At 29.7% G+C, this 131,715-nt stretch overlaps 5 protein-coding genes and 1 non-coding gene across 7 annotated transcripts in view; 3 read left to right on the top strand and 3 right to left on the bottom strand.

Moving 5' to 3' along the window:
• The first annotated feature begins 7,407 nt into the window (after positions 1 to 7,407).
• LOC123262628 lies at positions 7,408 to 12,160 on the top strand. Of its 2 annotated transcripts, XM_044724907.1 has the most exons (5): positions 7,408 to 7,644; positions 10,317 to 10,641; positions 11,558 to 11,711; positions 11,837 to 11,949; positions 11,986 to 12,160. In XM_044724907.1, the coding sequence occupies exons 1-5, from the start codon at positions 7,495 to 7,497 to the stop codon at positions 12,123 to 12,125; spliced, it is 882 nt and encodes a 293-aa protein (XP_044580842.1). In that variant the 5' UTR covers positions 7,408 to 7,494; the 3' UTR covers positions 12,126 to 12,160. The 2 variants fall into 2 exon arrangements, with proteins under 2 accessions (XP_044580842.1, XP_044580840.1); XM_044724905.1 differs by having other exon boundaries at positions 11,837 to 12,160.
• A 3,935-nt stretch (positions 12,161 to 16,095) lies between these two features.
• Positions 16,096 to 24,506, top strand: LOC123262629 (mitogen-activated protein kinase kinase kinase 4). The gene is made up of 6 exons (XM_044724908.1): positions 16,096 to 16,318; positions 17,145 to 17,295; positions 17,864 to 18,248; positions 18,327 to 18,524; positions 21,296 to 21,492; positions 21,556 to 24,506. Exons 2-6 carry the CDS (start codon positions 17,147 to 17,149, stop codon positions 24,503 to 24,505), a joined length of 3,879 nt encoding a protein of 1,292 aa, XP_044580843.1. The 5' UTR covers positions 16,096 to 16,318; positions 17,145 to 17,146; the 3' UTR covers position 24,506.
• Positions 24,507 to 30,908: 6,402 nt separating this feature from the next.
• On the bottom strand, positions 30,909 to 89,842 carry LOC123264461 (choline O-acetyltransferase). The gene is made up of 10 exons (XM_044727772.1): positions 89,757 to 89,842; positions 78,621 to 78,812; positions 41,788 to 41,960; positions 38,980 to 39,160; positions 38,107 to 38,281; positions 35,225 to 35,663; positions 34,817 to 34,939; positions 34,565 to 34,739; positions 33,376 to 33,576; positions 30,909 to 31,647 (listed from the first exon to the last, which is right to left on the bottom strand). Exons 2-10 carry the CDS (start codon positions 78,762 to 78,764, stop codon positions 31,438 to 31,440), a joined length of 1,821 nt encoding a protein of 606 aa, XP_044583707.1. The 5' UTR covers positions 78,765 to 78,812; positions 89,757 to 89,842; the 3' UTR covers positions 30,909 to 31,437.
• Trnat-ugu lies at positions 59,445 to 59,516 on the top strand. The gene has a single exon. It is a non-coding gene; the product is annotated as a tRNA-Thr (tRNA).
• A 23,850-nt stretch (positions 89,843 to 113,692) lies between the features above and the next one.
• The window catches only part of LOC123264463, a 20,531-nt gene continuing 2,508 nt past the window's right edge, over positions 113,693 to 131,715 (bottom strand). Inside the window, exon 2 of the mRNA XM_044727774.1 lies at positions 113,693 to 114,133. Coding sequence (XP_044583709.1) covers positions 114,114 to 114,133 — 20 coding nt within the window. The 3' untranslated portion in view covers positions 113,693 to 114,113. The remainder of the gene's footprint in view (positions 114,134 to 131,715) is intronic.
• LOC123264462 (vesicular acetylcholine transporter) lies at positions 115,373 to 118,687 on the bottom strand. The gene is made up of 2 exons (XM_044727773.1): positions 118,490 to 118,687; positions 115,373 to 118,203 (listed from the first exon to the last, which is right to left on the bottom strand). Exon 2 carries the CDS (start codon positions 118,049 to 118,051, stop codon positions 116,306 to 116,308), a length of 1,746 nt encoding a protein of 581 aa, XP_044583708.1. The 5' UTR covers positions 118,052 to 118,203; positions 118,490 to 118,687; the 3' UTR covers positions 115,373 to 116,305.

A 131,715-nucleotide genomic window follows, 5' to 3' on the forward strand; every position in this document is an offset into this window, starting at 1 on the left:
ATTCGGGACTAACTCTGGCAGTCATGTCAGTGACTCCGACGTCACTGATAGAGAAACTCGCAAGGATACAGTCGATGCTCAGGATCCGAACAAACACACTCGCAAATGGTCCACCAAGGCCTGTGAACTCGTAGTCAAGGTTGCCAGTCAACTGACCCGGTTGAAATCAATTTTGGACATTGAAGCCGTCGCATCAACTCTCACCGCTGCTGAAGGTGTAGCATCACTCAAGGCTCAAATGGAGAATCTTACCCAGGAGTGGCATCAATTCTCGATTGTCCACGACTACCTGGCGACCAACGCCACTGAAGAATTTCTCCAACACCCGTACATCAAAGATGGAGCCTTTGATGTAGCACACAAGTCGTACCTGGGAGCTCGCACTCGCTTGTCCACGCTCATCCACTCACTTTACACTCCAGCTCAGAAGTCGGCTCAACGACTCCCCAGTAGTTTAACTTTGGCTCCTCTGAACATGACCCCTTTTTCTGGTGACTACGCCAAGTGGCCAGAATTTAGGGATACGTTCACAAAAATAGTGATCAACCGCGTTGGCTTGGAGGACGATGAACGTCTTTATTATCTGAAGAAATACCTCACAGGCAAAGCTGCTCAAGTGATCGCCAAGACGACCATGAGCAACGAGAGCTTCTCACTTGCCTGGGGTGCTATTTGCAAACGCTATGAAGTTCCTCGCCTACTCATCGACGCTCAGCTGGACAAGTTGCTCAACCTTCCAACACTCACTACTCGCTCAGCAAAGCAACTCTACTCGCTCATTGATCAAACTCACGAAGCGATCGATGCACTTGCTGCCCAAAAGGTGGATCTAACCAACGGGGATTGCTGTCTTCTAACTCGTCTTATAATTTCCAAGCTTGATCGCTCAACCCGAGAGGCTTGGGTATCATCACTGGGAGCTTCGTCGGAGTTTCCAAAGCTTAGACAATTGCGTCAATTCCTAAAGGATCGTGCTCGTGCTGAGGAAAGGTACGAGGCTAGAGATCATCAGAAATCCAGTCGCTCAAGCTCGAGATCAAGCTGCAAGGCCAACAAGGACACATCTGATGCCCAAAAGGCTACTTCAAGAAATCAGCAATCATCAGTGGCTCCAACACCGCCACGAGAGCAACCGAAGATGCCCAACGTTCAGTACCCATGCGATCTGTGCAATAGTGACCACTACGTGGTCAGATGTGATCAATTCGGTAAGATGACGCCACGGCAACGAGCTCAAGTGGTAATACAACACAGATTATGTTTAAACTGTCTTGGGCACCATCGAGTTGATACCTGTAAGTCCAAGCAACGCTGCAAGGTCTGCCAAGGTGATCATCACTCTATGATTCACCCAGGAATCAGCAACACTCTAAGCCGGAAGAGATCACGTTCACTTATTTACGATGATTATCACCCAACGAAGAAGCCTGTGAGGTATACTTCCAGGATACGCACACTCGAGACGGCTCCGGCAGGTATATAGTCAGATTACCGCTCGTATCAACTCCAGAATAACTGGAAGACTCGGACACAGCAGCATGTTGCTGCTTACATTACCTCATGCGTCATCTTGACCATGATACTCGGCTCAAAACACTCTACATGAACTTCATGACTGGGTATCTCGATCTCAAGGACATGGTGCCATGTTAATAACTCAAGCTCTGCTCTCTAATAATTTTTAAACTTAATTATAACATAAATTTTACTCAATGTACCTCCCTGGCGGTTTCGGCGACACGGTGAAAGCACGGTCGTTTCACCATATAGAGTTCGTTTTTACCGAGCGATTTGTCAGTGAGCATCGGATACCGTTGTAAACGATGTTTACTATGAATTTATTGAATATATACGGTGCATACGCAAGTGAATATACGACGTTATGACGGACACTGTACGCTCAATATACTGTCGAAATACGGTAATTTTACGCTACTGTCGCGGACAATAAAATAAAAAAAAAATATTTCGGTCAGTCTAGACCGGGACTCGATCCCGGCCCATCTAGTTGCGCGCCCGAGACTTTACCAGATCGGCTACCTGAGACATTGTTCGAAATAACTAATTCAGTCACCTCATAAAGTGTCAAAACCAAGTCATTTTTTTTCATTGTACAGATGAAAATATCTTGAATAAATTTATATTTTTTCCATAACTTCAAAATAATAATCGTAATAAATGATTCAAATTTGTTATGATTACGAAAATCTTGATTTCGAAATTACGGTGAAATTATTAACTGTATAAAAAAAATCTGGAAAAGAAATTGCTAAAAATTTAACTGTTAAAAAAATATCTCATAATAATTTTTCTTGATAACAAACAATTTGTCCGTAATTTTGAAATTAAAGTTTTCGTCTCTAAAAAAAAAACTCAATTCTTTAATAATGGATTCGAATTTTGAAATTACGGTGAAAATATTTGACGTGCATTAAAATATGTTTATAGTTAAGTTGAAAATAAATTATAATTTATTAATTAATTGTTGAATAAAATATCTGCTGATAAAAAAAAAAAAAAAAAAAAAAAACAAAAAAACAATATTGATTATTATATTTTTCATAAACAAAAAGTATTATGGTTTTTCATCAGGGGTGTGCGAATAGTGTTCGAATCGAATCGAATCGAATAGTTCAAATAATTCGAATAGTTCGCATATTTTAAATAATTCAAACAGTCGTTTTCTGTCGATAAACTAACTAATTTTTGTGTAAAAATTAATTCATGTTATTTCATTTGACTAAATGAAATCTTCATAATTATTTGATAGTAAAGTCAGCTTATTATTTGTAATAAATATTTCTTGGTGTATTTATACCCCCCGCCTCGGGGCACCTCACCATTTTGACATTTCTTCAGGAAAATTCGATTTTTTTAAAAATGAGATCTACGACACGATGGATCAGACATTGAAAGAGTGTAAATGTAGCAATGAAAAGCGACAACGATGAAAACGTCGCATAAGCTTTTTAATAAAAGATTTTATACATATGATATTTCTTATATTTGTGAAATATGAGCTTACATAATTGAAAATATCATCAGTGGACAAAATACAACGTTATTTCTTACTTATTGACATTTTTTTAAGTGTAAGCTCATCCTAAAGTTAAGCAAATCGAGACCTTTCATTAGACTACGCACACGAATTTTTTCAAATATTTTATATATTTCTCAAATATGAAGATGACATATGTATATAAAATATGTGAAAAAATTCGTGTCGGTATTCAAATGCAAGGTCTCGATAAGTGTAACTTCAGAATGAGCTTATATCGTTAAAAATATCATCAGTAGACAAAGTACAAAGTCATTCATCAATTATTGACATTTTTAAAAACATAAGCTCATCCTGATATTATGCTCATCGAGACCTTTTATTTGAGTACGCACACAAATTTTTCATATATTATATATATTTTACAAATATAAGATGTATCATACGAATAAAATATATCGAAAAATTCGTGTGGGTATTCAAATGAAAGGTCTTGATAAGTGTAACTCCAGCATGAGCTTAGATCGTTAAGAATATCATTAGTAGACAAAATTAAACGTCATTTCTTAGTTATTGACATTTTTCAAGATATGAGCTCATCCTAATATTACGCTCGTCGAGACCTTTCATTTAAGTATGCACACGATTTTTTTCATATATTTTATATACCTATGGGATATTTCTCATATTTGTGGAATATATAAAATATATAAAAAATTCGTGTAAGCTATATTAATATTGCTATAATATAATATAGTTATATAGACTTAATTTATTTAAGTTTAGAGAAAAATAAATTAATTAAAATAATTCTAGCTAGAGATAAAGCTATAGAATTTCCAAATGTAGTCTATATTTACACTCCTTCAATGTCTGATCCATCGTGTCTGTAGATCTTATTTTTGAAAAAATCGAATTTTCCCGGAGATTTAGTCAAATAAAATAAAATGAATTAATTTTTACACAAAAATAAGTTAGTTTATCGACAGAAGACGACTGTTTGAATTATTTGAAATATTCGAATTATTCGAACTATTCGTATCATTCGAATATTCGATTCGGAATTCGAATCGAATAATTCGATTCAAATTCGAGGCGAATAATTCGTAAACTCGAATATTCGCACACCCCTATTTTTCATTCAAGACTATGAAAAAAATACAAGACTTTTTGTAAGCCATAAACTCTTCTTAAAGGATTGAAATGATGAATCTCTGTTGATTGCATGGAGTCTGATTAATTTTTTATGATTTTACTTTGAAATAAACAAAATTACAATAATTTAATATTTTTTTCAAATTTTTCATCCCGATTATTTACTGAAAATTTCTCATTTACCTATATTTTTATAAACTTTGAGTATTTTTAGTGAAATAAAAAAAATAAAATATAGTCAACACTTTTTCATCGTTGCCCTGATAGCCAGCGCTTTCTCAGTAAGTGTTGACTTCCAGCCGTTACGGTTAATTTATACATCAAGTGGGCGGTAATTCTTCACTCAACAACAGTTGTAAGCAAATTGACGGAAATCTACGGCCGCAACTTGAATACAACTTAACAATCAAACTTGTAGTTAAATTTCCTTTCAACTTTACTACAATTTGACGGAAATACTTGTACAGTAAGTTTTGACGTCTATTTGCAGAGTAAGTTATAGGTAACTAATAGGTAATCGCTCGCTTTGCCAACTCTTTCCGTCAAGTTTGCTTCAAATTGCGGACGTAGATTGACAGTAAGTTATAGGTAAGGTGGCTATCAGGGTGACTAGTAAAAAATTCTTGACTTACCGACATTATACGCTCATTTCACAGTCGTTTCACTATCGTTTCACTATCGTTTCACTGTCGTTTCACTGTCGTTTCACTGTCGTTTTCTGTCGTTTCACTGTCGTTTCACTGTTGTTTCACTGTCGTTTCACTTACAGTCTACGGTGCATCTACCACCGAGTTACGGTTTTTTTGACAATTTATATGCTTTTGAATGACTGTCAAATGACGGACGATCGATCGATGATCTACGATTTTTACTCAGGTAAAAAATCGGAGAAGTAAAGTAAATATTTGGTTTTTCGAAGAGTGAAGTATGATAAGTATACAGAATAAAAATCATAAAGTAACAGTGAAAAACTTTCACAATGATACTCGTCGTTCACTGTCAAATGACGGCCGTTCGATATCCCAGATAGCCAGAGTTACTCCACAAAAATTTACCAATTAGCCGTTGCAGTCAATTTAACGTTAAGTTAATGGCAAGTTTTTGCTAAGTGACATTTACATACAATTTGACGGAAATCTACTGCCGCCATTGGTAGTTAATTTGACAGCAAAACTTGTAGGTAATGTAGAAGTTAACTTACGTACAACTTAACGGCAATAAAGGCCAGGTAAATTTTTGTATTCAAGTTGTACTCAAGTTCCCTGGAAATTTACTGCCAATTTACCCACACTTTGTACTCTACAACGTTTGCCGTCAATTTAACTACCAAATCCGGCAGTAGATTTCTGGCAAGTTACTATCACGATGGCTATCTGGGTAGTCAAATGACGGTCATTCGACGATCAGTTGTCGACACTGTGAATTCACGGTACACTTACCGTCGTTTCACGATCATTTTATCGTGACTAGAATTCAAATTTGCGCGCGCAAGCGCGCGCCTTGACTATAGAGTTTGCATATATTTTCATGCATATGATATATTCGACCAATCACATCACGAATAGCTTGGTTTCACATATATTTCATCTCAATTTTATTATGGGACCACGAATCCGCCAGGGCTGTTAGATTATTACTCGTGCTCAACTATTGTGTTTTGCATTATATTTGTGATACAATTTATTAATAAATGGAAAAAACTCGAAATAAGTGAATAAAAATTTCTTTCAATATCATGGTCCAGCAAAATAAATATTTAATGTAGTTGGTTAACGTAGTTCCAGCGTGGTATAGTATAGTCAGAGCATTTACTATGGACAAAAATTTAGAAGTCTCGGCTCACAGACGTTCACACATACAATTACATATTGTTAGTTTTAGTGATCTGGCAACGTTGCTCTTGAAAGCCGTGAAAGATTTGAATTTCCCGCTTTTTATGCTACAGTATTTCAGGGAGCGTTGCGCACGACGTTGCCGAATCACTATAAACTGTTCAATGAGCAGGTTAGAAATGGATTGAAAATTATTTTTTTTAATTATTATATCTCGATAATAAAACGGTGAGATGATACTTTTATTTTTTTAACTTATTCTAAAAACATTTTTCAACACTCTCCTAATTTTTTTTCCAATTCTGTCGAGAGAATTTTTTAGTATAATAAAAAATAGTTGGAGAGACCGGACATTTTACATATTTTGAATATGGAACATGACCCTCAAAATCGCCAACTTTGACTTTAAATATTTCGCGATCTAAACGGTCAAAAATTATGAAATTTTAGGAATTTACAAATAAAGCTATTCTGAACCCGTAAACAAAATTTCAGCCGAATCTGTTGAAAAGTGGTTTCATGCTGGAACTACCTTGAGTCAATTATTTTAAATACAATATGAAAAAATAGATTGAAAATTGAAAGTAGTTTATTTAGTTCGAAATTGTCATTTTAAGGAGGTTTAATGGCAAGAAAAAGACACCAATAGATTATGGGTAGTGCTGCCTCTCTTTACAGACTATCGCACACTTACTTCCACTCACGTACGTCGCTAACTTCAAAAATTTTTTATAAAAAAATGAATAGCGCTCGTTTATGTTATTTTTGATAAAAAATACTTGTTATAACTTCAATTTAATATTCTCAGTTTTTCAAAAAAATCCTAAGAATAGTATGGTTGTTATTCAATAAAATGTTCACTCTAACTACAGCAATCAGGATAGGGAATACATGTTAGATGTATGATTTTTAATTGCTAATATTTCGAAAATTAGCACCGCAAAGACTATTAAAAAAAATTTATTCGTATAGAGGACACTTAAAAGTACGCGAATTCAAAAATTGAAGAATATTATATGAAAAGTGATTTTTCACGGAACCTCCTTGAAGATATTTTTAGTGTTTTAAAATTTTTTCTATGAAAAAAATTTTTTTTGCTAAAATCATTGATGCAATCTCAAAGACGGCATTTCAATGAACAGAATTATTCATAACAAAAATTATTATAATAAAAAAATAGCATGAAAAAAGAAGATTAAAAATTAAAAGTCGTCTAATTATCTCTAAATTGTCTCTTTCGACGTTTTCATTACTTTTTCGGGATTTTTTCTATGAAAAAAAATTTCAACAAAAAAATGACATAAAGAATTTATTTTCATCGAAAAACAGTAAAATACGCGTGATTGAAGATTCATTTTTCAATGTTCAAAAAATTCAAATTTTCCCGCGTGATCTAGATGTCGCTCGTCACTCTTTTGCAAATGGCGGAAATGTAAACATTACTACACGCACTTTGCACGTTTTTAAATCATAATTATAATTTTTTGTTATATTTATTTATTGATTATCATGGATTCATGGAAAGAAATAGCGATTGATAATAAAAAATATTTAATTTCTACTTTCAATAATAAAAATCAATGGAAAATAATGTTGACTGATTTTCGAGAGTTATTTACTGAGTTGTTGTCGATGGAAAAAATAACAAACCAATGCCAAGTAAGTTTAATTAAAAAAAAAAAATACTTTATTAAAATTTTAAAATAAAAATTAAATAATTTTTTTTATTAATTAAATTAGAACTAAAAAAATATTTCTTAAAAATGGCGCTCCTAGTTTTTTAAATTTTCGACATGTGAAATTTTTATTATACAAAATTTAAGAGACATAAGTTAAAAGCCCCAATTATTGATGGGGGTCTAAATATTGACACCCTAAATTATTTTTAAATATATTAAATTATCTGTAATAAGAATAACGATCAAATAAATTTTTATTAAATTCTAATTAATTAAAAAATTGAAAAAAATCACATTCAGTTCAAAATATTAAATATTAATTATTAAAAAAAAATAAAGTTATCAGTTCATCAAATCAGCTTACGAGCGTCTATTTTCTTAACAACTTTGGTTAGAAAAGCATTTTTTTTAACTGCCGAGTTTAAATTAATTTTTTCATGTAATTATATGATCTATTTTTTTTTTTAATTAACAATATATGAAATATTTATAAAATTAAATAATCGAAATTAATTGTATGCTTTATGATATTTAAATAATGGGAGTCAATAACTAGTTCATAATTTTTATAGTGAATCCCATATTGACAGCCAGTCGACAGCGCTATGACCCCTTTTTTTTTTAAGTATAAAATACGTTATAAGGTAAAAGTCCCTATTATGAGACCCTTTTCAAGGTAGGTTGAACATTTTTGCGAATAATAAATCCATTTAAGGTAGTACCCTCGCCAAAGTCGTATAACGAAAATTAAATAAATAACGAAAATTATTGAATTAAATCTATTTTTCTTTCTTGATTTTTTTTTTAATTCTTCGACTTGAGCAATTAACTTTTTCTTTTCTTCTTGTAATATTTTTTATTTTTAAGTTTTTCTTCTTTCATGTTTTTTAACTTTTCTTTTTTTAATTGTTTGTACCATTCATCAGAGATCCCCACAGATGGTAACTTTGACTTGCCTGTTTTTTCAATTTTTATTATTTTTTTCTTCAGTAAATAATCCAACGGCAAAGTGAATATTTCTTTCAGAGGTTTTTCGGGAGATTTATCTAAAAATATGAATTTTTCGTAATTCTAATCATAATTTTTAAAACTAGTTCATAACTAATTATTTTACGTTACCATTATCAACAGTTATTGATGGAAACTTATGAATAAAACGATGTTCGTCAATCATTGCAGGCGTAGGATCCAAATTTTCTTTCATAAATTCTAAAAAACAGTCACATCAAATTAAATTTATCGAACATAAATGTGAGGTTGACATTTACATACCTAATTGATAAATTTTGTTGTTTATAGGATTTGTAGGATGAATATTTTTGAGCTCTGTTGTATTATTTTGTATTATTTTATATATGATATTATATGATGTTATTACTTTATATCAAGTTTTTGATAAATAACAATATAACCAAATGATTCGACGCATGTGCAGTAGGGGCGTCTATAATTGGGGTTACGGTACGTCAATAATTAGATCAATCAGTTTTTTAACCCGTCAATAAATGGTGTATCCAGATCATATATTTAATTATTTAAAATTAATTAGTAAATATCACTGATTATCATTTTAAAAAAAGAAATTGATTAGTTAAAACATTACTGAAGACATTACCACAAACAAAATTCATCGATATTTATATTTGACTAGCCGTTACCCGCCCGCTTCGCGTGGCGTACAATATACGTGTATTTGTATATCTATATTCACAAATATAGGTATACAAATACATAGAGTGATCATATAATGGTACATGATCATCTATTAGGGCTTTTACCTTATATAAAAATTTTTAATTTTTTTTATATTTAATGCCTTCTTATTATCCTTTAGGAATTGAATTTTATAATTTTTTAATTAACGCCCACGCAAGGATTTGTGAGGGTGGCATTTCATAAAATTCATTCTTTACAGCTCAAAAACTCCAAAAAAATCAATCTGGCCAAGTTTCAATCCTTTAGCTGCTATAGATTAAAAGGTACAATTTCTTTTAATTTTACGCCCACGCACGGACATGTGGGGGTAGAATTTAATGAAATTTATTCTTAACAGCTCAAAAACGCCAAAAAAGCATTCTGGCCATGTTTCAAAGTATTAATAGCTATAGATTGAAATTTACGAATTTTTTCTTAATTTGACGCCCACGCTCGGGCACGCCAGGGGGGTGGAATGTCACAGAATTCGTTTTTAAAAAATTTCTAAATGTAATTTGAAACATTCTGACCAAGTTTTGAACTATTAAAAGCCATAATTGAAAAATATGAATTTTTTTTCGTGAACACCCCCGCAACCCCCCTTGTGGGTGGAATTTCGTGAAATCCGTTCTTAGCTGACCTCTACTTGGCAAAAGGAATATTCCTGCCAAATTTCAAGTCTCTAGGTCTTATAGTTCCAGAGATATCGTGATGAGTGACTATCTATATCTATAGAAAGTCTCCTATATATATATAGATTGCTTAAAAAAAATGAAATCATAACTTTGTCTCTTATAGCGTCAATAATTGGGGCTTTTACCTTATAAAAATTTTTTATAATAATTAAATTGAATTGGAAAAAAATTAGTAAAAATTTTAAAGCGCCAATTTTTAAAAATATATATATTTTTTTTTATGAGAAATGATTTGGTAACTTTAATTTTATAAAATTAATAGGAATTAAATCCACTATTAAGTATTGAGGACTTTGACATAACATCAATAGTTGAAGACTTACTGACAAATTTACCAGAATTTTTATCTGAAAAATCGTCGACATCAAGGTTGGAACTGACAAAAAAAATCGAAGGGGGTATTTTTAAATTCGTTGTCGATTTGAAGGCATGTAAGGACAGCGATGAGTTTTTTGAAGTAATTACCAGGCCTCTTTGTCTGGGTATCGTTGAGCTCAAACGAGAAAACGATATTATTATTCATGAGATAATTAAAAAAGACGATGAAATCAGGGAAATTGAAAGAACGAATGATATTTATTTTCGACGTAAGTATTTATATTACTTATGTTGCAACTTCTTTTTAAATCTTAAGTTGAAAAAAATTGTGAGCTAGAATTTGTTGAAAATTATAAATTACTTAAAAGCAATATTGTTAAGGACGCTCATGCGTGAGAGTTAATAATAGATGAAAATTTAGATTTTTGAGTTTCGATAAGTTCAATTATGTAGTTATCTTTTCGAAAAAGTTCAAAACCCTTTATAGATTACTTAAAAAAGTTACTAATGATTTAAAATAAAATTTCTAACATACAATTTTATGACAAATCGGTATTGCTTTTAAATTAAAATTATAATATGTACCTTATTAAAGTATATACTATAATGAATAATCTTTCAAAATATTATTTGATTCATGTAGTTAATATAATTCCATTGAAAAATTAGTCTTGACAAACGTTTTAATTAACTATTTATTATTTTATTTGATATAATTAAAACTATTTTGGTTGATTTTTAACCGAATTGAAAGACAGGCTTAGAAGCTTACTACATAAATATACACAAGCACACTGACCGTAAAAACGTTATATAAAATGACTGTTTAATCTGTAAATAAGTGTACGTTGACATCTACCTAATTATCTGGTTAAAAATACCGATATTGCCTAATTTAATTAACAATTAAAATTCACCTCAAATTAACGACTAAGATATATTTACTGATATTTTACAATAAATGCCAAAAAAATATTTAGGATAAATAAAAAATAGTTATAAATCATTGTAAAATTATTGATACATATTTAAAAATTTTTCTCTAGACTCCAACAAATTTCGTAAAAAGTTAGTCTTTATTTGACTCTAGCGTAGCGCATTAACGTCCTTAAGTTAAATGAATAAATAAAAAATAGAAAAATATATTTTTTGTTAATGAAAATTTTATTAATATTAATTTTTTAGTTCATAAGAGAACAAGGGTGTTTTATAGATCGCATTTGCCCCCCGTAAAGTCTAATTACGATCAGGATGAGCTTTATCGAAGTTTTGAAAATTTTTTTCATGAAAACGGAGGATTGTTCAGAAAAGTTTATGTCAAAGATGATGACAGTGTTGGGTAAGAAAAAAATTCCAAATTTACTCCATAATTAAAGTGTTTTAATTGTTTACTCTTAAGTTTTACAGCGTAATTATAATTAATAATTAATTACAGATTTAAATTTATAATTTTATTTTTTTCAGAGAAAATGAAGAACAATTAGAGAATCCTGATGATACAAATCAGCTGGAGGAAAATAATGAAATTGAAAAGAGTGTCAAAATTTCTGATGAGAATAATGAAAATAATTCAACTGATCCAGGAATGGTTGAAATTTCTGTAGATATTGATAATAATCACAAAAATAAAGTTGTCGAAAATCCAGAGGCTGAAAAAGATGTTCAGAAGAATCCGAAGCGTCCAAGTGGATTAAAACCTGATTTGAGGAGCAGTAAGCGTATTAAAAAAAAATTGAGTGATTTTATATCGTAAAATTTTGATTGAAATAAAAATTTATTTTTTATGTACAAGAAGTTGATAATTTCGCACGCCTCATAACGCGAAGCGTTTGAGGTAGTATCTTACTCCCGACTCGTCAAGGTCAAGCAATTTTGTAATCTTTAAATGTCTCTATCACAACCATATTACACTTATACAATAATATGAGTAGACGAGAACATCGAGAAAACACTTTAATTAATCCATTTTATCTATATTATTGAGAGAATAAGAAAAATTTTGTGTCCCAGGATAGTCATATGATAAAATCGATTTTTTAAGTGAAATTTAGTGTCATTACAAAGGTCTTGACTTGAATTTGTGCCTTTTCAAGGTTTCATATCATTTTCACCGATAGTCAATTTATTATGATAAGTATTTAGGCTGCATTCCGAAAATGCTCTATCTCGCTAGATACATAATTAAGAAATGACCTTGTATCTTGTGAACTATTGACATTTTTAAAGATATAAGCTCACCCTGACGTTACACTCATCGAGACCTTTCATTTGAGTACCCACATCAATTTTTCATTTATTTATATATATTATATATATGTATATATGAAAAATATATCAAAAATGCATGTAGGTACTCAAATGAAAGCTCTTGATGTGTGTAACATCGGGATGAGCTTATATCTTTAAAAACGTTAATAGTTAAGAAAGTAATTTAACAAACGTCATTATTTAATAAAGCAAAATTTTATTTATTTATAGTTCACAAGTCACGGCAGTTAAATACTGACTGCAAGGTTGCTAGTAGTTTATAAAAATTATTTTATGTTGCTACTTTGAAAAAAAAAAAAAAAAAAAAACGTTTCGAAAAAAATTTTGCGTGGACGTCAAGATGCCTGTACGCTGATTTTGTATGTAATCACGATAACTCCCGAAAAAATAAATGTATCGAGACGGGGCTTTTTTTATTAGTTCCAGAATTCGATTAACTGCTGCCGTATTTCATATCAGTGCCTAATTTACGTAGCTTTCTAACTTCCCGCTAAGAAAATTGAAAAATTTTTTTTAATGAATTTTTATTCAAATTCATAATGATACACACGCATAAAAACAAAAAAGTTTGGAAAATCCAAAAGTGCACGCCTCATAACACTCATCCATTTTTTAAGAAAAAAAAATTGTGTAATTGATTAAAAAAAAAAAAATTATAATTAAGTTAAGTCTACAGTGATTGATAAGAAACTCTTCTTTATCGACCACTGGAGCATTAAGCCCCTCTCCTAGTGTGCAGAGATCCCTCGCGCTAGCCAACGTTGACTAGAATGGTCACCCATACAAGTTGTTGCTTAAAATGTGTGATCGCCCAAGTCAGACGTGTGCCGCCCGGCTATCTCTGCCACTTCCAGAGGCTGGCAACGTAACGTATAGTAACGCACATATTGCACGCCTCATAGCGCGAAGCGCGTGAGGTTGTGCTTTATACTCGACTCGTCAAGGTCAAGCAATTTTGTGATCTTTAAATGTCTCTATCACAACCATATTACACTTATACAATAATATAAGTAGATGTACACGGAGAAAACACTTAAATTAAACCATCTTTTACTTTCTAAAATCATTTCATGTAGCTATTTTGAAAAAAAAAACGTTTTGAAAAAAATTTTACGTGGACGTCCGGATGTCATCCCATTTTGGATGTACCAATGATTACTCCCGAACAAATTGATATTTCAAGACCGGACCTTTTTTATTAGTTTACGAATGCGATGAACTGGGTCCGTATTTCATATCAGTAGCCTAGTTTACGTATTTTTTTTTTTTAATTGAATTTTTATTAAAATTTATTACGATATAACCGTACAAAGACAAACGAATTTTTCTTATTTGTCACGTGAAAACTATGGCGCCACTTGATAAAGCTAGATTTTTTTAGACTGCGTGCGCATATAACAAGAAAAAAGGGCGCTGATATTTAAAAAAAAAAATACTCTGTAAGAAATTACTTAATTATAATTTTCTTTTTTTTTATCAGTTACACAATTTATTTTTTCTTAAAAAATGAATGAGCGTTATGAGGCGTGCATTTTTGGATTTTCCAAACGTTTTTTAATTATAATCACTGAAAAATATTGGTGCGTGCTGGGATCAAACCCGGGTCCCACTCTTTCGAAAAGCGAGCACCGAGCCGACCAGGCCATTGCCAACCTAAAATTATAATTAAGTAATTTCTTACAGAGTATTTTTTTTTTTTTTTAAATATCAGCGCCCTTTTTTTTTGTCATATGCGCACGCAATCTAAAAAAATCTAGCTTGATCAAGTGGCGCCATAGTTTTCCCGTGACAAATAAGAAAAATTTGTTTGTCGTTGTACGATTGTATCGTAATGAATTTTAATAAAAATTCAATTTAAAAAAAAAATACGTAAACTAGGCTACTGATATGAAATACGGACCCAGTTCATCGCATTCGTAAACTAATAAAAAAGGTCCGGTCTTGAAATATCAATTTGTTCGGAAGTAATCGTTGGTACATCCAAAATGGGGTGACATCCGGACGTCCACGTAAAATTTTTTTCAAAACGTTTTTTTTTTCAAAATAGCTACATGAAATGATTTTAGAAAGTAAAATATGGTTTAATTTAAGTGTTTTCTCCGTGTACATCTACTTATATTATTGTATAAGTGTAATATGGTTGTGATAGAGACATTTAAAGATCACAAAATTGCTTGACCTTGACGAATCGAGTATAAAGCACAACCTCACGCGCTTCGCGCTATGAGGCGTGCAATAACTTTTCTTATTTATCTCTGCGCCACTTAATCAAGTTAAAATGAGATCAAGCAATTATATTACTGAATTTTTTAGACTGCGCGCGCACATGACTATAGAAATAAGCGCCAATAATTCAAAAAAAAATATAAAATACTCTGTAAGAAATTACTTAATTATTTTTTCTTTTAAAAATCAACTACAATTTATTTTTAACTTCCCGCTAAGAAAATCGAGGATTTTCAAAAATCGGGAAGTTATTGTTTTCACCCCGTTTTGCAAAAATCGAGTTTTCATCAGATCTCGACGTTTGAAGGTCACAGCAAGCTTTTCTGACTATCCCCGCGAGGTTGTCACGGTGTCTGTATGTGTGTGTGTGTGTGTGTGAAAGTATGTGAACCGCTTATAACTTTTGAACGGCTTGACCGATTTCATCGCGGTTGGTGCTATTCGAAAGGGCTTGACTAAACTTAGATTTTGAAAACTATTTGGACCGATTCAGATCAATAGATTTTGAGAAATCTTAAAAAAACTGAAAAAAAATTTTTTTTCAAATGTGGTTTTTTTGGAATAACTTTTAAACGGCTTAAAGGTTCAATTCCAAAAACTAATCAGGTCTTAACCTCAAAAAACCACGTCGACCGCCACCAGTCCGGTCAAAATCGGTTGATTCGTTCGAGAGATATCGTGAACGAAAGAAGACCGAAAAAAGTGTTTTTTCGGAATAACTCCAAAATTCCTAGCGCGATCAATTCAAAATTTGAGATTCTTTGTGAGGCTTAAAAAACTGCGTCGTATGCTTCTAACCGCGTAAAAATCGGTTTATTCATTCAAAAGTTATTGCGGTTTAAAAATTCAAAAAATAGTGTCTTATCAAATCTCTATCAGACTTTTGAGCTCGAAGAGCTTTAAAGCATAAGAAAGCAATCTCTTTGAGCTCGGAGAGCTCAAAATAACCCATAAATTGTATTTTTGAGCTCGAAGAGCTCAAAAACGTCATTGGTGCAATTTTAAGCGCCTAAGTATGGAATTAGCGGGAAGTTGCAGGGATGGCCTTCAGGGTCAACCGTTTTCCTAATTTTTTTCTTAAAAAATAAATGAGTATTATAACGCGTGCTATTTTAGATTTTCCAAACTTTTTTAAAATTTTCTTACTAGAATAATAATTAATTTTTCTTCTTATTAAAATAAATTATTTATTAATTTCATTACTTTTTTTACAAACTATTTATTGAAATTGCTGTAAAAAGTTGTTTTATCTAAATAAATATAAAACCGCTTTCGAGTATTATCAATTACCTTCCAGGCTCTGAAGACACTGCGCAAGTCAGCATATTTAATTTTTTGTGACGCGTTAATGTTTGTTATTCTTACCGAACATGAAAAACTCTTGTTAAATATTTGTTTTTAATTATTAATCATTATTAATTATGGTTAATAAAAATTAAAGAAGTTAGAAAGGTAAGTTTTATTTTTAAAACTGTTTATTATCAGTTATTTGTGTATTTTATTTTATTTTTTCTTGTGCATTATTGTTTCAATAACCTTCAAATCAAAGTTATTATTTGTAATAATAATAACAATGATAATTAGTTGAAACTAAACTAATATAAATAGTAAATTTTATCATAAAAATATTTTATTATTTTTTTTTTTTTTTCGATAAGAAAATATGAATGGTTATAATTAGTGTCGAAGAACTGATTATTATTGTGTCATGATAGATAATACATAATATTTTTTTTTGTTTACATAATTTATTAATTGATAATATTTAATAATTGATTAGAAAAAAAAATTTTTTTTTCAATTTTTTTCTTAAATAAAATTTTTTTTTTGAGTTTTAATGATTCTGTATATAATAATAGACAAAAGTACTTGTAGAAATAATTAATTTAATTATTGAATAAAAATGGCGGAATTAAAAAATTTTAGACTTTGAATTTTTTAATTAAAAAATTAATAATAACAATAATAATAATAATAATAAAAATAAACAATTTTTTTTTATCAATGACTCACAATATTAACAGAATTTATCAAAAAATCCTCTTATCTTAATATGTAATTATCTATCGAATTAGATAAAAATTTCATAACTTTATCAATTATCCAATTGTCATTACATTGATAGTTTAGTTTTACTAAAGGTGTTATTTTGAAAAAATAAAAAAAAAAGTGAAGTTTTTAGTACTTAATTTTTTATAAATTGCAATTGAAAAAATTTTTTTAAAAATATAATATTCTAAAAAAAAATTTTTTTTTTTTATTTTTTCAATAATTTTAGAAATGTTTAATTGGAGTACTAGGCAAGATTCATGGGATTATAGCGATCAGGAAGATAAACTTGACGAAATGTCCGATCTTTATGGTCAAACGCCTCCTCGTACGCGTCACAGCCGCCGGCAAAGAGAGAGAAAACAGCGAATATCACTTTCGTAATTATTTTTATAAATAAAATTAATTAATCTTAATTAGAAAAAATAATTAAAAAATTTTAATTCTTTATCAAAGAAAGAATTTAAAAGTACACTGAGAAAAAAAATTTTTTTTGAAAAAAATAAACATTTTTGTGACAATATAAATTAATTTTTTGAAAATTTTAAACAATTTTATTTTTTAGCTGAAGAAATAAAAATTTTTTTTTGTTAAAAAAAATTTCCTAAATTTGGTAAAAAATAATTTTTTATGAGTTATCAAGTTTTCTAAAATTTTTTTTTCAAATTTAAAAAACTTTTTTTCAACAAAAAAGTTACTGTGAGAAAAATTTTAATTTTTTTAGTTAAAAAATAAAATTGTTTAAAATTTCCAACAAATTAATTTTTTCTCACAAAAATGTTCATTTTTTTTATAAAGGAATTTTTTTTCTCAGTGAAACTATTTAAAAGCATTGAAAAGAATTCTTTATTTGATTATTTTCAAAACTTTTTAATTTTTTTTTTTAATCAGAGAATTAACACAATAATTATCATCACTATTAAAATTTACACGATTAAAAATTAACAGTGAAAATAAATCAGCACCAGTAAGAGAAGTCCGTTGTTGTAAGCCGCCTCTCTGTCGTCGCAACACCCTAGACGCAATAATCTTCAACAAAATGTGCGACCAAGCCGACGAGGAGGATTCCGATAATGAAATAAAATTAGACGATGATTCAAACTCCCCTTCCTCGGCCCCGGCGGGAAATTTGGGACCCGCTAACGCCAAAGATAACACTCGCAAGTGCAAGAGAAACTTAAAATTAACTCGGAAAAGCGAACGGGAGATTAAATTAGACATGTCCTCTGATTCCTCAGTCAATCACCAAAACAACGACATTATTCCGTCCACGCCGACCTCCGTTACCAGAGAAGACAATATTATCAGCAACATGACTCTTCTCTGCGGGGTTGTACGTATTTTCCTTATTTTCTTGATTAATAATATAACAAATATTTTTTAAAATTTAATTCATCCAAATTTTTTGCAGATCGAGACGAAAAATCGGTTCCGGTGCCTCAGGTCCAAGCCCGTAGAGGTAGAAGCTCGGAAAGAGGCCGATGAAACCGTTAAATTCTTCCTGGCCAATGATTCTGATGAAGCTACCGATAAAGTCAGTGAAAGCGATGACAAGAAAATCGTCGGCAGAGAAATTTTCCATGAAACTTTTTCACACGCGATTCGCTTGGTAAGTTCCTGATTATGATAAAGAAGTTTTCTTGGGTGGTTTTGGTAAGGTAGAAAAATTGTAGTGTGTCTTTTAACTGCTAGATGACGACACGTGCCTGTTTAAAGGGATTTACCTGGTTAAGTAAAAAATTAAGGGATCTTTTTTGTAATTATAAGTTAGAAGATTAGTTTTGATAATTTTAAAAATTTTTGAGTTTGATATGTAATTTATGATCAAGGACGTTCATGCGTGAGACTCAATAATTAAATAAAAATTTAAAAGGAAAAAAGAAGGGATATTGAGCGAATAAATTATTATTATTTTTGCCGTAGGTATTTATCCGAACAAAAACAGTTTCACTGTAAAAAAGTCGCGCCAAGTCCACGTTCATAAGACTATTAGGAAAAAAAAATTTTTTTTTTTCTTTACAAAAAGATACAAAATAAAAAAATTAAAAAATCTAAGTAACCGATATGATTGTTTATGATTTTCGGAAATTAAAAAAAATTTTATTGTAAATTTAAAAATAAAAAAAAAATTTTAGAACGTATTTAGTGTGCGTGGTTGCAAAATATTTTACTTTTAATGAAATTCGTAAAATCTATTTACTAGGACTTTAAAAAAATTGAAATACACAATGACGCACACCAAGTACGTTCTAAAAATTTTTTTAATTTTAAATTTACAATAAAATTTTTTTAATTTCCGAAAATCATAAACAATCATATCGGTTACTTAGATTTTTAATTTTTTATTTTGTATCTTTTGTAAAGAAAAAAAATTTTTTTTCCTAATAGTCTTATGAACGTGGACTTGGCGCGACTTTTTACAGTGAAACTGTTTTTGTTCGGATTTTAGTATTTTTGTAATTATAATGAAAATTTACAATTGATAACAACTTAAATCTCGTGTTGACTGCATTTTTTACTGCAAACTATCCCCTTGAAGCTACAGTTTATGTAGATGTAATTCCAGTGCACCCTGGCGGCCATAGATGCAAGCTACGAATCACTTTTTTTTACTGTAGTTGCGTGTCTATAGGAAGGATTACTACACATATTCATTTTATCTAGTCTGTGGCGCTGATATTCCCCATCGAAAAAAAGTCAGGATCGAAATTTCTGGGCTTACTATAGTTTGTGCTGATAAAATTTAATAATTTTAAGTGAATTAAGTGTTATAATTGATTATAATTAATAAATATCAGTAAAATAAAGTATAAATTACTTTTATAATATATCATTTTGGAAAAAGGAGAACCATATAATTAAATAAAATTTTGCAACCTCGAAATACCGTTCTGCTTACAGTAAACACAGTCGGTAGTCTGGCGCTCCGTTTACAACGGGATTTTTGAACGGAACTTGGCGCCAGATTCTACCGAATCTGTGGATCCTATATTATAAAATAGATGAAAGTCTTGAAGTTAGTCAAAGGTCGAAACTCGCAAAAAACGGGCCACGATTCATTATTGGTTGAAATTTAGGCGCGCGCGTAGCGCACTATTCAAATTTCTAGTAATACTTATATTGCAACGTAGTTTTAAATCTCAAGTTGAAGAAAAATTTTGAGCTAGAATTTGGTGAAAATCATAAATTACTTAAAAACAATATTATTAAGGACGCTCATGCGTGAGAGTTAATAATAGATGAAAATTTAGATTTTTGAGTTTCGATAAGTTCAATTATGTAGTTATCTTTTCGAAAAAGTTCAAAACCCTTTATAGATTACTTAAAAAAGTTACTAATGATTTAAAATAAAATTTCTAACATACAATTTTATGACAAATCGGTATTGATTTTAAATTAAAATTATAATATGTACCTTATTAAAGTATATACTATAATGAATAATCTTTCAAAATATTATTTGATTCATGTAGTTAATATAATTCCATTGAAAAATTAGTCTTGACAAACGTTTTAATTAACTATTTATTATTTTATTTGATATAATTAAAACTATTTTGGTTGATTTTTAACCGAATTGAAAGACAGGCTTAGAAGCTTACTACATAAATATACACAAGCACACTGACCGTAAAAACGTTATATAAAATGACTGTTTAATCTGTAAATAAGTGTACGTTGACATCTACCTAATTATCTGGTTAAAAATACCGATATTGCCTAATTTAATTAACAATTAAAATTCACCTCAAATTAACGACTAAGATATATTTACTGATATTTTACAATAAATGCCAAAAAAATAGTTAGGATAAATAAAAAATAGTTATAAATCATTGTAAAATTATTGATATATATTTTAAAATTTTTCTCTAGACTTCAACAAATTTCGTAAAAAGTTAGTCTTTATTTGACTCTACCGTAGCGCATTAACGTTCTTAAGTTAATTGAATAAATAAAAAATAGTAAAATATATTTTTTGTTAATGAAAATTTTATTAATATTAATTTTTTAGCTAATAAGAGAACAAGGGTGTTTAGTAGATCGCATTTACCTCCCGTAAATTAGCGCATTAACGTCCTTAATCAGAAACGTTTTATTAGTATGAAATGGAATGAATACGTAAGAAACTTGACTTTAATTTCAAATTCTGCTAAAAAGATTGAATTAAAAAAAAATATACTCAAATTATCTTATCGGAAAAGAATAATAAATAAGTTTTCTTGTTTAACAATTTTGACCTTTACTTATTTACGGTTAAATTATCAAAACTAATCATACATTCTCTAAAAAATTTCTAAAATCACCCCAAATAATTAACACGCACTAAGCAACTAATTAATTCTTACATTTGATGTCTGCAATTATAAAACCTTGCAGTCAGCCAATGACCGTGAGCGAAACTGTTGCCGGCAAATAAGCAGCGAGGAATCTCGTTGGCAAAATGAGCTGAAAGACCTGATCTGGCTGGAGCTTCAGGCATTTCACGCTGACCGTAGCCTGGTAGAACAAGACGAGTTTTTGTGCAGACAACGGGACGCGATCTGCCCATTGCTCACCGAAATCCTAAACTACAAGTACGTAATCACTCCCCAAGCCCTTCAAATCAGAATCTAACCAAAAAACCTCAAAACTTTTAGATACGACCTAGCATCAAGCTTGATAGAGAACGGATCAGCGACATCTAGCGCAGATTCCGGATTCGAAGGTTCCCTTGTTCCCTCTCTCCCTTCTCCATTCTTAGGATCAAATCCCGAGTTCCCCCTGGCATGCTCCGGTTGCCTGTCAATGCACTGCATTACCTGCCGGCACTGCCAGATTACCGCGCTTAGGCAAGTAGAAAGCCTGCTTATCCGACTGCAGACCGCAGAATCATTGTACCCATCTTCTCAAGCGTTTGCTGCGCACTATCCGCAGTACAAAAGTCCAGAATTCACCGGTAGGGTCAAGGCCATGTGTCTTTGGTACAACATGATGCGTCGTCACCGTTTGAAGCTTAGAATCCTCCGTAAGATGCTAATCCCCGGGCCGAAACCTTCTCGAGACTCAGTAGACTCTAGCATGGACCCTAAATTTGAGATCTTCGACTTGGATTCTCCAAATCCTTGCGGGTCACTAAAGTCAACCTTCATCTATTTCGACGAGGGACATCTAGAGCAACTAGACTTCGAGACTACCGAGATAGAACGGATTTCCTACCGCCGGTACATTGAAGATGTCCTTAAAACCCGCGGGCTGAGCAAATCCCTGAACTTCCTGGAGCGTCTGCATATGTCGGTCTTGAGAAAAGCGAACCTAGCTTTATCTAAAGATCAGAATTGCTCCAGTTACGAAGAGTACGAAGACCTGGACCTGAAGCGATACGGCTTCTGGAGCCCAGAATCCCAAGCTCTGAATCTCCCTTCGTATGCCAACGTGTTCCTTTTCCTATCAAGAGTCCCCTTGGATATTGTCCACGAGTTCTTGGAGATGCGTCTCCAGCAGAAGCCAGTGGCTCCAGGAGCGCTCAGCGTTAGGCAGCTGATGAGAGAAATGCGGGAAGGCTTGAAAATAGCTTGCATCTATCGCGACAGGTTTTTGGTTCATTCCCGAACTGTGGCTGAAGCTGGAAAAGTTGATATCGCTGCTTTTGATGATAGTCTTCAGCAGGTGTTCGTGGTTTACTTGGACTATCTGAAACAGTGGGTCGAAATGGTGCCTTGTGGAAACTACCAAAAGGGCCTGATTGATGACGAATGGACTTTTGTTAAGTCGATAGCCAGGAACATCAAGAATGGATTCACGATAGGCGGAGTCAAGTTTTGTGAGATAAACGGAGTGATGATCCATGAAGTGATCGAGTTCTTGGGCACCAGACCCTTGGAAATCGAAGAGTCTATGGCGGAGATTGAAGAGAGTGAAGATCTAAGGTACCAGTTCATGTCTCTGGGTCGAGAATGGCAATCAATGTTCATAGAAGCTCGCGAGAAGCTTACTAAGAGTCTTCTTCTGACCCGGTCGTTGAAGCGCGACTTGGACCAGAGTCCTAACGATGACCTAAAGACTGCTTTGGATACCTTGAAGCACGTGATTCACGATCTCAGGACTAGGATCTGCAGCGTGGTGGCCCAGTTCCAGGTGAGGGTTGATCAGGCTGATGAATCCAAGCTAGAAAATGACTTAGCGTTCAAGACTCGCGTTCGTGAAATCCTTCACCAAGCTTACAGGCTAGGCTTTGACTATCATCGGGAGGTGGTTCGCATTTTCCAGGCGAACGAAGAGTTAGTTAAGGGATTGGTCAGCTTCGCTGAGCTCTGGATTGAGTTTGTGGTAACTAAATGCGAGCGGGGCCGTGGATTGAGACCAAGATGGGCTCACCATGGGTTAGAATTCTTGATCATGACCTGCGAACCAGCAAACACTGAGTTCTTGGATGAACAAGACTTTGCTGAGCTGAGAACCAAGATGGAAGCATGCTGGGCTCACATAATTGGAGAGGCAGAGATTGTTTCTGATGAGCTGAAGCCTCTTCCACTGTCCAGGACAACCTCGCCCAGGATCAGCGTCAAGGATTTGAAGGGTTGCAAGGAGAACGTGAGCTTGGTTATTAGTAGGAAGATTTCTGCTAAGCAGTCGAGAGTTACTGCTGCTTTGCAGCAGCTGGAGGAAGAGATTGACGAGCGGAGGCGGGCTGCTGAGCTGATTGGCCGAGCGGCTTCCAAGAAGACTGCTGACAATGTCAGGATCAAGGTCAGGAGGGTTACCTTCAGTTGGCAGAGAGGCATCAAGATCGGGCAAGGAAGGTTTGGCAAGGTCTATACGGTGGTCAATAACCAGACTGGCGAGCTGCTGGCAATGAAGGAAGTATCGTTGCAGCCAGGAGACCATCGCGCTATCCGTCGGGTAGCGGAGGAACTTCAGATCTTTGAAGGAATCACTCACGATCATCTCGTTCGTTACTACGGAGTTGAAATCCAGCATGAAGAAATGCTGATTTTCATGGAATTCTGCGCGGAGGGAACTCTTGAGAGCCTCATTGCTGCTAGCTCTGGAGGATTACCAGAGATATTCATCAGGAAGTATGTCCATCAGCTTTTATCGGCTATTTCTGTGCTCCATTTTCACGGAATTGTTCACAGAGATATCAAGACTGCCAATATCTTCCTGACTGATCAAGGGAACTGCCTTAAGCTGGGGGACTTTGGGTCTGCTGTTGAGATCAAGGCTCACACTACCATGCCTGGGGAACTTCAGGGATTCGTTGGTACTCAGGCGTACATGGCGCCTGAAGTTTTCATGAAAACTGAACACGGCCATGGACATGGAAGGGCTGCTGATATATGGAGCTTCGGTTGCTGCGTTATCGAAATGGCTAATGGGAAGAGACCTTGGGCGGAATTCGATTCTAACTATCAAATCATGTTCAAAGTTGGAATGGGCGAAGTTCCTGCCATGCCTAAGAATTTATGCAATGAAGGAATTGATTTGATTGAAAAGTGTCTGCAGCATGATGCTAAAAAAAGGCCTCATGCTAATGATCTGCTGGCTCATCCTTTTGCTAGGAATTATGATGATGTTAATGTCGAGCTGCTGAGTCGCATTGTTGCCTAGGGAGGTTGGAATTAAAGTTTGGGTTAGATCCCAGATAACATGTGTTTGAGCAAGATTTAGGTGCCAGTGTCTTTAGCAAAACCCCTAGTTATTAGTGTCTTTTTCTTCATATGGGTCTTGCTCAAATTCATGTAGAAAGAACTGGTTCAAGATTTATATATAACTAGCTCAAGACATCTTGTGCAAGAATATGAGACGAGTCTAATGCAAGGTGCATTGAAAAACTTTCTGACGGATTTTTTGAATCAGAAACTCACAACAGACACTTACTCATGACTTGCTCAACATTTGCTCAAGATCCGTAATTCTCAGTAATTTGTTCATTCCTAAAGCATTTGTCAACCAAAAACTAACAGCAAATGTTGAAGCGTTACTTGCTCAAGATTTGCTCAAGATGCATGATGCATTATATATTTTATAGCACTTTTTCCCCTTCACTACTTGAAGATGTATTGATTCAGTGGTGCTCATTTTAAAATAATTTTGTTTTGATCGATAAAACAGTAGGTCGATACTCTAAAAAGTTAAGCTGAATGAGATCCACTAATCCTATTGTAAATATAGGAGGGGTAGAATGATGCGGACGGTCATTCGAAAACATTTGATCTTGAGCAGATCTTGAGAAAGTCTTGCACAAGTATATTCAGCATGCTTCTGGTGTCAGTCTTTCTCAAGAATTGATATAGTTAATTTATCGATAAGCATCTTCAGATTTTCTCAATTTTCTTACACAGTTCTTGAACTATAATCTGGCCCAAAATTCTTGTACAAGGCTTGTTCAAGACTTGTCAATTGAATTTGCTACAAGTATCTGGAGCAAGGTCCATAGGTAGAAAAAGACACTAACAACTATCGAAATTGAGACCAGACTTGCTCAAGCTTTGAAAAAGATTGCTATATGGGATGGTCAACAAGGTATTTGAGATATGTGGGATAATTTTAATTGGTAGAGCATTGAAAAAAATTTTGTACCTTAATTTGAAATGATGCAAGCAAAATTTGTAAATACTGTGATAAAAAAAAATGTTTTTAATTTTAAAGATTATTTTTTTATTGTTTAAGGTTATGTTATTGTATATGGGTATGTAAATTATAATAATTTTATGTGTAAATATTAAATAAATAATTATTTTAAATTATTTTGATTGCTATTTATTAGAATAAAATGTTAAATTTGTAAAGTTTCTATAATAAACTTGCATATAAATAAAATAGCGGAAGATTGAGGCAAGAGGAATAGGCTAATAGGTTAGTTGGAGAGTTTTAATGAAGACAACCATGATGAATTCTATACATACATACTTTATTACACGTTCTGTATAATGTATAATTATAAATAATTTGTAAATCAATAAAATATATATAAACTTAAATAATGTATAATATAATATAATTTATTACTTATTATAGATTTGATATGCGTGATATTCTTGGCCGCGGTAAAAGCGAAATCACTTTCATTTTTCTTTATTTACTACAATAAATACTATTTTTTGTTTCTTCAACATATATATTATGTATATACATATATATTTTGTTATTAATAGTTCATACTTTCATTTCTAGGTTTTTTGTTACTTTTAGACTTAACGGCTACAGTAGAACACAATTTATGTAATTGAGAACGTGGTGGCTTCATTTGAAATTTCATGGAAAAAATTAATAGTTACAATTTTTATGTTTGAAAAATGTCTAAAACAAGATCTTTTGACAAAACTAACATTGTAATAGACTCGAGATACAAATTAGAATTTAAAAAGTCTTCTAGAAAGATGATTTAGAGGAAAATTTTGACATCAAACGGAAAATTTACGGAAAAAGTGAAAAAAAAGTTTAATTGTAGGTTCAACTATGACTCGTATAACTTTTGAAAGAGTAGATTTATCGAAAAATTGGTGAAGACCTATCTTGTAAAGCGTTCAATTCTCTACAAGAAAAACTCTTGACTTTATCAGTATAATCCTTTGATGAGTTAAGTTTAATCATGCATGCGCATTAGCGGGATCAATACCAGAAAAGTTTTACGTTTTTTAAATTTTATTCTTGTTTAAAAGTTTAATGAAAGTTGTTATAAGAAAATGAAGGAAAAATATTTGAATAATTTATTTATTTAGGTCATTTTTAAAGAAAAAGTTATTTTTTAAATTTGAATTTTGGCGGGGCAGTGACGTAGTACTATATCCGGTGCGCAACGCCATCTTACAGAGAATTTAAAAACTATATCTACATTTATGTTGTAATTTTAACTAAATAAACTGTTTTTTTGTAGTTTAGATTATACTTTGAGTGAAATAAATTAATAAATGTAGAAATTAATTTTTCCGAAGGATAAAAATAAAAATATTCAAGTAATTAAATTTAAAACTTGATTGTAAGTTCAAGTATGACTCGTATAACTTTTGAAAAAGTAAATTTATTGAAAAATTGCTAAAGACTTTTCTTGTAGTGCGTTTAATTCTCTACAAGAAAAGATCTTGGATTTATCACTATGACAATCCTTTGATGAGTTAAATTTAATCACGCATGCGCATTAGCGGGATCAATAACAGAAAAATTTTATATTTTTTTAATTTTATTCTTTAAAAGTTTAATGAAAGTTGTTATAGTAAAATAAAGGAAAAATATTTGAATAATTTATTTATTTAGGTCATTTTTAAGAAAAAAGTTATTTTTTTAATTTAAATTTTGGCGGGGCAGTGACGTAGTACTATATCCGGTGCGCAACGCCATCTTACAGAGAATTTAAGAACTATATCTATGTTTATGTTGTAATTTAAAATAAATAAACGGCTTTTTTGTAGTTTAGGGTATATTTTGAGTGAAATAAGTTAATAAATGTAAAAATAAATTTCTACGAAGAATAAAAATAAATATATTGAAGTGACTAAATTATAAACTTCATTGTAAGTCTTTAAAAAAATAAATAGAAGAAAAACTTTTTTTTCACCTAATTCCACCACGCCTCAGGCAACTCAATAATATCTTTCATATATACTACATATATTCAATATAATATATTATTAATTAACATTAATCGACAATTTTTATTGCACTTTTCGTTTGCTTATCTTCGAATAAACTCATTTATAATAATATCAATAATAATAATCAACACATTTCATTCTCTATTAAACATTTAAATCCTTGAACATCCCTCAAGATTTTCAAAATTCAACATAATTTATATTTCCATGTTATATATATATATTTTTTCAATTTAAATAGAATATCAACATCAACAACGTCAACGCTGTTGATTAAAAATTTATTTTTATCTGAGGCCGATTTGCAGATTTATTGGATCGATATATAAACATTTAGCAAGCGTACAAGCGATAAATAATAAATCCATTAAATTGTATCGAGAAATTTAACATAATAATAATATTGTATAAATACTCTTAAATATTTATCTAAAAATATTGGACAAGAGTGTACTGGAGTGGGCGCCAATTAAAATTGGCAATTGTTTATAAATAGTGATTTCATTTAGTTAGAAAGATACAAAGAATAAGCATATAATTTAAGCTAATTATTCTTTACTCGATATGTATTTTTTTTTTATTTTAACATTAACTATTTTCTTCGAATTCTTCACCGATTAATGATAGAGTCAAGTAGGGTAACCATGCTCAGCGGGTAAGTGGGCGCAATCGCTTTATTTAAAAAATAAAATATTATGAATCTGGTGCCATAAAGGTAATTTACGGCAGTAACACATCTTTACTCCAGATTACTCAACTCTGTGACATACTGTACTAAAAAAAAATAATCAAATAACTTAAAAAAAATAGACTACTTTACTCAATTCTTTCATTACTCGATACTAACTTTATTCAACGCTAAGTTTACTCAGTACTAACTGTATTTTGCACGCCTCATAGCGCGAAGCTCGTAAAGTTGTGCTTTATACTCGACTCGTCAAGGTCAAGCAATTTTGTGATCTTTAAATGCCTCTATCACAACCATATTACACTTATACAATAATATAAGTAGATGTACACCGAAAACACACTTAAATTAAAGCATCTTATACTTTCTAAAATCATTTCATGTTGCTATTTTGAAAAAAAAAACGATTCGAAAAAAATTTTACGTGGACGTCCTGATGTCACCCCATTTTGGATGTACTAACGATTACTCCCGAACAAATTGATATTTCAAGACCGGACCTTTTTTATTAGTTTAAGAATTCGATGAACTGGGTTCGTATTTTATATCAGTGGCCTAGTTTACGTATTTTTTTTTTAATTGAATTTTTATTAAAATTCACTACGATACAACCGTACAACGACAAACAAATTTTTCTTATTTGTCACGTGAAAACTATGGCGCCACTTGATCAAGCTAGATTTTTTTATGCTGCGTCCGCATATGACAAAAAAAAAAGCGCCGATATTTAAAAAAAAAAAAATAAAAAATACTCTCTCTAGCGGTTTTGTAAATGCCGGAAAAATGTCGCAGTTATAAAGTATTAATGCGGTATTTTTTCAGTATTTTTAACTTCCCGCTAGGAAAATCGAAGATTTTCAAAAATCGGGAAGTTAATAATTTCGGCCCGTTTTACGAAAATCGAATTTATGTGTGTGTGTGTGTGTGTGTGTGTGTGTGTGTGTGTGTGTGTGTGTGTGTGTGTGGGTGTGTGTGTGTATGTGTGTTGATGTATGTAAACCTCTTATATCCTTTGAACGGCTTGACCGATTTGATCGCGGTTGGTGCCATTCGAAAGGGTTTGACCAAACTTAGATTTTGTCTATTTTTCGGAACGATTCGGACCGGTAGATTTTGAGAAATCGCGAAAAAACTACAAAAAAAAATTTTTTCAAAACTGGTTTTTTTGGAATAAATTTTAAACGGCTTGACTGATCAATTCCAAAAACTAATCAGCTCTTAACATCAAAAAACCATGTCGATCGCCGTCAGTCCGGTTAAAATCGGTTGATTCGTTCGTGAGTTATCGTTGACGAAAGAAAACCAAAAAAAGGGTTTTTTCGGAATTACTCCGAAGTTTTCCGCTCTATCAATATAAACTTAAAAATTCTTCATGAAGCTTAAAAAACTGCGTCGAATGCCACCAACCACGTGAAAATCGGTCCATTCATTCAAAAGTTATTGCGATTTGAAAATTCAAAAAATAGTGTTTTATCAAACTTCTATCAAACTTTTGAGCTCGAAGAGCTCAAAAGCATACAAAAGTTATTTTTTGAGCTCGGAGAGCTCAAAATAATACACAAATTGTATTTATGAGCTTGAAGAGCTCTAAAACGTCATAAGTGCAATTTCAAGCGTTTAGGTATATAATTGGCGGGAAGTTGCAGGGATGGCCTTCAGGGTCAACCGTTTTCCTAATTTTTTCGGTTGTTTTGGTCAGTTTTTTTATCGAAACATTACGGAACATTTACCGTAAAAATGCGAATAATTTACTTCAAAATGCGAAATATTTACGCTAGAAATGCGGAATAATTACGCTCAAAATGCGGAACATTTACGCTTAAAATTTAGAATATTTACGTTGAAAACGCGGCATTCTTATGGCAATAAGTTGGTAAAATGACTGTATTAAAGCCATATTTAAAAAATGGTGTAAAATTAAATAATGCTCGGACTGGGGTTCGAACCTAGAACCTCCCGAAGACATGTCGGATACTCTACCATTTGAGCTACCCAGTCTATATCAAATTTTCTTTTTGCTTATTCTATATACATTAAGCCACACTGTCAATCTTATGATAAGCATTTTTAAAATTAAATAATATAATTATATATGTGAAACAATATAACTTCGATTTTAGAAAATTTACAATTTTCTAAGTGAGAAATTAAAGATTGAAATTTAAATTAGAATACATTTACTTAACATATGTATTCCTTTATATTTATTACCGCTAAACACCTAATTAAAAAATAATATTCTACATCGTATTTATTCAAAAACAGTATTTATTTTTGCAAAGTAGCGATGGAGAATAAGAAGCAAAATTGAAAACTTTTCATTTTATTCATTTCTAACATAGAAGTAAACTAAAAATAAAACCAAATCTTTAATAATTGTCCATTATATCAGAAAATATTCGGCAAAATTACTGTATTATTACGGTAGTTATTTGGAATTTTTTGGGTAAAATTTGGGCATTAATGCGGTAATTGTATGGCATATTTTCGATAACTGTACAGCATAAGTGCAGTATATATACTGATGGATAATTACAGTATAAAAACTGACCAAAACAACTATAGTTTAACCACATTATTATCGAATTATAACGGTAAATATACGGCATGAGCATCAATGCCAAAAAATTACGGTATTTTTGCAGCATTCTCAAAACTGCGAGGGAGCTGTAACAAATTACTTAATTATAATTTTTTTTTTTTTTAATCAATGACACAATTAATTTTTTTCTTAAAAAATGAATGAGCGCTATGAGGCGTGCACTTTTAAATTTTCCAAACTTTAATGATATTTCGACTCAATAGTATATTAGAAGTGTTGACGCGCTTTTAAAAATCTCCATTAAATTTTTTTTTTGTTTAATATTTGGAACATAGGCGGTTTTTTTTTTGGTCAGTATTTGGAACATAGGCGGTCAATATTTGATGCGTCATGGTAAATATTCGGAGCAATCGGCTCTGACGTTAATTATTACAATTTAATGTTTATTATTATATATTTCATAAACAAAAGTATTATAGTTTGTAAGTTAAAACTATAAAAAAAAAAAAAATACTAGTGCGCCCACTTGTCCCACAAGACTCTAACCTTTTATTCAACATTAACTCTTTTCTCCGATTAATTACTTGTTTAAAATAAATCATCTATTAGTGCGACAACAATCTACTTTCTACTAAACTGTCATCTGTAAACTTTGATATGTCTATATTCATTGTAATAACGACATAAATAATAATTACCGACAGTCGGTAACTAAAATTTATCGGCTCTGTGAACTCTTCAACATATCCGCCATGTCGCGTAAACTTAACTCTAAAGTTTGTGCAAACTTACGTGCGTTTGTTCTTCCGTCGCTGTGAAAAGCGGAGCAGGAAAATATGAAGCCATTTTTCCTGAGATTGTATGCGCATCCGTACCCGTCGGGTACTACTGGTCCATAACCTACAATAGCGTCGTTTTTGGTCGTCACCTGAAACATATTACAGACAAAAGAGGGTAGAGTTGGATCTTTGCTAGTAATAAAGACTATTTTCTATGACAGTCGGATGTTTCGCGGTTAAATTACTCATATCCGGTTGTTAGGCTCTCTGCAAGGAAGCAGCGCTAGGGAGTAGAGAAAATTGTTTCCGGACTTTGCATGACCCTCGCTTAGGGTTCAGCCCTTGCTTTTTTTAATTGACACTTTTAAATATTGATTTTTTTAGTGGCAGTGCAAAAAACATTTTGTTTTCATATAATTTTATATGAGTAATTTTATTTCACAAAATTAGTACGTATAATTTTATATAATTCTTACATAAAAGTTCATATATTTTTTTATTCCTCAAAGTTTTATAATTTTATACAATTATACATTGTTTCATATAATTTTATATATACTTATATTGAGCTTAAGAAAATTGTAAAAAATTTTATTGGTAGTAACTCTATATAATTATACGTAATTTTTGGCGTTAATTTATTTTTTTACTGTTTGTCACAATTTTATATAATTATACATTGTTTCGTATAATTTGATATATTTTCATCTACTACAAGATGATAATAAAATTCTATACAAGTGATTGTCGATAATTATTCATAAGTTTTTGTCTTATATAACATTATATATTCATACCATATTTTATGATTATACATTATTTTGTATAATTATATATCATCTTATTGAGCTTAAGTAATTATACAGAATTGTATATATAGCTCTCTACTAATTGTATGTGAGTTTTAGACTCTTATAGTTTTTTAGAGCTTTGTATAATTTAATATAATTATACATTGTTTCATATAACTTTATATAACTTCATCAATTTCAAGGTAACCATTAAAAATTTTATTCTGAATGCCTAAATATTATTATATGGATATTTTGGCCTTATATAATTCCATAAAGCTCCGTATACTTTTATATAATTATAAATTGTTTCATATAATTTTATATAACTTCATCAAGCCCAAAGTAATCATTAAAAATTTCATATGAGTGCCTGAATATAATTATATGTAAATTTTGGCTGTGTATAAATGTATAAAGCTTCATATACTTTCATATAATTATATACTGTTTATATAATTTTATACACTTTTATTTACTCTAAGACAGTCATATAAAATTTATTTTACGTGACTACATAAAACCATAAGTGAGTTTCGATCATATAAAATTTTATAATGCTTTATATACCTTTATATAATTATACACTGTTTCATATAATTTTCTATATCTAATTTAAGCTCAAGGTAATCTTAAAAATTTTTTAAATAACTATCTGAATATAATTATATGTAGATTTTGGCCTCATATAATTTTTTAAAGCTTCTTATACTTTTATATATTTATACATTGTTTTATATAATTTTATACTTTATATTTTTATACCTAATTATTTAAAAATATGTTTAGTTGCACATAAATTAATTTTGTGCTAAAAAATTAATCACTAATAAATGATTATACAATTTATATAAAATTATATTTCTCTAAATGCCGCTACTTTTCCTAGAAGCCGTGGGTTCGATTCCTGGCCTCGGTAATTTGAACCGATTTTTTTTTTTTTTTTTTTTTTTTTAATAACACAATAAAAACCAGAATTTCTCAGCACCAAATTTACGATCAATAAAATGAGAAAGTTCAATTTAATGACCTATCATAAATAGTCTTAACAGTACAAAATAACTAATTAATTAAGACTAAAATTACCTGCGAAGTCGAGAGAGCGAAGTGATGGATAATATTGAAACTCTCGTCGTTGAATAACTCCGGTATATTCTCTCCCATTTCTTTAGCGACGTACCTCAATCCCATTAGATGATTGTCTAGACCCAGCCCATTAATGTTATCCGCGATTTCTTTGGCTTGCCTCTGCACGGCCAAATCAAACAACTCCTTTATCCGTTGCTTCTGTAAACAAAATACCATCGATAAATTTTTAATAAATTTAATAGTTATTATTTACTCAACTAATTAAAAAATAAACAAATAAGCTGAAAAAGGGCGGGATCGTTCAAACATAATTCTATTTAATTTCCAATTAATTAAAATCTTTTAATGTATCAAAGGGTTGTTTTTTGAGGATTAATCTTTTGAAGACTCTGTTGACATTCCTGCAGTATGGTATTGAAAATATTTGAGGTAAATAAGCCTTTAATAAATATTTGAGATTTTCTCTCATTTAGTTTTTGTTTATTCGCCACTTAAAGTCTCAGGAGCTTCGAGGACGCAAACACTTGATTCGAGAGTACGAGATTAACTGAATGCTATTTTTAGTTTTTTTTTTTATATTAAATAGAGAACTTGTGTTAATTTTTAATTATAGAAAATTTTTTTAATTTTCTTTTTTTTTTTAAGTACAATAAAGTTTGTAATTTAGTTACTTAAATAGTTTTATTTTTATTCTTCGTAAAAATTCATTTTTACATTTATTCATTTATTTCACTCAAAATATAATCAAAGCTACCAAAAAGCCGTTTATTTATTTTAAATTACAATTTTAAATTAAAATATCCTACGTCACTGCCCCGTTTTCCGTGAATTTTCCATTTGATGTCAAAATTTTCCTCTAAATTGTCTTTTTAGAAGAACTTTTTAAATTCCATTTTGTATTTTGAATCTATTACAATGTTAGTTTTGTCGAAAAATTTTGTTTTAGAGATTTTTAAACATAAAAATTATAACTAATAATTTTTTCCATGAAATTCCGAACTTTTCTTCTTCGACAATATTTTATTTTCTCTTAATAATTTAAAAAAAAAAACATGCAATTTTTCTATTGTGTAAAATATCTCTCTAATTTTCAGACTATAAAAAATAGAAAAATTAATAAAGGACCAATGAAATAATAAGTGTGCAAGGTATTTAAATCAGTTACACTGTAAATGGTGAACTGTACTCTTTTGGTGCCTTCCTCTTGTAAATCATTAAAAGAACTGTCAGGGTCGCCCTGGCACATCGCCTTCACCCACTCAAGACTTTCCGGACTGGCTGCACGAATTACGTCAACTCTTCCTTGAGCGAATCTTCTGATGCCCGCGCTTTCATAAGTTGCCACCAAACAGCCGTGTAATCTTCAATTAAAATCCATTAATTAGTCTTCTATGATTAATTAATTAACCGCTAAAAATAGGTCACTATGATTGATTACCTGAAGTAAGTGAGTTGAAGGGCTAATTGAATGTAAGCGTCAGGACTGATGTTGCAGCTTTTGACGAATTCCTTGGAGTAATCTTGGAACCACAGGATACAGAGATCCAAATCTTCGACCATTCTGAAGAATTAGAAGCATTTAGAGTGATATTTACAGTTTTTTATTTAAAAACTGCACAAAAATCCGTGAAATAATAGCAAAAAATACATAAAATTGCTTAATATCCCGTAAGTTATCAAGAAAAAAGCTTAAAAAAAGTTTCTGGAGTCAAAAAGTGCACAAATAATGTAAAAATGCTATAAATACTACTGTGCATGCGAGAAGAATTCCACCAGCGGCATCTAGCGGCAACTTAAAGAACTAAAGTTAAAAAAGCGGGAAAATTTGCATTAAATGGGTTCTTACGAATCAAAAGTTGTCATAGCTTCACGAATATCGTTTAAACTCTGTTCAGACAAGCGCCACTCAAGTTTTTCAGGTGATGGCAAATGTGATGGCACTAACTTATCTGGAGGCGGCATTGCGTCAACGTTGTCGGTTAACGTTTCAAAAGCGTTGAATATTGCTGGTGCTTCACCTGCTGAATGTTCGTAAGTCATACCCCACATTCCGTCCTTGCCAAGGATGACATGGAATGTTTTATCGAACCAACGATTAGCGCCGTGATGTCTCGAGCCACCGCCGTGTAAACAATGGTGTAAAACATTTGCATAATCGCGATCATTTAACCACCGATCTGTTTTATTATAAGGCTCGTTAAATGTTACTGGCAATACGTCTTCGTCGATGCATACGATACAAAGGCAGCGTTCGAGTAATTCAAGATTGTGCCGATTTCGTTCATCTGGAAATAGAAAAAGACGAGGAGAAATAATTATTTGGATAAAAATTTTTTAATTTAGTGTGGCAGAATGCAAATGGAAGAAAATTAGAAACGGATATTCATGTGAGATATGAAGAAAGTTACTAGGAAATGAGAAAGAGGAAATTGACTTTAAATTGAGTATTGGATGACTGAAAATTTACTGCAAAATATAACGATAGATTTTCTGTAGTTTGTTTCTATCATTAAAAATTACATAATATTTATGATAATGATGATATTGATATTGATATTGGTAATAAAATCCATGATGATATTGATATTGATGATGTTAATAGTGATATTCATCGTAGCATTGATATTCATCATGGTATTGATAGTGATAATGATATTTATCGTGATATAAATGTCAATAAAGATGTTCATTACAATAAAAATAATTAAAATGGTATTCATCATGATATTGATTGTGATATTTATTCTGCCAATGATATTGATAATATTATTAAATTATGGCATGGGTGATGATAATGATATTCATGACAGCGATAATTCATCATCATGTTATAGACAGTGATATTTATCATGATATTGATAATTCATGATGAAAATAGTATTGATGATAGTGATAGTGATATTCATCGTAGCATTGATATTGACAACATTGATAGTGATATTTACCATGATAATGATATTAATCATGGTATTGATAGCGATAATGATATTTATCGTGATATAAATATTAATAAAGATGTTCATTACAATAGAAATGATTAAAATGGTAATAATCATGGTATTGATGTCAATGATATTGATATAACTAAATTATGGCATGGATGATGATAATGATATTCATGACAGCGATAGTTTAACATCATGTGGATATTGACAGCGATACTCATCATGGCATCGATATCAATCGTAATTTTCATTACAACGTATACAATTATAATGATATTTATCATGATATAGACAGTGATATTTATCATGATAATGATAATTCATGATAAAAATAGTATTGATGATATTAATAGTGATATTCACCATGAGATGGATATCACTGGTATAGATAGTGACAATTATCATGATATTCATAACAAGTTCGATATTGACAGCGATATTCATCTTGGCATCGATATCAATCGTGATGTTCATTACAAAATATGCAATTATAATAATATTCATTACGTTCTAGATAGTGATATTTATCATGATAATGATAATTCATGATGAAAATAGTATTGATGATATTAATAGTGATATTCACTATGAAATCGATATCATGATAAATACAATTGATAGTGGCAATCATCATGATATTTATGGTAAGTTTGATATTGACAGCGGTATTCATCATGATGTTAATATTGATAATGATATTAGTCATATTAGTCATAATGATATTAGTCATAATAACGATGTTTATGATAGTAATAATTCATCATTCCACTGATTTTGATGGTATTAATGGGGATATTCATCATGTAATGATAATAATGACATTTATAATGATGGCGATAATAGTGCTGATTATCCTGATTTTGATAATAACAGTAATACTTTAGGTGATATTCATCATGCAATGACATTATTTATAATAATGATGATATCAACAGTGATATTCATAACAACAGTAATATTTCGAGTGATATTCATCATGCCATATACAGTGATATTTATCATGATATTGAAAATTTATGATGAAAATAGTATTGATGATATTAATAGTGATATTCATCATGAGATGGATGTCACTGGTATAGTTAGTGACAATTATCATGATACTCATAACATCATGATGTTAATAATGACAATGATATTAGTTATGTCTTATGACAAATGTAATAATATCGATGTTTATGATAAGTAATGATAAATAATGAATAAGTAATTATTCATCATCTTATTGATATTGATGACATTAATAGTTACATCTATCATGCAATGATAATAATGATATTGGCAATGATGACCACTATGATATTTATAATGATGGTGATATTAACAGTGCCGTTCATCCTGATTTTGATAATAATAGTAATACTTTGAGTGATATTTATCATGCAATGACATTAATAATAATAATAATTATGATATTAACAACGATATTCATAACAACAGTAATATTCTGAGTGATATTCATCATGACATTGATACTGACAGTAACATCTTTATGAAATTGACATTAACAATATTGATCGTGACGTCTCCAATAATAGTGATATTCATAATGCAATGACATTATTTATGATAATGATGATATTAACAACGATATTCATAACAACATTAATATTCGGAGTGATATTTATTATGACATTGATAATGACAGTAACATCTTTATGAAATTAACATTAACAACATTGATTGTGACGTCTCCAATAATAGTGATATTAATACTGATATTCATGCTAAAAGCGTGCAAGTAATGCCTAATCGGAAACCCATCACAAATCACAATGATTACTTTTCAATAATTCTTGACGTGCTCGTGCCCAAACCGGTCGTTTAGCTGCCGTCAATACACCCACGGGAGGAGTTCGCGGATCCGCGGGAGTCTCCATTATCTTCAGCAATTGCTGTACCATTTCAGCTTCCGTTATTCTGTCACGATCGGAAGCTCTCACCGGGACGCTGTAGAACTAATTACAAAAAATATCATTTATAATAATAACAATAATAAATATCAAAAATTATCATGCATTTCATTGTTATTACTACTATTATTATTATTATGAAAATATGTAGATAAATGATTAGAGGAGTAAAAATACTTTCACGTGAGAAAACTTTCAACGAATTAACATTATTATAATATTGTAAATAAATAAATAAAAATGTTTGTTCAGTAAAATTAGAAAATGAAATAGAAAATAATCCAGTAATATATAATATAATATAAATGATTATATGCACGGACAACGGACATTTGTCGTGTTATATAACGCGTATGTTAATGAGTTAAACGGATAGAGGATCACATAAAAAAAAAAAAAAAAAAAAAAAAAAGACGAACCGTAGAATTTAAAAGATATTTTATGAAAGTGATAGTTATTTAAAAGATCGAGAGTCTGCTGGAGCATCAGGTGCTTTGCTGATGCGATATATATATATTTATGTACTGCGGCTCACTTGTTTATAGTTGGTAATATAATGCAATACAATGTATAATGTAATGTAATGGATGTACTGTAATGTAATTTAATGCTAGAGTATTGTGAGAGTTTCAGATTACGGTGATTGAGTAAATAAATGATTTAATAATAATATGAATCACTAAATTTGTGGAATTTGTTTTTTTTTTTATCAAAAAATTTGAAATATTATAATAAATACATACTTGGTTGTAATGAGCGACGATAATATGATCACCAGAAGTAGCTCTGTCGAGTATTATTTGTTCATCGACTGTTTCTCCAGGCTTGCGGTATATGCGGAGGATTTGATAGTGTTGAGCCATACACAGTGGTTGCATTGATTTGCCATCACGTGATTTTACACGCTCCACTTCAAGCTCTTTCCTAATTTTATCATATTAGAAGATTTTATTTTTACTAAACAATAACTTTGTAATAACGATGATTATTGTTGAGGTTATTGTATAATTAAATTTTATTTTATTTTTTTTCTTTAAAAGAAGAATTACTTGTAATGATTGTGATTAGTGGTGCAACTATTACTTTTAGTAGAACACTAGGAAATTCGAAGATCTATGTTAGTAATTTTTTTTTGCTGATCAATTACATAACGAATAAATTTTTTGAATATGATTGTAAAGAAATATTAATAATGGTGATATATTCTTTCTCGTATCAATATTGATGGTGATATTTTCGATGTTATTGGTAATGGTAATGATAGTCGATTTGAAGGTGACAATAATATCAATGATACTATTGATGGTGATATTCATCATGACATTGATAATGATTATGAATTATGATAATTTAAGTGATTTTATTCATGAGATTGATGGTTATATTAAACATGATATAAACGATAATAGTGATATTCATCATGACATTGACAATGACAATGATATTCATCATGATATTCTGTATGATAATGATCAAGACAATGATATTCTTCATGACATTAATATTAATAATAGTATTGATGATGATGATGATGGTGATATTTCTGATGGTGATTTTCATCATGACATCGATGATGATGATGATGATGATGATGATATTTTTTATAATGTTTATAATAACAATCATTAATGACATTAATATTGACAATGATATTTCATCATAACAGTCATAATGATAATGATATTTATCTTGATAATGGAAATGACAGTGATATTTTTGATAATAATGAATATGACTATGATATTTTTCATGATATTAATATCGATAATAGTTTTCGTCCTAGTATTGATAATGATATACTGTTAGTGATATTCATCATGATATAGTGAATGAAAATGATATGTTTGATGATATTGTCATTGATAATGATATTTATTGTGATATTGATAATGATGAAGATATTTATAATAATGATGTTGATCATGGCATTGAAAATGACAGTGATATTCTTGATAATAACGAATGCGATTATGATATTCTTGATGATATTGTCATTGATAATGATATTTAATGTGACATCAATAATGATGAAGATATTTATGATAACATTGATGTGGTCAATAATAATGATATTTATAATGACAATATTATTCCATCATGAAAATGATAATGATAATGATATTTATCATAACATTGAAAATAGCCGTGATATTCTTGATATTAATGAATATGACTATAAAATTTTTATGATACTAATATTGATAATAATTTTCATTATACCATTGATAATGATAATACTGATAGTGATATTCATCATGAATGAACATGATATTCTTGATGATATTGTGAACGATAATGGCATTTATTGTGATATTGGAAATGATAAAGATATTTATCATATCATTGACGTTGTCAACAGTAATGATATTTATAATGACAATAATATTTCATCATGACAATGATAATGATATTTATCATAAAATTGAAAATGGCTGTGATATTCTTGATAATAATGAAGATATTAATTGTATCATTGACGTCGTCAACAGTAATGATATTTATAATGCCATTGATAATAAAAGTAATATTTATCCATAATAACGATAATAATAAAAAAAAATTTACATGTGAACAAAAGTTAAAGTTAACTCCGGAACCGGAAACCGGACGCTCTGTGATCTAAAATCCTTGAAGCTTTTGAATTAACAACGAACTCTATTTCCGTCTCTACTTCTGAACTTCTCTACTTCTCTAATTTCACTTAAAATCTCTGTAAATTCGGAGATTATATATTTCTCATAATTCTCCATACATTCACCCTGTCTTCTTATAAAACTTTTTCTCTTTTACTAAAAGTAGCTCAATTCAAATTTAAAATATAAGTGGCTATATAATAACAATAACCATTAACCTAAAGATAAAGAAATAAGCGAATTTCTTTTTATAACTCTTGATATAAACGCAGTAATAAAACTACAATTATTTTATATTTAAAAGTATCTATATCTGTATATACTATTACATTTCTAAGAATTATCATATCGATCAATATGTGTGTCTCGTAATAGTACTGACCGAGTTACTATAAATAATACTTAAACGAAATTACATAAAACAAATTTCCTATTCTTTTCATTTATTTCATTGAGTACAAAAAAAAAACAAATAAATTATTTATAATTTTATCACCAACTAACTCCCAAAAGTGTGTTTTTATGACAGTTGCATCATTTATGACTTTTTAAAGTAAATAAATAAATTTTTTTTTGAAATCAAAAGTTTGATAAAGAATTCACCGGTGAATTTTTAATGCGAATTCTTATTTATTTATTCATTTTGTAAAGAAAATTAAAGACTATAACATTGGTAATAAGTTATCTGTCCACTTTCCAACTAATTCAAATTAATATTAAATCCTCACTTTTTAGAAAACGATACGTATTTTATTGTAACCAAAATATTTTTTTTTTATATTAAAAATTGTTATCCAAAAGTTTGAAAAAATTTAGTTAAGTTATATTATTTTTTATTATAAAAAATAAATTGTTTTTTAATCAAACATTGTGTTTTAGAAAAAAAAAAAAACGTGTTTTGTACAAGATTTAAATTACCTGTCCAATTTTTCCTGATAGTCCAGGAGCTGCATCAAAAATCTTGCCAGAAAAACTGCAGATTCCTGTTGGTTCTGAAAAACTTTTGGCTTTGCTGCCAAACCGGGATTGCTGTTTATTGGTAATGCCAGGGGTATTGACATGTACATGTCATTCAACCACCACTCTGTTGCCTGGAATTATAAAAACAAAACATATATTAATAATAATAATAATAATAATAATAATAATAATTAACTAGTAACCTTGCAATCACTATGTGACTGCCGTGACTTACGAACTATAAATAAATATAATTTTGCTCAATAAATAATGACTTTTGTTAAATTGCACTGTACTTTCTTAACTATTGACGTTTTTAAAGATATAAGCTCATCCCGATGTTACACTCATCAAGAGCTTTCATTTGAGTACCCACAAGCATTTTTGATATATTTTTCATAAATAAATATATGTAATATATATTTTAAAGATATAAGCTCATTCTGATGTTACACTCATCAAGAGCTTTCATTTGAGTACCCACAAGCATTTTTGATATATTTTTCATATATACATATATGTAATATATATTTTAAAGATATAAGCTCATTCTGATGTTACACTCATCAAGAGCTTTCATTCGAGTACCCACATGCATTTTTGATATATTTTTCATATATAGATATATGTGATATATATAAATATATGAAAAATTGATGTGGGTACTCAAATAAAAGGTCTCGATGAGTGTAATGTCGGGGTGAGCTTATATCTTTAAAAATGTCAATAGTTCACAAAATACAAGGTCATTTTTTAATTAATGATAATTAATTTAGCATATTTTTAATAATTTTAAAAAGTTTATAGCCAATAAATGATGGCAAAAAAAATTTTTAAAAATGAAAAAATGAAATTTTTTAAAAACAATTTTTTTTTTTAATTTAATAAAATATTAAATTTTGATATATTTTTTATATATACATAATTATAATATATATTTTAAAGATATAAGCTCATTCCAATGTTACACTCATCAAGAGCTTTCATTTGAGTATCCACATGCATTTTGATACATTTTTCATATATACATATATATATATATATATATATATATATATATATATATATATATATATATATATATATATATATATATATATATATATAAATATATGAAAAATTGATGTGGGTACTCAAGTGAAAGGTCTCGATCAGTGTAATGTCGGGGTGAGCTTATACTTTTCAAAATGTCAATAGTTCACAAGATACAAGGTCATTTCTTAATTATGTATCTAATAGCAAGATAGAGCATTTTCGAATGCAGCCTAAATACTTATCATAATAAATTGACTATCGGTGGAAATGATATGAAACCTTGAAAAGGCACAAATTCAAGTCAAGACTTTTGCAATGACACTGTTTCACTAAAAAAAAAAACGATTTTATCATATGATTATCCTGGAGACAAAATTTATCTTATTCTCTTAATAATATAGATAATAATAATAATAAATTAACAATTAAGGCGATGAATATATCTGATAGTTTTCGTCAATGTTTTGTATCAAGTTGATACAACTGGGATAATAGAGTAAAAAGGGGTGGTCGGAGGGAAAGTGATGAGTGATGAGTGATGGTGAGATGAGTAATAGTGTGTATGACCACTATATCATACAGTTCACTGCACGTTCCATACTACCACATATTACATACTGTGGAAGAAACGCAAGGACCAGGGGCGAAGGGGGCATATAGGGGGGTGAGTTTGGTCGTCGGGTTTCCAGTTTAACGGGATACTTCATTAGCCTGTACACCTCCTCCGTGTCTCTGGTATACAACGTGTTAAATTACTCACTCTTGTCTACACACGTCCTACCACGTATCTAAAGCTTAAATTAATAATTAACTTTACTTTATTCGCTAAGCCCACTCCGGATTAATATTTATTTTTATTATTATTACCCACACTGAAAAAATATATATGAGCATATATGCTGACAAAAATACATATACGTCGCACATATAAAATATATACGCCACATACTTTTTTTTTGCCCCCGTATATGCGGCATATATTTATTTTGAGTACGGATATAAAAAATGATTTTTTATTTAATATATTTGATTGATTAAAATAATATATGATATGATGGATTAAATATATTAAAATAAAATGAAATCAAAACTAAAAATTCCTTTCTTAAACCAATTAATTTATTTTAATGTAGATATCCTCACATTGATGATTTCCATTATTACCAAGTGACCCTTTGACCTATCTAACCTGATCGACGTCCCTCCATTAAGACAAACAGTCAAATAGGTCCTTTGATCTCTGATCTCTGTTTTGGTCTTCTCCTTCCCTTCCCTTTTGATCATTTCCATTATGATGATGTGTTGAAACTTTAATTCATATTAGCAACTACTTATCTAAATGATAACATTGTTCTGATCGATAATTATTGATCATTAAGATGCTTAACAAATGAACAATCTACGATTGACAAAATTCTTCGAGATAATCTTCAATTAAAATTCGCAAACAAGTACACAGTAAAAAAATTTACTGTTTAGAAAAGATTTTTTACAATTCTTGTGAATTATTGGCATTTTTAAAGGGATAAGCTCATTCCGACATTACACTCATCGAAACCTTTCATTTCAATACCCACATCAATTTTTCATATATTTTATATAATTATATATATTATACATATGCATGTGTGAATAAGCAAAATTTTGTGGCCAGGATAGTCATATGATAAAATCGGATTGTTTAGTGAAATTTAATGTCATTGCAAAAGTTTTGATTAGAATTTGTGCCTTTTCAAGGTTTCATATTATTCTCACCGATAGTAAATTTATGATGATTTAGGCTACATTCGAAAATGCTCTATCTCTAGATACATAATTAAGAAATGACCTTGTATCTTTTGAACCATTAACATTTTTAAAGATATAAGCTCAACCCGACATTACACTCATCGAGACTTTTCATTTGAGTAACAACATCAATTTTTTATATATTTATATATATCATATATATATATATATATATATATATATATATATATATTAGGGTGGCGCAAAAAAACCGACTATTTTTTTTTTTTTTAGTCTCGAGTGAAAAAAATGTTAGTTTTTGATGTTTTAAGAGCTCTCTCCAAAGGACAGCTTAAAAAAAAATTTTTAAGATGTCGCTCCAAATTTTTTTAAACTTCAAAAATCGATTTTTTTTTTTTATTTTTTTTCTCGTTACGGTATAATTTTATAGACTAAAAAAAATAAGTTTCTGAAAATTTCAGTTCAAAATTTGAATTTTGAAAGGTCGCTCATAATTTTTTTCAATTTATTAGTGCATTTGTTTAGATTTTTCGAGCGACCTTTTACTATTCAAATTAAAATTCCATGCATTTTTTTTTTTTATTTAGTACAATAATCGATAAAAATACATCACGAGATGAACTAAAAATCAAGCACAACATAGAAAATATAATTTTTTTTTAATTTAATAATTTTATTTAATCAACCGCCAGGCGTGGGTTCGAATCCCAAGCTGGTCTTAGAAACCAGCTTGGTTGAGATTTGACCTTGCCGCGTAGGTTAAGATTTTTTCAAACCAAAAAGACCCCAACGTACCACTCCCAACACTTAAAGTCGGCGATATGACGAATTAAAGAAAAAAAAAAAAAATTATGAGCGACCTTTCAAAATTTAAATTTTTAACTAAAAGTTTCAGAAACTTATTTTTTTTTGGTCTATAAAATTATACCGTAACGAGAAAAAAAATTAAAAAAAAAAAAATTCGATTTCTGACGATTTTTGAAATTTAAAAAAATTTGGAGTGACCTCTTAAAAATTTTTTTTTAAGCTGTCCTTTGGTGAGGGCTCTTAAAACATTAAAAACTAACATTTTTTCACTCGAGACTTAAAAAAAAAAATAGTCGGTTTTTTTGCGCCACCCTAATATATATCAAAATGCACGTGGGTACCCGAGTCAGAATAATGAACCTACATAAGCCTACATGAACCTACATGAGCCTACAGGACAATTTTTAATTGTTTCGATCGATATTTTTATCTTTAATTGTTTCGATTGATCAATATAACCTCGCAAAATACACTTATACCAATATTAAATAGTACAATACAAATAAATTTAAATAGTAACTAAAAATTTATTGATAAAAAAACTTAAAAATTCAATTTATAAATTGAATAATATCAATCAAAACAATTGAAAATTATTCTGTAGGCTCATGTAGGTTCATGTAGGCTCATATAGGTTCATTATTCTGACTCGGGTACTCAAATAAAAGCTTTTGATGAGTGTAACATCGGGATGAGCTTATACCTGTCAAAACGTCAATAGTTAAAAAAGTACAGTGCAATTTAACAAAAGTCATCATTTAATAAAGTAAAATTTTTTTTATTTATCTTTCACAAGTCTCGGCAGTCACATAGTGACGGCAGGTTGCTACACGGAGAGAAATTTATAGAAACCTTTCCAAAAATTATGGGAATGGTTCCTATAATAAAATGATCATTATAGGTATCAATCCTATGCTCATTATGAGAACCATACCCATAGTTTATTGGAAACATTCCTATACAATAATGGAATAGCTTCAATATATTATGGAAATAGTTCCTATACTATTAAAGGAATGGTTCCTATAATATTATGGGAATGGCGCACATAATAATAGAAAAATGTTTATGTTCATAATAATAAAGCAATCCCTTCAAAAATATAAAGTAATTATTATATATTTTTTTTCTGATAAATTTTTTTTTGTAAATAAAAATTGATCTTTCACTAAAGTGAAAAAATTTCTTTTTCATAATTTTTATTCACGTGTGTACTTAATCTTAAATTGTTTATTCCAACTCAGTCATTATTGCGTTAGATAATATTGAAAAATATTGTAGCAATTTTAAAGTTTCTCTAATAAAAGGGATATTTTCTCACTATACAATTACAAGAGCAAAGTAGATATGGAAATTTATTGTTTATTTTTACAATTTCATTTTATTTTTAGAACAAATTATTTATTTAAAATACATACGTTGAATATTTATTAAATCCACCTTTTGGGTATGTAACTTTTATTGCTTATATGAACAATATTACTTATTTTACATATTTCAAATGATATTATTGGGAAGCAAGTAAAATTATCGAAATTACTAATAATTTCAAATGCTTCAAAGTGGTCATCGAAGTCACAAATAACTTGAGTTGTAATGATAAATATCTCAATATTATTAGGCATCATCATTATAATATTATGGGAATGGTTTCTATAATATTATAGGAATGGTTCCTTTAATATTATAGAAACTATTCCCTTATATTATAGGAACCATTCATATATATTATTGGAATCCTGCCGATATTACAGTTATAATTATAGGTATCGTTCCTATAATTATAGGAACCATTCCCATAATTATAGTAACATTTCTCAAAAATTATGGGTACAATTCCCATAATTTAAGTAATCGCTCCTAAAATGCTAGAGGAAAACCTTTCATTAAAATTATAGGAATGATTTCCATATTTTTCTCTCCGTTTAGTTATTGTTATTGAAATATATTTTATGTGCCTGACAGATTATTTGACTTGATAATATAAGTGCACTTATATTATCCTGTAAGTGCTGTGTAAGTAAAAAAACAATTTCAGTTTTGAGGAAATTGCTTTTTTTGGCATGTCGAAAGTAAAGCAATACTTCAACGCTTCGTTTATGAGGCGTGTAATTAGTGTAAAGTTACCAATGAGTCCAACCTCCTATCTTTCTCCCTCCCTAAAATTTTTTTTAAAAAAAGCGACTGTCAATTTTCACGATAGTTGAATTGTAAAGTTCACTAACACATCTTGTATAATTTGGTCTATAGTATTCAACTTTTTAATTTAAGTCTCTTGCTAATATTATTTCTTGAATATAGTTATAACTATAGTTAAATAGTAAAAATAATTTTAATTTTCTTACCGTGTATCTCATAATTATAATTGTAAGCAAATATTAGCAAACAATTCCCATTGTTAATTACTAATGTTAGCAAACTCTTAAACAATTAACCCGAGAATACAAACAACAATTATTATTACTTTATTACATAAATACAAACATTAGGTATTTTGTGTTATGTATTATGAATTACATATATGGTTAATTTAACTAATAATAATAACCGAAACTGAAACTGATAGAGCAGCCGTATAAGTTTTGTACTGACTGTATTATTATGTTTGTATGTAGAGAAGAGATCAAGTGCGTTGCAGCTAGGTTTGATCTGATCCGACCCTTGTATCTTCGAGTCTTCTACCCGTCTATATAACACGCGAATGTTTGTTATTATGATACGCGGAACATATGAGCATGTGTGGATGTTTAACACATGCACGGAAGAAAAATAACTGAATGGATTATTATTTTCACCGTAGGTATTTATATTACTTATGTTGCAACTTCTTTTCAAATCTTAAGTTGAAAAAAATTGTGAGCTAGAATTTGTTGAAAATTATAAATTACTTAAAAGCAATATTGTTAAGGACGCTCATGCGTGAGAGTTAATAATAGATGAAAATTTAGATTTTTGAGTTTCGATAAGTTCAATTATGTAGTTATATTTTCGAAAAAGTTCAAAACTCTTTATTGATTACTTAAGAAAGTTATTAATGATTTAAAATAAAATTTCTAACATACAATTTTATGACCAATCGGTATTTCTTTAAATTAAATTTATAATATTTATATTATTAAAGTATATTCTATCCGAACAAAAACAGTTTCACTGTAAAAAAGTCGCGCCAAGTCCACGTTCATAAGACTATTAGGAAAAAAAAATTTTTTTTTTTCTTTACAAAAAGATACAAAATAAAAAAATAAAAAAATCCGAGTAACCGATATGATTGTTTATGATTTTCGGAAATTAAAAAAAATTTTATTGTAAATTTAAAAATTTTAAAAAAAATTTTAGAACGTATTTAGTGTGCGCGGTTGCAAAATATTTTACTTTTAATGAAATTCGTAAAATCTATTTACTAGGACTTTAAAAAAATTGAAATATACAATGACGCACACCAAGTACGTTCTAAAATTTTTTTTTTAATTTTTAAATTTACAATAAAATTTTTTTTAATTTGCGAAAACCATAAACAATCATATCGGTTACTCGGATTTTTTTATTTTGTATCTTTTTGTAAAGAAAAAAAAAATTTTTTTTCCTAATAGTCTTATGAACGTGGACTTGGCGCGACTTTTTTACAGTGAAACTGTTTTTGTTCGGATTTTAGTATTTTTTGTAATTATAATGAAAATTTACAATTGATAACAACTTAAATCTCGTGTTGACTGCATTTTTTACTGCAAACTATCCCCTTGAAGCTACAGTTTATGTAGATGTAATTCCAGTGCACCCTGGCGGCCATAGATGCAAGCTATGGCCGCGTTCAAGTTTACTAAGTTCTTGGCAGATCTTAGCATATCTTGTAGCAACAACTTAAAGTAACTATATTGTTTTTTTAAAAAATCTATAATAAAACAATGCAAGGTATATTTATTTAAGTGTGTCTAAATATTATTTTTTTGGTAGATAAAGTCAGCCCTACTCAAAACTTAGTAAACCTGAACGCAGCCTATGAATCACTTTTTTTTACTGTAGTTGCGTGTCTATAGGAAGGATGACTACAATTTTTATTTTATCTAGTCTGTGGCGCTGATATTCCCCATCGAAAAAAAGTCAGGATCGAAATTTCTGGGCTTACTATAGTTTGTGCTGATAAAATTTAATAATTTTAAGTGAATTAAGTGTTATAATTGATTATAATTAATTAATATCAGTAAAATAAAGTATAAATTACTTTTATAATATATCATTTTGGAAAAAGGAGAACCATATAATTAAATAAAATTTTGCAACCTCAAAATACCGTTCTGCTTACAGTAAACACAGTCGGTAGTCTGGCGCTCCGTTTACAACGGGATTTTTGAACGGACCTTGGCGCCAGATTCTACCGAATCTGTGGATAATGAATAATCTTTTAAAATATTATTTGATTTATGTAGTTAATATAATACCATTGAAGAATTAGTCTTGACAAACGTTTTAATTAAATATTTATTATTTTATTTGATATAATTAAAACTATTTTGGTTGATTTTTAACCGAATTGAAAGACAGGCTTAGAAGCTTACTACATAAATATACACAAGCATACTGACCGTAAAAACGTTATATAAGTTGACTGTTTAATCTGTAAATAAGTGTACGTTGACATTCACCTAATTTTATGGTTAAAAATACCGATATTGCCTAATTTAATTAACAATTAAAATTCACCTCAAATTAACGACTAAGATATATTTACTGATATTTTACAATAAATGCCAAAAAAATATTTAGGATAAATAAAAAATAGTTATAAATCATTGTAAAATTATTGATATATATTTTAAAATTTTTCTCTAGACTCCAACAAATTTCGTAAAAAGTTAGTCTTTATTTGACTCTAGCGTAGCGCATTAACGCCCTTAAGTTAAATAAATAAATAAAAAATAGCAAAATATATTTTTTGTTAATGAAAATTTTATTAATATTAATTTTTTAGCTCATAAGAGAACAATGGTGTTTAGTAGATCGCATTTACCCTCCGTAAAGTCTAATTACGGTCAGGATGAGCTTTATCGAAGTTTTAAAAATTTTTTTCATGAAAACGGAGGATTGTTCAGAAAAGTTTATGTCAAAGATAATGCCAGTGTTGGGTAAGAAAAAAATTACAGATTTACTCCATAATTAAAGTGTTTTAATTGTTTACTCTTAAGTTTTACAGCGTAATTATAATTAATAATTATTAATTATTTAGAGATTTTTAGAGATTTAGAGATAAAAAATTTAAAAATTTTTTAGAGATTTAAATTTATACACGGAGAAAAATTTATAGGAACCTTTCCAAAAATTATGGGAATGGTCCCTATATTATTAAAGGAATGATTCCTATACTATTAAAGGAATGGTTCCTATAATATTATGGGAATGATGCACATAATAATAGAAAAATGTTTATGTTCATAATAATAAAGCAATCACTTCAAAAATATAAAGTAATTGTTATATATTTTTTTGTTAATAAATTTTTTTTTGTAAATAAAAATTGATCTTTCACTAGAATGAAAAAATTTCTTTTTCATAATTTTTATTAACGTGTGTATTTAATCTTAAATTGTTTATTCCAACTTAGTTATTATTGTGTTAGATAATATTGAAAAACATTGTAGCAATTCTAAAGTTTCTCTATAAAAGGGATATTTTCTTACTATACAATTAGAGGAGCAAAGTAAACATGGAAATTCATTGTTTATTTTTACAATTTCATTTTATTTTTAAAACAAATTATTTATTTAAAATACATACGTTGAATATTTATTAAATCCACCTTTTGGGTATGTAACTTTTATTGTTTATATGAACAATATTATTTTTTGCCCTCCGGGCGGAAAGTGGCAACTTTCGTCCCGCTGCGCTAAACTAAGTTGCCACTTTCCGCCTTCGTCGGACAAAAAAATAGTATACACTCCTCGGGAAGTAAATAAGAAAGCCTCAGATCACATGTTTGTTGACCTCGGCTTCGCCTCGGCCAACAATTACATGTGATCTGAGACATTTCTTACTTTACTTCCCTAGGCGTGTAATATACTATTACTTTACATATTTCAAATGATGTTATTGGGAAGCAAGTAAAATTATCGAAATTACTAATAATTTCAAATGCTTCAAAGTGGTAATCGAAGTCACAAATAACTTGAATTGTAATGATAAATATCTCAATAGTATTAGACATCATCACTATAATATTATGGGAACGGTGCCCATAATATTATAGGAATGGTTCCTATAATATTATAGAAACTATTCCTATATATTATGGGAATCATGCCGATATTACAGTTATAATTATAGGTATCGTTCCTATAATTATAGGAACCATTCCCATAATTATAGTAACATTTCCCAAAAATTATGTGTACAATTTCCATAATTTAAGTAATCGCTCCTAAAATGGTATAGGAAAACATTTCATTAAAATTATAGGAATGATTTCCATATTTTTCTTTCCGTGTAATCATATTTTTTTTCAGAGAAAATGAAAAACAATTAGAGAAAAATAATGAAGAGAGCGTTAAAATTTCTGATGAGAATAAGAATTTAATAAATTTTGTAAAAAGTTAGTACACAGTAAAAAATTTTGCGTCATTGCGTCAAAAAATTTTGTGTCAAAAATTTTTATGTTAAATATTTAACACTTTTTTGTGTTAATTTAACATTTTTCTGTGTTAATTTAACACAATTAATGTTAAATTTACACATAAAAGTGTTAAATATTTAATACAAAAATTTTTAACACAAAATTTTTTGACACAATGACGCAAAATTTTTTACTGTGTACTTATTTGACTTTAGCGTAGTGCATTAACTTAACGTCTTTAAACTTTTGTAATTTCTAAAAATATTTAAACTTTAGCCTGCGTGTGTTATTGGAGATACCCAATACGAGATATCGACATTATTGATGTTAAATATATATAATGTCTATATATGTATATGTTGTGTTTTCGTGTCAAGTTACGGTGATTTCAACAGACAGCTGAACTCTGTGAACTCTACCAACTACTGAAAATCTAAAGATCCGAATTTGTACCATTATATCCTCTCTCTCTCTCTCTCTCTCTCTCTCTCTCTCTCTCTCTCTATATATATATATATATATATATGGAGGATAACAGGAGATGGATGATAGATGATACTGGTAGGGAGGGTGACTGAGTGTGTAATATATTATTTATGTTGTATATTGTACATTGTACATATTGTAGTACACCTTTGTAGTAAACACGGGAGTCCCGACCTCTTAGATGAACATTTCACTTTCTCCTTTATCGATAATCATCACTCATTTTCTCCCTATTGTAGCGCAAACGCTGAATTATCGACTATTACCTGCACCATCTGAAGAATGCTTCAATCTTTAATGTCTATTAATATAATGAATTTATTCATTATCATTAACAAATACGTTTATTAATATAACAATAATTTTTTATTACGCCAAATCAATTTTGTAATTATAATAAAAATTATATAGTCAATTAAAACTTTGGGATATATTTATTAGATTAGAGTGATCTTAATGCTCAAAAGTAATTTCGATGTAATTTAATCGATGATTATTTTTGTTTTTTTAAAAAAAAGTTAATGTGATTCAAAAGAAAAATTCTTCAAGTCAAATTTGTTTAAATTAACAAAAATTTTTCAAGAATTTTTTTACATTAAGGTACAAGGAAAGAAAATTGAAGGAATTTTTACTATTTTACGATCGTAATTTTTATTAAAGAAAATAGTAACGGTGGACTTTACTTGTTATTTAATAATTTTTACGATCTAGTATGCAAATTTTATTCAACAAATAAGACGGCTGCCCAATTTTAAAACACAGTAACTGCAGAATTTTTATACCTGATTTTTTTTAGTATTGTTGCATTTCTTATAACTTTTAGACTTCAATTTCAAGTATTTTTTCTTAAAAATATTTATATTCTAGTATTTTCTATTCATAAATTAAATTTTTTATCAATTAGGAGCGCAAACTTTTTTTTAAAATCTTAAAATTGTCAGTTATTGTATTTTGAAATTGGGCAGCCGAAGACTAGCAAAAGAAGTAAGTCTAATATTATAGAGCAAATTATACAAGATGTGTTAGTGAACTTGACAATTCAACTATTGTAAAAATTGACAGTCGGTTTTTTTAAAAGGAATTTTACGGAGGGAGAACGTAGGAAGTTGAAGTCATTGGTAACTTTGCAGTAACCAAAAATACAAATCGGAATTTTTGTCCGGGAATCGAACCCAGAACTCTTAGTCGGTAGTCAGAGACTCTCCCTCTAGGCTATCCGAAGTAAACTACTATTGATGTTCTTCACCATTTACAAATTCGGAGTCTAGCGCTGTGCACAGCCATCACTCACATTAATTAAAAAACATTCCAATTTAACTATTGTAAAATTTGTTACTTCTATTGGAAAGATACAGCACTGGAAATTTTGAAAATGAATACAAGAATAATATTTTTACATCTTAATTTTTATTCTCTTACAATTTATGATAGTAATGTCGTATTTTTTCTAATCGAATTTAATACAATAATTATTTGGTAAAATTACTATAGTAAGTTGTAAAATTTCGTAAATAAATAGTAAATTTTTTTCTAAAATATTTGACAATTATTAGTAATTAAATAAGTATAGTCCAGCTTGATAATAGTTGTATCGTAAATTTTCCCAGAAATTTTTTCCCGTGTGCTAGTTTTTTTTCTCCAATTCTTTCGAGGAATTTTTTTTATGTAACAGATAATATTTGGGTAGTCACACAGTAAAAAATTTTGCGTCAAAAAACTTATTGTTAAAAATTTTTGTGTTAAATATTTAACACTTTTATGTGTAAATTTAACATTTATTCTGTTAAATCAATACAAAAAAGTGTTAAATATTTAATATAAAAATTTTTAACACAAATTTTTTTGACGCAATGATGCAAAATTTTTTACTGTGCAGAGAATTTTTGATGCGTTAAGTGAGAAGTAAGACTGAAAATTTCAAATTTTTTCATTAATTATCTTCTATATTAAAAATATAATTTTTTTCTTTTTTGATACAAACTGATAACTGATTTAGATGATCTAGGATGGTCACTAATCTGGTTTGTAGTAGATGCAATTTTTTTAGTTATTGAAAAAATAAATTATTTCAGTGAATTAAAAAAAAAAAAAAAATAGAATTTGGGCTTGCGCAAAGTTGAAAATAATTTGATTATCGTTACGAAGCCAATTTCTGACCCTTTTCTGTTATAATTAATAACTTGGATTGCTGTTCACCCCAGTGTAAATTTATCCTGCTGTCCATTTCACATGCCTTCAGGATATATCTATATATATTTATATACATGCATTTATAGTAATGTAAAATAAACAATAAATAAAATTCAATTAAAAATAATAAAAAAAATTTGCCTTTATAATAAAAATATTTATAATAAAAATAAATAAAATATAAAATTTATTATAAAAAAAGTGTGTGTGTACACTGATAAAAAAATTAACTTGACTCAAGAGCCAAAATCTTGAACCAAGAATACCATTTTGAAGAAAATGATTTCTTGAGTCAAAAGAATAAATTCTTGAGTCAAGAAAATTTTACTTGAATAAAGAATCATTTCTTGATTCAATAATTTATTCTCTTGACTCATGAAAATCATTTTCTTCAAAATGGTATTCTTGGTTCAAGATTTTGGCTCTTGAGTCAAATTAATTTTTTTATCAGTGTACTTATGTACGCACGTTAGAAGTTATACTTCTTTGACGTAACAAGATAAAAATCTTTCTAAATATTTTATCTATCGCGTTGTCCTACATTTGTAGAAAAAACGACACTAATAATAGAAAAAAAGGTATTTAATACATTGAAAGTTTTATTATAACGCATTGTCTAGTTAAATAAAGTTTATTTAAATATCATAAAAAAATTATTTCTACATAATCAAAAAAATCTGGAAATCGGTTGACCGTGCAGGCCAATCCTAGAAATTCCTGCTAAGTTTGCATTTCAAGCACCTTAAAATGTGTTTTTTGATTAATATTTGAGCTTTTCAAGCTCAAAGCGCAGTTTTTCACATTTTGAGCTCCTCGAGCTCTAAATGTATTTATTAAACAACTGTAACTTTTGAATGCGTCGTTCGTTTTTGTTTTTTGAAAAAGCATTCGGTGCAGTTTTTAAAACACAAAAAGAAAATGTACAAGTTTTTATTGATCGGTTGAAGAAACTGGAAAATATCTTAAAAAAATACCGAAAAAAAAAATTTTGTGAATTTCTAAACAACTATAACTTTTAAATGCGTCGTTCGATTTTCATTTTAAAAAAATCATTTCACGCAGTTTTTAGGCAAAAAAATGTATATATATATATATATACATGGTTTCATTATGATTTTTTCGTACGCTTTAAGGAGGTCCTTTCGCCGCCAATGTAAAATAAAAAATATTAGATTATGAGTAAATTTAATTTTTTTCTAATAGTTAAGGTCCTTATTTATCTTATAGTGAGGTTTAAATTATACTTTACCGGACAAATTTTTGAAAAAATAAAATTTTTAAATGTTAGTATTTGTTCAGAGTCTTACGAGAAAATCAGACGTTTGCAGTATTTCTCGAATCCGAACAAAAACAGTTTCACTGTAAAAAAATCGCGCCAAGTCCACGTTCATAAGACTATTAAGAGAAAAAAAAATTTTTTTTTTCTTCACAAAAAGATATAAAATAAAAAAATTGAAAAATCCAAGTAACCGATATGATTGTATACGATTTTCGACAATTAAAAAAAATTTTGTTGTAAATTTAAAAATTAAAAAAAAAATTTTTGAACGTACTTGGTGTGCGTCATTGTGTATTTCAATTTTTTTGAAAGTCCTAGTAAATAAATTTTACGAATTTCATTAAAAGTAAAATATTTTGCAACCACGCACACCAAGTACGTTCCAAATTTTTTTTTTTTAATTTTTAAATTTACAACAAAATTTTTTAATTTTCGAAAATCGTATACAATCATATCGGTTACTTGGATTTTCAATTTTTTATTTTATATCTTTTTGTGAAGAAAAAAAAAATTTTTTTTTCTCTTAATAGTCTTATGAACGTGGACTTGGCGCGATTTTTTTACAGTGAAACTGTTTTTGTTCGGATTTTAGTATTTTTTGTAATTATATAATAAAAATTTACAATTGGTACCAACTTAAGTATCGCGTTGGCTGCATTTTTTATAGCAAACTATCCCTTTGAAGCTACAGTTTATGTAAAAATAATTCAAGCGCACCCTGGCGGATGTAGATGCAAGCCTTGAAATATCTTTTCAACTGTAGTTTCCCATCTATTGGAGGATTACCATGTATTCTCGAATTATTTAGTCTGTGGCATGTCACTTTTACATCGAAAAAGTCAGGATCTAAATTTTTGCGTTGCTATAGTTTGTGCTGATTAAATTTAATAATTTCAAGCAGATTAATTGTTATGATCGACTATTATTAATTAATGTCAGTAAAATAAAGTATGAATTACTGTTATAATATACAATTTAGAAAAAAAAAGTACCGTAGAATTAAATAAAATTTGCAACCTCAAAATATCGTCCTGCTTACAGTAAACACAGTCGGTAGTCTGGCGCTCCGTTTACAACGGATTTGAACGGAACTTGGCGCCAGATTCTACCGAATCTGTGGATTATACTATCAGTCATGGATTAGATGAAGTAAAAAAAAACTAAAAATTAGATTTTCGAAATATTCAGGTTTCTTTTTTTGCAATAAAATATATCAGTTACCGAGATATTTATTGAGAAATTAATATTTAAAAATCACAAAAAATTCTCAAGTTACCTACTATAAAATGGAGTCAAAAGATTTGGCAACGTTGCGTAGCGCGCGAGCTTCAGACCATTCAATAAATTCAAACTAAACTTTAACGCGCTTATGTTTTTCATGCATACTTATTAGTTAATTTATTGTTAACAAATTTTCATAATTCATAATTGAAAAATAAAACAATAATTAAAAAATACTAGCATTCCTGCCATGAGACATTAGAATGTTATGGTTTTGTAACTAAACATTTTTAATTAATTTATTTATTTACACTGACTGCAAAAAATTAAACACGGTTAAGGTTATATTGTGCAAATAAAAATGTAAACAACCAAAATAAAGCGTTGCTAAATCACGGACAGGTTACTAACAGCTGATTTACAACTGTCAAATTAATTTTTGTATTTAACTATTTTTTTTTTTAATTTTCAAAATTTCAACGATTAATGCCTCATATACTATTTATTTTTTAATTTTAGGAATTTTTATGGGTTTTGTATTTTAATTTATTGAAAATTTACTACTACAGTTGTTATGACTCAACTGGGCGAAAGGACTTCCTTACAGTTATTTTTAGAAATCATAAAAATTCAAATTTTTTTTTTAATTTCTTCGGAATGGCTTGATGAATTAACTCTTAAATCTAATCAGATCTACGTTTTGATAAACCCTTTCGAATGACGTGTCGTAGAACTCAATCGGTTGATTCGTTTTTGAGAAACAGTACGAAAAAAATTTATTGACACACACACACGGCCGGATACCTCGGTGGGAATAATCAGAATGGCTTTCTGGGACCTTAAAACGTGGACAACCGATGAAAACTCGACTTTTAAAAATCGGACCGAAATTAATAACTTCCCATTAATAAAAATTTTCAATTTTCTTAGCGGGAAGTTAAAAATATATATTTATATGAAATATCGTGAATACAGTAGCCAGTTCTCACGCAAACATACGTAGATGTACTTATTTTTATTTTGTTGGTAACTTTTTTTAAAAAACTAAAATGTTGAGTAGTTAACTTCAGGGTGACGGTTTTTCGTGACGGTGTGCGCGCGCATCGTAAAAATTTATTCTCATAATTTTTGCCTAACGCGCCAAAAGAAGTATAACTTCAAAAATGCTACTTGAAGAAATTAAAAAAAAAATATTGATGTAATTTTTTGTAAAATATTAAAAAATTATTTTTTTTCTTCACGGGGACGATTATTTAATTAAAGATGTAACGATAAACCTAAACACAAACAAATGTGTGTGTAGATTGATGAAACACGTTAGAGAAAATCCAGTATTCAGTAAAGAAGCGTCCCCATTGAAAATAAAACCAACAAAAAAAAAAAAAACAGTTATTTTAAAAATATTTTCGCAAGCGACGTGCGAAAGTTGTTACTGAGAAATGTAAAATGTAATCATGCTTTTATACTATTATGTATAAGATTAAGTATATAAAACTGAGGATGGATATGCTTAATGCTTAGTATACATGAAAATATGTGTAGAAATGTGTAATGTGCTGGGATGGAGAAAGGAATATTGCATTAGATTTAAACATACACTCAGCATAAGTTTTATTTAACTAACACGTAAATCACTCGCTAAATTAACTCGATAAAGAAACTCGTTATTGTTTGCCGATAAATTCTAAATTATTTTATTCATTGCGTGGGAACAATTTTAAAGTTACTATAAATGGCGCGAATAATTATAAAAAAAAATTATTAATTAAAAGCTTAATTTTTAATATAAAAATTGTCACGAACCTACTTTGAGTGACAGACATGTTTATAAAAGATTAAACGTCATTAAAAAGGGATTATGCTGGTTAAATAAATTTTCCTTATCCTTCGGTAAAATCAATAGACATTTTAATACATATTCAATGTTAAATTTACCTATCTGATATCTCTGAGTGTGATAAATTAGTTAAAAACTAAAAATAGGGCTATGATAAAGATTTTTTTCTTTAAATTTCCATAAAAAAAATTTAAAACGTCTTTTAAAAAATAAAACATATTGAATAAAATTATTATGTACTTTGCTTAGCTAAGGTAAAGTACTCAGTACTTGAACAGACTTTTCAAATTGTTGTAATACATAATCTGTATATTTATTATATATGACCGTGCATATATATTATTTATGACCGTGGCGTTGTTTGCTCGGTGGGTCTTATATACGTGACTGAATAAAGTAGTCAGTACTTGTCTCGGATAGCTTAACTGGTAGAGCCCTTGGCTTGTAACCGAGAGATCTGGGTTCGATTCCCAGTCTGAGCTGTCTGATTATTTTTTCAATTACGGAAAAATTCCCACTGAGTAGGTCCCCCCTTTCCCCTATCCGTTCTTTCTCAACTCCCTTAAAATTTGCTTTGATATGGCAAATATAAGTAATATATGCACATGTTATAATTATTCAATGATACAGTAATTGATTTTTGTAAGTTTTTTCAATAATAAATCAAAACAATTATATTTTTGTTAATTTAAGAGTTGACATGTCGAGAATCGCCGATAGATGCTATTTTTTTCATGAAAAAGGTACTAAATCGTAAATCGAACAATCAGTAAAAAAAAACGGTTTATCATATTAAGTAAAAAAAATTGTACCACCCAATGAAATAGTTTTTTCTAAATAACAAATATTTTTTGCAAAGACAAACTGTAATTTTTATACTAAATTTTAGCGTCTAACTATACCTCCCAATTTTTAAAGCGGTACCCAAAACTTGAACAAGCTGGGGTCGTATAATTTTAACAGCACTCTAATCTCTAATAGGTTTATAGACTAGTGATCAGCGTTGTGATTTGCATTAATTACTGCAAATTAAATAAGTTTGGTAGCTAAAAATTAGTGTAGTTAAAAATTATTGAACGTTTTGAATTGATTTTTTTTTATTTATAATTGAAAATTTGCTTTGTCATTCATAAAAAATTAAATACAAATATTTCTCATTTTCAAATGATCATATTAAATATTCACAGTATTATTATTAATATTAGTCAATAATATATTCTAAATCTTCGGATATTTCAATAAATCGTTGAAAATTTTTGGTGTGCCTATTGCCATATTTTTTATTAGTTCAACTACTGCTCCTGGAGTGTTCAACTACTGCGGTTTGTCAGAATTGATTGTTCAACTACTACTCCTTTTATAGTCTATCTTAAAAACGTTGTCAAAATATATATATTCAATTGTCTGCGTTATTTTGAGCTTCAATTGATTCAAAATTGTTTATATTTTCATGAAAATCACTAATTTGAACTAATAATTACATCTTTATATATTAAAAGTTGGATCAAATACGTTTTACTTTGAAACCTGTTCAACTACTGTGTACTTTACCTTATTAAAAAAAAAAAGTGTGTGCGTGTAACTTTTACGCACGATTGAAGTAAAACTTCTTTGGCGTTGACGGCATATATCACTGAAATGATTAAATTTTAACTTGAATAATAAATATCACATTATAATTTAATTATATTTGGCTCCCCGTCTTTATTATCTTAATCCCGCCAAAATTTCTCACAATTATTTACAATTAAGTACAGTTATTTCTAAAAAAAAAAATTAACATGGCCCTTTTATCATGGTTTTTGTGTCAAAAAATATTGTACAAGAAATTATTGCTGACAATTTTTGTCGCGAGAAATTTTTGCATGAGAAAAAAGAGACGGTCACTGATATTTTGCATACTATTGTCAAGATAATTTAATGGAGTTTAATTTGACACTTTTCAAAAATTGATTTAGTTTACTAGAAACGGAAAAAAACCTCAAAATAGGTCAAAAAATTTTCCTGTCCGTCATGTATGAAACTCTGAAAACACTATAACTTGCAAAAAAATGCATCAATTGAGTTAAATTTTTTTTTTTTTATTTTTTAGGATAATTGTAGGCCACCAAATGCGAATGGTTAGGTAATTCAGTGTCATTCATGTACAATTAATAAAATAAAAAAGCCAGAAGACTGTATATCTATAAATATATCCATGTAAAATTTACATGGATGGTGATATATCTATACAAATTATGTACATTTATTTTACCAGGGGTGCCTGTGCATTATCTTCCTAGTACAGCTGTTTTTTCGGCAACTAATTTTGAATGACTTATGTTTTTTTTTTTTTTTTTTTTTTAATATTTCATAATTAAATGAGCATTATGAGTCGTGCACTTTTGGATTTTCCAAATTGTATTTTATAGAATGTCGCAATCGTCAGAAAATTTATTAATAATTTATTTATTACAAAAGTACAGTGAAAGCTGTTAAAAGTTACCGTAGTTCTGTCTTAACCCGGGGAAAAAGGTTTAGATCTAACCAGATATTATTATATCTGAAAATTTTCTTGTTTTGAGAAAATTTTTCTCTTGCTCCAAAAAATTAAATATCTCGATAGTAAATTTTCATTAATATTTCTATTGACTAACATGTCAAATGGGAAGATTAAATAATATTGAATTATTTCTTTTCATTCAATATGTATAATTGCGCGCTAAAATAATCTAAAATGGGTATCAAATATTCAAGAGAAAAATTTTCTCACGATGAGAAAATTATTTTCTCAGCTGAAGTAGGTGGCGCTGCTTCCCTAAAGTATCTAAAAATCTTGATCCAATATAAAAATTTATTGTATCAAGTATTTATGATAATTTGAATTAAGAAAAATTACTTCCACCAAGAATAGAATTTAAAATAAAATTTTTACTTCGGCCAAGACAACTTCGGTCTTCCTTCGGGCGACCGAAAATTTACTTGAGCCAAAAATTTTGTTCTCCAGTCAAGGAATCTTTCTTTCTGTGTAATAAATACTTATAAACTATTTTAATAAATATTTATTGAATGTTAAAAAATATTTATTAGAATTTAATAAATTAAATAATTGTCTTCAAATAAATTAATTTGTTAATAGTTAATAAATCTTTCTATTAGCGTATATTGATAATTAATAATTTGAAAATTTGATAAAAAATTTTGTTCATCACGCATCGATCATGGATACGATTTGCATTACTTGTAGTTATTACAAACACTATTCTTCGAGGAAGCCTGGTAGGTAAACAGGTAATGAATTAGACTTTCAAGCGCCAGGTCCAAGGTTCGGTTCCAGCGCGTGCCGGTTTTTTTTTTTTTTTTTTTATGGAAATAATTCTATGTAATTATATAGGGCCATTTTTCATATATAATTATGTTTGAGTATATATAATTACATATCATTTTTTTTACCCGGGCAATTTAAAGATCTGACCAGATCTGGTCAGATCTGATTATATCTGGCCAGATCTCGTCAGATAGAGACAATTTAAAGATCTGGCCAGATCTGTTTATATATGGCCAGATCTAATCCGTTTTTCCCGGGAATTTCTCATAAAACACTAATAAGAGCAAGAAAGACAACCTGGGTAACTTTTAAGAGCTTTTATTGTAATAAGTAAACAAGTATATTTAGAGATTTTCAAAAAACTTAGCAATTTAAAATAATTTTTTTAAAACTGTTGAATTTTTATTCACTTTGCTATTCACAATTGATCTGTTTTAAAATATTGGAAATAATCCTAATCGATTATGATATTTGCCACTAGCTGGCACATAAGTCAAGAAGCGTGGAGTATATGACATTTACTTACGACCAATCCAAATTATTATTTTTGAATAGCGGAAACTACACAGACTATACGTATAGTAAGCGTTACTTCCGTCAAAAAAAAAATCTGAGTTACTCCCTAGTCGCGCCTAAAGAAGTTTTACTTCAAAAAAAAAAAATCGGGGAAAAAAATGATGATGAAACCTTACTCGGGATTCGAACCCGCGACCTAAAGTTACCTTATAAACTTAAAACTTGAATATCTCGGAAACTACTGGTCCGATTTCCCCCAATCAAGCGTATTAATGACTTGAATTAAGTGTTCTTCGAGCCTCTAACAACCCTGGGGCGAAATTGGCCAGGTCAAAAGTACTATTTCCGGCGTTTTATTTGAAAAAAAAAATTCTGCCGATTGAATAAAGCGAATAAAATCAATATGAAGGAAGATTGATACCCAGGAGACAAAATAACAGTCTCTACACAACAATATATAAATATAGAGTTACATTGGAGTCTATTTGTACGGCAGGTCAAGTGGATCGATGCATCCACGTTACTGTGTATATATATCACCGAATATACCTATGAATAAGCGCTATACAAGTCTATTCTCACTCTGGTATTTTTTCGCACCCGAACGATCCCCACCCCCACCTTCACCCCCTTTTTTGACGCCGGCCTTACACTGACGGACTGTAGCTAAACTTTCTAGCTTCTGCAATGTTAAACTGCTATAATATTTGATAATAAAAAAAACTTTATTTTTAACTCTATCTTCTTGGTAGTTTAATATAAATAACCGTTTTTATTGTAATACAAGTTAACGCGAATTACAATGTAAAGCCTTTTCTTCTATTCAGATGTACATATGTTTTTATAGATATAGTTGTAGGTTATTTTTAGTCGAGGTTCGCGGAATAAAACTTTCGGTGGATGGATTTATTTTTATTTCCTCTCACCTGGGTGAGGATTTAAAATTTACGGCGGCATTGCGCAGAATCCGCGATAACGATTGCATCTGCTCAAAGGTGTGGTCTCTAGATTTCACACGTGTGTGTAACGGTGGGGGGTAAGTCTGGGTGAATTTCGTACAGGTGAGGCGTCAACTCGAGGATCTGGGTCACTGAGACTTAGCAAATAAGATTACCTTTTTTAGGGGTTTTTGTTTTATATTTTTATTTGGGATTTGTAATTTAATACGGCTTAAAATAAAGAATATTAGAAAATTATATTCTCATATATTCTCGTACTCTTTTTTTAAGGTAATGTACGCCAATTATCATGTCAAAGTTGATTAAACTAAAAAAATAAGATTTTAATATTATAATACTAAATACTTCAAAATTAACACTCTTATAGTGAGAAAATTTAACGGCCATGCGCCACCTGTCGAAATTTTTCAGAACTAATTTTTATAAAAAATTAAATATGGGCATATTCAATCATATTAAGCTTAATATGGAGCTATTAGGTCATATTTGGTCATCTTAAATTTTTTTTTATAAATTTTTGAAGTAGTTCGAGGTAAAAATTGAACTTACATACGCAGAATAACAAAATTTATTTGAATCAAGTAAATAATTTTGAAAAATATTAGCTTCTTGATTTGAGTAGAAAAATTCTTAAATTAAAAAATATTTCTTGGCTTAAGTAAATTTAACTTGATTCAAGAATTTATCTTCTTGATTCAAAACAATAAAACTTTTGAAAATTATTTACTTGGTTCAAAAATTTTTCTGTCGATTCAAGTTAATTTTTTTTTCTGTGTGGAAAATATCAATGATTGAAATAAAAATTTGTTTTTTTATAAATGTTGCTAATTTTAAAAAAATCAAACCGTTTTTTTAACTATTCTGCAATTAATCTGTTGACTTAAAAAAATTTTAATAAAATTATTATTGTAAAAATTTAATTATCCGATAATTTATGTGTTATTAAAAAAATATCTATGTCTCTGAAATTGACCTAGGTTTTAATTTTTAAATTCTAACCTAATTAACATTTTGTATTATAAATGAAAGGATAAAATTTAATATTTCAATATATTTTGCTTCTAATAAATTGGTTTTTGTGTGAAAAAGTGTATTTGTTTAGTATATAAATAAACACGTATTAAACATAAATAAAATTTTATTTAATTTTTTTTTCTATTTTGTTTTATTTAATACGTGTTTTATTGAATACTAAGAAAATTTTATTACTTTTTAATAAAAATGTCTGTCATTGCATATTTGTTTCAAATAAAATTTTATTAAATACTAATAAAATTTTATTTGTGTCGAGACTCTCATCTACTTCTTAGCAATCAAATTTATTGACATGAAATAGAATTTATATTTATATATTATTAATATTTATTAATACATAAAGATATTTCGGAAAAAATTCAAGTACGTGTTTTCATTCCTGGCAAATAAATTTATCTCTCAGTGTAGAGAAACTCTTCTATATTAAATTGTAAAAATTACATTATTTGTCGGGATGGAGAAAAAATTACAGTTACAAATAATACATCATCCCTATTTTGGAATTTTATTAGTTTCTAATTGTGACTTAAAAGTTACAACCTCAAAAAATTTTTGCAAAGAAATTATAAAATTTAGTTAATACAGTCCGACACTGTAATTTTGTTTACAAATTTCTGAAGCCTTACCAACTAAGTCGTTATTTTGTTTCTTTTTCCAACACCAGAAATTCTTATTAAAACTATAAATTTTCCAGCGTTGAAATCTAAAATAGTTTAATTGAAAGAGGGGATGACACTCGAATCCTTGTTGGTTACAGTTTTTGCATCCTCGTTGGTAAAGTAACAAACTTTTATTTGTTCTGCCGGATGACGGACTCGAACACTCGACCTCTTGATTTTAAGACACATCCTCTAGACACACGGCCAATCCACAACAACAAAACCAAACAAGTTATTCTCTTATTTAAACGATTTACTAACAACTTTTAAATATTACAATTTAAAACTGTTAAAATTGAAAAATTTGGAATTTTACTTTTAACATTTAAAGTTTTCTAAAACTACACGGAAAGAACAATAACCCACTGTACATCCTCGTATAGTATACTCCGTGGTACTTGTAGTGAAAAAAAATTTCAGACTATAGTCAATATCCTTCAAAGTAGGGGAGAAGGGAGTCAATTGAACTACGGGGCAATTGAACCACTTGACTTAAAAAATCGAAAAAATTGAAAAAACGCTTCATGCTCTTAGAATTAGATTCTAATATGTTAAACTCGGATATGATCAAAATTTAAAATCATTGCGATTAATAAATTTTGAAAAATTGAGATTTTCTTATTTTTAGGCATGTAAACTGTTTTTTCGGCTGGTGACAAATTGTTTAATATTTCAATTTTTTAATTAATTGATAAAATTTGAATTGTAGTAGTTGTATATACTTATACTTTATAATCCTCAACTTTGTTCATAGTGATATAATAGTTTATTTATTTATTATTTACTATTAATTGTTATAAAATTATATGGGGTCAATTGAACCAGCAGTCCCGGGGACGATTGAACCATACGGAGAAGCATGGGACATGCGCGCGCATCTTGACTCTACGTGAAAAATATTTAGGGAAATAACCTAACAATTTGATGAACAGAATTTATAATGAAAATTATTTTTAAATTGATTTTTAATTTATTTAATATAATATCTGTGCATTAAAAATGTGCAACAGTAATATTAGCAAGTAACAATTAATATATTATTTATTAAAAGTTCGGGTTTGAGTTTTAAATATTATTGGTTCAATTGACCCCAAGCAGTGGTTCAATTGCCCCCGAGCGGGGGGTCAATTTAACCATTCGACGCGTTAGGATAAATTAATAATTTTTAAAAATTCACGTTGTTTATTGACTAATTCATGTGTTGATAATAATAATAGACTTAATAAGCTACCATTCCAAGAAAAAAAAAATTATTTTTTAGTTTTAATTCGAATAGTAAAAAATTACTAAACTTTTTTTGGTTCAATTGATCCCCTTCTCCCCTATACTAAATTATTTTTGGACTGTACTCAGTGAAGTCTCCGATTTAATCGATTAATTTTTCTGGTTATATCGCGTAAAACTTCACGGGATATAATCTGAAAAATTATTTCGTGTAAATTAAATTATACTCTGTTGAAATTTGGATTATCCCCACGGTGACTCCGCCAATTTTTTTTCTAGCGCCTGCGCACTTAGCATTATCATATCTATCATGTATTTTAAATATTAGGTTAGTCAAATATTCCCTCGCGGTTTTTGAAATACCGTAAATTTTCGGTATTAATGCGTTTACCATAAATTTACCGTTATAATTCTGAAATAATATGGTATTTCTCTGGTTGTTTTGGCCAGTTTTTTTACTATAGTTATACAGCATTTCTACCGTACTTTTGCTGCAAAGTTCAGAAATAATACGATAAAATTACCGTAAAACTCTAGAACTTTTACCGTAAAAAATCTATGTATTAACTATAATATTACTATAATTTTACAATAATAAAATCGTATTTCTACGGTAAAAATACCAAAGATATACTGCAATTTTGCCGCGTTTATACTGATATAATTAAAGATATAATGCTTTCTACCGTAAGATCGACGGTTGTGTTTATTACTCGGTGAGTGTTATTAGGTGACTGAGTAAATAGCTGCGGATAGTGTCTCTGATAGCTCAACTGGTAGAGCCTTCGGCGCGTAACTAAAAGATCCGGGTTCGAATCCCGGTCTGGACTAAAAAAAATGATAATAATAATAATAATAATAATAGAGAAATTAATTTATCAACCTTTTAAAAATTATTCGTGATAATTTATAATATTATAAAAAAAAATTTTAAGCTATTAAAAAAAAGTAGTAAAGCAGCATATTTTTGGTATTTTGCCGGTAACAGAAAGTAGGGATCTTCTTTTCCGGTTTTTTACTGCAATAGTGCCGCAGATATACAGTAAATATGCGGTACATTTACGGTTTAAATGCTGTTAACATACCGTAATTTTTCTATTGTTTTGCCGTAAATATTTTGAATTTATTTCGTAATTTTTTCGTAATAATTCGACAAAAAAACTGGCTAAAATAACTGAAGTATTACGGTAAAAATACGGCATTCATATCGTTGTTTTAAATAATTATTACATACATCAAAAACATTGAAGGAGCATTAAAGCACAATTTTTCCGATAATTTGGGGTTAAAAAATTTTTTTTTCTTTTCTTAGACTCTTCGAACTTAGAAATGTTAGGCTCAGAAAAAAATATTTTTACATATCAAAATATATAAGCAGTCACACACTCATATAATTCACTGATTATATTTTAATTAATGTCCAATATGCTGATTGACTATAACTCACAAATTATAAACAGCACTTTACGCGCAGGCCCTAGAAAAAAAAATGGCGGAGTCACCGTGGGCATAATCCAAATTTCACCCGAGTATAATTTAATTTACACGAAATAATTTTTCAGATTATATCCCGTGAAGTTTTACACGATATAACCAGAAAAATTAATCGATTAAATCGGCGACTTCATTGAATACAGTCCAAAAATAATTTAGTATACTTTGAAGGATATTGACTATAGTCTGAAATTTTTTTTCACTACAAATACCACGGAGTATACTATACGAGGATGTACAGTGGGTTATTGTTCTTTCCGTGTACTTCCTCCATAATTAAATTTATTGGTTAGTGTAGTAGTGGTAAATCCTAGCAACAAAAAGTGTAAGAATTCTAGTGTAGGCTGTAATACTTACCAGCTCTTTTATAAACCTTCGGTTTTTACTAGTTCACAGTATAATTTATATTATTTATTAAAGTTTAAAATATTTTGTTAACTAACCAAAAAATATTTCACCAGGAAATCTCAATGCTTACCCGAGTAAAAACAGAATTCCGCCGCACCACCGCCGCAACACCGCTGCACGGCTTTTTAAGCACCGCACCACCGCTGCACTATAGCCGTGACAATTTTGGTTATTTTATAAGTGCCGTATCACCGCCGCACCACCGCTGTGACAAGTAAAGAATTTATCTATTCGCCGCACTACCGCCGCACCAGCGCCGTGACAAGTAAATAAATTTCTATTCGCCGCACCACCGCCGCACCACAGCTGTGACGCGCCCGGGTAAAAATAAAATTATTAATTTTTACGAAAAAATAATAAATTTCGTTCGACCGCCGCACCACCGCTGCACCACCGCCGCACCATACCACTGTTTGATGGTATATACATTGAAATAATATATTCGTTGATCATTCAAATAGCTTAACTAAATTTTTTAAGTTAAGTATGGCTTGCAGTGCAGTTGGCAATGTTCGAGACTTCCATGCAGACGATCTAGGTTCGAATCCCATCACAGTTCAATTTTTAAAATTCTTTCAGAGTATTTCAATAGGCGTACCGCTTCTGTGCAACCCGAGGACGAAATTAAAAATCTACATCAACAATACGACTAAAAAAATCAATAATTTCGCGGTGTTTTGGCCTGATTTAAAAAACATTTTTTTTTTTAATATTAGGCATTCGATTAAAAGGAGGTTGATCAATAGGTCTTACATAAAGATTTCTAGTCGCATTATTTATTAATTAATTATTGCGTGATAAATTAATTATGATACCATTTTTTGTGAAATTGTAGGTATGATTTAGCATTGGTGCGGCGGTGGTGCAGCGGTAGTGCGGCGATGCTAGGGGGAGTAAATTTTTAGCGTGCGGCGTAATAGTCCGCCAAACGGCGGTCGTGCAGCGGTGGTGCGGCGGTCGAACGAAATTTATTATTTTTCCGTAAAAAATAATAATTTCATTTTTACTCGGGTACAGTTTCATTTATGAATTAATAGTTCCCGAATGAAAGTTCCAAAAATAAAATCTAAGTACTGCTTTCATATTTCAAATGACTAAAAATCCACTTTAAAGTTGTTAAATTTACAATTTTTTATTGAAAAATCTCGCTAAAAATATTTAAATCCCTAAAATTTGAATACTAAGCTTTACACTTTTTTCCACGGACAATTTTTACAGCAAAAATTATAATTATTCAACTACAATATTCGTTAACATAAATATTTTTCCTGAAAAAACTTAATCGTGACAATAACGAAGCAATTCAGTCCATCAAAAAAAAAAGTACGTTTGAAATTCCTCGTTATTTTAATTGACTTATATCTTAAATTTGATTTTCTTCTTTACTACAACTTGTTCGTCATAGCATCACAAGTTTACATCCATCTTGATCCACCCCTCACTCCCAGCGTCTCCTTTTTATTCCCATTCTAAAGCGAAGGGTCGGAAAACTTTTTTTCCCTTTCGCTCGCCCGAGATAGAATTAAAGGTTAATCCCGCGGGCAGAGAAAGACAGCCTCGTCTTTAGTACCTGCTTGAGAGAATAAGAAGACAGCGCCCTCTTACAAGCGTGGTATGATGGCATCACTGGTGTCTTGTCTTAGCAATCCTCTGGCTTCGCCTCAGCCTCAGACTAAGACATAACAACCCTCTTTAAAAAAGTAAAATCCAGAGTTTGTTTTCCGGATAAAAATCCAGAGACACTGTAAATATTTACCTTGTTGAATGGTGAGTGTCGAGTGACATCCCGAGTCTACTATACGGTGTAGAGAACCGAGTGGAGGTTTAAGGTTAGCTTTAAGAATTCCCTCTTAAATTTCTTCTTATCTTAGTGAGTTCTGGAGCCGTTAGAAAGTCGAAATATTTTGGGTAAATCGATAAAAAACAAATTGTTCTATTCGGTCGTTTAAATCTCCGAGGAGACCCGGGAAGAGCTTAATGCAAGTCGATCAATCCCTTTGAATTTTTTATTTCTTACAAGGTTTTCTTTTTGTTCCTTTATCCTCGTGTAATTTGTCCCATGTCTTTGTGGCAAAGCCCCTTAGCCCTTAGCCAGGCGCCAGGAAAAGAGCACAAAAGATTTTTTAGGAAAAGGAAGAATTTCAACTGCGCATTCGATAAGATGTGATCATCATCAATAGGAATTAATGATAAGAATAATCTTGAGATTTTAGAGTACTATAAAAGATTTTTTTATAATTTTGAGAAAAAAAAACAATTTTTGCCGTAAAAATTGTCCGTAGAAAAAAGTGTAAAGCTTAGTGTTCAAATTTTAAGGATTTAAATATTTTTAGCGAGATTTGTCGATAAAAAATTGTAAATTTAACAACTTAAAGTGGATTTTTAGTCATTTGAAATATGAAAGCAGTACTTAGATTTTCTTTTGGGAGTTTTCATTCGGGAACTATTAATTCATAAATGAAACTGTAAGCATTAAGATTTCCTGGTGAAATATTTTTTGGTTAATTAAAAAAATATTTCAAACTTCAATAAATAATATAAATTATACTGTGATCTAGTAAAAGCCGAAGGTTTATAAAAGAGCTGGTAATTATTACAGCCTATACTAGAATTCTTACACTTTGTGTGGCTATGATTTATCACTACTACGCTCACCAATAAATTCAATTATGGAGGAAGTAGTTTTAGAAAACTTTAAATTTTAAAAGTAAAATTCTAAGTTTGCCAATTTTAAATTGTAATAGGTCGAGTGTTCGAGTCCGTCATCCGGCAGAACAAATAAAAGTTTGTTACTTTACCAACGAGAATGCAAAAATTGTAACCAACAAGGATTCGAGTGTCATCCCCTCTTTCAATTAAACTATTTAAGATTTCAACGCTGGAAAATTTATAGTTTTAATAAGAATTTTTGGTGTTGGAAAAAGAAACAAAATAACTACTTAGTTGGTAAGGCTTCAGAAATTTGTAAATAAAATTACAGTGTCGGACTGTAATTACTAAATTTTATAATTTCTCTGCAACAATTATTTTAAGGTTGTAACTTTTAATTCACAATTAGAAACTAATAAAATTAAAAAATTAGGATGACGTATTATTTGAAACTGTAATTTTTGCTTTAAATTATGTAATTTTTACAGTTTAAGATAGTAGAATTTCTTTACTATGTTAAACCTTAATAAATTCTCAGTATGAGTTTATTTATTAACAATTTTTTCCAAGTGTCAATTTTAACCTCGGATAACTTCTAATAGAGAACATTAATCCAAAAATTACTAAAATATCTTTTTTTATTCTCTTGTTGTTCTAGAGTGTATTTTTTTAAGCAAAAAAAATGATAAATTTTATCGTTCTTTTAATAAAGCCTATAAATATAATCACAGATAAAATCGCAAAAATTGTCCGAGTATTTATTCGAATTCGTTAATATGAATTCATGATAGCAAACATTGAAATAGAGTTACCCTTTGAGCGTATAATTCAACAAAATAAAGTTTGGTTAGGCCGGTCTCGGGGGACTAGTTTTCCTTCCGACATTGACTAGCGGAATCGAGCAATTCCATAAGCGAAATATTTACAGGGGTTGGGTACTAGGGTTGAATTGGTGGATAACGGTAACGAACTTGTATTAAACACACTTACACACACTCAAACAAACACACCGGCAAAAGAGATAGAAGAGAATAAAAATGGTAGTGTATCAGCACGCAATACCGCAGACAATCCAAAGGGCTTAACGTTTGTTTCAACAAGGGATTACTCCGTAGCACGTGAGCGATAGCCGGCGTTCATCCCTTATTCTTGTCTGTACGACAACCAGTTACACCACTACAATCACTACCACCATCCCAGCCCTCTTGTTCACGGGGACAAACATTTAAATTGCCTAGATTACGTTTTCCTTTGCTCAATTGCTCAATTCTTCTGTCCTCTTCATCTTTTATCCCTCCGAATTGGTAAAATATTCATATTTTGCTTACAAATTTGAAAATACACCTTTATTTTTATTAAAAATATAAATTTTTGCGATTAGTATCACTTTTGACCGCTAGATGGCGCAAAAGGCCGTCTTCTCGCATGTGGTGCGGTTTAACTGGTAAATTCGGGCAATTTAGGCCCTGGAAGCGCGGCAATATGTGTAGAGCGGCGTATAAATTTATTTGTTTGACGGCAGAGGCTGAAAAAGCGCAAAAAGCGGCTGTAAAAAAAAGCTATCGGTTCGTCTGGGTCTCCTGGGAAAAAAGTTACGGGGTGGTTTTTTTTTAGCCTCGGATACGAGGATCTTACTTTTATACAACTAAGCGCTTTCCTTTTCGTTATGGGATTAGGTACTTTTCTCTTTTGCGCCTAAGGGACACCAGTCCGAGCTGTTTTCGTTACTGCCGTCACGCGTCTGTATTTATAGGGGAAACTAAAAGTACCTTACATTCATACATAGTATGTGTGATTGTATTTTTATGTATTTGTGTGGCCGTTTCGTGACTAAGTAAAAAAAAAATCCACGTTGCATTGGATTTAATTCTGTAGGGTAACGACTTTCATAAAAGTTTAATTGCTCATCAATAGTGTATTAAACCCATAAAAAACGGGTTTAATTATTTATTTTATGGCGGAAAGTAACAATTTTTTATATTGTAGATTCTTGAGTTTGTAACATAATTATAATTCCAATAATTATTATTATTATCATTACTATCATGATGAATATAATCATAATTATTAACATTGTTGATATTATTGTCATGATAATTATCATTATCAATGATGTTTACAATAATGTTACTAACATTGTTGATATTAATGTCATGATAAATATCATTATCAATACCATATTGATTATCATTATTATAAATATTAACATCATTATTAGCTGTACAATTAATATCATTATCAATATCATATTGATTATCATCATCAATAATATCAATATCATTATTTGCGGCATGATGAATATTGCTATTATTGTCAATGTCATGATGATTATCGTGATAGTTGTTTTTATTGTCAATAACGTTTTGAATATCATTAATATCATTGTCAATCTCATAATGACTATCATTATGATTGCCATATTCATTAATATCATTATATTCATTATTAATAGTAATATCATTATTAGCTGCATAATGATTATCTTTAGTAGCCATTAAAATTTTTAATGTCATGATGAAAATCATTATCAATACCTTATTGATTATCATCATCATCATCATCATCATCATCATTATCATCATCAATAATATCAATATCATTATTAGCGGGATGATGAAAATCGCTATTATTGTCAATAATATTTTAAATATCATTAATATCATTGTCAATGTCATTATAAATATCATTATCATTGCCATATTCATTATTGATAGCGATATTATTATTAGCTGCATAATGAATATCTTTAGTAGCCATTAAAATTTCTAATGTCATGATGAAAATAATTATCAATATCTTATTGATTATCATCATCATCATCATCAATAATATCAATAACATTATCAGCGGCATGATGAATATCGATATCATTAATGTCATTATCAATAGCATGATGAATGTAGCAATAATTGGTATTATTGTCAATACCATTCTGAATATCATTAATATCATCATCACTATCATAATCTATATCATCAATAATTATATCAATATCGATGAATATCACTGTATTGAATACCATTATTAACGTCATGATGAATATCACTGTTATTAGGATCCTCAATATTATTATTACGACTGTTATCATAATAATCACAATAAAATAAATCTAAATATTTGTTGAGAAAAGACTTAAGAGTGAGAAAATATTAAATTTAAAAGATCAAAGATCTGTTTGAAGAAAGCTGTCGTAATTATTCTGTCTTTGTATACTAAGTCCTTCAGGGCTTTTCCGATAATCCTATTTGCGTTTTTATTCCTTAAATGTCATTAAAATATTAATTTTAGTGGCAGAAGCTCCATTTTATTTTACTTTATTATTTTCAATGTCTTTATGGGTGAAATATTCCAATCATTTCAAAAAAATATTATAACATCGAAAGATCTGAACAACTGAAGACATAAACCATAAAACAAAAAAAAAACTAAAACAGATGAAAGACGACGAATGAATAATGGAAGTCCCAATGAAATTTTCCAGTTCGCCGCGGGATACCGTAATATTAGCTTACCACCACCCCCGTTATAAATCCCTCTGTGTATATAGTGTATAGCACAATACAATCTACCCTTTTGCAAGGGCAATAATTCCACGAACACAGAGCAGATTCAAAGACACTGAAAAGCATTTTAACTCGTAAATTTTGAAAAATTCTCAGTCTTTCTTGCATTCTTTCATCGGTTAATTCATCCCTCTCATTCAATTTTGCCACCCCATCAGAGTTTCGATTTGTGAAATACATTTTCTCTCAATTCCAATCTCAATCTCGTTTATTTTTCCTATCCATCAGAAACTCGCCAATTCAATCTCACTCACTGACATTTTGGCCAACAAAATACACCCTCTTTCCCCCCTCAATTATTTTCCTGTTCATCTGTACTATAACAAAATCACGAAATATCATCATGAATATCAATGTCAATATGATTATTAATATTGATATTAGTCTTGATAAATATCAGTATGAATATCAATATCATCATTATAAAGAATATCATTATTAGAGTTAATATTATCACGAATATTAGTATCACGATGAATATCATCATCCATACTAATATCTTCATTATTATTACAAATTTTATCATCATTATTATCATAAATGTTACAATGATTATCGATATCAACATGAATATCATCATGAAAATCAATACCATTAAGGTTATCATGATAAATATCATTATGATTATCAACGATAATGTTAATAACATGATGAATATCACCATGTCTATCAATATCGTTATCATTATAAATATCATTATGCATGTTAATATCATAATAATAGTTAATATCATTATCGGTATTATAAATATGATCATACATATAAAAATATCATTAACGTTATCATGACAAATATTATGATTATCAACAATAATGTTAATAACATGATGAATATCGCCATGTATATTAATATCATTATCATTATAAATATCACTATGAATGTTAATATCATTAAAATAATAAATATCATTATCGTTATTGTAAATATTATCATGTATATCAAAATATCATTCACGTTATTATGGTAAATATAATTATGATTATCAACAATAATATTAATACCATGATGAATATCACCATGTCTATCAATATAATTATCATTATAAATATAACCATGTCTATTAATATCATTATCATTATTATAAATATCATCATGTATATCAAAATATCATTCACGTTATTATGGTAAATATCATTATGATTATCAACAATAATATTAATGCCATGATAAATATCACCATATCTATCAATATCATTATCATTATAGATATCATCATGTATATTAATATCATGAATGTCATCATGGTAAATATGACTATTATTATCAACGATAATGTTAATATTATGACAAATATCACCATCTCTATCAACATCATTATCATTATAAATATCACCATGCATATCATTATCATTATCGTTATTATTATAAATATTATCAGGTATATTAATATCATGAACGTCATCATGATAAATATCACTATGATTATCAACAATAATATTTATACCATGATGAATATCACCATGTCTATCAAGCTCATTATCATTATCATCATAAATATCATCATGCATATCAATATTAATATAAAGTGTCGTATAATGTCTAAATTATGGAAGTTTTTTCAAACTCTACTGTACATCGGTAGTAAATTTACTCCTATAACTCTTAGTACGGAGTGATAAATAAAATACTCCATAAATCTGGAGTAACTCTAGAGTTTTTTTTTTTTTTTTTAGTGAAGAAGTCTAGTCTTATTGATAAATTCCGACGTAAAAAATAAAAAATGATAAATTATTAACATTAATCCATTTCAATAACTAAAATTAACATTTATATGACAATTTTTATGATATTTTACCAGAATCTCAATTTCACTCCAGACAGATGAAATTTATTAATAATCACTCACTCCTAAAATTTATCGATGTAGACTCAGCATAAAATATGAAAGAACAGAAATGGCTTTTAAGCACTTAAAAATCTAGTTTAAATCGAAATAAATAATTGACAAGATTAACAAACTGACACAACAGCATTTCCGTTTTAACTTTTACCCCGGAAGGGCGGCTGGTCCTCAAGAGACCCAGTTGCGTCTCTACTCTAAAACGGGACCCGTCATTTCTGGTGTTCTCTATCTCTATCTCTGTTTTGTGTCTAATGTGTAGTGCTTGCCATGACTTTTGTGATCCCCTCGGCTGGGGTGGTCCCTGGGGATAAACTACCCCAAACTACCTCTACTCCCGAAACCCAACTCGACAGAGCACCTTCAGCTACTTCCTTACTTCTTCAACATCCGTACATAAGCCCATCAACCTGCCTACCCCCTTTCCCTGCTCCTGCTCCTGCTCCCTTCTGCCCAACTCAGTTTATTCTACTCCTCGCTAAACCCCCGAGCACATAAATAAATAAATAAATGGATTTACGAGCCGACTTTGGATCCAAAAAAGTAAATAGCCTTTCTACGAACAATGGAGCTACGCCGTTAATATTAAGTATGTTTTGCAGGTGATGCAATTTTAATCAGAGTGCAGTGAACTCAAGCTTTCATTGAAGCTCTCTGAGATTTTAAAACATGATCAATATTTAAAGTTAAATTATCATGCTTTCTAATATGATCATTTTCTTCCCTAGATTTGCCTAGATGATGATGATCAGTTTTGCATAAATTATTTTGGACTATATCAAAATTTTATAGATTTTCAGTGAACAGAATCATATTTTGGGTGATATTCTTCATGATATTGATAAATTTGTAGCTTTTTTAAATTAATTATAGCATAACATTTTCATTGGCAAAAGTAAGATTTTTATCAATCAATATCATCATTGATCGTTATTAATTTCATGATAAATATCACTATTATTATTATAATTATCAACATCATGATGAATATCACTATAAACAATATCTTTATCACTATCAATGTAATAAAAATATCACTATCGTTGATATAATTATCAATGTTAGATAAATATCACTTTCATCAATATCACGATAAATATCACTATCATTAATATCATGAAGACGATAAATATCATTATTATAATTACCAATGCCATGATGGATATCTTATTCATTAATATCACTATCAATGCTATGATAAATATCACTATCATTAACATCATTTCATTGTCATGATGAATATCACATTTATTAATATCATTATTAACGCTATGATCAATATCGCAGTCATTAATATCATTATCAATGTCATGATAAATATCACTTTCATCAATATCATGATAAATATTACTACCTTCAATATCATGACGATAATAAATTCCATTATTATCTTTACCAATGCCGTGATGAATATCTCATTCATTAATATCACTATCATGGACATCATTATCAATGTTATGATGAATATCACATTTATTAATATCATTATTAACGCTCTGATCAATATCACAATCATTAATATCATGGTAAATATCACTACCATCAATATCATGATGATAATAAATACCATTATTATAATTACTAATGCCATGATGAATATCGCATTCATTTATTTCACTATAAATGCTATGATAAATATCACAATTATTAATATCATTATCAATGTCACGATAAATATCATTATCATCAATAACATGATGAATATTACTATTATTACATCATGATATGGCAATTCCTCATAAAATTTATGGATTTGAACGTTTTTTCAGCGAATTTTATCATAATTGTGACCTTTTCCTCAGCTGAAGTTCAATTTCAATTAATAAATTTTCATAATATTCAAATTCGATATATTTCTTAAGTGCAAACTGATCATTATCATCATCAACATCGGCTCAATATCACTTACCAATAAACAAATCATCAACTTACCCAATTAGCAGTAGTCTGCCTGCGTTCCAGAAGTTTCTGCTGAAGCTTTGGCCCCGGTCCAGACAAAAACTGGCGAACCAGAATCCTGGCACGGTCCAAATGAGTCGGGCTGATAGCCTCCACCTGGGCCAGGTACTTCTGCATGGTAGTCTCGAGGTGCGGAACCGGAAGACTCGGTAGAGGCTCGTCTTTCTGAAATGACCAATGACGAATCATGATAATCATAGCGTAAATATTAATTGGGAGCTAATTGTAAGCAAATATTTGGATTAACAGTAGGACTTGGTAATTGAAAAGACAAATATTAGAGAAGGGGTGAATGCGTTGGGGTTAAGGGGCGACTTGTTGTCGAACGGTTGCCGGGTAACCGTCGACCCTCAATACTCTCAACTCCAGATAACTCAGTGCATGCTCGATTGTAAAATAAAGAAAGAATGAATCGAGAAACGAAGCGTGTCCGGTGGCAAAGGACGCTTCGCCCCTGGCTAGTCTAATATGTAGTCGTCTGTCGCATGCTTCGTTGACCAGCTCCCCTTTCGCCTTTAACAGAGTTCCTCTAACAAGTAGTCTATTTTGTTGATCGGAACTAACCTCGAGCCAGCATTTAGGAACTTCATCAACTTTGATATTTATATATTCCATTGAAAATCCGAATTTTTATAACTCAACAATCACGAATTCTTATCACGAAAGCGAATCCATGAATCGAAGTAACGAGTTCGATTATAGGTGGATTCGGTAAACCTGGGTGGAAACAGACTCCCCGTTCCATAGCTTTGTCTCGATTCCCTGGAGGCTTGAACCCATTCCGTTCCTCGGCGCTATAGTTGCTACCCCTCGTCCTATCCAGAATCTAGCTCATTGACATGCACCGCGAGTACGGGCACTAACGACCTCGCACGTCTCTATCCAGGGCTTACCTACACCCCATTACTCTGGCAACGCTACGGATTCACTGTCAGTATTCCGGATGACCATGAATTCTTCAAATCGACCGACTCTAAGGTATTTTTTATACTCTTTCATACGTCGATTGACTCAAGAACGTGAGTGCTTATGAATTTTATGACCTGGTTTGCTAGCTTTAGAGCAATATACAAAGCTGTTGCTAGTTTGATGGGTTTGAGTCTGTATTTTTGAAAATTGGGTGAAATTCCTTTTTTGGGTGATTTTGTATCAAAATTTGATGAATTTACAAAGTACTGAGTTATATTTTGATATAATTGATCAACATTAAGCTACTACTGATGAATTATAGCGGGATTATGACGATCTAACGAGTTTGATGGATTCTTGGAGTAAGAAATCGATTTTGATTGATACTCCTGATGAAATTGATGAATCTGAAGCTTTTACCGATGAATTCTAGCTTAATTATGATAATCTGCATAATTAAAGCTTGATTATGATCATTTTTTTGGACTAAATCGAAGCGTGATGAATTTATATTGGACAAAATTCGATTTGTTATTGATGTTCGTCATAAAGATGATCATTTTTTAGCGTTTGCTGATAAACTCTTGCATGATAATGACCGATTTAGCTAAAACTTGATTTTAATCAATAAATTATGATAGCGTCAAAATTTTGATGGATTTATAATGTTCAAAATTATATTTTGATTGAGATTTTTGATAAGATCAGTAGATCTGATGCTATTGCGTGTAAATTTTGGTATGATTAAAATACTCTACTAAGCTAAAGTTTAATTTTGGTAAACAAATTTTGATACTGGAACAATTTGATGAATTTCAAATTTCACAAGTGTCAAAATTCTACAATATTGATGAATTTGGAGCTTTAATTTATGAATTGTAACTTAATAATGACATTCTGCTTAGTTGGATTTTTATGTTTTTGAATTTAATCAAAATTTGATGAATTTCTAAAGCACAGAATTTTATTTGTTATTGATATTTTTTATGAAATTGATAATTCTTCAGCGTTTGCTGATAAATTCTAATATAATTATAACATTATATTTATCTAAAATCGAGTTTTGATCAATGAATTTCGATAACATCAAAATTTAATAGATTTTTGACGTCCGTAATCGAATTTTGACTCATATTTCATTAAATTGGTGAATCTGGAGCTTTTTCTGATAAATTTCAGTTGAATTACGACATTTCACCCAGCCAAAGTCAGATTTTGTCCAGTAAATCAGGATAACATTAAAATAAGATAAATTTCTGAGGTATAAATTTCGTTAAAAGTTTGGAAAATTATTATTCCACAATAAAATTGATTAAAATAAAATACAAATACTTTTAAATCTTTCGCGCCATCGTCCACCCAGGAAAGAAAGGTACTGCGCATGTGTTGTAAACGAACTTTATTTACATAGATATAGATATACAAACGATAAGTGGATTTTAGTTTATTGCTAATTATAATTAAACTACATTGAATTAGACCGTGATCTTCGAAAGGATTTAGTTTTGGATAATACTCAAGCGTATTAAAAAAAAATGGACTTGATCAGTTAAGTTTTTCGGCAGTTATCGTGATCACATCAGTTTCCATACATACATCAGACACACGGACGTCCACGGAATAATTTTTTTAAACATTTTTTTTATTTATTTAAAAAGCAAAATGTCTTTTAAAAATGGTATAAGTATTGAAATTAGTGTTTTCCCATGACATTTATGTGTAAATATTATTCTACAAGTGCGATAGAAAATAAATAGAGACAATTTTAGTTCAAAAAATTACTTGATTTTTGTAAAGCGAGAGTAGAGCACTAGCTCATCCGCTTCGCTTACGAGGCATGCAATTTGTATGCCTCTAAATTCTAGAGCTTTTGCCAAAGAATTGTAGCTTAGCTCTAAAGTAAGCAATTCACCCAACAATCCAACAGATCTAATCAACAAAAATCATAAACCACAGTCACAATTAATCTACCTCAGTGTTATCGCGACAATAAACCCGATATGAATTTTATGACTCTGGAGCAGCGAAGGGGTGAAGAGATGACGTAGTATCTGGCGAAGCTGAAGTAAAAAGCATTGTAAGGTGGCCACGTGCTAGTGAAAGCAGAGGAGGCCAAGTTCTTATCGATGCAAACGAGGGTTGTAGCAATTAAGAGATAACAAGGTTTTGTCCCCTGCACCCCCTTCAATTAGTGACACCCGTAACGCACCCCGGCCACATCGACATTGTTTGCCGGAATAAAATAAATATAAAAGCGTACGAATCCTGAAGTCAACCCCAGAGCCCAGAACCCAAAGCCTACCACCCATATGATGGAAATGTTTGCATACCACCAATCTCCCGGGACATTAAAAGGCTAGGTGTTGGTGTATAGACACTAGCTGGGAACTACCAATGCGGAACTCAAAACAGAATCTAGTTCGTTGATAAGAAGGGTAAGGACAGCTGTCCAAGGAACGAGGGTGAACTGAAAATCGATAACGGAGTAGACAAATGGACTCAAGAAACCAGGTGATTGATCTAGTTCGCTACTCGTCCAAGGTTCATCAAGTAGAATGCATAGCCAACTACCCTGGCTTTGTTTTTTGCTTGAAATCCGCCGATGGAAAATCTAATCTTCGATTTCTGGTTGTAAGTCTTGAAAGTTGTGATGAGACACCTGATTGGATCCAAGTTTGATCGGAAATCCATCTGTTGGGCTTGATTTGATCAAAAGTTGGTAGGAAGTCATTTGTACTAAGTAGTTTAATGGAGATGCTTCGGATTCAGTCAAACTTTAGAGAAATTTCATCAAATTAGGCGATGATAGTTACTTAGTATTTAGATGTAGTAACTATACAGCTATACTTTTGGAAGTATTGGGATTAGGAAAATTTTATTAGATACAAAATTTGAAGGAAATTTCATCGTCTTTCCGGTAATATGTTATTTGAGTACATTGCACCACAAATAATGGTGATTTTTTTTTAAATTAAAAGAATAATGACCAAAATTTCTTGCATAACTTCACTTGATCCAAAATTTCATTTCAAACGACTCTAACTTTGGAAATATAGGGCTTACGAAAATTTTTTAAGAGTCAAAATTTTTAAGAAATTTTATTCCCTATCCGACAGTATCAAATTCGATTTAACTATACTTTAAATAATATTTACTACACGGAGAGAAATTTATAGGAACTTTTCAAAAATTATGGGAATGATTCCTATAATAAAATGATCATTATAAGTATCAATCCTATGCTCATTATTGGAACCATACCTATAATTTATTGGAAACATTCCTATACAATAATGGAATAGCTTCAATATATTATGGGAATAGTTCTTATAATATTATAGGAATGGTTCCTATAATATTATAGGAATGGTTCCTATAATATTATGAGAATGACGCACATAATAGAAAAATTTTTATGTTCATAATAATGGAGCAATCACATCAAAAATATAAAGTAATTATTATATATTTTTTTCCTAATAAATTTTTTTTTGTAAATAAAAATTGATCTTTCACTAGAGAGAAAAAATTTCTTTTTCATAATTTTTATTCACGTGTGTAAGGTAAAAGCCCCAGTATATGATCATGTACCAGTATATGATCACTTCATGTATTTGTATATCTATATTCGCAAATATAGGTATACAAATACATGGAGTGATCATATACTGGTACATGATCATATATTGGGGCTTTTACCTTACTTAATCTTAAATTGTTTATTCCAACTCAGTTATTATTGTGTTAGATAATATGGAAAAATTTGTAGCAATTAAGAAAAGCAGGTAAGAACTAAATTTGTGGGAAATTTTATTCCCTATCCGACTATATCCAACCTGATTGAACTGCTTTCCAAATAATGCTTATTATCTTCAAAATTATAAAAATAATGATCAAAATTCTTTCCATAACTACACTTGATCCAAAATTATACTTGAAACAGCTCTAATTTTGGAAATATTGGGATTAGGATGATTTTGTAAGAGACAAAATTTGAAGGAAATTTCATCACCTTTCCGGTAATATGTTATTTGATCAAACTACACTACAAATAATGCTTATTATCTCCAAAATCATAAAACTAATGATCAAAATTCCTTAGCATAATTTCACTAAATCCAAAATTTTACTAGAAACGGCTGTAATTTTGAAAATATTAGGATTAGAAAAATTTGGTAAGATTCGAAATTTGTAAGAAATTTTATCCCCTATCCGATAATATCCAACTCGATTGAACTGATCTACAAATAATACTTATTATCTTCAAAATTATAAAAATAATGACCAAAATTTCTTGTATAACTTCACTTGATTCAAAATTTTAAACGGCTCTAACTTTAGCAATATAGGGTTTACGAAAATTTTGTAAGAGTCAAAATTTGTAGAAAATTGGATTTCCATAAAATTTATCCATATGCAAACTTTATCGATTTGATATTTCATGAGAAATTAGTCTCGATAGAATTCATAGCCAAAGAATTCGGATTTTTGATCTCCAAACAAGATGATCCGTGCTTATAGCACCGATATTCCCAGCAGAGTTGCCCCTAGAGTCTCAGCAAACAAGATCGAAGGTAACGTAAAAAATTCGATTTAGCTGTCACTTTTCCTTAAAAAAAGAAGGTGGTTTATTTCTGTAAAATCAATATTTCGTGTAATTATTTTTTAGAACATCGCAGTAAATTGGTTGGTAAAACACGCACAGTAGTTTCGGTGCTCAACGACGCGGAGCAATTACGGATTTTCGCGTGCAAGTGTGCTGGGGACGCGTGCAAACTCTTTGTGCGGAGGCATACCTAGGGTCGAGAGGATCTGAAGGGGCTTGGTTATGTTGCTATGGTTAGTCGGTTGATTCAAGTGAGCTACAGTACAAGTACAGTCTCCAAAGGCCGGAGGGTAGAAGGTACAATATGACACAGTATTATAGAGTCACCCTTTCCGGTCGTGTCTCTAGTACCGAGCGATAATCGCACGCGAGAATCGACTGCTGCATAATTGGAGAGTTCTCAAGTACAACAGTTCACCCCATTTTTATTTTTCTTCTTCTTTCTGGGTCTCCATTTCCTTTTTTTTATGGGCTTTTTAATGGACACTAAAACTCTAAGCTAATGGAATAGCCATTAGAGATACGTTCATGTTTATAAACTCTAATGATGCCCGAGAATTTGACCCTCGGTACTAACCTTACATGATTTGGAGTACCTGCAAAATCAGTCAGACTTTCGAAATTCTCAGATACGATCATCGGTAATTACAAAAACGAATTTGAAACCCTTAAAGCTTCCCTCGATTATATATACGTATATCCTGCATACGTTTTTATGACTCGGGTAAAACTCACGGCCATTAGCAACCCGATATCCTTTTTTTGCTTTCTCAACCTTTTTATATACTTCTTTTAACTCTCTAGAAATATATCAAGAGAGTGAATTTACCAAGAATAACTTTATTTTTTATATTTTTTCAGATATTCTGTTAAAATTTTCCGTTTTTCATTAATACTTCCCGACGTTGTCTCTTTCGGAAGCAGGGTAAAAATCGTCGGAAAAAAAATTTAAAATAAGGAAATTAAAGCTTAAAAGACACACTTTAAGGTAAAGAGAACGAAAATTGGAAGAAATTTTTTCACCCTATTTTGAGATAAAAAAGAAATTTTTGGAAAATTGAATTTTTGGTTTTTGGGAAAAATGAGACTAAAAAAAAATTTTTTTCAAACTTTTGGATCAAAAGAATTAAAAGGATATTCCTTAAGCTTTAAAATGAGCTCGAAAAAATTCTTACGACTAATAGTTGCCGAGATATAGCGAGTTGAAGTGAGACCTAAGTTTTTCCAATAATGAGCGGTGAAATATGTAACAAAGAAAACTTTTTTTGGTTTGAATATTTTTGAAAATCGAGTATGGGGTTTTGTTCTGTGAACTTTGAAGTGTGTTTGATATATAGAACACCAAGCGATTGCGCTTGAAATATCGAGAGTAAATGCGAAATGTAAATGAAGTAATCCCTCTTCTGGCATTAGAAAATTTCCAATTCAGAATCCCACAGCTACTCAATTTTTGAGCCCCCTCGGCCTTTCTCTATAACTATCGCGCCCCTGAAATCTCCATTCCCTTTCCCTTCGACGAATTTAGTAGTATTGCCAAGCGTAAGATCCGAGCGCCTACGGGCTGAATATGTAAATGACACGCAACGCGTCAGATACGATCTCGTTACTGCACATATTCCCTCAGGGTGTTTATTTAAATAAATAAATAAATGAAAATGAATAAATAAGAGTCGTAAAAGAAAATATGTTGAAAAGTTTTTTTTTTCTTTTATTAATGCCTTAACAATAAGTACTTTTGTACTTTCAAGAAAGCACACGGAAAATATATACGATGAAGATAGAGTCATAACTCTTGTCAAGTGGTGAGGCGAGAGATCTTCCAGACACCCATAAGAAAATTACTTTTCGACGAGAGGATAAAGAAGCACTACAACTTCTGAAAATATCAAGGGCAAAGCTATGATCAATTTTTTTTTTATATAATATTTTTCAATTTTATTTCGATTCTACTTTTACAAGGCATTTCTTTAAATATAATTTACATTATTAAATAAAAAACTTTTTTAAATTTTTTACACTATTGATTTCAAACGTTTGTGGTTGTTTGACCTCACAAGAGGTCAAAAGTTGATGTCACATGAAATCTAACTATTTTTTATTAATCTCCTTTAAAAATCGCGGAGTTTGAGAACCCACATGTATTTTATAAAAAATTTCAAATTTTTCAAAAATTTCAAATTTTGAAAATTTTATTTTTTTTTCAAAAATCCATGCGGGTACTCATTTATCAGGAAATTTTCTCCTCTTTTCAAAAATAATATTCATTTTTAATCTCCGAGTCCACAAGTACGAAAAACGGGGCTGTTTCTAAAAAGCTGAAAAAACTTCTTTTTTAAATTTAAATCCGGTAATTAAAATAATGAAGAGAATAATAGATAAAAATGGCCGCGGGGTCAGCTGATATTGATTAGATTCCAGGTAAACCACACCCAGAATCAAATACTTATTTTATTTTATTAAATTTATAGTTATTTATTCTAAGGACAGCAATGATAAATAAATATCAAGAGATTTATTTGACGATTCATCGTAAAATAATAAATAACGCATTACAAATCGATACAATCCTGCGATAAGCGATAAACTAATTTATTTATTGTATTTTTTATTGTCAGGGGTTCTTTTTTTTTTTTTTTATTTGATAAAGTACTTGGATTAATCATTAATAATAATAATGATGATGAAGGTGAGAGGTAAAATGGAAGGAAATAAATATAAGAAAAATTAGGGCTAGATAGACTCGGAAGGAACAATGTATGTGTGTGGTTTTGTATTTTGATATAAAAGTAACTAGGGGTTGATATGTTAAAGCTTGAAATGAGTCACGTGCCATCTGCCCTTACGCCCTCGGACTAAATAATAACACGTGATATAATTTTCCAGTACAATTTTTAAATAAATAATGTATAATTAATTTTTTTAATCGTTTTTGAAGATTATATTAATAAAAATCTAAAAAATTGACCTTCAGGTCATTTCTGAAATTTTCTGCTTTTTTTTTTTTTACTTTCAAACGCTTAAAAATCCTCCAATCGGTTAATTTTTGTGGTCAAGCTAAAAAATTCAGAATTTATGTCGAAAAAAATTTTTTTTTTGGATTTTAGTTTTTGAAATTAAAATCAATAATTTTATTTGTTCTAAATACAAACAGGCCCCCACTATTGACACCCTATTTAATTTTATTATTTCATTATTAAAATCTGTTAATAATCACAATTGTTGATATTTCATAACCATTTTACATATTTTTAAATTTAAAAAATAGTAAAATTTAATTCCAAGGTATAAACTATTTACCGCAAAAAAATTTCATTTTTTCAAGTAGGCCGAAACTGCTTATACGTTTGTAACTTCTTAACAATATTGTTAAGAAAGACCTTATTTTCAAATCCAGATTTCTCGATGTTTTTTTTATGTAATTGCATTGTTTAAAATTATTTTAGATTATTTATAGTCTAAATAACCATATAATATTTATTTATACTTTATCGAGTTAAAATTAATTTTAAAATAGCGGATGTCAATGATGGGGACCCAAAAATTAACTTGCGTCAACTAACGACATAGGCCATAATGTAAGGTAACCTAACCCCCTCAACATACATATCAACGTATTAATGTTTACATACTGTCATGTGATTTTATAAGAATCAAAGTATTTGAGACTAGAAAAAATTGCTAAAAAAGACCTGGTAAAAAATATAGAAAAGCTAAGTCTTAAACGAATTTTAAAATAATTAAAATTATTGATAGTTTTGCATTAGTTAGTAAAAATGATTATTGTTAATATAAATTTAACTGTAATAAACGATCTGTCAATAATAGGGTCAATGGTATGTCAATAATCGGCTCTTTGAATTTTTTGCGCTGTCAATAATACATACATTCGACCTGTTGGTTTTCAGTTGATATAATAATTATTAAATATATTGCTATTAAAGTTAATTATTTAAATTATAAAAGTAAAAACAATGATTAAGGTGTCCTATAAAAAAAAATGACAATACTGATTTGAAACACGATAAAAAAATTTAAATATTCATAATCACTCTCATAGTGTCAATAATGAGGGCTTTTACCTTACTTCTAAAAATTATTAATTTTTAAAGCGATAAGGTAAAAATACAAAAAAAAAATTTTTGACTCATTTTCATGGGTGTCAAAAATATCGAACAAAGAAAACTTTTATTGGTCAAGCTCAAAAAAATTTTTTTTCGCCAGAAACTCACATTGAGACCTTTCAGTTAGCAAAAATCAATATATAATGGTATTACTCTAAAAGTAATGGTAATGAGAAACAAATATAATTAAAGGGTCGTAGTCGGGTAGCGTAGGGCGTTTGAAACGTGGAACGTTTACGGATCCATTGGTTAATAAGCATGATCAAGGTTTTTGTAAATGAAGACCCGAGAATAGTATATAAATATACATTACTTGAATAGAGGAAATGATACGGCGTACATCGGCATTGGACTTCAAAGGGAAGAGAGTGTCGCTAACTAAACGCACGGGGTAGAGAGCAAACGAATACTGCGGGGTTACTAACTCTGTATGTTGTTGTTGTTGTATGTATGTGTGGTATTACTACCATCACTACCACTAAAGCAGACGGCAAAAGTTTGCCATTTCCAATCCAAGTCCATTTTGATGATTAAGTGTAAACTTGTGAAGTTGTATTCCAACTTGTGAAAGGAGCTCGGTAAATAAACGGCTCTTTTACGCACCCTGATGCTTTTACATCCATTCACAAATATCATAAAAAAATAAACAAATAAATACCAGATGGATAAATATATTTGTTCGATTAAATAAACTTTTGGTGGATGGGAAATGTTTTTTCAGGAAAGTCAGTATATATGATAAGTTTTTTTTTTTGCCATTTCAATTACTTGATAAACAACCCGGAATTATTAGCAGAATTATAGCCTAGAGCAAGCTTAAAAGTGCTCAGAAAAAGATACTATGTTAAATTTTCATGTGGAATTTACGCAGAAAAAGTTTTCTTTGTTACATAATTCATCCCTCATTTTCGGAAAATTTTACGCCTAACTTCAACTTGCGATATCTCGGCAACTATTAGTCGCAAAAAATTTTTCTGAAGCTCGCTTTAAAACTTGAAGTGTCTACTTTTAACCTTTTTGATCTAAAAGTTTGTAAAAAATTTTTTTGAATCTCATTTTTCTAAAAAACCGAAAAATCAATTTTTCGAAAAATTCGTTTTTAGCTCATAAAAAGGTTAAAAAATTTTTTTTCACAATTTTGGTCCTTTTTACCTTCGAATACGTCTTTTAAGCTTTAATTTCCTTTTTTAAAATTTTTTTTCCGACCATTTGTCTCTGACTTATAACGGATCATCCAAAAGATTTTTACATCACACTACTAAGTACATCGATAGTTTCTGCTTTTCCAATTACTTGATCAATTTTCTGAAACTCTCACCAAGCGCGGACACTTTAATGATCTTAAAACGATCAAAAAAAAAAAATTTTTTTTATATTCCTGACATAAATTTTAATGTGAATTTAACGATATGAAAGTTTTCTTTGTAACAAATTTTATGAGTGCGTAAATTCAGTGAAAAAAAAAGTTCTTACCGAGGTAGGAAAGGGTGAAGTGTCTCTCGAAAGACTGCCAAGGGTAGTAAGAAGGCGTCTTGGTGCACCCAACACAGAGTCTCGCCATCCTTCTGTAAAATAATTCAGAAAATGAATAAATAAATAAATAAAATTGTTAAGTTGAATATCTAGGTAACATTGGAGAAGGTATGGACCTAAATTAACGGGAAAGTTGGTGTAACCTGATGCTGGAAAGAGAATGAGAACACTGGATAACTCAGTTAGGTAACTAACGTGCAGGGGCTGAAGGGTGGAGAGTGAACACGCTGTAAGGGGGTGAGAAAGTTAACGTTGTTGTAACCGCACGAGGGTTTAATATTGCTATGCTTGGATTAAGTGTTCTATCTCCAAAATTTCTAGCTTCATCCTCCTCCCGCTTACGGGTATCGTTATTTCGGGGTGTTCATTTCTTGATGTCTTATGTCTTAAGCCCCGTTTACTTGTATTGCTTCTGCTGTAGGTGTACTTTGCTGTGGACTGGCGAAGGCTCGATGGTGTTGATGCTGGGATAACTAAGAAGAAAGAGAGAGTGACTTACGAGGGCGAGTTTCATTAAACGGCCTGATGACAGATCACCTCGTTCGAACTATCTCGGATATTTGGGGGTTAATGCCGGGTTTACACGCTCAGATTTAATGACATTCACCGTATTATCGCTTGACATTTAGAGGCGTTTTAATCATTTTATGCTCGTGTTAAATTGATGTAGATTTCTTTTTTTTTGGCTGAATTTTAGTGAGCGTATGGAAATATGCTTTGTTATGGATGATGACAATCTTAGAGGAAATTTAATTCAATTGAATAAGCAAACTCGTGCTGAGTATTTATTATGGTTCAAGAAAGTACACAGAAAAAAAGATTTCTTGACTGGAGAATAAAATTCTTTGCTCAAGTAAATTTTCGGGTGCCCGAAGGAAGACCGAAGTTGTCTTGGCCAAAGTAAAAATTTTTCTTGAAATTCTATTCTTGGTGGAAGTCATTTTTCTTAATTCAAATTATCATAAATACTTGATACAATAAATTTTTATATTGGATCAAGATTTTTAGATACTTTAGGGAAGCAGCGCCACCTACTTCAGCTGAGAAAAAAATTTTCTCATCGTGAGAAAATTTTTCTCTTGAATATTTGATACCCATTTTAGATTATTTTAGCGCGCAATTATACATATTGAATGAAAAGAAATAATTCAACATTATTTAATCTTCCCATTTGACATGTTAGTCAATAAAAATATTAATGAAAATTTATTATCGAGATATTTAATTTTTTGGAGCAAGAGAAAAATTTTCTCAAGACAATAAAATTTACTTCTATCAAGAACTAAATTTTTTGGAACAAGAGGCTGAATTTTCTCAAAACAAGAAAATTTTCTTGACTAAAATAAATTGTCTTGGATCAAGATACGTATTTCTTGAAGCAAGAGAATTAATTTCGTTGGGATAAGTGAAATTTCTTGTGTCAAAAAAAAATTTTTTTTTCGCCCAAGAAAATAATTAGCAAGAAAAATATTTTCTTGGTTCAAGTGAACCATTCTTTCTGCGTAGAGAAACTGTAAAAGTTGTCGGAATTTTTCAATTTTATTAGCTTCTAATTGTGACTTTAAAGTTACAACCTCAAAATAATTTTTACAAAGAAATTATAAAATTTAGTAATTACAATCCGACACTGTAATTTTGTTTACAAATTTCTGAAGCCTTACCAACTAAGTCGTTATTTTGTTTCTTTTTCCAACACCAGAAATTTTTATTAAAACTATAAATTTTCCAGCATTGAAATCTAAAATTGTTTAAATAAAAGAGGGGATGACACTCGAATCCTTGTTGGTAACAGTTTTTGCATCCTCGTTGGTAAAGTAACAAATATTTATTTGTTCTGCCGGATGACGGACTTGAACACTCGACCTCTTGATTTTAAGACACATCCTCTAGACACACGGCCAATCCACAACAACAAAACCAAACAAGTTATTCTCGTATTTAAACGATTTACTAACAACCTTTAAATATTACAATTTAAAATTAATAAACTTAGAATTTTACTTTTAACATTTAAAGTTTTCTAAAACTACTTCCTCCATAATTAAATTTATTGGTTAGTGTAGTAGTAGTAAATTCTAGCAACAAAAAGTGTAAGAATTCTAGTGTAGGCTGTAATACTTACCAGCTTTTTTATAAACCTTCGGCTTTTACTAGTTCACAGTATAATTTATATTATTTATTAAAGTTTAAAATATTTTATTAATTAACCAAAAAATATTTCACCAGGAAATCTTAATGCTTAGTTTCATTTATGAATTAATAGTTCCCGAATGAATGCTCCCAAAATAAAATCTAAGTACTGCTTTCATATTTCAAATGACTAATAATCCACTTTAAAGTTGTTAAATTTACAATTTTTTATTGAAAAATCTCGCTAAAAATATTTAAATCTCTAAAATTTGAACTGTAACCTCTAAACTTTTCTACGGACAATTTTTACTGCAAAAATTGTAATTTTTTAATTGCTCTTTTTCCGTAAAAATTTTTTAATCTTCATTGACTGCATTAAACTTTTGAATATATTTTTTCCTCAGCTGTTTAATAATTCAAGTTGTCACTCGCGTTATCCATTCTCATAATTGTACAAGTCTGACAACACGACTTGCATTTTAATGAACTGTCTTAATTCATCTAATTTTTTATGCTTTAATCTCATCTGTCGAAAAAGAAAAAAAGGACTGATAACTGAAAGAATAATTTAATTTCACTAAAAAATCCTTTTAGTTCCATCAGCGGCGGTAAATAAATCACAATTAAATAATAAATTGAGGATGAATACAGTGTTTATATAATATACTTAGAATAGCTCATTGTGTGCAATGTCTACAATGGGGATGACTAGAATTTCGGAAGTAAAACCAGCGAGGAATGCGTTACCCCACGTCCGGCCACTATCCCCTTGGTGGTTACCCTCGCAAGACAGCGGAGGGGTGAGAGGAAGGGGGTTACGAATTACCTACCCCCTTTTATTAACTTACGTAATTGAGATTTATTAATACAGAGGCCACGTAACGCTCGTTATACATTTCTGAGAGGGTGACTCTATTTTGCTATTGTCCAAGCTTCCCTTCATTTTTCACAAATTTTCAAAGCTAACCGCACAGAAAAGAAGGTTAATTTGGACCAAGAATATTTTTTAAAATTTATTTTTTGACTAGAATAAGTCTTTTTTTTTAATTTAATAATTTTTTTTTTTAAATTAGTAGGATTTAAAGAGTTTAATTGAGAAAATATATTTTGACGATTAAACGAACTTACCTAAGTGAAGTTCTATCGTAATTGTATAAAGCGCCTCCTCCGAAAAGATCACCAAACGTAGTACCCTGACTTTAGCCCAGAATGCCACAATATTTGAAGTAAGAAACTTAAAATATTGAAGTTACTTACTTAACTCTGGTACGGTATTCAGATATCTCGATTTTCATTATTTAAAGATCTACCGATACGTCTATAAAGGACTAAAAATTTTTTAGTAAGGGTTATTATAGGGTGGGACTGATCTTTTCGTAGGTAAGTTCGTTTAACTTAATTGTCAAATTGTATTACGCGCCTCCTCCTCAAGATCACCAAACGTAGATATTTAAAGACAAGTATCGGAAGAAGTAGGAAATAAATTTTTTTTTTTTTAATAAAAAAACACTTGAATCGATAATTTTAATATTCTAAGCTTGAAAATATTAATTTTTTTATAAACTGAAATTAAAGGAAAAATTTACCCAAGACTGGACTCGAACTCTGATCGGTCTGCGCTGTTAAGAAATAGTGATACTACTTAACCATCACAGCGTTTGCGAACACGGTTAGAATCTGTTGATATAATAGTAATTTTATTTCAGCTTTTAAATCTACAGAGAAAAAAAGGTTAACTAACGATGAAAATTTTGGTCTTCGAAAATTTGTTTTTTGACTAGAAAAGCTTTTTTCAGAATTCAATTAATTTTTTTTTAATTACAGGATAATAAAACTTGAATTAAGAAAATAACTTTCGACTGGAAAAGAATTTACTCTTAAATTGAGCTAAAAATATTATTATTCAAAAGTAGGAGATTTGTTAATTTAAGAAAATATTCTTTAAACTTAGTAAAAAAAATACTTGAATCGATAACTTTAATATTCTAGACTTGAAAATATTATTTTTTTATAAACTGAAATTAATAGAAAAATTTACCCAAGACCGGACTCGAACCCTGATCGGTCCGCACTGTTAAAAAAGAGTGATACTACTTAGCCATCACAAGATTGTTAATACACAAGTAATATGTAATTTTTTCGGCATTTTGAGGCGGCGCTACTGTCAAATTGTCTAAAGCCAGAAGCATAATTTTCTTGAGATAAATTTTTCAGTTTTGGAGAAAGTAAAATATTTTTTGCGTAAAGAAGTTTAATTTCTTAGTCGGAAATATTTTATGCTTAAATAAAAAAATATTTATTAAAAAATAATTTTACTATTCGAAGCTCTTTTGAATAAAAATTTTCAATATCAATTCACTTGAATCAAGATGTTAGTAATTTTTAACAAATTTTCTTGATCCAAGCCATCTTATCGTCTTGAATTTTCAATTTATCCATTTTTCCACTAACATTTAACAGTTAAAAACCTCGCTCCTGTCATTCAAATTTCAACTATAAATATTTAATTCACGCTAATAAAAAATAATAGCGCAGGGGTTAAAATCCAGCGTCTTTGCGCCGGAATTAAACCGAAATAAATCATAAATATTAAACGAGGCCTTCAGTCAGGGATTACGAGGGTCCCGAACTGTCAGCCCCTATTTCTCATGTAAAAAACTATTTTTTGTCACCATCAGTAGATACACTTCTCTTTTTTTTCGCTCCGCAGTACGATTCTAACTCTAATTCCACTTCATCCCTTTGAATTTTTCATTTTGAATTTCAGACTCACTCATGCCGATAGATTCTAAATAAAGACGGAAATGATTCCGATCCTCCGCGCCGGACAGGAAGAAATTCATGCTAACGAGGACTGTCACTGAAGATTATTTTAAACCCCTAGTATTTTATACCCGGAATTCCGGTTTCCTGATATTTATAGTCAATTGTCCGAAAATTCTAATAATTTCTCCGGGAAATATGTGCTCTAAGGGTAAGTAGGACTCTCAAAATCTAATATATAAAATTCTCAGAAGTTAGTTCTGAAAATTGCCGCTAGGTGGCTTAGCGCTGATTTAATTCTCGCACTCAAAACGGTAAAGGGATTTAATATATTCCGATAAAAATTTTTTCTCTTTTTTTCTTTCTTGTTTTTCTTTTATAATTGAAATAAAGTATTGAAATTGAAGTAAAGTAAACCATCAGACCTAGAAACTTGAAATTTGGTAGGAATATTACTTTTGCCATGTAGAGGTCAGCTAAGAACGGATTTTAAGAAATTCCTCCCCTAAAGGAGTTTGCGGGGGCGTTAACAATAAAAAATTCCAGTTTTTAAAATATAGCTCCTATCCACTCCAAATTTGATAGGATTCTTCTGTAAGAGATGTAGAAATAGTTTATGAACGAATTTTACGATATTTCATCCCACAGGGAATTGCAGGGGTGGGTATTGACAATGAAAATTTTTAAGTTTCACACTGTAGTTCCTAGAGACTCCAAATATGGTAGTAATTTTCTATAAGTGTTCAAAGAGTTCATTTATAATTTTTAACGTTAGATCTTTCAGCGTCCGAATTTAAGCGAATTAGGGTGAATTTGTGTGAATTAGGTTTCAAAACTCTCATAGAGTTCATTTATAATTTTCAACGTTAGATCCTTCTGTGTCCGTATTTGAGCGAATTAGTGCGAATTAGGTTTTAAAATTCTCAAAGAGATCATTTTTAATTCAAATGCTTCGAATATTCGATTCGAATTCAAGGCGAATAATTCGTAAATTCGAATATTCGCACACTCCTACTTTTTTTTCTAACCCTAATATTTTCGCCGTAATATCAAAACTTAAAACCATCAATTTTAAAATAAAAAAATTGAATTAACAATAATCTATACTAATATTATAAAGAGGTAAAATTTGATTGTTTGTTTGTTTGTTTGTTTAAATTGAATCGGCTCCAAAACTACTGAACCGATTTAAAAAATTTTTTCACCGTTGAGAAGCTACATATCTCCAGGTGACATAGGCTATATTACATCTAGGCTATAATTAATTTAAAAATTTTTGTTAAATACCCGTGCGAAGCCGGGGCGACCTGCTAGTTATAATTAAAAGAAAAAATAATTATTTCACAAATTCAAATTTTAAAAATAAAAACAAAAAATTTGAGGCGAAGTAAAAATAAAAAATTATTAAAAATAATAATTTTGGGAAAAAATTAAACTAATTGAAATTTCGAAAAAAAAAATTAAAATTAAAAAATTCTAATTTTAAAACAAAAATTCAAAATTAAAAAAAAAATTAATTTTCACAACACAATTTTTTTTTTCATTGAAAAAAAATGAAAATTAAAAAAAAATTAATTATCACGAAAATTCAAAAAGTTTATGCACGCTGAGAGAGAAATCTGGTTCTCTAAACTAGAAAAATCTAGTTAAATATCATCACCATTATTTAATCGAAGTTTTTATACCTAAAATTATTTATTATATTGAACCGTAATACATAATTACACAAACTATTTTCAGATAAATATATGCTTAATACTTAGTCATCTTGATTGACTTTACCTCAGAAAACAGAGAAAATAATTCGAATAGCCCGGACCGGGAATCGAACCCGGATCTTTTGGTTACACTGATAGAAAATTTATGTTAAATTAACTCAAGAGATATTTTCTTGATCTAAGAATTTATTTTGGAAGACAAATGATTATTTTGCTTTAAGAATTTCTCGTCTTGATTTAGATTTTCTTGGCTTAAGAGCTATATTACCTTCAATCGATACATTTAAGTTTTTCAATCCAAATAACATTATCGTTTAAAAAACTTAAAATAATTCATCAAAGTATATTTCAAAAACTAAATAGTCTTTAATTGTTATACCAAAAAAAAATTATTTCCTGGAAATAAGTAAATTAATGACTCAAAAAAAAGCCATTCTTAACACAAGTCGGTAACATCTTGAATCAATGTTTTTGCCTATCTTGAATCAAGAGACAAAAATTCTTGAAAGAAATATATCTATATCTAATTTCAAGAGTTCAAGTTTTGAAGAAAAAAAGTTTCTTGAATCAAGATTGTTTTTCTATCAGTGTACGCACCAAAGGCTCTTTCAGTTAAGCTATCTGTAACATCGTCCGTTACAACCTTTCAGTCGGCTAATAATTTTTATTTTAACACGATAACAGAAAAATATTTATTAAAATATATAAAATAAGCTAACTATGCACTTTTCTCTTAAATCGTTGAAAAAATAACGATTGAAACCCTAAATTGGGCGCCAATTTTAAAATTGTCATAATTTAGCGTCTTATTAGCCAAAAAATTGGTCACAAAATTCTGTTCAAAAGCTTGAAAACTCTGCTACAAGTTGTATTTAAGCTTTCAAATCGATAAATTATTTTTAATACTGAACTATTGTTGAAAAAATAAAAACTCAATCAGTTTGAAATCATCTGCAATTTTTTACATTGTATAAAAAACATAATCAACTTCCGAAACGTTCCTCAGGCGACATCATTAAACTTTCATACAAATAGAATTGAAGAATATCCACTCTGTTTTTTTTTATCAAAGAAAACATGAAAGGAAGAGTATAAAAACACCGCTGTTATTTTATGCACAAAGAAAACAATGAAACAATGTTAGACACACCTCCCTATAGTTTGTTCTTTAATATTTCCGAGCGAACAATTTCAAATATAAATTTCCGATTCTTCATTTTTCTTCAAAAAAAAAAACTAAAAAAAATTTACATAGTAGAACTTAGATGAATAATAATATATTCAAATTGAAATAAATTCAAGTTACGCGTAATCTTATTTTAAAGCGCTTAAACTTTCGAAGTCCTCAAAGATTTAAGACCGAAATATTAAAAAGCGGAGTGAAATAAAATTTCATATTAAGGTATCATTCTGGTTTGTAACTTTCGATAAAAAAAATTTTTTTTTACATTTTTCGAAAGTACAATCGAAAACGATTGTGTTAAAATTTCTAAGTGATCAAGCCACTGTAATTATATTACTTTACAATGTTTATGTGGATGTTCGAGTGCAAGAAAATAAAATTTTTGAAAATGCTCAAGGGATTTTGTATGGTGCCGCATCGCTGATTGACTTTAGGTAAGATATTGTTTTTTTTTATTAAAAAAAACTTTAAACGCCCCGGGTCGAAAAATTTAAACTGATTTTAAGCTAAATGATCTGCATTTGAACTTATTGATCTGTATTTGAACTTTTAAAAACATTTTCATCTATATTTGATCTAAGGTAAAAGCCCCAATAGATGATCACGTACCAATATATGATCACTCCATGTATTTGTATATCTATATTCACAAATATAGGTATACAAATACATGGAGTGATCATATACTGGTACATGATCATCTATTGGAGCTTTTACCTTACTATTCAAATCATTTTTGATCTGTTTTAAGTCTAAATAACTTTTTAGTAAAATAATTGAGCAGCTATGAATATTTTATGCTGTTTCTAATCTAATGAGACTAAAAAGTTTTAAAAGTTTGATCGGTTTTTAGTCTAGTTAATTTGTAGATTGACTTTATGTATTGTTTTCAAATTCAATATGAAATCTTATATACTGTTTTTGATCTACAATTTTCACTCTAAATGTTCGAAGGCCAAAAGTCGATTAAGATAGTGACTTATAATTTTTTGGACTCACAAGTATCTCATTAAAAATTATAAGTCGCATTTATTTGAAAAAATAAATTAATTTATAATATATTCATGCGCTCTCTTGTTTTATGAACTGAACGTCGATTATAACCTTACATTTGTCATATTTATTTGTCATAGCTTAACATTTCATAGATTATAAAAGTTTTGTAACTGCGAATATTAGTTGCAGAGATAACTAATAAATTTGTATTAACATACGTATATAAAATAGTTCTCATCGTTTGATTATGGATCTAAATCTAGAGTTTTCTAATTATCGTTATTAAACACAATGTGAATAAATCGACAAGATTAAAATTTTGACAAGATGACAAGATTAATGTTAAATTTTATACTTTCACGCATTATTTAATGAGCGATATTCACTATTTGGTAGTGCGAAGAATACCGCTTGGTATACATTGCACCACAAAATAGTGAATAGTCACTATTTCAATTTCAGAGAATGAAAAGCTGTGCCCTGTAGAAGATCTTCGAGGACATGAATAAAATAATAATAAATAAATAAATATATTATTATTATTATTACTACCTAATTCGTAACAGGTCTGTTTTTGATCTACAGGCGATCAAAAACCGACTAAAAATTATACAACGTTTTGGTCTGTTTTTGACCTTGATGCGATCAAAACCAGTTAAATGATTGTGACAAAAAAAGTCTGATTTTGGTCTTGAAACAATAGAAAACAATTTTATTATAATATTAAAAATGATCTGAAATTGGTCTGAATTGGGAATAGTACGGGCAAAAACAGATTAAATTCTTATATAAAATTGATGCACATAATAAAATTAAATTGAATGAAAAATATTAAAAATTTTTATTAATCATAAAACAGACTAAATTTTTTGACCCGGGATCATAAAACAGATTAAATTTTTTGACCCGGGAGCCCTTGTTAATTTTTTTTCTAATAAAATCAAAAATAATTTGGTCGGACAATTTTGTACAGATTTAAGACATCCTTACAGAGAATCACCCATATATTGAAGGTAAATAATTTTGGTTTTTGTGTTCTACATGAGCCGTTATCAAGTTATCATGTACGTCAGCTTTATACCAACATTTTGTCAGAGCTCCGTTCATCCGTTGTTTATTCATAAAAAAAAAATAAAGTTAGAATTTTTTTGGGTTATTCAAGAGTGTATTTTTTGAGCTGAATAAATTTTATATGAATATCTATAATAGTTTCTGTGTACAAAAATAATAAAAATTAGGAAAACGGTTAACCCTGAAGGCCATCCCTGCAACTTCCCGCCAATTCTATACCTAAACGCTTGAAATTGCACTTATGACGTTTTTCAGCTTTTCGAGCTCATAAATACAATTTGTGTTTTATTTTGAGCTCTCCGTGCTCAAAAAAATAGGTTTTGTATGCTTTTGAGCTCTTCGAGCTCAAAAGTTTGATAAAACATTATTTTTTGAATTTTCAAATCGCAATAACTTTTGAATGAATGAACCGATTTTCACGCGGTTGGTGGCATTCAACGCAGTTTTTTAAGCTCCATGAAGAATTTTCAAGTTTAAATTGATAGAACGAAAAATTTCGGAGTAATTCCGAAAAAAACACTTTTTTCGGTTTTCTTTCGTCAACGATAACTCACGAACGAATAAACCGATTTCGACCGGACTGGCGGCGATCGACGTGGTTTTTTTATGTTAAGAGCTGATTAGTTTTTGAAATTGATCGGTGAAGCCGTTTAAAAGTTATTCCAAAAAAACCTCATTTGAAAATTTTTTTTGGTAGTATTTTTGCGATTTCTCAAAATCTACCAGTCTGAATCGGTCCAAATAGTTTTCAAAATCTAAGTTCAGTCAAGCCCTTTCGAATGGCACCAACCGCGATCAAATCGGTCAAGCCGTTCAAAAGTTATGAGAGGTTTACATACATCCACACACCCCCCCCCCCACACACACACACACACCCATACATACATACAGACATACAGACACCATCGCGGGAATAGTCAGGGAAGCTTCCGACACGGAAAAAATAAAACAGCAATGATTACTGTTTCGTACAAATATTAGAAAAATGTTCATAGTCAGTAGTGAGTCCTGTACGAAACACGACTGCTTAGTGCCAGAACACGACTCAGTAGTGTGCAGACAATAGTCAGTAGTTTTTATGTAGCGCTCTCTACTGTCCCAAACATTTTAATCTTATTTTCTTCTAAAGCAGTACTGAGTACTGCACAAAATAGTAATCAGTGTTGTTTTTTTTCTCCGTGTAGGACCTTGAAACGTCGAGATTCGATGAAAACTCGATTTTCGTAAAATGGGGTGAAAAAAATAACTTATTCCCTAGTAGAAATGAAATCGAGTTTTTAGCCAGTAACTGGCCAGTTTGACTAGACTTAAACCAGTAACTGGCCAGTGTAATATCGAGTTTCTGTCAAGTAACTGGCCAGTTTTACAAGAGATCTAACAAAACATGGCGGCCTTCGTGAAACTGTCAATTGAGAATTTTCAGGTTATCAAGGGTTAATAAAACAGTCAAAAAAAATAAAAGTGATGTTTAATAAACGAAATGATTTAAAAGTTTCATTTATATTTATATTATATAATAGATAAAATTATTAGACTAATAAATTAATAATAATATATCTAACAATGAAATAATAAAATAACTATTTTTTATTGGAGATAAATAATAATGCGTACAGGTTAATAAAAAAAAATAAACAGACATACACACTCGTAAAAGTACAGTGTCAGTGTGACCAATGTTTATGATTTAGTTGTAGGTGACGCGATTTCGAGTTTTTACTCTATATCGCTGGCCAGTTACTGGTTTATATCGAGTGAAAACTCGATTATTTCTACTAGGGTTAATCCGATTTTTGAAAATCTTCGATTTTCTTAGCGGGAAGTTAAAAATTTGCTTTTTTCGAGCGCCGGAACCAGAATAATTCCTCAGTCTGAAAATAAAAAATATTTAAAAACTTTTAATCCTAAAATTGAATAAAAATTCAGCAATGAATTTAATGAAAGAGTTTGCGATAGAAAGTGGTGATGATTTCGAAATGAGTGATGCATCGTCCATCTGGATTTGCATCTCCATCTGATACATGAAATATCGCAAGAGTTATTTGCCTCGATTTCCATCCAGAGATGATCCTCAATCCTCTCTAATTCGCTGCTCGGGTTGTGTACGAAGTTCTTACTTCTTAGTTGCACCGAGCTGTGTATACAGATATTTAGTAAGTCGAGATTGAGATTGAGTTTAAATATGTGAGATGAGGAGATTGAGGATCTACAATATAATATAATATAATATAGTGTTTGTCTGATGCGCTTGGCCTCGATTAAAAACTACTATAATTGCTTAACTATTCTCGCCTCCAGATTGGCTAATACTTTTTTTTTTTTTTTTAGTTTTAATATGTTTATTTATCAAATTACAAGTCGAGATATCGGATGGAAATTTTATTTAAAAATTATTGTGAAAAGATCGTGGGACATTTTGCAATTATTGATCGAATTAAAAATTTTTTTTATAATTATCCACAAATATAATGTCAAAAGATTGAGAAAAGTAGCATTTATTTTTACTAATAAAAAATAATAAACGTAAAAAATTAATAAGATTAACAATTATTTTTGACTAAGGTTAAAGTCCCTATTATTGACAGGGCCCCCATTATTGACACCCTATTTAATTTCATTATTTCATTATTAAAATCTGTTAATAATCACAATTTTTAATATTTCATGATAATTTTACACAGAAAGAAAAATTTCTTGACTGGAGAACAAAATTCTTGGCTCAAGAAAATTTTCGGGTGCCTGAAGGAAGACCGAAGTTGTATTGGCCGAAGTAAAAATTTTTCTTGAAATTCTATTCTTGGTGGAAGTCATTTTTTCTTAATTCAAATTATCTTAAATACTTGATACAATAAATTTTTATATTAGATCAAGATTTTTAGATACTTTAGGAAAGCAGCGTCACCTACTTCAGCTGAGAAAAAAATTTTCTCACCTTGAGAAAATTTTTCTCTTGAATATTTGATACCCATTTTATATTATTTTAGCGTGCAATTATACATATTGAATGAAAAAAAATGATTCAATATTATTTGATCTTCCCATTTGACATGTTCGTCAATAAAAATATTAATGAAAATTTATTATCGAGATATTTAATTTTTTGGAGCAAGAGAAAAATTTTCTCAAGACAAGAAAATTTACTTTTATCAAGAACTAAATTTTTTGCAGCAAGAGGCTGAATTTTCTCAAACAAGAAGATTTTATTGACTTAAATAAATTTTCTTGGATCAAGATACGTATTTCTTAAAGCAAGAGAATTAATTTTGTTGAAATAAGTGAAATTTCTTGAGTCAAAAAAAATTTTTTTTTTCGCTCAAGAAAATAATTAGAGAGAAAAATATTTTCATGGCTTAAGTGAATCTTTTTATCTGTGTAAATATTTTAAAAATTAAAAAATAGTAAAATTTAATTCCAAGGTATAAACTACTGCAAAAAAATTTCATTTTTTCAAGTAGGCCAAAACTGTTTATACATTTGTAATTTCTTAAAAATATTGTTAAGAAAGACCTTATTTTCAAATTCAGATTTCTCAGTGTTTTTTTTTAATGAAAATTGTAAAAATAAAAAAAAAGCTTTTTAAATTTTTTATGAGATTATTGTAATATAAATTACAATATTTTTTTGTGATTTTACATACAATTATGCCGAATCAGATCACAAATAATGTTTCCAAAATTAAAAAGCATTTTCTTAAAAATTGACTAACGGTTCTGTAATATTACAATGCGTGTTAGGCTTATACAAGAAGATTGTAAAATTACAATACATCTTAGTAGATTTCCTGACAGGTGTTGGAAAATTACATGAATTGTATTTTATTTCGCATTGCTATACACTGATTTATAATTTTACATATCATTTGTTTTGTAATATGATTGTAATTTTACAAAAATTTTTAATAGTGTAGAAAAAATTGCTAAAAAAACCTGGTAAAAAATATAGAAAAGCTTGGTCTTAAATGAATTGTAAAATAATAAAAATTATTGAAATTTAACTGTAATAAACGAGGTGTCAATAATAGGGTCCATGGTATGTCAATAATCGGCTCTTTGAATTTTTTGCGCTGTCAATAATACATACATTCAACCTGTTGGTTTTAAGTTGATATAATAATTATTAAATTTATTGCTATTAAAGTTAATTAATTAAATTATATAAGTAAAAGCATTGAGTAAGGTGTCCTATAAAGAAAAGTTGACAATATTGATTTGAAACACGATAAAAAAATTCAAATATTCATGATCACTTTTATAGTGTCAATAATGGAGGCTTTTACCTTAATAGTAAATTTTAGCATAATTTTCTTTTTGTAAGAAAATAAAATACAAAATTTGTGTATTTTATTTTAGAGTTTATCATTATTTCTGACCCTCACTGATATCAACGTGAATATTATGGTCATGAAATAAGACAACATGTTGCGATAAATAAACATGCAAAGGATCATAAAGTAGCATTACAGGAGTAGCATTCATGAGTAGCCGTTCCCCATATGTCTTGGATGATATTATACTAGAGTATACGCTCATAATAATAGCCGGTGTTGATGTGTAACAGAAAAAAATTTATTTTGTCGTTTCGATACGGTTAGATTCGTTCATGGGGTACTAAACGCTTATGCTTGGTAAGATTTATCATAAGGGTGGTAAGTAAAAAAAAAATAAATTTTTTTATCACACCAGACTTGAAACATACATTGTAAAATATTTGTGGAGTAGACAATTTTTATATAATTTCTGCGGAGTGAAATTAATTGAGAATTTTTATTATTGATTAAAAAATAATAATAATAAATTTGTTGTTTTTAAAAAAAATTATTTACTCGAACTAGCTGTTATTCTTCTTTCTTAAGAGTGAGGACGAGAAGCGTAAAGAATCCGAAGAACGAACAAGTTGATGTTACTGGTGTTACTGGTGAAGGTTGAGGATGCTGTGGGGTGGCAAACGGGGGCTGATTGTGCACAAGCCGACCCTTATAGTCTTAGCAATAGGCAATAGGCAATAGGCAATCGGGAAGTTGGGGGTCTGGGTAACGACACGTCGTCAGTTAATCAAGCCATTTCGCTTTTACGCCGATGGAATTACTACGTGGTCATCGATTTTACTCACACTCGCACTTACACTCACCCTCATGCTCCCTATCCTCATCCCCGAGCCTCTAATAATTATACCGAATAAACTTCATGGTTTTTTTTTTTACTTTTTTTCATCATTACTCTCCTTCTCAAGCGTTAATTAACCCGGTGATTAAATTTGTTAATCAACTTTTAATTAACTCCGTGCTGTAATCCCACCCATTTTTCCCTATCATTAAAATTCACCACCTCTTCTTCCACTCATAATTGGGGTGAAGCCTTCATTGAAAACTTCAATTTTATAAGAATTCCTCGATTCTCAACTGATAGTATTTGAAACCAATTTTTGCATCTCTTATTACGTAATCAATTCTGCGGAATTTTTAGCAGGCTTGCACACTATAACAAGCTCAAAATTACCAAAAAAAAATTCCACATCAAATTTAGATGTTAATCTAACACAGGAAAAGTTTTCTTTGTTACGTAATTCACCCCTCATTTTCGGAAAAACTTGCCCCTAACTTCAACACGCGATATCTCAGCAACTAATTGTCGTAAAATTTTTTTTAAAACCTCATTTTAAAGCTCAAAGTATCTAATTTCAACTTTCTTGATTGAAAAGTTTGAAAAAAATTTTTTTGAATCTCATTTTTCCAAAAAACCAAAAAATCTATTTTTCGAAAAATTCGTTTTTTGCTCATAAGTAGATTAAAAAATTTTTTTTCACAATTTTGGTTCTTTTTACCTTTGAGTACGTCTTCTAAGCTTCAATTTTCTTTTTTTAAATTTTTTTTTCCGACTATTTTTACTCACTTTATGACGAAATAACCAAAAGACTTCCACAGAGCGTAACACATTAAGTTGCTTAAAAAATGATCAAAAACTGTTTAGATTCACATATGGTATACTAATTCACGTTCTCACGTTATTTAAAAAAAAAAAGAAATGCATTTATGACCCTCTAGAAAGGGAAGAAGCAAAAACTTTTCACCCGTAAAATAATCCACGTCCTCATATAACATAACAAACGATGACGGATCGTTGTCATAGCATAATTTACGGTGAAGAAAAATAAAATACAAAAATACATAATGTTTTTTTTTCTTCTTTTATAACCAACAGACACGTAACATGTGGATGCATTATTTATTCGCCGGATAATGTGAAAATGCGCCTCCAGTCATATATCTTTTTCACCCTACGTCGATTTATACCTTGCTTAAATACCATCCCCTGTCCCTTGGTTGCTTGGTAGTTTTCTACCAAAGGAGGAAAACTATTAGATCTATATCCACTACGGAGAATATTTTTTTACTGAAAAACTAGATTAAAAAGAGTCATCTTAGACAAAGGACCTGCAAAAAAAAAATAAAACGCTTGGGGCATTGTTACTGTTAACCCTCAGCAATTTAACCCCACACTCACCTCTCACCGCAGCTTTTCAAGACCAAAAAGACTTCAAGCCCACGTTTTTTATCACTTCTCTCCTTTGTCAAGCCATAAACGGAAGCTATCGTGCTTGATATTTCCGGCGGGTTCGAAAATTATTTCGCTTTAGTCCTGCAGAGCTTTGAATTTACGATTTTCTATGATTTGAGTCGTTTTAGAAATAATTTTTAGACTAATTTAGGCCTAGATGTTAAAAATTCAACAATTGGCACCCAATTGTTATTTTTTCAATAGTAGTTTACTATTAGGACTAATTTATTGATTTGAAAGCTAATAGAGTCAAGCTTTAGAGTCAACCGTCATCCTAATTTTTTTCTTTTAATTTTGAATTGGTTTTTAAAATTTGGAATTTTTCAACGTTTATTTTTTTATACTGGCTGAAAACTTTTTTTTTTCTAAAAGTTGTGAATATTTAAAAAATTTTTTTTTGGACAAAATTTCTACGGGTCTTTTTGAACTTTAATGGACTGAATTTGACCAACTTCAAAATTGGCGGACTTTAACCCCAAAATAGTCGACTAATAATCAAAAACAATGGACCTCAGCACTGAAAAGCTAAAAAACACTCATCCTATGGTAAAATATCAAGTATCAAAAAAAGGCCGATAGAATTTTCCCGTCGATGTACCAATTTCTTTTCTCCTTGATCTTTCCATTAATTTTAATGCTCCCATCCCCTTGCTGGGCGAGAACACGATCTCATTTTATCTGGCGTCGACCCTTACACGATCCCACATTTAGCTGTAACCCAAACCACGACAACTAGTAGTTGAATCTTTAACATCATCTTTTGAAGCCTCCCCTTCCGTCCTCGGCTTCACCTCATCCAAGACTCCCTTACACTCTGAAATTACTCTCGGGCAGCGTATTGTCTCTGCGCCAAGACAGTTTCGTTCGAATCCAAGATAGGGCACGCGGATTTTCTAGTGGCTCTAAAAAGAAAAAATAAAAAGGGGCCACGTGTGCAGTCGGATTATGAGTGGATCCTTCTACGAGGGTTTCAAATTCTTTCTTTTATCATCCTTCCCCTTTCCCTTCTGGCAGAACACTTCGGATGCTCTAGCATTGTACAAGCAAATCCCTGAGGACTACCGACATTTCTCGCTCTGGATTTGTATCTAGTGAGAATCTGATACGAATTCTTTTACCATGTCCAATTGTATTTGCTTATCTGCTAAAATGTTATACATTTATTTTATCTTGTCCAGGGAAAAAGGGCTTAGGGGCTTCTCTCTTTGCAATACTAATTTGAATTAGCTTCAATTTTTCATCCTAGATTAGAGGAGTCGTTACTTGATTGCTGATAACTGATAGGGATAAAAAAAATTATCTGTAGTTTGAAAGCTTAAGGTCTGATGAAAAAAAACCGTAAATTTAAAGCAAATTCGAGAGAAAAAATTTTTTTTCACAGATATCGGGAAATTAAAAAAAAAAGATCAAGATTACTTTTAAAGGTGCAGAAAAAAATGACAAAATATAAAGTTTAAGCTCAAAAGTTTCAAATATTTTTTTATTTAAACGTAAAATATTTCAGGCTAAAAAATTAAATTTTTCTACGCAAGAGATATTTTACTTACTTTAAAATTGAAAAATTAAACTCAAAAAAATTATGCTTCTGACTATAAACAATTTGACAGCAGCACCGTCTCAAAATGCCGAAAAAATTGAATATTACTAGTGTATTAACAATCTTGTGAAGGCTAAATAGTATCACTCTTTCTTAACAGCGCGGACCAATCAGGATTCAAGTCCAGTTTTGGGTAAATTTTTCTATTAATTTCAGTTTATAAAAAAATTAATATTTTCAAGTCTAGAATATTAAAGTTATTGATTCAAGTATTTTTTTATTGTGTTTAAAGAATATTTTTTTAAATTAACAAATCTCGTACTTTTGAATAAAAATATTTTTAGCTCAATTTAAGAATAAATTCTTTTCCAGTCGAAAGTTATTTTCTTAATTCAAGTTTTTTTCATCTTAAAAATTAAAAAAAAATTAATTGAATTCTGAAAAAAGTTTTTTTTAGTCAAAAAACAAATTTTTGAAAACCAAAATTTTCATCGTTAGTTAACCTTTTTTTCTCTCTAGATTTAAAAGCTGAAATAAAATTACTATCATATCAACAGATTCTAGCCATGTTTGCGAACGCTGTGATGGCTAAGTAATATCACTCTTTCTTAACAGCGCGGACCGATCAGGGTTCGAGTCCGGTCTTGGGTAAATTTGTCCATTAATTTCAGTTTATAAAAAAATTAATATTTTCAAGCCTACAATATTAAAGTTATCGATTCAAGTATTTTTTTATCGAGTTTAAAGAATAACTTCTTAAAATAACAAGTTTGGTACTTTTTAATATTAATTATTTTTTTATGCTAAATATAGAATGAATTATTTTTCAATCAAAATTTTTTAATTAAACTTTTTAAATCCTTCTGATTAAAAAAAAAATTTTATTAAATTACAAAAAAGATTTTTTTTAATCCAAAAACAAATTTTTAAAAATATCTTTATTCCAAATTAACTTTTCATTATGTAGAAACTTTTTTTTCAACCCGTAAAATTTAAGTTGAACTGTGAACTATACACCAGCAGGAATGTTTACGTTAAAATTCAAACAAACCGTATTATAAACAGATAAATTTGTTTCAAGTGTTGCGGGTACACCATAGTGAGAACAAGAGCATGATAATCCCCAAATCCGATTATTCGCCTCATCGGTCCCCGACAACATTAGCACCCTCTTTAACGCTCAATCAATGCTTTTTTTCATTTCCATTTCTCAATTCTCCTTTTTCTCTTATTTTGCTTCATATTCAAAATCTTTTATAAAAAAAAAATAAAAAAACTGACATTGTATCGTTATCGTTAACAATTTTTTGTTTTCAAGAAGTTGATAGTGAGGGTTGAAGTGAGGCTGAAGGCGAATCATGAATAAATAACTATTCAGGGTGTAGTCATGACGACCGTGTCCCAAAACGCCAGGCTCTGTCCTTCTCACTCTCAATCTAACTCTGTCTCTCTCTAGACGGTACGTCTCTATTTTTCTACTGAACAGTGTGTCCCGTTCATGTTATTATTACTATCATTGTTATTATTGTTATTATTATTGGTGTTCTGCTGTTGACGCTGACAATATCTGACGATCAGAGCCACGCTAACGCCCGCTGTGACGTCTAATGGCCTTCAAATCCAGCCGCTCAGGTGTTAGACATTCAATCTAAAACTTTCAATAGCTACTTTTTCTTTTAGAAAATGATTTTTGACCAATTTAAGAGCTATTGGCTTTAAATAATACAGAAAAAAAGGGAACTTGAAGCAGGAATATTTTTAAAAATTAGTTTTTGGACTAAAAGAAATTCTTTTGTAATGTAATAATAAATTTTTCTTTAAATTAGTGGAGCTTGAAAAGTTTAATTGAAAAAATAACTTTTGATTGAAAAATAATTTATTCTTAATTTAAGCAAAAAAAATCATTTATATTAAAAAATACGAAACTTGTTATTTTAAAATATTATTCTTTAAACTCAATAAAAAAATACTTGAATCGATAACTTTAATATTCTAGACTTGAAAATATTAATTTTTTATAAACTGAAATTAATGAAAAAATTTACCCAAGACCGGACTCGAACCCTGATTGGTCCGCGCTGTTAAGAAAGAGTGATATCACTTAGCCATCGCTAGATTGTTAATACACTAGTAATATGTAATTTTTTCGGCATTTTGAGACGGCGCTGCTGTCGAATTGTCTAAAGCCAAAAAAATAATTTTCTTGAGTTAAATTTTTTAATTTTAAAGTAAGTAAAATATCTTTTGTGTACAGAGATTTAGTTTTTTTAGTCTGAAATATTTTATGTTTAAATAAAAAAATATTTTAACTACTTAAAAATTTTGAATAAAAATTCTTAACTTCAATTAAATTAAAACAAGATATTCTTAATTTCCCTCAAAGTTTTTTCTGGCGAAAAGTGACTATTTTTTCTGATAAATTTTTTGATTATAAAATCTAAATTATTAAATTTCTCCGATTTATTTAACTTGTAATGAATAAAACCTAAAAATTTCAAAGGAAAGATATAAAGTACACTTTAAATTTAAAAAGTCATCGACGGAGACAAAAAAAGCTTTCAAAGCCCCTAGCTGAAAGGGAGCACTCACAGTGAAACACACTATGTATATTTATATCTACACCAAGGTATCTTTGGGGTCGTATTAGTCGTTGACATATCCCAGGTATTGTAACCCGCTAAAGCGTCATATAATATAGCATAACATAATATAATACTAGTCTGTACGCAAAGGCATTGTTCCGCCGTCCTCGGGTTCAAGTAGACACGTGTCAAGTGGAATTCGTCTATCCCGATCTGGAAATTGCGTATGTGGAGATAATATGATATGCATAATAGAATATACAAAAAAAAAAAAAAATAATTCATAACGCAGTGTCTGGCTAACCCCATCAAAGTGTAATAATATTTATATTAGGGTGTAGTCCAATAGGGGTAGTTCTCTGTAGGGTGACGTTTCTACTACATTATATATTTATATACATAGACGAGGATCTAGGAGTGCCGTACACGCATGTGACGTCTTAACGATCATTAAAAATTCATAAATTTATTTATTAATCAATTGCTTTATTAATTTTTAAAAGAGCAATTAAATAATTACAATATTTCAATAAAAATTGTCCGTAGAAAAAAGTGTGGAGCTTACAGTTCAAATTTTAGGGATTTAAATATTTTTAGCGAGATTTTTCAATAAAAAATTGTAAATTTAACAACTTTAAAGTGGATTTTTAGTCATTTGAAGTATGAAAGCAGTACATAGATTTTATTTCGGGAGCTTTCATTCGGGAACTATTAATTCATAAATGAAACTGTAAGCTTTGAGATTTCCTAGTGAAATATTTTTTGGTCAATTAACAAAATATTTTAAACTTTAATAAATAATATAAATTATACTGTAAACTAGTAAAAGCCGAAGGTTTATAAAAGAGCTGGTAAGTATTACAGCCTACACTAGAATTCTTACACTTTTTGTTGCTAGGATTTACCACTACTACACTAACTAATAAATTTAACTATGGAGGAAGTAGTTTTAGAAAAATTTAAATGTTAAAAGTAAAATTCCAAGTTTATCAATTTTAACAGTTTTAAATTGTAATATTTAAAGGTTATTAGTAAATCGTTGAAATACGAGAATAACTTGTTTGGCTTTGTTGTTGTGGATTGACCGTGTGTCCAGAGGATGTGTCTTAAAATCAAGAGGTCGAGTGTTCGAGTCCGTCATCCGGCAGAACAAATAAAAGTTTGTTACTTTACCAACGAGGATGCAAAAACTGTAATCAACAAGGATTCGAGTGTCATCCCCTCTTTTATTTAAACTATTTTAGATTTTAACGCTGGAAAATTTATAGTTTTAACAAGAATTTCTGGTGTTAGAGAAAGAAACAAAATAACGACTTAGTTGGTAAGGCTTTAAAAATTTGTAAACAAAATTACAGTGTCGGACTGTAATTACTAAATTTTATAATTTCTTTGCAAAAATTAATGTGGGGTTGTAACTTTTAAATCACAATTAGAATCTAATAAAATTAAAAAATTCAAATTCACGTAATAATTACCGTAACTCCTATTCTTTCCCGCATCACAGCATTATTTATATTTGTAAAAATGCTTGCCGTAAGATGGACCGTATGGCTTAATGTATATATAATAAGCGAAAGGAAATTTAGTATAGACCGGATAGCTCAAATGGTAGAGTAGCCGACATGTCTTCGGAAGGTTCTGGGTTCGAATCCCAGTCCGAGCTATCTAATAATTTTTTCTCGCATATTCTATAAACTCACATTAAGATGATCCTCTTCACATTCCTTTCTCAATCCTTTCATACCAACATCCTGTTACGTGAATGTGGAACGCTTCACGTAATAACTACCGTAACTCCTATTCTTTCCCGCTTCACAGCATTATTTATATTTGTATACTTAGATTAAATATAACAAGGTCTTTGCCTTAAAATATTGAGGACTTAAGGATGTAATTAAAAAAAACACAGATTTTAATAACAATGACATTTTTAATAATTATTTCAACAACATTACAATGTCCATGCAGTTTATACTTTATTCCAATTACATTCGCAGTATTTCGGGGTTACTTGTCTCATTATCATTATATTTATTATTATTCTTAATATTATTATTACTATTATTGTTATTAATTTTATTATTATAGTTATTATTAATATTATTATTTTCATATACCATCCATTATTTTAAGATACTTTCATATTTATTTAAATATACTTCTGTCATTTGTTCAGATTAAATGATTATTATTAGTATTATTAACTAATATTTTTTTTTTTTAATTTTTTATAGCGTAGATAATAAATAATAAAATTTAAATATACACAACTATATATTAATAAAATCAAAGTTTTCATCTAATTTCAATAATAAGTCTTGTTAAAATTGAATTAATCATTTAAATAATATTAATTACTTACAATAAATAGTTTCGGAATTTAATCATATCAATTTTTTCAATGTTTTTTTTTTAAAAAAAAATTTTCCCAACACTGAAAGTTAATAATTTAATTTTAATTAAAAAAAAAAAATTTTATTTTCAAATTATTTAAATTTTTTAAATTTTTTAAGTCAAATTTTTAATTTCAATTTATAATTAATTTAAAATTATCGTATTATAATTATTATTAATATTATTTTAATTTAATTCAATTATCTAATGAATATATGAACTTTTTCTATTTAATTAATTTTTTATAATTAAATTCAAATTAATAACGTAAATTCAATAAAAATATTTAATTTATTGTTATTATTAATATTTTATTTACTAGCTTTATATTTTAAATTTTAAAACATCTATACAACTGATATAGTCGATATATTTTTTTCTTCTCTATAATGTATATATATATATATATATATATATTTATATATGATATATTTTTCAATATTTTCATTTTTATTTATATATTTATGTATTCAATATTTACGATATGTTACAATAGGCGAATTATTGATTTAAATGAGTGAAGTACAATTAATATTTTTATTTTTAACATTTAACAATAATTAATAAGAAAATTTATTTTTTAATTATAAATTAATTCAGTATTCAACTAGAGTAAAAATTAAAAAATTAATTTAAATAAAAATTAATTTTTAATTCCAGTAAAAAATCTTTAAAAAAATTTTTTTAATAAAATTTTAACATTTTATAAAATTAAAAAAAATGGTTTTATAAAAAAAAAAAAAAAAATTTTTTTTTAATATGAAAAAAAATTGTAAACAAAAATTTTTTTTTTCAAAATTTTCCTTATAAAATCTTGAAATTAGAAAAAAAATTTTTTTTTTTTAATAATATTGCATGAAAAAATTTGAATTAATTAAACGTTAAAAATTTTTCTCTAGTTGCATAATTAAAAAAAAATTTTATATCAACTTATAAAAAGTTATTTACATGAAAATACTCAATAAAAAAAAATGAAAAGTGCAAATTATAATTTATTAATTAATTAAAAAATTGAAAATTAACTAACATCCATTCAGCATTCGTAACCTTCTACCTCCTACAGATTAATCGGCATTAATCAACAATTAAAAAAATTCGATATGTTCTGTACTTATTATTAATATTAATGACAAAAATAAATTCCATTTACATATTTAAATAAAACGCTAGTTTAATTAATAATTAATAATTAATTTATCCAAGCAAAGACGACCAATTAATGGCTACAGTTAATGATAAATAACCTCTGAAAAATTTCAAATTTCTTTAACGGATATATATATATTAATTAATTAATTAATTAATCAAGTGCTACATAACATTAACTTTTGTTCCGAGGCACTGCAAAGTCAAAGCATCCAATATACACTTACATTACAATAACCTTAAAACTTATAACTTATAATTAATTACTATTAATCATCCTAATAATATGTATCTTCATTGATAATTATAATTATCCATTAATGTTGATAATATTTTCTGCGACTCGCAACGCCTACGAGTATTGACGAGTAGGTGAGGATTAACCGCGACATTTTTAATTGTCTAATCCCCTTACGAATAAAAAACTAAACGGTAATTTAAAAAAAAACATTTTGGAAGCTTAAAAGTATCGTTAACCAAAAATAATTAATAAGTCGACCGAAAGCTCATCAGCCCCTACGATTATATTAATTCATTAATTATTATTATTATAATTCATATTAACCTTATTTATTACTTAATTTTATTATAACTAATCATTAAAATTTATAATTAATTAAAAGCAAATTTATTAGCACGCACCCGACCTACGGAAGTCCAAAATCCGAATTCCTTTGAAAACGACTCGGTACCTCCCACATTCATCAATATGATTAATGTCGCGTTAATAATTACATTTAAGGTTAATGTGACCATATCTGATCAAATATGACCGCATTTGACCAAATTTTAGCATTCATGGTCATGTATGTGACCATAGCTGATCAAATATGACCGCATTTGACCAAATTTTAGCATTTATGATCATATATGTGACCATTAGGGTGTGCCAAAATGTAACTTCCTTGATGAACCTTTTAAAAATGAAATTTTGAGTTCCGCTTTTAACAGGAGTTGTGTTTGGGCATTCCTGACATATTTTGAGCATCAAAGATTTATTTGATTTTTATAGAATTTTTTAATAGGAGTTTTGTTCGGCCAAATTTTTAAATTTCAGCAAAATTGCCTAAACAAAACTCCTGTTAAAAAATTCTGTGAAAATCAAATAAATCCTTAACGCTAAAAATATGTCCTCTTGTTAAACTCCTGTTAAAAGTGGAACTCAAAATTCCAATTTTAAAAGGTCCATCAAGGAAGTTACATTTTGGCACACCCTGGTGAACATATCTGATCAAATATGACCATACTTAGTTAAACATGACTTATCTGATCAAATATGACTATATCTGATCATATCTGATCAAACATGGCTGTGGATGATCGAACATGGTCATATCTGACCAGGTTTATGCATATATGATCCTACGCGATCAAATTTGACCATATCTGTTTAAATTTTGTATTTTTATCTGACCAAATATAGACATATTTGATCACATGTGACCATATCTGACTATTTTTAACCATATATGATCTCATATGATCATATTTGACCATATCTGATCAGATGTCGTGTTTGTATCTGATCAAACATGACCATATCTGACTCAATATGACCATATTTAAGTAAATGTAATCATATCTAACTAAATATGACCATATCTGATTATACATGACTATACCCGACAAAGTTTTACTATATATATGATTTCACATGATCAGATTCGATCATATCTGATTAGATTTTGTACTTATATTTGATCAAATATGACAATAGTTGATGAAACATGACTAAATATGATCATATCTGATTACATGTGGAAACACCTGATCAAATACGACTATACCTGATCAGAATAAATCATACATGATTCCACGTGATCATATGTGATCATATGTGCCTACATCTGACCGAGTAAGGTTAAATGAACAAATTTGACCAAATGTGATCACATCTGATCATGCATGACCATTTTAAATAGTTCAGATCTCAAATTTCTTTACGAACATTGCCAAAATCTTTAGCATCAATAATGACAGCTGTATCAAAATGTTAGATAATTAACGCGACATCAATGAACACTAAATCCATAATCTTAATAATAATCCCTAATAATAATTAACCTATTAACGACTTACTTGCTACTTTGGGCGCCCAACTATTGACAAACAGCTCTATAATGAAAAGCGTTAATCAATACTGGGCACCTGATATGTTATCCTGGTTCAGCAACGATAAACTAACCTCCTAGCTGCGACAAACTCAAGTTCCAGGTTCCCTTGCTGACTGGGAGCACAGGAACTTATAAACAAAAAAATAAAATAAAATAAATAACCACCATTAACTAACAAAACCACAATCACCACACGAAATAATAATCACAGCACTGTAACACTCCCCCTATAATAATGAAACCATGGAAGCCTACTTACGAAGACGGATTAAAAAAAACGTTAATCGTAAACGTTACTCAATTAGTACATTCCTTGCCTAAACGGATTAGCATCTTGTCTAGGTTCTGGTTCTGCTCTCCTAAAGGGGTTAGCGTCACCAACTTGTCCCTGCTGTTCGGTATAGTTCTGCTGGTACTGTCTCTGCCCTTGTCCTTGCCCCTGTCCCAGTCCCTGTCCTTGTCCTTGTCCCTGTCCTTGTCCATATTGATCATACTGGGCATAAGGTTGGGGCTGCTGCACATAGGAGGTCTGTTCCTGATAGTTCCCTTGATACCCTTGATAACCATTGTCCTGGTCAACGTCAGTTTCCATCCTCTGCTGAGTGAGGTGATTGCCAACATCACCACTAATGGGCCGCTGCTCCTGGAGCACGTAGGTCTGGTACTCCTTGTCAGGCGGGTCTTGCATCAGAACATTAGCTTCGTCCTGGAAGGGCTTGAAGTCGTAGATATGTCTGAGGTAGTACAAGACTGGGACGTACAACAGATTGGAGAAAGCGATTCCGATGTTAAGAGCGGTGAAACCAATTGCTTCAACGACTCCGCCCGCAATGATCGGTCCTACGGCGTAGGCCAAGCTGTAGGATATGTCAGCGATCGCGTAGATACTTCCGTAGACCGATACATACCGAACGTCCACAAGATATCCCAACGTCGGAAGCAACGCAGTGTCTATAAGCGCTATTCCAAAGCAAATCCCGCAGATTGGCAGCATCAGGAACTTGTAGGAGGTCGAAAAAGGGATAATAAAGCAACAGAGTCCCTCAAGAGCGAGACCTCCCGCTGCCATCAGCCACTGATGCTGAGGATACTGCTTGGCCATCTTCACAGTGATCACCACACCAAAGACATGAGGAAAGAAAGCAGGCAGCCAGATCATTCCCATCTTCCAATTGTCCTTGGTGATATGATCCTCCATCCACAACGAGATAGTAGGCTCCAGAAACGCCAGAGCTACGTTGGACATCATCAACGCACCAGCACAGACTGCAATGTAAGGATCCATGAACAGCCGCCAGATTGGAACAGTCGGGGTTTGCTGGCGATCATGACTCTCCTTGATTTGCTCCTTAAGTGGCTTCATTACCAGCAACAGCATGAATCCATCAGCTAAAGACACGAATGCCAGGATGAGAAATGGCATTTCTTTACCGGCAAACTGGTACAAGGCACCTCCAAACGGCGGAGCCACTAGACACCCAAAGCTGATGAACGCCAGGGCGATTCCCAGCGCTTTTGACCGCTCAGATTCTTCAGTAAACCTATCTGCTATCATCGCCAGGCCTGATGTGTCTGCAAAAGCAGAGCCTACTCCTTGCAAGCTCCGAGCAAAGAAGAGGACTCCGTAGCTGCGGCCGCAGGCGAAGACTGCCGTTGACAGGAACATGATGCACAGGCCGATCATCATTGGGATGTCGTATCCAATCCTGTCGATCAGCGCTCCTGAGAAGGGATTTACCATCAACTGGACGATGGCTTTCGAAGCAAACAGGACTCCTGTTGCTGAATCCTGTCCGTGGTGGCTCGGCGGTCCTGATTGGGTGGTGTTAGCAGGTTGCGGCTCGTCGTCGAAGGCTCCTATGTACTTTAAGTAATCGGGTATTATCGGGACTATCACCATGTACAGCATGTTGTCCAGCAGAAGAGCTATCGAGACTATCACTAGGACCAATGTTCGTTGGGATTTTGGCTCCTGAAGCTTGTCCCAAACTATGTCCTTAACTTCGCCCACTTCGAGGTTTATCACTGGGATCTTTATTGACGCCATTGTTAAGGGTTACTTGATAGATGATCAATGTCCTTCGTTGGTGGCTTTGTTAAATCACGTTGGGGGGTCGGTTAATTATAACACTGCCGAAAACGGAAAGAAATCCGCGATGCTCGGGATCGATGACCGCATCAGGCCGGGCCGGGGATAACCTACAACAAATTAACCGTGATTGGTGGTCATCATTAAGTGGTCATGCAATTGTTATTGGAGGGAATGTTTCTGTTTTACAGAAGGGACGGTTAGCTTTGTCAGAGAGCCCTGGCCCGGCCTGGTCAATGTTAGACGACTGTCTAGAGCAAAAAAAGAACCTGGCAATCGATCACGAAGATCTGTTATCGTTAGGGAGCCAGTTGATCGTTTGGTAGCTAAGCAAGCCGGGTCAGGCTCCCTTCTAAGCAGATTCTAGGGTCTAGGGGGAATCTTCTGTTGTCTTACCTGAGTTGGTGGAAAATCTCTGCCTCAAGGATGATGCGAGACGTTGGGGCCCCGGCAACGCCGGAAGTCCGGCCAGTAGACCACTCAGTGTGGATGATATGTCGTTAGCACTGTCTTCGTCCCTCGAGTCGTTCGACGACTCCTTGGCTCCTTGGGTCCCCGGGCCCTCCACCTTTTCAGCCGAGTCCTCTACCGAGTCTGCAACATAGTTATTGATCGGTACGGCTCATGACCCACTAAGTTAATGACTACCTTTCAACCACTAGCTTGATTACTCTCTAAGGTATCAAGGCTGGCAATTTTGCTTTTTTGGTCAGAGAAAATTTGGGTTAAGATTTTTAAGTGCTTGTTTTTTAAATTTTTGGGAATTTTGGTAAAAATAAAAAATCATTAATTTTGACACTTAATTTAATTTTAATTAAAAATTTAGAGATCAAAATGTTAAAAATAAAAAAAAAAAAAAATTTATTTAAATTATTAACGCTGAATTTAAAAAGAAAATTTTTGTATATTAAACAAAATTGCAAATTAATTAACCAAAATTATAAATTATTTTTAATTCACTAGATTTCAAAATTTTTAAATTAAAAAAAAATTTTTTTACTTTACCAAATTTTTAATTTATTCAAATAAAAAATTTGACAGATTTTTTCTCTTCAAAAATTTGACATAAAATTTAATGTAAAATTTGGTGTAAAATTTGATGTAAAATTTGACGTAAAAAAAAATCTCCAACAAATTTAAAAACATAAAAAAATTCACTAGAGTTTAAAAATTTCTAAAAAACTAAAAATCACACCCGATATTTTAGTATAAAAATAAAAAAATGAAAATGTGACAAAAAGCTCAAAAATGAAAAAAATAAAACAAGTACTTACTTAACCGATGGGCTCCCGATTGCAGGGACGTCCCGGTGTGTCTCTCCGTCGGGTAGCTTTGAAACGTCTGGCAACGTAGTTCTCCCCGCCACCACGTTAGCCTCCATCCGGGCTACCCCTCGCTCGGTGTTTCAAGCACCTTGCGCCCCACTCTGGCGGCTGCTACAGCTTTCGGGCGCAAGCTTCGGCTCCATCAGCCGGGATTGGTCGAGCGGGGTTCAAGTGCGTCAGCCCATTTGAATCCGCCCTCCCCCTCCCCCTTGCCCCTCTCCTAGGAGCCTCATCCCTGGCTCTCTGCATCCTTCATCCCTCTCGCGGTGGAGCTTTACCTGACGGACTCGAGCATCAATAGTGATGTGCCCCTCTATTATCAGTGGTAGCCTCTCCCTCTCCCCTTTCTTGAAAGCCGCACAGTGATGCTCCCCTCCAGCCCACGCGGCTAGAACGCCAGGTATAGACGAGCCTGCAGACGGTCGATGTTGCACGGTATTTCTGGCACCAGGTCGATACCTCGTACCTCGTACCTCACCACCTGTGTTCTCTGTATAAACGCGTTATCACATACGTACTAGCTGCGCGGACATTTTTCTGATTATTCGGTTTTGTTATTGAGTAACTGGTTTTTCTTTTGAGTTAATAGAGAAAATTTTGTCGTTTTTCATGCCTGACATTTAAAGGGAAATTTTTGGTATTGATTTTGATTAATTTTATTTATTTCCTCGGTAATCGATGATTAATTTTTGTCAAAAAAAATTTGAGTAGATTGTAAGAATTTCTATGATCTATAATTCTTTTCTTTTTATGTTTGTTTCAAAAATATTAAATTGAAATTTGAAAATATTAAATTAAAATTATTAATTTTAATTTTATTTTTAATATTAATTATTAATTTTAAATTAATATTAATTAATTTAATATTAATATTAATTAATTTAATATTAATATTAATTAATTTAATATTAATATTAATTAATTTAATATTAATATTAATTAATTTAATATTAATTTTAAATTTTAAATTTCTTCCGAAAAATTGTTAAAAAAAAATTACATTTTGAATTTTTTACGTGTCAATTTTTGTACCGTAATTTATTTAGTATAGAAATTATTTTAAAATTGTTAAAATATTTGCTAAGTTAATTTTCAATTTTTATTTTTTATGTTTTATACACAGAAAACAGTTTGTTTGGCTCAAATGCGCAGATTTATTTGAAATAAATTAAAAATATATACTTAATGTTAACAAATTTCTTTTATTCAAATATATATTACTTTGAATCAAATACTACCTCGTTTTGGTTTATTTAACTGAATCGACTCATTTATTTCATTTAAATAAAGATTTGTTAACTATTAAAAAATCTCACTTTAAGTAAATTACGCTTGGTGTCGCTACGGTCGCCACTGTTATTTCTCGATGTGATTTGTAAAAAATAAATAATGAAAATTAACTCAGTTTACAAATGTATTTTGTTTAATTTTTGTAGAAATAAATAAATTAAAAAAAAAATATATATATATATGCTTAGACAAATATGTATTGAAATAGTTAACTATAATAGACATTAATAATTATGATGCTGAAGTTAGCAGACAGCTGTCAATTTTTTTAATTTTTATTACAGATCAACGATAAAAAACATATTTTAATGCACTTGTAATTTTTTTTTAATTTTTAGACGTGGAACTTTTTAATTAAAATTTTTTTGTGATAATTTTATTATTATAAAAGTCCTAAAAATTGACAGATGTCTGTTAATTTATGAAAATTAAGTTAGCCGTCATCTAAAAATTTTTAGAATTTTTTTTATTGAAAAAATTGTTACAAAAGAAATTTTTTTAAAAACTTCATTCGTAAAAAACTTGGAAAATTATAAGTGCAATTTTACAAAAATATTTTCTAGATCTAATTTAATAAATAAAAAAAAAAAAATTAAAAACGTCGACTAACTTTATAGTATTATTGTTAATTTCAGTATAATTAATAATTCCAAAAGAATTGCCCATTTAACCCCAAACGTTCGATATGTCTACTTTTACTACTTTCCTAATATAAAACTAAAAATCATTGCTTTGAGTATATTCAAATATACCATTTATTTATAGTTAACAAATCTGATTTGGTTGAAATATATCATTGTTAGCACCAAAGAAATATTTGTTAACTATAAACAAATCTGGATTTCATTCAAATATACTGTCACTTTGTCTCAAATAAATCAATTTATTTGTATCAAATAAATATTTCTTGTAATATTTAAATAAGAGATTTATTTATAGTTAACGAGCCTCATTTCATTTAAATGATTTTTTTTAAGCAAATTAAAAAAATTAGGTAATTTTCGTAAATTTTTTGATTAAGTAAAAAATCTTTCTAGAATTTTGTGTACTATAATATTTATTTTATTTTATTTATTTATTTATTTAATAATGCCAAGGCTGATGCCAAATGGCAAGGTATACAAAATATTTTTGCAATAGTGGATACAATTTTATAAAAATTTGAATATAATGAATATAATAATAAAAATGCTTATGATAAACTATAATATGATTTAAATTTAATTTTTTATATGATTTATATGATTTAACTAGTTAATATGGCAGTTTTGTCGAATAAATTTGGAGACAAAAAATTTTATATGGATAAGAAAATAAAATTTATTGTAGGAAAAATTTCAGAAATAAAAATTTATTTTTAATATATAGAAGAAAAATCATTGAATTAAGTTGAAAATTTTTTAATTCATTGTTTTTGTTAACAAATATTAGTGTGTAAAAAAATTTTACACTAGACAAAAGCTAAATTTGTATAAAAAAAAAATGTTTTTAATACCCAGAAAACATTATTTTAAGAAAAAATAGCTATTTTCATTCAACAATTAGAAAAATAAACTTTATTTGGTTTAATTTAATGTTAAATTGAATTAATTTAATTTTATTTAATTATTTAAGTTAATTTTACTTGTTTTCTGATTTTTATTAGTTAGAAGAAAGTTAAATTTTTTAAAAGCACGTTTTAGTTTATAATTTATTGTATTAAATTGGGTCAATTATTTGTATCTACGTAGATTATTCATTTAAAAGTTTACAATAATGTGTATTGAACTGAGGATTTTTTTTATATTCTCAACAAAAAAAAACTCCGCGTCATGAATTATTTTTTTTTTTTAACTAAATAAAAATAAAAAAACAATTGCTGTTTGTTTAAAAATTACGAAATGCGTATTTAGAAATTTAAAAATTAATAAAACTTTTTTTCTTAGTTTGATATAAAAACTATTTAATGTTTAAAAAAAATTGCATCAATATTTTTTTTTAATTTCTACAAGTAGCATTTTTTACAAATTCTCTCTATAATAATTTATTTGTTAATAAATCCTAAAAATTGCCATACAAAAATTAATTTCAGTAATATTAAAGTAATTAATTTTAATTAATTAACCGTAGTAATGTTATTAATTTATTATTTTTTATTTTTTAACGTCAGGATTTATCAATAAGACTTAAAACCATAATAATCTTCATGAAAATTTGGTTCAAAGTTCCAAAAGTAAAATTTTTTTAAAAATATTAATAATTACAAAGTTATATTAGTAATAAATTGTTTATTAGTAATTTTGCATATAAAATTCATTAGGATTATTAAAATTTATTTTAGTGTAAAAAATTCAGCGTTTAATGAGAAGAATGCCGTAAATTTTTTGTGTGTCGAAAAAAGTAGAGGGAAAACATAAATGCCATAGTATTTATTTTTAATTTCAATGCCTTGAGGTTAAGAGTAATTGTAATTATAAAAGTACAAAGGATATGACCTGAAACGTTTCTGTATGAAATTAGTGGGCATTGCCATTGGAAATTAAACTTTTAAATTAAATGTCATATGCAATCGCCCTTTTATGTTACATATTACATCATTTCTTGTGTTTTCCAATAATTTTCCTGCAAATCGCCGGGTATTTGCTTTATTCAATATTGTTATACAATAAACAAATAAATAAATATGTTTTTTAAAAATTTCACTCTCGTTTTAAAATATTTACATTTCTTAATTAATTTAAGGTTATCTAGTAAATAAAAATCTTCAATTCCCTCACGGTTTTGGAAATGCCGTAAAGATTCGGTATTTATACGATATAAATGCTGTATTTTTACCGTAATACTTCAGTTATTTTAGCCAGTTTTTTTGTCGAATTATTATGAAAAAATTACAAAATAAATTCAGAATATTTATGGCAATACAATAGAAAAGTTACGGTATATTTACAGCATTTAAACCGTAAATATACCGCATATTTACTGTATATCTGTGGCATTATTGCAGCAAAAAACCGGAAAAGAAGATCCCTACTTTCTATTACCGGCAAAATACCAAAAATATGCTGCTTTACTACTATATTATTCAATAGCTTGAATTTTTTTTTTATAATATTATAAATTATCGTGAATTATTTTTAAGAGGTTGATAAACTAATTTCTCGATTGTTATTATTATTAATAATTTTTTTTAGTCTAGACCGGGATTCGAACTCAGATCATTTAGTTACGCGCCGAAGGCTCTACCAGTTGAGCTATCAGAGACACTATCCATATCTAATTACTCAGTCACCTAATAAGACTCACCGAGTAATAAACACAGCCGTCCATCTTACGGTAGAAAGCATTATATCTTTAATTATATCAGTATAAACGCGGCAAAATTATAGTATATATTTGGTATTTTTACCGTAGAAATACGATTTTATTACTTTAAAATTATAGTTATATTATAGTTAATACATAGATTTTTTACGGTAAAAGTTCTAGAGTTTTACAGTAATTTTATAGTATTATTTCTGAATTTTGCAGCAAAAGTACGGTAGAAATGCTGCATAACTGTAACAAAAAAACTGGCCAAAATGACCACAGAAATACCGTATTATTTCAGAATTATAACGGTAAATTTACAGTAAACGCATTAATACCGGAAATTTACGGTATTTCAAAAACCGCGAGGGTTAGATATGTTCATTGGATAAATCTCTGCACCCAGTAGTTATTGATTATATTCGATTTTGTTTTAATAAAAATTATATTTATTTTTGCATTACAATAATAACTAACCGAAAAAAATGACGTCATCAGTAATATGGCTGTTTGCTGATGCACCATCTGGTAATTAAATTTTTATTCATCCCAAGGAAATAAGGTAAAAGCCCCTATTATTGACAGGGCCCCAACTATTGACACCCTATTTAATTTTATTATTTCACCATCAAAATCTGTTAATAATCACAATTTTTGATATTTAATGACAATTTTACATATTTTTAAAACTAAACAATAGTAAAATTTAATTCTAAGGTATAAACTATTTGCCGCAAAAAATTTCATTTTTTCAAGTAGGCCAAAACTGCTTATACGTTTGTAATTTCTTAATAACATTGTTAAGAAAGACCTTATTTTCAAATCCACATTTTTCAATGTTTTTTTTTTATGTAATTGCATTGTTTAAAATTATTTTAGATTATTGATAATTTAAATAACCATATAATCATGTATTTATACTTTATCGAGTTGAAATTAATGTTAAAATAGCGAATGTCAATGATGGGCACACAAAAATTAACTTGAGTCAACTAACGACATAGGTCATAATTTAAAGTAACCTTACCCCCTCAACATACATATCAACGTATTAATGTTTACATACTGTCATGTGATTTTATAAGAATCAAAGTATTTGAGACTAGAAAAAATTGCTAAAATGAACCTGATAAAAAATATAGAAAAGCTAGGACTTAAACGAATTTTAAAATAATAAAAATTGTTGATAGCTTTGCATAAGTTAGTAAAAATGATTATTGTTAATATAAATTCAACTGTAATAAAAGACCTGTCAATAATAGGATCAATGGTATGTCAATAATCGGCTCTTTGAATTTTTTGCGCTGTCAATAATACATACATTCAACCTGTTGGTTTTAAGTTGATATTATAACTATTTAATTGATTAAATCATATAAGTAAAAACAATGATTAAGGTTTCCTATAAAAAAAAGTTTACAATATTGATTTGAAACAAGATAAAAAAATCCAAATGTTCATGATTATTCTTATAGTGTCAATAATGGGGGCTTTTGCCTTATGTTTGTTAATAATTACTATTAATTTTCTTAGTTCAATAATATTTTTTTAGAATAAAATTAATTTGTTTTTCTCTTTATTTATAAGTTTTTTTTTTATAGGTTGAAAGTCGACCCTTTTACCTCGTGTCTATTATTAAAGATAATAACAAGCAAATTTAAATGTTTAGTTAAGTCATAGAAGTGTGTAAAGAATATAAAAAAGACCACTAGCGGTGATTTCATTAAAAGAAAAATCTTTGAATAAGCTGTAAACAATGCAACTTGTATTACGTATTAAATTTAAATGCAACAAGACGTGACCTGCATTCTCGGTCAACATACATTGTATTTTTTACTCACACTTTTAGAAGTAACTACTTCTAGCTTATTGTTTGTGGAAAATATATAATGCATTATTTTTAATTTGTATCGTTTGTTACAGTGAAAATTATTTATTTTATTTAAATTACTGTTTATATTTTAGAATTTATACCCAAAATTTTATTATAATTATTTTAATAAAAATAATTTTTGTCGGTAATAAATACAAGGGTAGAATAATATTACGGTAAAAAGTTTTGAGAAAAATAAATAATTTTAATGGGTGTGTTTAGGGAGTCGGAGTAATGAAATTTGTAAAATAAAATCCAAAGTATCGTAAGTGATTCAAACTGTTGGATAAGAAGACTCGTCGAGCGAGTAACTTGAATACCAAACGGGCGAGCGTGTAATTCACTTGCTTCCAATCGAGCTCACTCAATTCCCTTTTCAGAGAAAAAATATTTACTTTTACTTTTAAAGAGTTTTTTTTTTTTTAATTCATAATAAAGTTATTGTTAGTTTTCATTTCTTTCCATTTTTTTTTTAATAAAAATTTAATTAGTAAGACTTCTACAATATTATAGAACGTAAATTATTATATGATATAAAAAAATATGAGTGACCATATAAAATCATATAAGATCTCAATAAAGAGAGATATATTAAACAAGATATCAATGATGTCATAAAACATTTTAAAGATTACATAAAATCACATAAGACATCAATGGTTATTTATGACGTCATAAAAGACATCAATGATCACATGTGACGTCTTAAAAGGCATGGATAATCACATATAACGCTTTAAGGTAGTTGTAGCGTGATAGACATTTCAAAAGAAAATTATGAAATTTTTTTTATTGACAGATAAATATAATAATAATTCACTAACAAAATTTCAGATCAATTGACTACACCGTTTATGAGTAATTAATTTTTGAAATTGCATCTTTTACACGTAGCGGTATAGAGAGATGATAAAGTTAGTATGAAATCTTTGGCCCACTCGAGTGGTACGGAAGATTTCATACTAACTTTCCCATCTCTCTATACCTCTACGTGTAAAAGATGCAATTTCGAAAATTAATTACTCAAAAACGGTGCGGTCAATTGATCTGAAATTTTGGTAGTGAATTATTAATGTATTTATCTTTCGATAAAAAAAATTTCATAATTTTCTGTTGAAATGCCTATCACGCAACAACTACCTTAAAAGACACTAATGACAACATGCCATCATGCAGGATGTCAATGATCATATATGACGTCATAAAAGACATCAATGATCACATACGACGCTCTAAAAGACACTAATGACCACATGCCATCCGTAGATTGTCAATTGTCATATATCTTTATCTTTATCTTTATATATATATATATAAAATTGGAGGTGTGTGTCCCTATATTTCACTTTGGAGCCAAAACTACGCATCGCAGACGAATAGTGTTTATATGTCGCAATAGGTACAAGGTTCCCATCGTGCACTATGGTGGTTGCAAGTCGAAAATTATAAGGGTGTAAAAGATAGAGGGGTTGAAAGATGTTAGCTTTAAAAATGTGAGACTATCATTGGTCTGCAATAGTCCGGATTGTTCTAGAAATTTCTGGAATGATCTAGAAAGCATTAATATGTATATCAGTGTTCTGATTGATCGATATTGTTCTAGAAAATTCTAGAATGATCCAGAAATTTCTAGAAAGATCTGGAAAGTTCTTAAATCTACGTTTAGATTCTGATCGAATGAGAATGTTCTAGAAAATTCTAGAATGATCTGGAAAGTTCTTAAATCTACGTTTAGATTCTGATCGAATGAGAATGTTCTAGAAAATTCTAGAATGATCTGGGAAATCCTAAAATGATATAGGAAGTTCTGAAATCTACCTTTAGATTCTGATCGAATGAGAATGTTCTAGAAAATTCTAGAATGATCCAGAAACATCTAGAATGATTTGGAAAGTTCTAAAATTTATGATTAAATTCTGATTAAATGAGAATGTTCAAGAAAATTCCAGAATGATCTAGGAAGTTCTAAATTCAACGTCTGGATTCTGATCAATTGGGAATGTTCTAGAAAATTCTAGAATTATCCAGAAATGTCTAGAATGATCTGGGAAATTCTAGAATGATATGGGGAGTTCTAAAATCTACGTTTAGATTCTGATCAAATGAGAATATTCTAGAAAATTCCAGAATGATCTAGAAATTTCTAGAATAACCTGGGAAGTTTTAAAATGATATAGGAAGTTCTAAAATCTACGTTTAGATTCTGATCAAATGAGAATGTTTTAGAAGTTTCTAAAATGATTTAGGAAGTTATAAAATCTAAGTTTAGATTCTGATTGCATGAAAAAGTTCTAGAAAATTCTAAAATGATCTAAGAAGTTCTAAAATGATTTGGGAAGTTCTAAAATCTACGTTTAGATTATGATCAAATGAGAATGTTCTAGAAAATTCTAGAATGATCTAGAAACTTCTAGAATGATCTGAGAAGTTTTAAAATGATATGGGAAGTTCTAAAATCTACATTTAGATTCTGATCAAATGAGAATTTTCTAGAAAATTCTAGAATGATCTGGAAAGTTTTAAAATTATATGGGAAGTTGTAAAATCTACGTTTAGATTGTGATCAGATGAGAATTTTCTGGAACATTTTAAAATGATCTGGGAAATTCTAAAATCTACGTTTAGATTCTGATTGAATGAGAATGTTCTAAGAAATTCTAGAATGATCTAGAATAACTCCGAGTAAAGTAGAAAGCTTCAAAGTATATTGTTATCGTTCGAAAATATGTGCTGGATTGTTTTCGGAACTTTTAAAACATCCCAAAAAATTTTCTAATATCAACAAATAACTGCACTTTTAAAAATGACCTAGCGAAGCGGGTGTTCACGGCTAGTGACATCATAAAAGACATCAATAGTCATATATCACGTCATAAAAGACATCAATGATCACATATGACGCTCTAAAAGACACTAATGACCACATGCCATCATGTAGGATGTCAATGGTCATATATGAACTCAAAAGATATCAATGATCACCTACGACGTCATAAAAGATACTAATGACCACATGCCATCATGTAGGATGTCAATGGTCATATATGACGTCATAAAAGACGTCAATGGTCATATATGACGTCATATAAGACATCAATGGTCATATATGACGTCATAAAAGACACTAATGACCACATGTCATCACGTAGGATGTCAATGGTCATATATGACGTCATAACGGACAGCACTGACCACATTGCTTCACATAAGAAGTTAATGATCACATAAGACATCAATAGTCACATACAAACGTCATCTGTGATATTTTTTGATCATTGTATGACATCATCTACAAACTTCCATGGTCACATATGATATCACATTTGACTCTAATAATCATACAATCACACGTAATCAATATGCGGCATCATAAAGATGATCTATTATGACTCAGGCTTGATTTATAAATTTTTTATTTTTTTTTTTCTCTTACATATAGTAACAAACATTTCGATAAGTGACAATTTATCGAGTAAAATAATCGATTTCATTTAAATCGTTAAATAAAACTGAAAAAAGTTACTTATATTAGGGAAGAAAATAAAATGGTTAATACTGTCGTAGATTTCACGGGGTTTGATTTTGAAGGTCACTATATAATAAAAGAGTTCGTTGTAGCTCGAATATTAGATAACTTAATCGAAGTTGAGGATCAGATTTTGATAGACATAACGGAGCTACCAATTGACTCTGGTGCACTTTTTTATGATAGTGAATTCTTTGCGTTTTATAACAAAACCCACATCATATGGGGTAAAAGAAGTGATCACACTCGCAAAGATATAATAGCAAAAATGAAGAGTCTCCGCCACCACAACATATACGTGCGCGATAAAATATATGCTGTCATTCTAGCCAATTACTTGAAAGTAAGTCCAAATTCTTTCAACTCATTATCCGACATAACAGATTTCGATCCTGATAACCGAATAATGAAAACAAACTGTAGAAATCATCAAAGCAGACAAAGTTACTGCGTTAAAAACAATGTGATGATCATGGCAGAGTGGTTGAAGGAAAAATTGAAGGAATTTCCAGAACCGAAAGAAAGACTCGCGGTTATTGATTACGCTGGATACTTAGAAGATACTACCAAAAATATTGTAATCACAATATTACGAGTTCACTGTTTTGACAACAACGGTACGGTAACTTACGATAAACTCTTATTTTCCACAACTTTTAATTCTATGAGAAATACATCAGTTGAGGAATTCGAAAGACATAAAGAACGTTACCGTGAAAAATACGGAATTGATTACACACAGTCCAACGTTCATAATTTGGCGATAATAAATCAATTGAAGAAAATTTTACTTGAGAACAAGATCGAATTCATCTTTGTTGAGACTAATATAACTAAGAATCATTTGCTGGGATTACTGGGTTTGTCATTCAATATTTCTAATTTAGGTGATTACGGTTACGTCAACGTACATACAAATACGAATGTCGATGATTATCTTAAAAAATCAATTCACCAGATGGTCGATTTTGTAACTAGGAAAAAATTGTACAAGATCATCAGGCAGCAAAATGAAATCATTGACATCTCCGATGATGAATATATTGAATAATTCTTATGTGTGAATTTAATATGGAGAAACTATTATTGTACATTAGAGATTAAAACAATTTTTTTTTACTAAATATAAAGCTCGCAGCTTGTTTAAAAAAAATATGATCACAAATGACGTCATTCGTGATCACTCGAACATTATACATGACCGCATGTGACATCGCATACGAGTTTAATGACAATGTGTGATGCTTGTATGATATCATCTACGATTTTACATGATTACCTTTCAGATTAATGACCACAAGTGATGTCATACATGTCAATTATCAGCTTAATGATCACATATGTCTTGAATGATGTCATATACAACTACTGGTACCTTTATTGACATCATATATGACCATTCATATCTTATTTGATTTTATGTAGTCGATGATGACTTTTATGACATCATATGTGATCAATGATATTTTCCTTGACATCAAATTTTACCATTAATGTCTTGTTTTATGTCATATCTGACTATGGATGTCTTTAATGACATCATGTACCATCACTGACATCTTTTTGACATTATATATGATCATTTATGCCTTACATCATTTTATGTATTCGATGATATCTTTTATAACCAATAATGTTGTAATCACAATATTACGAGTTCACTGTTTTGACAACAACGGTACGGTAATTTGCGATAAACTCTTATTTTCCACAACTTTCAATTCTATCAGAAATACATCAGTTGAGGAATTCGAAAGACATAAGGAACGTTACCGTGAAAAATATGGAATTAATTACACACAGTCCAACTTTCAGAATTTGGCGATAATAAATCAATTGAAGAAAATTTTATTCGATAATAAGATCAAATTTAACTTTGTTGAGAATTCTATACAGAAGGAGGATTTGCTTGGATCACTGGATTCCTCGTTCAATATCTTCAATTTTGATAGTTACGGTTACGTAGAAGATAAAGATAACGATGATAATCTTGAAAAAGACTGGAAAAGGATGGTCGATTTTGTAATTAGGAAAAAGTTGTATGTGATCATCAGACAGCAAAATGAAATCATTGATGTCTCCGATGATGAAAGTATAGAATAATTCTTTTGTGTGAATCTAATTCGAAGAAATCATTATTGTATATTAGAAATTAAAACAATTTTTAACTTCCCGCTAAGAAAATCCAAGATTTTCAAAAATCGGGAAGTTATTGTTTTCACCCCGTTTTCCAAAAATCGAGTTTTCATCAGATCTCGACTTTTGAAGGTCACAGGAAGCTTCCCTGACTATCCCCGCGAGGTTGTCACTATGTCTGTGTGTG

The sequence above is a fragment of the Cotesia glomerata genome, linkage group LG4 (assembly GCF_020080835.1).
Source record: "Cotesia glomerata isolate CgM1 linkage group LG4, MPM_Cglom_v2.3, whole genome shotgun sequence".
NCBI lineage: Eukaryota > Metazoa > Arthropoda > Insecta > Hymenoptera > Braconidae > Cotesia > Cotesia glomerata.

Bases quoted from the DNA above. Each gene is read 5' to 3' on its own strand.
- LOC123262628 (XM_044724905.1), top strand. From the start codon at position 7,495: ATGGATTCATGGAAAGAAATAGCGATTGATAATAAAAAATATTTAATT. The intron at 7,645-10,316 runs GTAAGTTTAATT...TAAAATTAATAG, and splicing joins AAATAACAAACCAATGCCAA to GAATTAAATCCACTATTAAG. The intron at 11,712-11,836 runs GTAAGAAAAAAA...TATTTTTTTCAG, and splicing joins AAAGATGATGACAGTGTTGG to AGAAAATGAAGAACAATTAG.
- LOC123262629 (XM_044724908.1), top strand. From the start codon at position 17,147: ATGTTTAATTGGAGTACTAGGCAAGATTCATGGGATTATAGCGATCAG. The intron at 17,296-17,863 runs GTAATTATTTTT...AAAAATTAACAG, and splicing joins AAACAGCGAATATCACTTTC to TGAAAATAAATCAGCACCAG. The intron at 21,493-21,555 runs GTACGTAATCAC...CAAAACTTTTAG, and splicing joins ACCGAAATCCTAAACTACAA to ATACGACCTAGCATCAAGCT.
- LOC123264461 (XM_044727772.1), bottom strand. From the start codon at position 78,764: ATGCAGAAGTACCTGGCCCAGGTGGAGGCTATCAGCCCGACTCATTTG. The intron at 35,664-38,106 runs GTAATCATTGTG...TTCTATTTCCAG, and splicing joins ACGTCAAGAATTATTGAAAA to ATGAACGAAATCGGCACAAT. The intron at 34,740-34,816 runs GTAATCAATCAT...TTTTAATTGAAG, and splicing joins CTTCAACTCACTTACTTCAG to ATTACACGGCTGTTTGGTGG.
- LOC123264462 (XM_044727773.1), bottom strand. From the start codon at position 118,051: ATGGCGTCAATAAAGATCCCAGTGATAAACCTCGAAGTGGGCGAAGTT.